Source organism: Ochotona princeps, chromosome 19 (genome assembly GCF_030435755.1).
Source record: "Ochotona princeps isolate mOchPri1 chromosome 19, mOchPri1.hap1, whole genome shotgun sequence".
NCBI lineage: Eukaryota > Metazoa > Chordata > Mammalia > Lagomorpha > Ochotonidae > Ochotona > Ochotona princeps.
Window position 1 is genome coordinate 42,744,859 of NC_080850.1, and position 144,179 is coordinate 42,889,037.

The following is a 144,179-nucleotide window of genomic DNA, read 5'->3' on the forward strand; positions in this document are numbered from 1 at the left end:
ACACTACCCCGATACACCTGCGACTTGCCCGAAGTCAGACGGCCCACGGATGCTGCCTGCCGTAGGGTTCCTTCTAATCCTGCCCCAATGGCAGCTTAAGCCTGGCCTGGCAGCAAGTGGCAACTTTGCAATGGGACTTTATTGCACAGTGGCAAAGCATCGGGCTCTGGAGTCAGAAAGGTCAGATTCTACTGATCTTTGGCTGTAAGAACCAAGGCGAGGGCCTGACGTTTGTATTGCAGTCAATCAATGAAGCACCTGATGGGTTTTTTTTTATCATTAGTCCCAGCTTATGAAATTTCAGCGCAGTGAGCCTAGATACAAATGAAACATTTGCAAATAATTACTTCAGAGAATTATTTATTCTCTTCATAGGGAATAATTATTACAAATAATTACCTCATAGAGAATGCAGGTACTAGAAGCAGGCCAAGAGTGTGCCAATACAGCTAAGACAGGGAGAAAAGGGCTGTCCAAGTTAGGACCTCATAAGGTCAGCCAAAGCACAATTCAAAAAAGAGCAAACTTAGACGGGATGGGCACAAGTGTCATTGTTGGGAAAGTCTAAACGTATGGATGAGACATAGGAACAAGTAAAATTCCCAGCTACATTCAAATATAGGCAGCAAAGGGGCTTTACACTCATCCACTGGTTTTCTTTTCTTTTCTTTTTAAGATTTATTTATTTTCATTGGAAAGGCTGATTTACAGAGAGGAGGAGAGAGAGGGGGGAAGATCTTCCATCCGATGATTCACCCCCCCAAGCGGCCACAACAGCTGGAGCTGAGCCAATCCGAAGCCAGGAGCCTCTTCTGGGTCTCCCACGCAGGTGCAGGGTCCCAAAGCTTTTGGCTGTCCTTGACTGCTTTCCCAGGCCACAAGCAGGGAGCGGGATGGGAAGCATGGCCCCTGGGATTAGAACCGGCGACCACATGGGATCCCGGTGTGTGCAAGGCGAGGACTTTAACCACTACGCTATCGCGCCAGGCCCCATCCACTGGTTTTCAACCCCCACCACATAATTCACCACTGTGTTTGGTATCTGTGGGTAACAAACAGCTAAAGTTAGAGCTAACTTCCTTGTTTTCATTTCAAGGCACAATTGGTGATGTCTGAGGGCCCCACCTGTAAGATTCAGTGTCAAAATAGCTCTGCAGCAAGTCCAATATACCAATTTTACTGTTTTTCTGTCTGCATTTACACACACTTCTTAGAGCAGAACTTGAGAGACAAGGCAGAGCCTGTTCTCCGAGCTCACTCCAGGAGTCCCCAGTGTGGATTTGGAGTCCAAATGAATCCACGTGAGTTTTATGGCAGTCAGAAATAGCCTGATACCCGCAGTTCAGCTCACGTCAGGATGACACCCCTGCCACTCAGATACTTTTGTGAAATTATACAATGCAGATTGCAAGCACATTATATTTGTTAGAGGAAAGATTAGTGCAATGGTCATTAGATCCTGTGTTAGTCCAGCTCAGCCCTACTAATGATGCAACTGACATCAGTCAATCAATACTTCCCTCTCTTTTTTTCTGAGAATCCCATTTTACCTGCTCCCTACATGGATCAAAAAATATTTGATCATTGGGCACCGTCTAAAAATAAAATATATAGTGTAATGAAGTTAATGTTGAGAATTGTGAACTGCTCAAAAACACATCGATTATTCTTAAACACGGAACAAGAAAAGGTAACAAACACCTATACATGTTTAACCCTATTTGGTTTCATGAGGATTTTTTAGTATTACAAGTCACAACTTTAATGAAAACTAGGGATTTTTCAACCATTAGTTTTTCAAGTAACCCCCATTCTATATTCTTATCTCCTTGAATTCCAATTGCACATACATTTTTTAAAAAAGATTTCTTTTTATTTGAATGGCAGATTTACAGAAAGAAGGTGTTTCATTTGCTGGTTCACTCCCCAAATGGTTTCAGAGTTGAGCGGATCAGAAGCTGGGAGCCAGGAGCTTCTTCCCAATCTCCCATGTGTACAAGGTCCTGCATTCCCAGGCCATAAAGGGGATCTGGATTAAAAGTGAATTAACCTTTACACAGGCCAGCACTCACTGATGCTGGCAGCACCAGCCACAACTACACATACATTAAACCTCTTACTTTTGCCCAGTGGACACCTGAGACTCTCATCCAGACATGTCTTTTCCCTCATGTTGTGCAAATAACTTCAACAGCTCCATCTTGAGGTTCACTGTCCATCTGTCATCTGTTACACCCGTGTTGTACTTTTACTGTAGATATTGTAGCTTTTGGTGATGAAATTTTTATTCGGTTTCTTTTGGTAGTTATATTGACTTCATAAGCTTTTTACCTTTAATTGTGTTTTATTTAGCATTTGCATCTTTACTGTTCCGCCTAAGCAGTAAACAGAGGGTGAGGAATACAGATATACAGAGGCCACGTTCAGGGGCTACCTGTCCTCGCAGTCTGTCGGTGGGAAGCCAGAGAGCAAGCGGGTAATGAGCAGGCCAAGAGTCAGAGTGCCAGAGAAACGGAAGCACACAACCAACAACATTTAACATTCACCTTTATATCCTTGCATATAATTATAAAAGCACCCATTCTCACTTTACACTTGGGCTATTGTAGGTTTGTTTTCATTTACCATGTCTTATTTTGAGTTACATTTTTCTGCTTTTAACATACTGCATAGTTTCAGATCCTATCCTGACCAAGTGGATGCCCAGCTATGGAGCCCGTATATCTCTCTCAAGATGAAGGTTATTACACTTGCTTGCTTGTTTGCTTGCTTTAATCAATTAGCCAGGTTGTATTCAAACTTCCAATTCTCTGTTTGTGCAGTTGTTGAACTTGGATCTCATTTATTTTACCCTTGGCTGGAAACAGTCCTTCACACACAGGGCTCAGGGAACACCTAGAGATTTGTCAAAAATTACACACAGAAATCAGGCATCCTCTCTGGGGTTTCACTGAACAATGCACACGGTTCCTATTTGGATGTTAGCTATGCACCATGCCAGCTGCTGCCACCTCTGGCTGAACGCCTCATGTGGGGCTTCCCATAGCATCCCCCTTCTTTCACACTTCAATGCCAGTTAATCCACGGTTGGGGCAGCTTTTGCAGGGGCTCATTCACCCATATCAAAAACAGAACTTCAGGACTCATGCTTCTAATGAAAAAGGTTGAAATTAGATGTCAAAAAGTAAAATGATAACTCCTTCCAATGATTTTACAAAACAGACTTATTTTGCAAGCATCCTGCAACATCAGAGAAAATATTTCACATCCTGTCATCGTACAATTTTGTGACAGATGAAACTAACAATTCCTTGTTCGATTTATAACTTAAATTTACTAAAACTACAGGCTTTTCAATTTTCTGCTTCACGTTTTAAAATTCATCAAAACTATAAAAAAAATCTAAATAGTCATTCTTTGCTGTAAAATTATGGTTTATATTTTCTTCAAATTTAACTGGAGTGGCTTTTTCCCAGCACCAAGCACCCCCAGAAAGGCAGGACTCCCAGTCCTTCCAGGCCCGTCTGGTCTACATAACACAGGCAACTCGGAAGCACTCGGAACAGCACTCGGAAGCACTCGGAAGCACTCGGAACAGCTCCTTTGATTCCATCCTAGAGGCGTGGTTTATCTCTTGACTCTTCACCCACATGGGTGACAGGGTCCCAAACACTTCATCCATGCTCTACAGCTTTTCCAGCTGCATTAGCAACGTGCTGGGTCAGAAGTGGTGCAGGTGGGACTCGAACACATGCCCACATGGGACACCAGCGCTTCAGGATGAGCCTAACCAGTTGTGTCATAAGCCCAGCTACACATTTTTAAAAATCTTCTAAATTAAAAAATATATATATATTTTAGTGTAGAAGAAACTACAATTCGTGTATGTGAGGAATCTTGAAAACATTCCTAGAAAATGCATATTATGAAAAACTTACGCATGATTTCAAAATGTTTTTTAACCAGAACAAGCATTTAATTTCGTTTTTCCATGAACTTCTCGAAGTACTGACATATGTAGGAAGGACACGGTTAGAAGACAGATCTGCTTCATTGAAATTCTTGTCTAGCTTTATTCTTGTTACACGTTCACGATCCTGGGAGGATCACAATGAAGAGTGGTTCCACATGCATTTTTATAAACTATTTCCTACTATTTGCCGGCAGGCCAAACCACCAGAAAACGAAATGCACATTCATGACTTGGAGCCTCTCACTGAATAAAGGAGACCACAGCAAGCTCCATTTCTCCCCCGAGATCAAACTGAGCTCCTCCGATGTGAAATGAAGACGCAGAGAATCTGCAAGAGCAGAGTGTACACACCTGGCTCTGCCTCCCTGAGACAGGCAGCGCTCCGCCCGTGCCTCGCACAAGCCAGCCGAGAAGTTCCCAACAGCTCCGGGAACTTCTCCTTTCTGACCAGAGCGCTTTGGGCAAAGGAGAAACTCCCTTCCTTGAGACTTCAAATACTACCCTGGGGTCTCGGCCTCGAGAGCTTAGGGTTTGTTCCAGTGCCACCCTGTCTCATTGCCCTGCTCTATGCAGGCTGGGGAGATGGAGACCGCAATTTCCATTCTACTGGAAGAACCTGAGCTTCCACCCCGGCTGGCTCCCAGAGACAGAGATGGCAAATTCAGTACTGAATGTTCTCTTCCTGAGGTTCTACTCCCTTGGCAGAGCTGTCATGAAAGAGGTGCAGACACACAATCACACACACTGGCAGAACAGCAAAGAATTACATCCAGCAGAGTGTATCCTCATCACCTCAATGTGCCCGACACAGAGCAAAGATCATGTTAGAGACACTCCATCCTGCGGCACCTTAGAAGGCTAAAGAGCAGAATGCTGGACTCGGGGCTGTCGCCGGAGAGCTATACTGCTGTAATAAGATGGGGTGAGACAGTGTGTGCGGGAATCTCTGTGCCTATGGAACCACATCATAAAAAAAAAAAAAAGGCTAGGTCTTGGGGATCCCAGGCAAGGATGTGTCATGGCTGAACACAGGCAGAGAGGACTCAGCAGGTAGCAGGTGTTCAAAGAACACCTGAGATCAGTTCAACACAGCAAGGCTGTTTAGAAAGAAAAGGAGTTTTGAACAGGGAGGCTTTCCAAACCAAACATGGTTCGGAATGGTGAGCTGCTCTTATAACCAAGGAGGTAGGTAATGACATATCGGGATCATGTGACGGACGGAGCTTTGAATCTGCTTTATTTGGGGAACAATCCGGCAACTTTTCAGTCTGGATTTGATTGAGGGTTTGGCAGCTGTAGCTAAATGAGTTGCACAGGAACAAGGGTATATTCTCAGGTTAGGCCGTCTTTTCCCAACACACGCGCGTATACACACACACACACACACACACACACACTACCAGGAGCTAAGAAGATGGGAGATATGACATGTTCTCAACAGATATTAAACAATTGCAAATAAAAGACATTCACATCCCAATGCAAGAGGACATTGTAGCTAAACGGTCCCCTCCTTGGTCACCCTCCCAAACAGGCCAGGCAGTCAGGTACAAAGTAAAAAGACAGAAAAGATATTCCATATGATCAATAACCAAAAACGGGGCTGGAATGAATACAAGTCGCATCAGATAAAACACATTTTAAGACAGAACATGCTAAAAGGGATAAGGACTGATATTACACAATGATAAAAATGTCCATCTCCACCAACACAAAACAATTACAGAAACATCTGAATATGTATCCAGACATCGTCTTTTTTAATAATATGCATTTTTCATGATCCCTCACATGAATGGATTTCCAAATGTTTTTTTTGCACAGACATTTAAACTTATCTCCTAATTCATCTTCCCGCAAGATCTTACGTGGGATCATATATGTATCTAACAACTGACGCCCCGGGTACACAAAGCACAAACCATCAGCCGTAGACCACTCCACAGAAAGATTTCTTCACAAATGCTCCTGCTACACTCATTAGGATAAACCAGATTAAGCCACAAAACAAGTGTGAGCCAATGTTTAGAAACTGAAATCATACAAATTATATGCTCTGATCACAATTAAGTGGAACTGGAAATATAACAGAAAGCAATTAAGATCATTCACAGATATTTAGACTAACCAGAATACCCATAAATAACCAAGGAGTTTAAGAATAAACCACAGTCTCAAATTCGTTTTGCTCTTAAATATTTACTTTTGTTTATTTGAAAAGCACAGTTAATGAGAGGAGGAGACACATGGAGATCTTCCATCCAGATGGTCACATGTCCAGGGCTGGGTGAGGCTGAAACCCGGAACCAAGAGCCTCTCCCAGTCCTCCCACACGGTGCAGGGGTCCACGCACTTGGGCCATCTTCCCTTGCTTGCCCAGGCACAGCAGCAGGGAGTAGACGTGCAATAGCCCGAACTCTACAGAGCCCAAATGGGAGACTGGCAGTGCATCCTAAGACCTAACCCAGTACGCACACAGAGCCAGCCCCGCAGCCTCAAATTCCTAACATTGGCAGTGGAAGCAGGGACGTTACCACCTGCCTCACAGAAAATCACACGATGCCAGGAACTGCCATGAGCTTTACACGTCAAGAAGTTTGAAAACCTAAGTGAAACAGCTTCTTGAGAAATATAACCCACTGAAACTGACTCAAGGGAAACAGAAATGTTGAACACATCTAAAACAAGTAAACAGGACTTTCTATTACTCAAAAGCAAAAAGGGGCGGAGGGGAGAAAGGAAACTTCCAGCTAAAAAATGTTCAAGGGGAGGGCGGGGAAGCCCTGTGGCAGAGCTCGTGAAGCTGCCACCTGCGGGGCCAGCAGCCCATGTGGCACCTGCTTGAGTCCCAATTATTCTACCTTTGCCCCAGCTCCATGCTAATGTGTCTGTACAGCAGCAGAAAATGGCCCAGGTGCTTGGGCCCCTGCACCCAAGAAGCTCCTTAGGGACTATTTGGGGGAGTGGCTTGGAAGTGCTTGGAAGCCTTTCTCTCTCCATGCAACTTTGCCTTTCAAAACAATAATCATATCTTTTTAAAAATTGTTCCACATCCAGGTGATTTCACTGGTGAATTTTACCAAATATTTAAAAAAGAATTAACAGCCATCTTTCTCAAACTCAGCCAAACCAACCAACCAAGGAGGGACTGCTTGCCAACTCACACCGAAGGAAAGCACAGAGGACCACCCCTGAAGAGCACACACAGAGAGGTCTTCACCAAAGCACTGGGCCCCCTAAGTCTAGAACCAAATAAAGCACAGATCCTCAGGTCAGACTGGCTCGCAGGTGTAACATGTCATATCAAGGGAGTGAAGGAGAGGGGCCTCAATCATCAGAAAGAGCATCAAGATGCACCAGGCCAGTTCAGACCCCAACACCATCTGGTGTCATGGAGAACCAGAGGGTAGATGTGGGACTGACTAGGCTGGGTCTCAACCCCCTACTGAGCCATGCGTGAACTGTATGTGGGTATGGACGAGCCATGGCCGGGCAGAAACATCCAACAACAAGAACCAGAATGGGGTGAAAGCCAGCCAGGAAAAGCCACTGTTCCTGCTAGGACAGGAAGTGAACTGAGTTGGGTTGGCTCAAGGACCCCCTGGCATGCGCAAAATCTGACATTGGGAGGGGTTCTGATGGAGGAGCCTGGGCAACTCCTCTGGCGGGACACAGTCCCTGCAGGTAAGCGCAAGAAGCATGATAGGAAACAGTCCAGAATAGGCCATGGAAAGTTTCCCACTGGCACACATTCAGCATGGGTCAGGAGCAGACCAGGCTGAATCAGTTCATGTCACCCACTGGCAAATCCGATCACCAGATCAGAGTGTGGGATGAGCCGGGTTTGGTCACAACAAAACCAGTACACATTATGGAATGCCAGGGCGCGGTTGCCTGTACTGGATATGAATGCAGCACCCAACCAGCACACGTGAGATCCAGGAAGGAAGGGAGGGGCAGAACTGGCGGGGAGATTAAGGGGCTGGTTCCCTCGCCAGACAGCTACTCCCACCGGAGAGCATGGGCTGGGATAGAGACAGACTAGACTATGCAAGGCTACAACACCTGTGCGCTGCATGTGGACTAGATCAGGGAAAAGCCAGGCTGGGCTGATTATTCCTGCTGGTGCAAGCATAAATTAGAGTGGGTGAGGGATGTTTGGGCATAGCCACAGAAGCTGGCACTGGGGACTAATTCTGTCAAGTCAAATCACAGAACCACCTAAAGAGTGCATAAACCGGGACAGAGAGACCTGGGAAGGAAAAAGTGGGTTCCCCCTCCTTGGGTCACTAGTCCCGTGGGATGGCTAGATAGAGAGGCACTCAACAACACCCGTGAGGGCTGGATGGTTGAGTTGGTTAGATAGAACTAAGCTTTAATACCCATTGACACGTACAAGAGCCAAAGGAGATGGGGGACAGACTGGTCTTCTGCCACACATACTGGCAAACCAGGGTAGGGGGCGGGCCTGGTGGGGGTTATTGTGGGTCGCCCCAACTAGGCTGCAGCTCCCACTGGTTTGTGTGAGGGCCGAGTACGTGCTGGACAGAACCAGACTGGACTGCAACACCCATTGGTTCCAGTGCAACTCGGGACTGAAAACAGAACCAACCCAGCAATCGCAACCACCAGCTGATCGGGGTGATGGACTGTGCCGGGCCCTGTGCTTGCTAGAACATACAAGAAACTAGTCTGGGAATACCTCAAGGTTTCTTTGGAGATCTCCCCAGTTGAACTGCTGGACTCAGAACTCTAATCAAGAAAAGACAGAAGACAGAGCAGATCAATCATTTATCTCAGCTATATGTTGGCAGCGAAATATGGGGCAAACGGAGACTTTATGATGGACATATCAATCAGTGGACGACCTCATCGAGCGAAACTGGCAGCGATTCATAACTGGAGAACTATTAACACCACTTGAGCACATATCTCAGAGCATGCCCCACATCCGGGACTCGGGGTGGGCAGGAAACCGGGTGGGGCTTCTCCCTCAATATCCCCCTTTACCTCAGATACAAGATGGAAACAATATGTACATAATAGAATTACCCACTTCCCTATCCGCCTGAACCTTTTTTTTTTCTTTTTCTTGCTTTAACAGTAATTAACTATGTAAAGATTGTCAACAACACCACAATAAAATAGATTAAAAAAAAAAAAAGAAAGAGCATCAAGAAAGCCCCATTCATTTTCACGATTAAAAATAAAACCCTGGGCCTGGAGTGGTAGCCTAGTTGCTAAAGTCCTCACCTTGCATCTGCTGGGATCCCATATGGGTGACTGCTCATATTCCGGCTGCTCCACTTCCCAACCCGCTCCCTGCTTGTGGTCTAGGAAGGCAGTCGAGGACGGCCCAAAGCCTTGGGACCCTGCACCCGTGTGGGAGACCCAGAAGAGGCTCGTGGCTCCTGGCTCCTGGCTTCAGATTGGCTCAGCTCTAGCCATTGCAGCCACTTCAAGAGTCCACCAGTGGATGGAAGATCTTTCTGTCTCTCCTCTCTGTAAATCTGACTTTACAACAAAAATAAATATTTTTTTTAAAAAGCACTGAATGAGCTAGAAGTAAAAGTATTTCCTCAGTGAACATCACACTTACTGATAAACTACAGGAATCTTTCCCTCAGTCTCAAGAACAAGACGGGCGGTAGGTGTTGGTGCAGCTGGCCACACTGCTGATGGAGACACTGAATCCTGCAGCAGAGGGTCTGGGTCTGAGCCCAAGCTCCACTCCCACTCCCAGCCCACAACTGCGGCATTCCCTGGGGGACAGAAGATGATGATCCTGGTACCTGGGTTCCTGGCACCTCCAGGAGAACCCTGGATTGAATCCCTGCCTCCAGCGTCACTCTGGCCCAGGGACAATCACTGGGGCGTTTGGGGAATCAGCCCACAGATGGGAGCTTCCACTGTCTGATGCCATTTCCCTTTCTCATTCTCTCTCTCTCTCTCTCTCCTTCCCTCTCTGGCTCTCACTCTGTTCTCACTATATTTCTGTCATGTAAATAAATGTTTTTCAAGTACAAGATTGAGATGTGTGCTCTCAGCACTTCCATATAGCTTTATGCAGGAAGCCCCAGCCAGGTCAACTAGACAAGAAAAAGAAATGTAATAGGAATAAAAGTCACTAGATTGGAAATGAAGGAAGGTATAAACTATTTAAGAAAATGAATTTATATATAGAAAACTCCAAACAATCCACCAAAAAGAAACGGAGCTATTAAACGGACTCACCAAAGTTATAGGATAGTATCAACACAGTGAAAACATAACCCACAGAGGGAAAGTTTACAGATTATAACAGGCTACTGTCAGTCATCCAGAATATATAAAGAACACTTACAACTCAACAACAACCAAAAATGTCCTACTGTAAACCAGCAAAACACTGAAGTAGACATTTCTACACACACACACACATGCAAATGGATGATAAACACACAAATACATATTTGACAACATGAATCAGTAGTGAAATTAAATCAAAACTAGATTCACTGTGATGCCAATATATAAAGTAAAAATATTCTATAAAATAGAAAGTAACAAGCATTGGCAAAGAGGTTGAGAAACTTGAATCCTCATATGCTAATACAACGTAAAATGAAGACTCACTGTGCACAAATGTGGCAATTTGGGGAATGCATAAAAAAATACAGTTACCACATGGCCCGGAAATTCTAAGAAAACTGCGAACATAATTTCATGTGAACAACTGTGAACACTTATTAAGAATATCACTATCCATAAAACAAGAACCCAATTCCTTCAACTTATGAATAAACACAACAGGGTAGAGCTATAAAGTGGAATATTATTCAGTCATAAAATGAAGTCACGAAACATAATCCTGAATGCACAAACTCCAACAGGCCAGTTGAGAGCATACAAGTGCAAAGGCCACATCTGTATCATTCCATTGTTACAAATGTCCACAAAAGGCAACTTAATGCAAAACACAAGTGGGGTAGCAGTTACTGGGGACCAGAGTGCAGGGTGAATGTGAAGTGACTACTGAATGGCCACAGGGCTCCTTGGAGTAGGTTAAGCAAATCTTCTGGACTTAGTAACATTGTTCAACGTGATAAAATGTATACAGTGCCGCTGATTGGACACTTCAAAAAGGCTACGTGATAAATGTTTAGAGGTGCCTCATCTCAACAGCAAGCAGACAATGATGGTGTAGGAGCAGCAAAGCACTTAAGTGCCCTGAGGCAAAGGAATCTAGCTCAAGGATTTAAAAGAAAAAGTTCCAGGCAGTTTCTGCAATGGAAAAAATACCTAAAAGGAAAAACCCTTAGCCTGGTGGTAGAGAAGTGTTCCTGATTTGCATTTTCTCTTTGGCCCCTGAAAGCATTACCTCTGTTTGCACCGCACACATTTGATTCACTGTCAGTACAAGAGCAACATAAGAGTTCAGCAAAGTCTGACTCCTGGGGCCACTGCGGTGGCTCAGTGGGCTAATCCTCCTCTTGGGACACCAGCTATCCCCTATGGGCTCCTGCCTAATCCTGGCTGCTCCACTTCCGATCCAGCTTCCTGCTGACGGCCTGGGAAAGCAGTGGAGGATGGCCCAATTGTTTGAGTCCCTGCATCCACCTGTGAGACCTAGAAGCTCCTGGCTTTGGGTCAGCTCAGCTTCAGCCGTTGCGGTCATTTGGGGAGTAAGTCAGCGGATCCAAAATCTCTCTCTCTCCCTGTATCCTCTTCTCTCTGTAAACTGCCTTTCAAATAAAAATCAAAAATATTTTACAGAAGGAGACCTTGGTTCCTCTCCTACAGAAGGAAATTGATGTGGTAATTTACAGACTTGTATAAACAGAAATGAAACATGTTTAAGCTAGCAAGAGACTTAACTAGCTAAAACATAAAGTTTTGTTTCAAGACAAAATGAAAATTAAAGCGTCTGTTTTTAATCAATAATACACAACAAAGTGATATGAACTTTGCCATTATTGCTTTCTATTAACAGAAATCAGTAAAAAGCAATGGAGTTATACGCATTTCTCTTATTTTCATTTCAGTTAACATCTGATCTGGGAAAACTTAAACCCATGCGTACAATCTTCAAGAGATAAATACAAAAGAATCAAATTTACGATCACTGCATATTGGAAAATGAAATGTATCAGTAATGGATTTTTAGAGATAAGCTTCCTAGATTGCCACATCTGGACCAGAAACAAACAGTACAGGATGATTAACATTCAGGAAACAAGAGCCAGATACAAGTTGCAATTTGCATTATTAAGCATTAGGGGTCATTGGCTTATGGAATACTTTCTATAAAAAAAAAATATATATCTAAAAAGTCTATTCTTACTCAGCTCACAGCAAATCAGAAAAAGTTTCTTTTGACTACTCCATAATCTGTATGTCAGTGATGTTACAGCTTTCTTATGGAAAACCAAAAGCCACGGGTAACAAACCCTGTTATCCACTAGGCACACGACCCTGACGCTTGTCTGGCCTTTTGAGAGCCATCCGGTCTCTTGCCCTCTTCACAGTTGGCAGGTGACCTCGCGGGACCTCTCGCACACCAACCCACCCACGACACCACAGCCATGTGCACAGCAACTTCCGCAGCTCCCCGCCCCGCCCCGGGCATGCCAGGTGCCCTCCTCCTCCCAGCTCATCCTCACAGGAGGCCTCCTCCAGCAGCAAACCCACACAGCCACAGCCCTCCATCCCAAGACCCAACAAAGCCCCTCCCTGACCCTCGCCCTCACCCAGCTCTGACCCAACTCTCTTTTTTTCTCCCCAAGTTTCTTTCAAAAAGAATTCCAAACAATCCAGAGTGGGTATCTTCACTTCTCATTCATTCACTGCACAGGTTTTAAATTTTTGTTTGAAAATAACTAAAAAAAGAACTATGATCCCTTCATTGTTTAAGAAAATGTTGACACAAGCTAACGAGCACCAGTTCATGTCCCATCTGCCCCACTTTTCATTCAGCTCCTTGCTAAGGGCCTGGGAAAGCTGTGGAGGATGATCCAGCACCTTGGGCCCCTGGACACATGTGGGAGACCTGGAAGAAGCTCCTGGCTCCTGGCTCCCAACTGTATAACAGCTCAGTTTTGGCCCTTGCAGTTGTTTAGGGGAGTGAACCAGTGGATGGAAGACTCTGTCTCTCCATTTTTCTCTGTTAAATTTGCCTTCCAAATACAAGTAAACACATCTTTTTAATTTTACTTTTTTTAAGATTTTATTGGAAAGTCAGATATACAGAAAGGAAGATCTTCCATCCATTGATTCACTCCCCAAATGGCTGCAACAGCCAGAGCTGAGCTCATCTGAAGCCAGGAGCCAGGAACCTCTTCCAGGTCTTCCATGCAGTTACAAGGCTTTGGGCCGTCCTTGACTGCTTTCCCAGGCCACAAACAGGGATCTGGATGGAAAGAAGGGCCACTAGGACCTGAACCGGTGCCCATATGGGATCCAGGTGCATGCAAGGCAAGGACTTTAAACACTAGGCTACCGCACTGAGCCCTAATTTATTTTTATAAAAGAATAATACAAAGTAAAGGAAGTTGAGGCTGGCTTTGACAGGGGACTTCCAGAAGGGTGCTGCCTGTCAAGGCTGCCCTCCCCTCCCACTGGGGTAAGGGAGCCATCTCCCAGCCTCCTCTTCTGGTCTCAGCAGAAAGTATCTGGTAGCCAGGGAAGGACAGAAGCAGGCAACAGTGTCCATCCTTGTCTTCAATGACACAAGCACCTTCCCACGCTTAATCTTCGACATTTTCTATCCAAACACAGAGGAAATCTGTGTAGAAAGTTAGCCTGACCACCACGTGGTTGACACTCTGTGGGGAGTACTGACCAGGTTCCAGCATGGAGCTGGCTCGCAGATAACCCGCTTGTTTAGCTTCTAGAACTGGTCCAGGAAAGAAATCACTAGCGAAGAACTGAGAAACTGACAGAATGATGCTAACAGTCTCTTTCTGTCACCAAGTAGACAGAGGGTCCTTGTGGAACAGGCGCTGTGGCCTGACCCACGACGTCCTGATCCTGCTATTCACTGTCTCCTAAAGAGAACCTTGGAATTAACCCCATTGGGTCCCAGCCAGGCAGGTTTTAGCTCACAGCTCCTATTAACAATCATGTCATTTCACTTCTCAGTTTCCCAGTTTTTGCTTGCATTTATGCATACTCATTATCTGTGCATTCTCACAAAACCCAAAATAAAAATTGTACTTGCAATGACCTCTAAGTCAGCACATTTACCCTCACAGCCCTGGTCCCACTGCAGAGCAGGCGGAGGCTGGGCCCTGGGCAGGGTGGGGAGCAGGAAAGGGCAGACAGTGGCTGTGTTATCACTATTTTGGACCCTGGAACATTCTGAGGCAATGTTACAGCTCTTCTCTCCAGGAACTGGGCTGGGAGCAGGGACAGAAGGACAGCTGAATGGAAGAGCAGGATCAAGGAAGCGGCTTTGCTTGTTTGGGATTAGAGACATGTGGCGATCTTTGTTGAGAAAAGAGCTATCAGGAGACGCCGTCTGAGTGGGCACCAGCACCTCGGTGATTAGTAACACCGCCACTCCTGTCACCTTGAGGCGACCTGGCCTTGAGGAAGCGGACACAAGCAGATGCACCCTCAGTAAACACTCTTCTGCCTGCAAGTTCCTCATGGAGTTGTGACAGTGGAGCTGGGACACCGGACTGTCGCTCTGAAGCCACTGCGTGGAGATGGAGCAGAGGGAAGCCCTGCCATCCCCTGGCCACCAGGCTGTCTGGCAGCCTTTTCCATTGTCTCCAATGCCACGCGGCTCTCCACAAGCGCCCTCCTTACCAAGAGTTGGGAGACTGCACACTTGTCCCACCACCTCACATTCCCCAGGCTGCTCCGCTCCCCCGCACTGCCTAAGCGAGCACGGCCGCTTGGAGCCAGCCCTCGTTGGACGCCCACCACTTCGCGGCCATGGACTCAGCACTTTGTCCCCAAAAGGCCCGGAAGTGAGTTTTAATAATTCCCTTCTCAAAACGAGGCTGTGAGGTTCGGAGAGGTTAATTCACTCACCTGTGGCCAGTCAGCAAGTGTCCAGTGATTGAAACACAGTTGAGCCAGCTCCAAGTTGAGCCCCAAGGCCCTCCCCTGACTGCAGCTCCGTCTTCAGCATGCCCCTGTCCCCTGGCAGCTGAGAAACCACTGGCAATAACTACTCTTTCTACAAGAAACAAAATCCAGAGTTTCTCTTCCAGAACGTGGACAAAGGAGCCTTAACTATCAGGCCAGCCAGCCAGTCCTCCTAGGAATGAAGACTGCCCAGGTGTATCAAATTGCCCCTGAATGCTTGCTGGTCCAGGTGCCAGAATTGTTCAACAGTGTTTTGGTGGAAAGCTCTCGATGCATGAAAAAGTGCATAGAATTCAGAGTACAGCCTTCTGTTTTCCAATACACTACACAGGAAATAAATGTAATGCTTTGTGCTAATTAGGGCAGCACCTCACTCGTTAAATTTTTATTTATTTTTTAAGAAGCCAACATTTCCTCTTGGAACTTAAATGAAATGGTCAGGCTCAGAGAATGGAGAGTGTCCCCAAGCAGGGTTGCAAACCGTGGAACCAGACTGGTGCAGAAGGGGGCGGCAGGGCTGAGCGGGCTCACCCAGGCGGGCACACACCTGGGGAGCTCTGTCCCTGGTGGGCGGGCTGCAGCGGCCAGCCACGCCTGGAGCACGGCCTTGCCTCATCGGGGGCTGTCAGAGGAAGCGTGGCCATCAGTGATCGGCTCACTTTCCGAAGACCATGGCGAGGTTCTTGCTGCCGACTTTGCCTTCAGCAGAAGCCCCAGGAGCAAAGGCCAGGCTTCCTAGAGCTCCAATACTGACCTCATATACTGAGATGACGGCCGAGCTGAGGATGGCACCGTGGCCTATGACGCCATCAGCCCTGCTGAGTGCCAGTTCACGGTCCAGTCGTTCTGAAAATACAGCCGAGAAAGCAGCGCAAGCTGGCCCAAGTGTTTGGGACCCTGCCACCCATCTGGGAAATCTGGACTGAAGCTCTGTCTCCTGGCATCAGCCTGGCACAGCACTGGCCACTGCACCTAGTTGAGGAATGAACTAGTAGATGGAAGTTCCCTCTCTCTCTCTCTCTCTCTCTCTCTCTCTCAGTCTCGGTAACTCTACCTTTCAAGTAAAAAAAAAAAAAAATAAAGAAGTTACTTTGAATTCTTAGTCTTCCTTGAGTCAAACCTGCACAGAAACAACAGGGGATGCCCTGGTGTTAAGGAGACAGGACTTTCAGCTGGTGTGGAGACTTAGGGAAATTAAGCACTGCACATCCCTGTGGAGGGAAAGTAGCTATAATGGCTGTTTCTGTAGTTTTCTAAAAAATGCCTAACAGGATACTTAATGCATCCTGACAAACTCAATACCGAGTGTAGAACAAAATACAAGGAAGAATTAATTGATTCTTACGCATGAGATGTTTAAAAATGAAACTTTAACTTGCAAGGCACAATTTGTTACGGCTAGAGTGCCCAAGATCTTGGCCAGCGCCTGGTTGATGGGTGAAGTGATTGCTCCAGGGGACAATGATGAAGGTAAAAATACAAGAGAAAAACCACAGAAGTGGTTATTTCACACACTGTCAGGTTTGTGATGACCAAGTCAGCAATCGGGTAAGAAACAGAGCACAAAGTCTGAAAACAATACCCGGAAGTACTCACACAGGTGCACAGATAAGAAGCTTGAAAGTGTTTACATAAAGCCGGCAGGCTGCCCACTGAAGCACACAGCCAAGGGAAACACACTACAGGAGATCCCGTGCATCCAAAGCAAGAGACACGAAATTCAACAAAGTACCAAGGCAAACAAAAACAGAGATCGAGATCCTATTGTGCAAAACGACCCCAACACGCCAGCCGCAGTAGAGAAAATGAGACAGATGGACATGATCCATGTCTGACACAGGTGTTCAAAATGGCAAGACTCCAATTTTCCCGACACCTGCAACTCCTGTTTCACTAAAGTCAGGCTACCTAGCAGTTGTTTATGTGCCAAAAATAACCTCCCAGAAAACACAAAAGCAAGAAGTCAAGCTACTGCTCTGGACCCCAAAACGGACCAGCAATAGAAACCCCATGGATTTAGGTCAAGTGTCAGGCACCTTGAAAGAAATGAGCATGTCTTGTTAAGGTGACCTTTAAGTAAGGGAAAATCAAGATTCTGATTCCAATTACACAATTTCAAATGATCCTGAAAATGAATTAAAGGAGTAAGCTTATAAAAAAGAAATTTAGAAAGCATCTCTTCTCTCTGATAAGCTCAGCTCATAAAGGATCCATACAAGACCTAAAAAGGTGTAGCGCACGGATAGGAGAGACAACAACAGTTTAAACTTCCCCAGTAGCTTGGGGTTATGTTTTTTGTTTTGTTTTGTTTTGTTTTAAAAAAGAGCATTGAACCTGGATATAGAGGCAGATGTAAGAGGAATGTTAAGGGATAACAAAACCAATGTCAAGCCAACCTGTATTTTTTTTTCTTACCGTCTTTTGAAATCTAAGAATAATCAAGTTAAAGTCAGAAAATAGCTGGAAGAAAACCTCCACACTCCGTACAGGTTCTGTAAAAGAGCAACCAAGTCTCCAGACCGCCACACTTTCCATACTGAGAGACCTAAGACAAAAGACTAGAGGCAGGAAAGCAAACACCTGTAGTTTTTAAAAATTGAATTATACAGCCAGACTGATAAGTGTCGATTCCAAGGAAGATTATAAAGAATTAGTCAAAAGCAATTTCTCGATATTAGTAATATAAAAAGTAATATCATTGGGAGAAAAAGATTCAGTAAGGAAAGTTCTGTGAAGCTAAATCAAATTCCTTTTTTGATGACATTCAAGTGGCGCTGAAGGACCATGGTGCATCGGGGACTCTAAGACATCGGGCATTGGTTCAGTGGGCTCACCGGGACAACAGTGGCTTGAGGAGGCTGTGGCTCTGGCCGTGTCATGTTGGTAGTTTCTGCCAACAGAAGTATAGAATTAAAGCTGTTTAATCTATCTGTTAAGGCAGGGCAGCCAATAGGGAGTGGGGCTTCAGCGGAAAGCAACACTGAACGAATACCAGACCCTATTCCTGCAAACAGAGCACTGCAGGACAGGGAGTTAAGTCGCTTCATTATTGCGGTCATGGTAAGAGATCTTACCATGAGTTGAGAACGATTACACACTGCACTGCTGATACTCAGGTACTACCCAATCTGGCACTGTCTCAAATTTGAGGTGAGAAACTGAGGCTAAGAATTCCAATGACAGATTTTCTACCTCAAACATCAAAATCTTTCCAGTGTGGTCTACAACAGAGGGGCAAATCATCACTTTCAAGTTGAATCCAACCCATCCCTTCCATGAGCAAGTAACATCAAAGTTTTAAACTGGTCCCAAAGTATCGAAGAATATATTTCACAACACAGGAAAAAGAATTATATGGAGTTCACATTTCAGTGTCCCCAAACAGAATTTTATTGGAACACTGCCATGCTCATGTGTTTACCAACCTGTGCGGCTGCTTCCATGCCACGGAAGCAGGGTGAGGTAGCGTGGCAGAGACCACATGTGGCACTTCATTGCTTCTCACTGCTGTTCAACATGCCATCAATCTCAGCCGTGATGAGAACTTGACAGTATCTCAAGTGACACATGTGTTGTCATGGACATTGATGTTTTGTTACGAGTGTATATACTCATCATGTTAAAAAGAAAGGACAGTGAGCTTTGAGTGTTGTGTACTTAAGGCACACGAGGGTATGGATCAGTTTGTTACACAATTACATGGAAAAGCATTGTGTTCACTATGCAATGACACTTCAGCTATAATAAAATAATACAGCATCGGCAGAATAGACACTCATCACAATGCGCCCAACTCACAGGAAAGCAACAGTCAGAATTAGAAAACTAAAACAGCTTATCACAGCAGAATTTATTCACACACAACAGAATTACATGTGTCATGAGATGATCTTCCCAAGCGGCTCACTTGCTAGTCAAGGAAATGCTGTTCACAATGAACTACATTGTCTGACTACAGTCTGTCGGTTACAAGAGTTGAGAGAACGGTGAAGTGTCGCCAACAGTCAACTAGAACACAGGGCAAGTGATTTTGACTTTCCTTGGCTTGGATGACTTAACAGATGCTACCAAATCTTAAGCAATCCAGAAGTCACCTAAGAATTAGCTCTTCAGAACGGTCTGCATGGAACAATTATAGGAAAGAATATTTTCAAGGAAGTAAAGAAAAATACCAATCCACTGGAACCTGCTAAGACACACTCCAACTGCTGATGGTAAAAACAGGCATGCATTCAGAATAGCTCAGTTCTGATACTATTTGCAAAAATGGACGTTTAAGGTTGATGGGTATATGTAAGCTGCCTGTTACCAGCAGGCATTTTGTGGAAACTATTTGAACCAAATTACATGAACAAGTAAACTGCATTTCACCTACTGTAAGTGCTTACTAAGTACTGTCAGAAACAGAAGATGAGCACCCTGCCCAGCTTCACAGTCGTTTGCTGGCTGTGGACTTGTGTTGTTAACTTATTGAGCTTGGGAAAAAAATGAAAAGGTTCTCTTACACCTTTTGAAGTCAAAGCAGGACTGAAATGCCTATGAATGAAAGAATTAGCTTCAACGCCCATTACTGAACATGTGTAAAAATCAGCTGGTAGTACAGGCTTGACAACAACTCCTATAAAAAAAATCCAACCTAAAATGACACAGCTCAACAGCATGTCTCTGTGTCATCCTAATGATCACTAATGTTGTTTAAGTCACAAGTCATGTCAGGCCAGTCTATACACTGCCATGATGTCAAGCTGAAACAAGCAGCGAGGTCGCCTCACACGGATTTTCAGTGGGCACTGTTTTCAAACCCCATGCACTTCCAGCTGCATTGGACCTCAGTGCAAGTGCACAGAAAATTCCCATACTCAAACACCTATTCCGCTCCAACTCTACAATCAAGAAGCCTCCTCGAACAGGAAGTGCTTCATGAAATGCTAAAGGGCAAATATCAGGAACAGAATTGAACAGAACTCTGTAAATACACTGTAAATGATGGCTAAGTTCAAGATTACATGCTAAGACCTGGAAATAGTATTTGGTAGTATCTATCTGTGTGCAAAGATATTTTCAAAGATGAAATATATAAAATCACATTGCCATGCATTAACAGATGAACATATGTGATCATCTCCAACTCTAATTCAGTACAATATCATCCCTTCAATATATTTCCATTCTCATTAGTAGACCTGCATTACGACACAATTCAAATTCAGCTTGAATTTCATCAGTAAGTTATTCGGGAAACTCATTTTCTCTCTTACATAGGCCTGTAGGACTTCAGTCATGATACGGCTACCAGTGCAGCATCACGGTCTCCGGCTCACAACAGCAGCTAGGCCCCCAAGCCGGGCCTTCATCCCCTAGGCTGTCTGGCAGCTCAGTGTGAGACAAGGGCAGGAGCAGTTTCCCATTTAAGTCAAGTCAGAACACAGGAAAGCATCCCCGCAAATCACTCCAGCTAGATCATCTTCCTATCCCTATCCCACAGATGACCTACAATTCTCCATATAACCCCATCTTTGATTATAACCTATGTATTCATATGAAGGACTTTCCCAAGGGACAGCAATGGTTTCCAAGGCCCTCACTGAAAGTTGAATCAATAATGCTTGGTTTCTGTGAACACAAAATGACGGCAGGTTCCAGGAGGAATAAGCAATTTTGTTTCCTTGGCTTATGAGAAAAGATTATTTTTAGTCAACTGCTCTAATAGGTAGATCTGAGACGCTAAAAAATAAAGTTGAAAAGCAAAGAAAGCTTACAACCTCCCTGGTGTGTACTGCTTACAACTCCATCCAGCAAACTAAAACAAAACACAACAAACAAAAAGCGTATTTCTTTAGCTCTGCTTCTCACATAACAACAGACGGAATTTTTTTTTAAGTTTCTGTCATAAATTAGTAAGCGGCATTATTTTACCCATTAGTAGAGGAAAGGGGGAAAAAGCAAGTTTAAAAAAACTACCTTTATTTTTTATTTCTTTTTGTTTTTTCAGTTACATACTTTTCAACAGGGATGTGTTTCATTATTCAGACATTCAGGCAATGTTGACTTCATTAGTGTTGACAGAAAAGAAGCATAAAAATGCAGAACATCGTTGGCTTAACCTGAACAAACCTGCATTACCTATTACTGACCAGTCTGTATTGCCAAAAGACATATTCCTTGGCATCAAAATGGAGCACTTAAAAATATTGCTAGAAAGCAAATGTCTACACACTGGTCATTGCAGCAAATAAGGGTATTTATACTTTTAAAATATTTTAAGTCCATAATTGGATTAATATACACACCTTCTTATGTATAAGGAGTTCAGATCATATAAACACTGTACAGTCCAAAAAACCCTACTGAGAATAAAACTAAATAGGCTTATGATAAGAAATACACATTTCGCAGGTATTTACAAATATCATAGACACACAAATTTGGTCAAATACTGTAAAGAAAGAAGTGGTTTCACATTATAATGGCCAAAACATCCATCTACCTTGCTCCAAGCAAACAAAAATTAAAAACTCAGTGTACAGTGCCTGTAGCTTAAGGTATCCTGACCGTAGATAAACAGGATGCAACTGGAACCCGAACTACATAGCATGTGTCTTCAAAGCTGAGCGTTTTTAGGCCCTTGAAACCAAGAAAAGGGCATTCCTAGGCTTCAGAGCAACAATGATAAACAACACCCTGATTTGGGAATAGCGCCTAATTCTTCAAAAACAACGCACTGAACTTTTGGCTAATAAGAAAAAATAAATTACAAAGTATAATTAAACCCATGTAAATGTAATAGTAAAGTAAAAACAGTGGATTTATTTTACTTTAATACACATTTTAAATGTTACCTTGAGACAATAAAAATAAATAAGCACACCTGGAGGCATGCACTCAGACAGAAGGGTGCACGTAGAACGAGCCACACAGTCTTCGTCCCAGCCAGGCTTGCCGCCTCAACTCTTCTCAAAAATGCCGGCTAGCAGATATGTGACAAAAGTACACCAGTGTCCTTATGGCTTGAAACAAAACACGGGTGACAAATGGAATGAGCTTCCTTCTTCACAGAACTGCCACTGTTCACATGCAGGCACTTCAAGGGACTGCAGAAGACCATGGAGGCAAAAGCACCTGCCTCGTCCTCTCCCACAGGGTCTTCCATCATAAAGTATGCCAGAGAGTACAGCACTCCAGACAATCGACAGAGTGGAACACAAGAGACTAATGTGGACAGAGGGCAATAGAGTGACCCAGTTTTTATTGCTGGGGGCCTTATCAAAGAGCAAAATAACGAAGAAACAGACACTAGTGCACAGCCCAGCCACGTTTCCTGCCCAAGGGAGAAGGGCACTACCCAGCGGCGGCAGCCAGGCCCTCCGCAGAGCGGCACCTCCCGCCCGCTCCTTCTCCTTAGTGTATTTTGACTCCAACATGTATCACTTCCCAAAGTAGTCACTGCTTGCTGTCTAACACACACTGTTATCTGGAAGCATAAAGTTACATTTTACAAATATTTCGCTTTTAAAAAAATCAGCGATCTCACCCCTTCTGTGCCACTGACTCTTCCCCCAGGGGAACGGAAGAAGAGCTCCACAGCCCGTGGCCTGTGGCCCGTGGCCTCCGTGCCGCTGCCGCCCGCCAAGCCCCAAGAGCGCCTTCCTCCGTACCTCCGGGCATGACTGTACCATGATTTCACAGAGAATGCTAGGGTGACCCACGAAGGACAGTACCATCAATAATACTGAGATCAACGCAGATGTCACACAGAAGAACTTCTTGAGGAACAATGTCTTTGAAATATTTGGGCAACTTGGCCGTCCTCTGCTTTACCCACTGCAGGGATGAAAATTCCCGGGTGTCTGCACTCTTACAGAAGTCACAAAAACCCTGCTTCGGCATACACCTGGCCAACACATGAGCTACCGCACTGCGTTCTACGGCAGAAGGGCTTGTGGAAAGTGTCCTATGCAACTGTATTTCTCAACACCACCTCATTGGTCCGTGCCATTCCTCGATGGGCAAAGCACTCATGTTTCGACAAAACTTTAAAGCTTCCATAAAAATTAGAAAAAAAATATGAATGTAAGACAACCACAAAGTGAAGTATGAAAGTACAACGCTCGTGTTCCTAAGAGCGAGTCTCGCACACACGTGGGCAGGGCCGAGGGAGCGACCACGCGGGCAGGGGCTCAGAACAACGCCCATCGGCGGCGTCCCGTCACTTGTGGCGCTGAATGGTTTTCCTTTTCCTTCGCTTGAAAAAGCAGCAGCACCTGCAGAGGAGGGAAACACTCCTTTTATTACAGAAGCAACAAAATACCACCAAACAAGGGTGATGCCATTGCATTAACATTTACGTTACATTCTAAGAAGCAACGGGCAAGGACAAGGGAAGCTGAGAACACGTCCCTGACACATGAGCACACAGCTAACACCGTGCCTCTTAGGGCAAAACACGTCCCTGACAGTAAAGGGAGCCACTACGCTCCAGTGGCCTGGTGCCAGCTGACCCAGGCAGTGGGACTGTCACAGTGCTGGTCCCAGGAGAGGCCAAAGCCACTGCAAGAAGGCAATGCTGATGGAGGTTCTTTTCATTACAACAAAATTTCCTAAACAACAAAGAGAAATTCAAATTGTATTAGCCAACAAACACCAGGAGTGAAGACTGCCAGCCCACGCAGGCCGGATCAGCCAAGCCAGTACCAAATGCATTTCTCAAAGCTGCCTCCGCACGGAGCAGCACTCTCTGCGCATCGGCCTGCTGTGAGTGCTCTGCCCAGCACGGCCTCCAGCATCTACAAGGGGCTTAGGGTTCCCAGGCCTCCAGGGATGTAAAGATGCAGGACATGTGCCATCAGGAAACCACTGCCCTCTCCCAGGCCAACACCACAAACACTGAGACCACCATCCAGCCAGGCCCATGAGCAGAGCCAGCACTGCCACAAGCACCAAGACTCCAGACATCAACTGGCAGCTACCTGACACGGGAGCATTTCCCAAGTTCATGGAGAAAGCCAAAAGGTATGCCATTCTGATGCGCAAAGATGCTGCAATCCAGGTACAAAGTGTTTATAGCACACATTCTCCATTAACTCCGGGAAGACCCCTGTACTTTCCCAAGTCCCAGTTCTGTAAGTTCTTCTAAATGAAAGAGCAAAGCCAACATAACTGAAGCAAATTAGCCTGACAGATAGAAATCTTTACTCTAAAATCAGAACCTCAAAGATCTAGAAGAGAAACAAGAAAACAAAACAAATAAAGACAAAGAAAACAAGAGAGGGCAGCAAAACAAGAAAAACCATTAAATTAAAAGAGACATCACGTACTTGGAATGTTAAGAATCTGGTCATATTACAGTGGACATATACTGTTCCCCAACCCCCTGGAAAGGACTGTTGAAAAGAAGTAATAACTTTACTCACTGATCCTGCATACTATCTCTTGTCATTTCAAATTTCAAAGTTTGTTCTCTTAAAATTTTATACTAGAAAGTTATTTAAAGTTATGTTACAGGTATGCAAAAGCTCATGGAAAAATACATATTATTGGGGTCCAGCGCAATGGCTCAGTGGCTAAATCCTCGCCTTGCACACGCTGGGTTCTCATATGGGCAATGGTTCGTGTCCAAGCTGCTCCACTTCCCATCCAGCTCCCTGCTTGTGGCCTGGGAAAGCAGTAGAGGACGGCCCAAAGCCTTGGGACCCTGCACCCACATGGGAAACCTGAAAGTAGTTCCTGGCTCGGGGCTTCAGTTCAGCTCAGCTCTGGTTGTTGCAGCCACTTGGGGAGTGAACCAGAGGATGACAGAGATTTCTGTCTCTCCTTCTCTCTGTAGATCTGACTTTCCATGAAAAACACATTAAATTATTTCAAATTTTTTTTTAAAGATTTATTCATTTTATTACAGCCAGATATACACAGAGGAGGAGAGACAGAGAGGAAGATCTTCCGTCCGATGATTCACTCCCCAAGTGAGCCGCAACGGGCCGATGCGCGCCGATCCGAAGCCAGGAACCTGGAACCTCTTCTGGGTCTCCCACGCGGGTGCAGGGTCCCAATGCATTGGGCCGTCCTCAACTGCTTTCCCAGGCCACAAGCAGGGAGCTGGATGGGAAGTGGAGCTGCTGGGATTAGAACCGGCGCCCATATGGGATCCCGGGGCTTTCAAGGCGAGGACTTTAGCCGCTAGGCCACGCCGTCGGGCCGGCCAATGATATTTCAAAATTTTATTTCCACACAAACACTTGGCATGGCTTTGTGCATTCAATATTTATGCTATATAAGGAAAGATTACTTTGCAAATATGAAGAACTCAATTCTCAGAACTAAAATTCAGACTGTAAAAATAAGCTAGACAAGGTGAACTGCTAATACAAATGTGGAAAACCAGAGCCTGGAGCCTGGAGCTGACTGCTAGAAGTGCTGAAGAGTGGCACGCTAGTACAGTGACTACCACCAGAGGGCAGTATTGGATCAGGTGCTAGGAATTTACCCACCCAGAAGACAATAGAAAAGCTCTCAAACTACATACTTGGAACACACTTGGTAAATTAGTGACTTAACTTTGTAGCTAATATCTTCAGATAAAATTAATGACCAAAACAAATTATTTAAAATCTTAGCGATTAATGAAGTCTCTAGTCAACCACCCTGTCCTGCTGCTGTACTTCCACTGCGACATCACATTGCTCACTCTACTACACTGACCTCCCACCTCCTTGAAATTCCTTTATCTGGGCACCCTCAAACCAGACTGTATGCTTCCTATGTGCCTGCTCACAGATGCATTCCAATCAAGTGGCACAATGTTGGCAGACATTTTACATTTGCCAAATAAAAAATTTGCCTCAAACATGCGATCAACCAGAGAGTGAGAGCCCTGTCAGCATTCAAGAGCATTCCAGAGCAGTTCCACAGCCACAGTCCCAGTGCAACATCACCAGATGCGAGAGGCTGTTCCGCAGCAATCACAGGCTTGTGCCAGCTTCTATGGCAACAGTGTGCAGTGCTGCTCTGCCCCCCGGCCGCTCGCCAGCCTCCCGCTCCTCCAGCCCTGCAGGCCTGGAGCTGAGCACTGGGCTCAGTGATAACAGAATGAAAGGAACAGAAACAGGGGAAGGTAATTTCTCTGGGAGCTGGTGCTGCGCCCCAGCACTTTAAGTCACTGCCTGTGACCCTGGCACCCCAGACCTGAGCTCCAGCTCAAGACCTGACGCTCAGCCTCTGGGGCAGCAACCTGCTTAACACACCTTGACATGGGAGACCCGGATGGAGCTCCAGGTTCCTACAGTCATTTGCGAGTAAGAGGATGGAAGATATACTATGCCATTCTGCCTTTCAAATAAACAAAACAATCTTTTAAAACAAACAAAAAAGATGTGGGGCTAAACAAGATGGAGCAGCAGGGTAAGCCAGGGTTACAACACTCGCATCTAGGATGGAACTTCTGCTACTGGCTTCAGCTTGGTCGAGACCAGAGCTGGCTTTTGCAACCATTTAGGGAATGAACCAGTAGATGAAAAATGATTCTTCTGTGGCTTTGCCTTTCAAATAAATAAGTCTTTTAAAAAAAAAATAACACTGCTGGGCCTGACACAATAACCTAATGGCTAAAGCCCTTGCCTTGCCCGTGCCGGAATCCCATATGGGCACCAATTCATGTCCCAGCTGCTCCACTTCCCATCCAGCTCGTGGCCTGGGATGGCCCTTGCACCCACATGGGAGACCTGGAAGAAGCTCCTAGCTCCTGGCTCCTGGCTTCAGATCAGCTCAGCTCCACCCACTGCAGTCAACTGAGCAGTGAACCAGCTGAAAGAAGATCTGTTTCTCCTCTCTGTAAATGTGACTTTGCAATAAAAATAAGTAAATTTTAAAAATAAAAAAAGTTAACACTCCTAGAACACTCCAGCAAGTCGTTCACACCTCCGTTTCTGCACATCCTTCTCCTAACACCTGAAATCATGTCTCCCGTCCGGAACACACCGACACAGTGGACGGCACTTGTACTCATACAAAAATGTTAGCACCTCAATGTCACTTCCTCAATGACTTCATCTCTTTAGGAAACAAACTGTGTTTTGTTCTTCTTTACCTTCTTTTTTTAAAAGCTATCTTTATTTAGAGAAAGAGACAGAGATCCCCATCCAGCTGCTCCATTCCTCAAATGCTTGCAAGGCTGGTCCTGGGAAACTTCAAACCCAGAACCTAGCAGCCTCCTCTGGTTCTCCCACATGGGTGGGCGGTTCCAAGGACGTGGGCCATCCTCTGCTGCTTTCCCAAGTCACAAGCAGGGAGTGTGATCAGAACCAGAGCAGCGGGGATCCGAGTCGGCACTTTCAAGGGATGTCAATGTTGCCAGCGGAGGATTAGCCCACAAGGGCATGGTGCCAGCCCCTCATCCTTATCCTCTGAAGAGGACAGTGCAGTCATAGGATTACACACTCAGAACATAAATTCTTCACCCAGTTCACAAGGAACATGGATGTGTATTTCTTCACCACTTTCTATAATTTGATAAACACTAGAAGGCAATATAGCCTAACACTGTTTTTGTCAAATTAATTTTCCTGGAACTCAACCTGACCATACAATCTGTAGCGTACAGCCACAGCTCACTTTCTGGTGCCGAGATGAATAAGCCAAACCCCTCCCCCAGCCGTCAAGGCCCTGGTCACTGCGCAGTGCCATCTCAGGGCTGGCGGACTTCATACAGGGCCTGCACCCGTCCATCTTCTCCTCGACCTCCTTCTGCTCTGCAGGCAGCCCACCACTGCTGACTTCCTCCCCTGGCAGCCCACCACTGCCGACCTCCTCCCCTGGCAGCCCACCACTGCCGACCTCCTCCCCTGGCAGCCCACCACTGCCGACCTCCTCCCCTGGCAGCCCACCACTGCCGACCTCCTCCCCTGGCAGCCCACCACTGCCGACCTCCTCCCCTGGCAGCCCACCACTGCCGACCTCCTCCCCTGGCAGCCCACCACTGCCGACCTCCTCCCCTGGCAGCCCACCACTGCCGACCTCCTCCCCTGGCAGCCACAGCCCTCCCCAAACCACCTCCGGAAACTGGTGCAAATGCACCCTGGCTCAGGAAGACTTCTTTGAGCTTCCAGATATCCATTCTCTGAAACCCAGCAATGACATATCACTTTCCTACAGTGCTAATCCAAAACATGGTCCACAGGTCAATGGTGCTCAAAATCGCCTGGGAAGACTTTTCTAAAATATTATTAACTAGGTCCCAGCACAGACCAACTAGCTGATCAGAAATTCAGAAACTGCAATCTAAGTATTAGCATACTGTTAAAACTGCCCAAATGATTATAATCTGAAGCCAGGACTGAGAAATACAGTATACCTTAATGGTATAAAAGCAGTGATGTATCTTCATCAGAGTATTTCCAAATACACAATAATGTATTCAGTACATGCTAGCAAAAAATGAAGTGAAAGAAACAAACAAAAAAAGTCTGTTTCTCTGTCTCTTTGATAATCAAATCAAAAACTTAGAGGTAAACAAAGGAAGTCTATTCCCCTTTCTAGAACAAATGACGATACTGCTCTGTAAAGTTACCAATTACACCAAACAAGAAAGATAAACAATGATGGAGCGACTACAAACATGGGAAGAGAACGTTTTCCACCATCTGGAAATCAGACACGACAAATGTTCAGCAACCTTCAAAAGGTCCACAAAGATGGAATCATATGTTGATTTTGGTGCCAAAACGTATAAAGTACATGTTTACGGGGGGTCTTCAGAGAGCTCATAGAAAACATAACTTATTAATGATTCATTTAGTTGAAAAGCAGAGATTCAGAGAGAGGAAGAGGAGGTGGGGAGAGACCCCACATGCCAGTCCACTCACCCAGGCCGCAGCCTGGTCTCGCGTGTGGGCTGCAGGAGCCACAGCACTAGACTTGGACTGTTACTCACATGGCATGCTGGCACTGGCTTAATCTGTCGTACAACTATGTTAGTACTGAAACTGCTTATTACAAAAAGAAAAAATCCATGGATTTTTCATCAAAATATATTATTTCCACTTTTGAAGCATCCACATATTGACCCAATAAGGAATTATTTGTTCATTACTGAACAAATCAATCTGCAGATGCATTAGCAGGGAACTGAATGGAAAGTAGAGCAGCTGGGGCCCAAACCAATGCTCAGCGGAGATGGCAGCATTGCAAGCAGCAGTTTAACACACTGCACCACAAATGCCCCCCCAACATATGTTCTAATTAATGGGCTAAGACAACATGGGTCTTTGCCAGGGACAGCTAAGAAGAGATCAAAGGGAAGTAAGCTCTAAAAGGGAACGCCAAGTTAGTTCCACGCTACCTTTATAACGGTGACAGAGTCAAGGGCAGCAAAGACAATGCAGAAAGCATCTTTTCATCACAGACCAAGCGGAATGCCACCAATGAACTCACAGTTATGCTAAGGAAACCCAATTAAAGGAAAGGCAAAATATTGTATGTTTATTAGAGTGAGCTTCTAACTAGTAAAGTGATGAGGTGGAGCAGTTGTTAAGACTTCTGCAATCCACTGGGACTGAAGCATCACCAAAGTCTGGGCTTGCTATTCTTTTGTTTCCTAAATAAGACACAGCTAGTATGCATAAAATTCATCTTCTAAAATATACCAGTCAGCAGTGTTCAATATATTCCTATCCAACTTCAAAATATTTTCACTGCCTGTAAAAAATACTGTTATTTTTCATCTCTCTTTCTCTCACCTGCTTTTTCTGCTTGTATATTTGCATAATTCTGGATGTTTTATCTAAATGGATTCACATCATGTATGAGGCTACTCATCTCTGTCATTCAGTTAGCAGAATGTTCTCCATTTCATTTCATGGTAATCCATTACATGGGTGTATCACACTGGTTAATTGTTTAGAAATAATTTACACAGAAATACTGTTGCAACCACTGGGGATGCAAAGATTTTAAAAATCCTGTTCCCAAGCAATTCAAGAAATTTCATGAAGCAAGAGATACACAGAGAACTAGATCATAATAAAGGCAGGATTCAGAATGGAAATTCGAGCTGGCAGAGTCAGAACGAGCCACACTCTGAGTCCAGAGGGTATGGGTGCCATTCCATGACTCTCCAAGCAACAGAGACTCACCCCTGCACAAACAATTGTCCAATACATTCCTCTTTCCCATCCTCCACCACCTAGATCACCCAAACCCATAATACTTACCCAGGCCCATCCCCACTAAACAGGACTAGGACATTCTTCGCAGCCACCTCCACAAAGCACTGTCTGATTACCTGGGCCATGCAGGAATCTTTATCCTCGCAAATTCTAACAGGTCTTGTTAACCTTTCAATAGCATTTATGCTCTCCTGGGAGATGCTGATGACCCAGGGCCTTCCCTGCTGGTGTGTAATCTACTTAAGAGCGAGAGCAGTCTCAGATAATTCTGGAAACTCAGCAGTGTGGATGAATGAGCAGATGGACACAAGCAGCAGGCTGCACTAAGAGCAGCTGTGAGGAACACAGCACAGCCAGCTTCAGCGGAAGGCCCCGAGAAGCAGAGACACTGCACACCAGCGGGAGATGCCCACGACCAGGAGCGACAGACAGGAAAGCAGTGTGGCAGCGGCACAGAAACAAGCAGGGGTGTGAGCTCTGCCGAGAACCGTCAGGTGCAGACACAACAGCAGAAGGTAACGCAGACGTGGGAGGCCCTCACACCTGCCAGACTGCCATGTACTCTCAGAGCCACTGAGACTGATGAGCACACACAAGCCACTGCCTTGTTCTGCACTTTAAAACATAGACGTAGGCAGCTGGCTGATTCCACAGGTACTTCAACAAGGTTTGGGGAAAATGGAACTAAAAGGTAAGTTTATCTTGTTGAAAAATGTTCTGAAGTTTAGGCATAGCCTTTTCATAACCTACACTTTCCAAGAACTTTTCGAGGTATCTTTACTCTGAAATATACTAAACTTAGTCACACATCAATAAATTCTGAACTGAAAACACTTAAATGGACATTTGCTCACTGCACTTCAAAAACAAACATCCACAAAGTCTTCCTCATTTCGAAGTAACAAACGAGCATTACTTGGGGAATTACAGCTATGGTTCCTTATATCTATGAGTAAAAGGTTTCAACATTTACTAAGCTAGGCAGCTTCCTTTATCAATGCCAAGATACACTCAGAATCGGCTCTGAAACTTAGACAAGCATTTAAAATATCATATTACAACTAAAACACAGAGAACAAATCTACATTCAATATTACTTCTACTAATATTGTTCCTAAAATCTGTAATTATTACGTACTACCCTGGATGGTTTCTAATATTTCTCACACTGTATTTTATCATGAAATGTATCAATGTCATATTCAATGGCAATGAGAAGCAGTTAGTAAAGGAAGATAGGTTTGGTGCTACTACAAGGGGGTGATCTGCTGTACATTTTTAATAATAAACAAACAGGAATAAATAAAAAGCAAAAATCTATGTTTGTGCTTAAAAATAAGATAAAAACTGTATTACAAAAGAAACTCACAGGCAGAACTTGAAAATCCTCTACTCAGTTAGAAAATGTCCCCGTATCAGCAACATTTTAAACAAAAATAAGTTGCAGCAGGCAAAAGAGCTCCTTAATTATTTCTAGCTTTTCAGGGTTAAGCAAATGACATCAAATATACTTATAATTTTCACCAATTAGAATTTTGATGTTGAAAAGCTTCATTTTAAAAGCCACAAGATAATGCTATATCTTTGAAATTACAATCCATGGAGCTATTTCTGCCTGTCTACACTTGAGAACTCACCACATGTTCAACACTTTCTGGCAGCTATACACAAAAACAAAAAGAAAGAAAAAACAAACAAACAAATAAGAAAACAGAGAGAGAGAGAGAGACAAAGAGAGAGATCATCAGAAACAGCCCATATCGCCACATTGAAATTATCACAGTTTTTCATGCTCAATTTTTCCAAGCAGCATTGTAATTTATATTTTTTAAATAATTTAAGCTAAAATTTAACCATGCATCATTCCATAAGATTAGTAATTATTCTTATGTTTACAGGGGAAAATGATCATCACCAACAGAGTAAGAACTTTCATGCACTAATACTCCTAAAAAAGAGCTATAATATGGTGCTAATTCTGATTAAGAATTTGAGCACAGGTCTTAAGCAGCTCTTTCTTTAGTTACAGTAACTGAAATAGCACTAGTTAAAATTTAGTCATTGAAACAATTCAATACACCATTTTGTTTCGCATGCAACGATTTCCTGAACTAACTGTGACTAGACATCTGAAACATGCACAGCTCAAGTAGAAAAGACCAGTAAAAGAAGCAAGGCCAACACATACTTGGTTTCATCCATCACTTCTACTTCCGTAGGGGCCGTGATGGGCGCATTCGAACGACCTGCAGTGGGGTCATCTGTATTTAACTCTCCATTTGTGGAACTTACAACCTGTAAAAAGAAAAAATAAAATTAAAAGAATTGTACATATACACATGTTGCAGACAAATCAAGTCATAGGATATACAATGATAAGCAAAATTAAATACTGAAGTCAGAAAGTCGATATGAGGAATACAAACAATTAGTGGGTGGTTTTCATACCCCACCACATATAGTAACAGCACTAAGCCATGGTTTCCAATGACTTCCTCTATCTCCTTCTGGTTTCTAAGGTCAGATGGCACACATGCGACCTGTACAGCTCCCTGCTGTGTCCCACCTCATGGTTTCCTGGCACACCAGAAACGACTCCTCTGGAAATTGTCAGTGAGGCCTCAGCTGCACCTGCGTGGCACTCAGCTCTCAGGTCTCCATCTCCTACAGCTCACCTCCACGGACGACAGTATGCTCCCCTGCCAGCAGACCGCACATCTAGCCATCGGCAGGCCAGGATTTTCCCTAACACATCTCCTAACTAATCAGTTCTCCAAATCTCTCTGACTGCTAAGTTCAAGTCACTCCAAAGTCACCATGAGACTTCACTCAAAAAAAAAAAAAAAAAAAAAAAAGAACCGTAGCTTTCAAATAAATAGATAAATAAATACATAAAGCAAGCAGATCTCACTTTTAAAGGGAAACCATTACTCTTCCTACCTTTTCTACATCAGTTAAAGCTGCAGCACCCTCCCTGATTCCAAGCTCAAAATCTAACAATGATCTTTGATGTTACATGTAATGGCTTAATTGGAAACTGGGTTCCAAACTCATGTGGGAGTTAAATTCTTAAAATCTTAAATTAATGGTATTGACAAGAGTGAAAATTTAATACAATTATGATGTCTGGAATCAAGGTCTCTGGGAACTGATAAAGGTTAGGTCAGATGAACAGAGTGCAATCCCCCAATGGGGTCCTGGTGGCTTCATAAGGAAAGAGAAATCTTGCCCCATGTCGGCCTCTGTGCCTCAAGACTCCAAACACCATCACCCAAGAGCAGGCCAGCAGCACCAGCCTGATCCTGGACTCAGAATACTGAGAATCCTTTGCCATAATAAACATCTTTATAAAGTCAGCCTACCTCTGGCATTTCATTATAGTAATGAAAAGGCTTACATGCATTTTGCAATTGCAAAATGAAGACATATTAAAAACAGTATGTTATTATATTCCTGGAAGTCTACACAAATTAAATAAATATAGTATGGACCTCCTCACCCATAAATTTCACATGCGTGGATTCAATTGATAGAGAAAATTTAAGAAAAAAAATTGTGCATACTAAGTATACACACACTTTCTTGTCATCAGTCCCTCCACAGCTGCAGCACTGACACTGTAGCAGGCACAGTAAGTAACCCAGAGACAACCAGAGTCTCCGCCAGGGCTCACACAGATGACAGACACCCAGCACACTCTGAGGGCGAAGTGTGTGCACACAGGTGCCTGCACCACGTGCTAGTGTGCGGACATCCTGGAAATAGACAAGGACGGACAATCATATGTATCAATTACTTTTGTACAGAGAAGTCTGAAGAATGATTCTATTTAGCTGCTATTCCTAAAATTCTAACTTGAGCTAAGAGATGAGTCTCTGAAATACTGGTGTTCATCAGAGTGATTTCTTTAATGAAGGGATATGAAAAATGACACACGAGCTGAGGCTTCCCATTTTAAAACTGTCAGGTGTTTTACATGTTTCTCATTTCTCGAAAAAAATCTCTCCTGACATTCTCAATTGTCAAGAACCTCACAGCAGTTTTAAGAAGTAAAAAAGGAAAATGGAAAATAAAGCAACAAAGCCCCAGCTATAGCTGGTGTTTAAGATGAGACACTGGGGACACAGTCACAACTAAACTGGACGGAGAGCTAACGTTAGCTGACATATCAGACGCTTGTCCAATCTAGTTCTAGCGTGGTAGCCTAGTGGCTGAAGTCCTCATCTTGCATGTACCAGGATCCCATATGGGCATCTGTTTGTATCCCAGCTGCTCCACTTCCCATCCAGCTCCCTGCTTGTGGCCTGGGAAGGCAGTCGAGGACGGCCCAAAGCCTTGGGACCCTGCACCAACATGGGAGGACCAGAAGAAGCTCCTGGTTCCTGGCTTCGGATTGGCTCAGCTCCAGCCGTTGCAGCCATTTGGGAAGTGAACCAGTGGATGGAAGATCTTCCTCTCTGTCTCTGTCTCTCCTTCTCTCTGTAAAGCTGACTTTCCAATAAAAATAAATAAATCTTTAAAAAAAAAGAACTTCCTCTCAGACCTTTCAATATAAGCATGATACCTTTGTGATTGATGGATTTTAAAGGCCAATTTACATGTTTTCCAGATTTAACGGAATCACACAAATTACAACTCTCTCCCTATTTTTCTACTGTTTTAAGTATAATTACTGGGCATAAAGGAATGGCTGAACTAATTCACCAGATCTCTATCAACCAATAAATATATTGGAAATACTAAAATGCTGTGCAGTCTATTTACATGCTCAATTCCTTCTTAAAATGATCTTCAAGAAGGCATACTAACAAATGAGATAGTGTTGAAAGAGTGATTTTCAGAGTTTACTGGAGCTGCACCAGAGTGCAACCGTATTTTATGAAACAACCCTTTCTTAACACTCTGCAGCTAAAGCAATAGTTATGTAACTGATATCACGGTATTCCAGAAGGTGACCCCAGGCACAATGACATTCTTTCAACTAAGATTTACCAAAATAGAGTCTCAACTGATCTTCCACTTACAGAGTTATTGATTAGAGGCCTGCTTTCCTTTAGCATTCCAATCTTTGGAAAACCCATTGTTATGCTACTGTAAGAGAGTATCAAAACCAATTCACAACACTGATTTCTCCCAGTGAGATCTCCAGAGATTCTTTGTGCAGTAAAGGCAGGCAACTACATTTCTTCCACAACTTCCTTTACACATTTCAGCACCCCAGGAAAGTATGAACAAAATGTTGTGATTTTAACAGTCACTTGATTTTGTTCTTTATTGGTAACTTGTTAGTTTTCAAAGACGGGGCAGAGAAGAGTAAAACCAGCTTTAAAAATGGTTTGGAAAAGTGAGCATTCACAATGGGCATAACTGGGAACTGAATGACAAATGGCTCTATAAATACCCTGACTGAACCACATACACTTTTTTTATGACTCAGGATACATCCGCCTAATCCGTTCTGTCTTAATACTGCCTGGGATTGTTCTTTCTGACATTCTAATGCACAAAGGATCATACTGAATGTTTCAACAGTCAACGCTGTCCTTTTTGTTCCTCATGGTCCGTGTTTTGCATAGACAGTAACTTTAGCCTTTATGCCCACCACCACCCAAATTCAGTCACATTATTCCTGAGATTCAGACCACAGGTTGCTCAACTACATGAGATTTCCAAACAATGAGCAGTGCACAATATATCATATAAACCAGTTTTTCAAGGCTGGTGTGAACAATTGCCCTGTTCCCTCTGCTTGCTGGGCTGCCTCCCAGAGTCATCGGATCAGACTGTCAGTGGGCACTGGTCTCAGTGACACTGTACTGCAGCAAAATGTTTAGCTGCAAGGAAATTACTAATGTCTGCTGCCAACGGGCATGTTAAAATCCAATTTTGGAGATCCTGATTGGCCAGGCAGAAATACACAAAAAGGAAGCAACTGAAACCTTCCTTTCTTCTGAGTCTCTACAAACAACTAAACCTGACTTAGGTGTTCTTTCCCCACCATCCATCATTCTTCCTCAGCTACGGACTGTGCAACTGCGACTCCAACAGACTCTCTCCTTTCAACACGGTCCACAGTCTTCACCAAACAGTAACCTAGTCAGGTCTGCCCCTAATTCTCTGTATGGTTCCATAATATCCTCAGGCCTAAATCCAAATTTAATAAGACGACCTGTTAGATCCCTGCTGACCTGCAACCTGTCAACGACCAATCTCATTTCTCAAAACAGACTAACACCCCTGCACTGCACATTGTCTCTCCTGCCTGGCCCTCTTCTATCTTCTTCACTGGTATATATATATATTCTTTAGGCCTCGATTTTTTCCAGGAAATCCTGGTCCTGATCCACTAAGTCCTGTTCTCTTCCTGTAGTTTCTCCTAGCACCTCGGGCTATCCCCACTTACTCGGACACCTGCTTATCCACCTCCTCCACAGACAGAAAGCTACATCAGGACAGTTGTCATCCCTCATACACATATCCAGCATATACCTCAGCACACACATGCACACCCATACACACATCACCACATACATGTACAAGTAAATATACTCATAGAAATGCAGGAAATACTTGAGGGTAGGTTTATGTTTTGAATTTGAGATCTATACATTCAGTTTCCCATCAAGATAGGAAAGTTATCTTTTGAAAATAGACTCTCCTTAAACATGTGTGAATCATTAATCAGGTTAAGTTCTGTGAGTCTCAAAGAAGAGTAATTTTTTCAGATGATTAAATATAATGTCCCCAGATAACCAGCTGGTAGCCAAGATGAGTGTGTTAAGTTCAGAGGATTCTGTGGTATGTGAAATGTGCCTGTTCGTTCTGAAGAGAAGTTGCATCATGTTTACTGTTCTTAGCGTGTTCCACGGTTGCAGTTGGCCCTGGTCTTCAATATTTATCTCAGTGGCACTATTGTTTCATTCTTTATGCTGTTTAAATTTGAATTATTTTGATTTATGTCAGTCTAAGTTACGGATTCTTTAAGTACTAGTGAGAAAGTTGGAGAATTTAATGTAAGTACGGTTCATATCAATAGCGCATCCATATACCTCCAGCCTAACAAATACTAAACACTGCTCAAAGTTTATACTAACTTAAAACATTAAATGGGAATCTGGCTAAACATTTTAATCTTATTATTCAACTAAAAAGTTGTGAAAATTGTTAAAAAATGCTGTATGCATAATGTTTTATCTACTGAGGAATAACCACGTGTCTTAACGATGGAACAGGGCATCCAACCTGGTTTTTGGATTGCGGCATCTTGTCTCTGTGCTGATGTGCTTCTCTGTTGGACGACAGAGCAGGATCTTGCTGGACTGCACCCACTGGAGTAGGCTGCAATGAAATCACAATTCATTCTGTTTAATACTGCTTACTTAACATCGTTTAGCTACTTAAAGAGATCAAGAAAAACATAAGATACTCAAATAAATCATGACTTTACCAGTGTATCATTCTCAAAATAAGTTGTTAGGGCTAACAAGCTAAGAAGCAAGAAAGAAGAAGGCTTGGCCACTTTTAAAGTGTTTGTCCAGTTCCTAAATGGGGCACACATTTGGCTCAGCGTTTAAGTTGGCATTGGGGATACACACTTTCCTGGTTACATAGCTTCCAGTCCCATTGCATGCTAAGGAGCACCCCGGGAGGCAGACAGTGACCCCAGTCCATGAGTCCGAGGCCTCCCACATGTAGACCCAGAGCGCCAAGCTCCGCGCTTCAGTGTGTCCCCACCCTAGATGTTAAGAGTATCTTGGGAGTGAACCAGTAGATAGATTATCTTTCTCTGCTCAACATCTCTGTATTTCAAACAAAAAGAAAGATCATGATGGTGTCATTACTTTAGTGTTAACTTATCCTTATCAAAATGTTTGTTTCTTATTTCCAAAGCTGAAGTATAAGCAGAGTAAAGTAATATTAAAAGAACAGCTTTCAAAAATTAATAAAATCATTTAGCTTTAATATTTTAACTCAGAGAGCAGGCTTACAAAAATACTTAAATTGGGGCCAGCACTGTGGCACAGTGGTGTAAGCCACCACCTGCAGTACTAGCATACTACACAAATGCTGGAGTGTGTCCTGGCTGCTCCACGTCCTATCCAGCTCTCTGCTAATGCACTAGGAAAGCAAAGGAAATGGCCCTGCAGCTTGAGCTCCTGCCCTCTACGTGAGAGACTCTTAGGAAGCCCCTGAGCCCCGGCTTCAGCCTGGCCCAGACATGGCTGCTATGTCCATCTGGGGAGTGAATCAACAGACAGAAGATCTCCCAGCCCCTCTCCTCTAATTCTGCCTTTTAAATAAATAAATAGATAGATAGATAAATAAGGGTTTAACAAATAAAATTATTTCAATTTCATCATTGATGGGACACAGCAAATTAAGTTACCACTTGTGACACCAACATCCCACATCCAAGCCCTGGCTCAATCCTAGCTACTCCACTTCTAACCCCACCCCCTGCTAAGGACCCTGGAAAAGCAGTGGAAGATGCCAATGGAGTTCCTGTTGACTTGGAAGTCCAAAGTCCAAATTCATAAGTATTACATAAGTCAAAGAATGGTAGTATGCTGCTATCTTAAGAAACATCCTTTAAAAAGGAAATAAAAAGAATTCTTGTAAAAATTTCTTTGTTCTTAACTCTCCAAATAAAGAATTTGCCTGTTACGAACAGGATACATAAATAACATTCTACTACAAAGCACAGAATACTCACCAGCTGTTTACCAATCCAGTCATATTCATAATCAAACATGTATCCTTTTCGATCAAACAAATCAGTAAAAAGCTTTCTTAAGTAGTCATAGTCTGGCTTTTCAAAGAAGTCTAGTCTTCTTACATAACGAAGATATGTTGCCATTTCTTCTAGAAAGAATATAAAAATTATTCTGACTATATAAATTCTTCTGTAATACCCAATAACAAGTAACTTAAATAAATTTAATAAACAGATTTAATTAAACCCTAAAAGCATCTGTATTATAAAAACAGAGACGTATCAAAATTTTATCACAATTTAAAACATTTGCAGTTTATGAAAAGGGAGGGGGAGGAATAGAGAATAGAGACAGAAAAAAAGAGGAAAAGAAAGAGACAAAAGGATATTAAGAGGTTTAGCTTAATGGTTGTTACTTCAGTTTCCTTGTATTAGGAAAAGCTAGTTTTTACTCTGTCACTTTTGACAGAAATCTTGGAAAGCATCAGGTTTAATTAGCAGCTTAGTAATACACAATGATTTCACAGAGAATCGTATTCACTATATAAACTGAAACACATATTTAAAACATTTGTAGGAACTGCTTTCTGCGAAGCACTTACATAAGCCTGCTAAGTTTGTTCTAGAATCAATGATACACAATACCAACACTACCACCTACCAAATTCCTTACTACATGCAGTATCCTAACCAACTGAGCTAACAAAACTAACGCTATGTTACATATCCATGACTTTAGAGAGTAAAGTGCCCATTTCTGCTCATGTATTAATCATTATTTGGCAAAATACAAATTTCTGTATGTTATTAAGTCTTCAAATGTATAAAATACATAGGCTTTGAAAGAGCACATTTTTTATAAGAGAAGAAAAATAAAAATTAAAATCATAGGTGAAAACCGGTAAGCAATTAGGAAAGCACAGTATTTCCCAAGCAGGCACAGCAGTCGCTGCAGTGGGGTTGCTGGGTTATGTCCAGTTTCTCTCTGCTGCTGAACTCGTCCTGTCCACAGGCAGCGGGTAAGAGCAAGCACAGCCAGGGCTTTCCCGCGCCACGACACTCCCTCCGCGCTACTCCAGCGCCTCCCTTGTTGCTGCAGAACTCTGATGACACGTACCTGCCTACACTCCCTGTGCTGCTACCATCAACAAATATTTACTTAACCTTCCACTTCTAGATGTTAAAGCAAAAAACATACAACATTTTCTGCCAATATAATATAAGCAGATAATACAAGCAAACTTGAAAAAGAGCTATGCTGGTTTTATTGCTGGTGAAATTATAATAGTAATGCCAGCATTTTGCTGGAGAATTAGTAAGAAGGAAGACAGCAACCCAATGGTGTTAATTCAGTTATCTTTACACTGAGTGCTGCTGGGTAAATCATAGAGATATCTTGATACATCAACAAAAAGTTTTATTCCTTATTTGATTAAATATCTGGCTTAATTTGAGTTTACACAAACCTACCTCAAAGTTCAAATTATTTCCATAAATGTATACGACTCCCAATATAGATGCAATTTAAAATTTGTACTGTTAATGTAATTTTATTATACTCAGAAAATAAACTAGGGTGGGCACTGGGGCGCAACAGGCCAAGTCCTCACCAACTAGTCCATATGCCATATAAGAGTGCCAACTAGAGTCTCAGTTACTCGTTTTCTGGGAAGCAGCTGATCACCGCTCCAGTACTTGAATCCCTGCCACCTACGTGGCAAACCAGAGGGAGTTCCTGAATCCTGCCTTCAGCCTGGCCCAGCCTCCAGCTGCTGTGGCCATCTGTGTAGCCAACAAGCGAATGAAACACCTCTAGTGCACACACAGTCTTTCGTCCTCTCTCCCTTTTAAAGACTTTAAAATAATCAATATCTACCTTCTTTTGAAAAGAAAAAGAAAACTAAATCAATTTCATATACTTCTTAAAAAACTGACATTAAGACCCAAATAACTAACACTGTACACTAAAACTCTAGTTAATATTCTCCAACAAATGTTTTAACATATTAAAAGCAAGTCACTGAATAAAATATTACTTCGGCTGGGACTGACTCGTCAACATTATTAAACATGGGATTTGCCCGTGTACATGTACAAACATCTCTGTGGTTTATGCTGATCATTCACATCACACTTCGAGTTTATTTTTTCAAAACATAAGAAGTATTTTTGAGTTGAAGTAATTGGGATGAACAACTGTGGTTTCTGTACGTAAGCACGTCTTCCGTCCAGCACGACCCGTTACCTGGGAAACTGTCACACAGCGCCTCGATCGGTGTGGCTCGCTTTGTGTCTCCGATCTTCTGGTACCTCTCCTTCAACGTGTCGGCCTAAAACACGAAAAAAGAAGAAAAAAGCAACTTTGAAAATGTCTTCATTTAAGAATCATTTAGTTACAAAAAGGACTTCAATATAACTTAGTACTTTCTGAAATTAAAAAAGAACACAACTACCTTTAAGCCTTGCCAAGGAAGACTGCCTCTTAGAAAATACATGAACATGTGGCCCAAAGCTTCTAAATCATCTCTTCTACTTTGTTCTGAAATGCAAGAGAAATGGAAACATCACTTTTCTCTAGAAGTTAAGGATGTAAGAACAGAGAACTGACTTTTGATTACATGTAACTTTCAGAAGTTTAATATCACATAATAGACATTTAGTGCCTTTAAGTGATGAAACCGTCTAAACCACAAAGTTTTCACATTTAAATCTGTGTGCATCTTTCAAATACACCTCTACAATTCTTCAGGAAACCTTAATCTAGTGATCAAAGGCCAAGGACAGTTTCTCTTTGGTTCCTGCCTCCAGCTTTCTGCTAACAGACACCCAAGAAGAAACCAAGTGGAGCTTCCAACAGCTGGATTCCTGCCCTCCACCTGGGAGCACAGCACTGATTCAACCTCCCAGCGGAGGCCTGGGTCCAGCTTAGATCCTTGTGGCCACCTGGAGAGGGAACCAGCAGATGAGAATACACAAATGTGCCCTCATTTACTCATTCTCCAAACTTTCGAATAAATAAGCAAACAAACATAGAAAGAAATAAACAGCAATTTTCTGAGCTACCGAGTACACATACTCAGAAGCCGCAGCAGGTGTCGGAGGAGGTGGTTGTATTGTTAAGGTGGTGCTGTGAAAAAAAAACCTGGCTCTCTTGGGTCCAGCGCAATAGCCTGGTTAAAGTCCTCACCTTAGCATGCACCAGGATCCCAGATGGGTGCCAGTTCTAATCCTGGCAGCCCTACTTCCTATCCAGCTCTCTGCTTGTGGCCTGGGAAAGCAGTGGAGGACGGCCCAAAGCCTTGGGACCCTGCACCCTTGTGGCAGACCAGGAAGAAGTTTCTGGTTCCTAGCTCCTGGCAGCTTGGGGAGTGAGCCATCGGACAGAAGCTCTTTCTCTCCGTCTCTCCTCCTCTCTGTATATCTGCCTTTCCAATTAAAAAAAAAAAAAATCTGGTTCTCTTAACGTAAACAAAATTCCACTAAGTCTGGCTACCAGGTTAGGAGAAGTGAATCAAAAGAAAAGTGCTGGCAGAAACACTGTACTATTTATAACGCCAAGAAAAAAAAATTGAGGTGAAGCTCGAAAACAAAAATAACAGAAAAAAAAAAACATTTAAAAATGAAAATAGTGTCTAATCCAAATGTACTTAGCAAAATATACACATCCTCCAATCACTGTATACAACATAACCATAAAGCTGCATACAGTTTTACCCTAAAACACCAAGAAACTATCAGGCATTCGCTGTGCCCATGAAGACGCTCCCACCCCTTATCAGAGGGCCTGGGTCTGAACCCTGGCTCCACCACCATTTCCCATCCCCACATGTGTGCACCCCAGGAGGTCATATGGGATGGCTCCAGCACTGGGGGTGGGGGGATCCTGAATTTCCAGATGCCGGCAGGAGCGTGGCCCTCATCTGGTTACTACTGGTACTTGAAGAGCAACCCAGTGAATGGAAAATTCTCTTTTCTCCCATCTCTATCTTTCTCTCCCCACTCCCCATTCTTTTCTTCTCTCTCTCTTCATTTCAAATAAATAATTTAAAAATTTTAAAGGGAATATTATGTTCTTTAAACTCCAGGAAAACATTTTTAAACTATCAAATAGTAATTGTACAGCAGATTTTTAAATTGTTAAAAAACTGTTTGTGGTACACAAGTTAAGCTGCTGCCTGCCACATCAGCATCCCACGTGGGTGCCAGTTTGTGTCCTGGCTGCTTCACCTCCAAGCCAGAAAGCCAGCCAGTTCACAGCCAATGTGCTTAGGAAAGCAACAGAGGACGGTGCAAGCGCTCAGGGCCCTGGGAACCAAAAGGAAACTCCAGGCTGACAGCTCCCGTCCTATCGGCCACAGCTGCTGCAGCGCAGGGAGAGCAGAGCAGCACGCTAAGACCCCTCAGGCACATCTGTCTCCCACGCTCTCTAACTCTGCCACTCCAATTAATAAATAAGTCTTTCTAAAAATGCTGCTTGAGAAGCTTAAGAAGCAGGCTTTAGGAGTCTGGACAATTAACCTAGAAATAAATTACAAGGATTACAACACAGGACAAGATCACAGAAAACAAATTTTTTTTAAACAATGTAATTCTGCAGTTCTGTCTCTTCTATTCATAAAGTGAATCACTTAAAAGCTTTAAATAGCCTAAGAAACAAATTTTTTTCCTTTTAATTTATTTAAGAGCCAGAGAGTTCCATCTTCTAGTACGTTCTCCCAAATGCCTTCAAAGCCAAGACTGAGGCAAGCTGAACTCAGGAGCTCGGAGATCAAACGCAGGGCTCCAGCTCAGGTGCTAGGACCCCAGCTACCTGAACCATCACCTGCTGTTTTCTAGAATGCATATCAACAGGAAACTGGAATTGGAAGAAAGCGAGGGACCTTGGCATCGTGGTGCAGGGGGTTTAGCTACTGCCTATAGCAACAGTATGCCATGTGAGTGGCATGTTTTGGGGTCCTAGGCATCCCACTTCTGATTTAGAAGCTCCTAGATAATGCACCTGGGAAAGCAGCGGAATAGGAACTCGTAGCTCCTGGCTTCAGCCTAGGTTGCTGAGGTCATCTGTAGACTAAACAAGGGGACACGAGATTACTCTTTCTCTTTCTCTTGTTCTCTATCTATCCCTCTTTCTCTGTAGCTCTTTCAATAAATAAACACAAACCAAAACCAAAAAGAAGCAGAGCTGGGACTCCCGACCCAGAGCCCTCCAACAGATGGCACAGGCGTCCTGGATGGCATGCTACCTGCCATGTCAAACTGTTGCCCCAAAAGATTTAATTTTCTTTTTACGACTATGCACTAAGGCCAACTATAGAGTTTTTACTTAACTTCAACTAACTTTAACAAAAGAAATAAAAGGATTCAAAGGAAGGTGATACAAGAGCCAATGTTTCAGACAAAAAAAAGTCTTAAAGGTAAGAAAAAGTAGATTTGCTAAGATCTGACACAAAAATAACAATCCATGAGACAATACTAAATAAAGTTTCTGTTGGAGTGAACCATGAAAATGCACAGCTGCAACACAAAGCTCAGTCAAGATTCCACCTTTGACACAGACAGACAAAAGAAAGGCATGAAAGTATATCAATTTACTGCCTTCTGAACCGACACTGCCTAGTAAAGACCAACAAGAATAAAAATGCTGAATTCTACAATTTTATTTGACATTAGTAACCCTCACTGTCCTTGTTTAACACTGAGGCTGGCACTGTGGCACAAATGGGTAAGACCCCTTGGGGCCGGCATCCCGTATGGGTGCTAGTTTGAATTACAGCCACTCCCAAGCATCTTACCTCTTAAAAAGGTGCTAATACTCTAGCCAGCTGTAACAGAGGGCTACAGTCTCACAGAACTTCACACGCACTACAGCCAGTTAACATTGGGAGTAAATGTCAGTAGAAATAAGCAAATACATCCCCCTAACAACATGAGTTGAACATTCCAAGTTCTATAAAACATATATATAAGCTAATGTAAAGATAACTGTCATTCATTCACTCAACAGCAACTTGCTTTAAATGTTTTATTATTAAGATAGAAATGAAAATAAACACTAGGTGCATGTAATAAATAAAAATCACAATAAAAGCTAACACAACCTGCAAAACCTACACTGTGAGCAGAAATGAACACTAGCTCGGTCCTGGGGCTGCTCCCCGCAGCTTCCGTACTTACGAAGGCACACGTACCTTTTCCTAAGTGCGTGTTTATGCTCATGTACCTCGCTGTTCCCGTAAGGCTTTTGTGTTCTCTGTATGGTATGTGCTTCTTTGTCTCTGGATCAATATATTCTTTTGCCAAACCAAAATCTATAATATGAATAACTTGTTGCGTTTTGTTTCCTGGTCGTCCTATTAAGAAGTTCTCAGGTTTTACATCTCTGTATATCAAGTTCTTTGAATGGACATATTCCATACGGGAAATCTTCGTTTAAAGAGAAAAAAAAAAAAAAGACATTTTATTTAGGTGTTAACTAGCTAAACAAAGTAAAATAGAAGACACAATTTTCATAATGAAAACAACATAAAATATCAAAAACTGTTTTTTAACATTACATATTTTCAGTCTATCGTTAAAACCTTCTCTTTCCAATTATGGTGATCATAAATGAAATGTTTGGATTTTACTAATTACTTTCCTATCAGCAAGCCTGACACAACACTTTAAGGAGGGTGCTATCTGATAACATGCAAAGCTTTAATGACACAGACAACTCAGAAGATAACAGACATCTTCAGAAAGCTGCATGGTTTTTAGTTCAATAAGTAACTTTACAACCATATTACAAAAACTTATGAGTAAAAATTGTTAAATAAAGACAATAACACCATTCAACATGTTTTACTTTTTATTACATCTTTATTTTTTAAGTACTAAAACAAATAACATCTTTAACCCAGAAAATTTTGAAATCAGAATCTTTTAATAATGTAGTATATTTTTATTTACTATTTTAAGGATTATCAAGTAATATTGTATTAAACCACCATAAAATAGAACATCACAAATAACAAAACTGCCTCATTTAAAGATAATTGTGTTAATAACGGCATGTAAACACAATGTAACGTATAGGCTCCATTAATTTAACCAGCTCCCAATCATCTATTCTGTAATTGTTTCTTTAAAGATTCATTTATATAAAAGGCAGAGTTACAAAGAGACAAGAGGAGAGAGAAATTTTTAATTTGCTGAATCACTCCCCATATGGCCTTACCAACCAGGGCTGGGCCAGACCAAACACAGACGCCACGATCCTCACCCAGGTCTGCCTTGCGAGTAACGAAGCCCAGGTGCTCAGGCATCCTGCCCTGCTTTGCCCAGGCCACCGGCCAGGAGCTGACCAGAAGTGGAGCGGCCAGGACAACAGCACCATCCCAGGCAGCGGCTTTCCCCACCAGCCATCAAACGTCACAATGCTAACCCCCAACTTAAAACTTCTAATGGACAATATACTATGAGCAATTTTCAGGCCACAACATTCTTTTAATACCAACTCTTATTAAGTATGTATTATTTTATAGCTCTTAATCATTTATTCAACTAATCAGGCTACTTCTGCACATTTGGCTTTTTCTCATTTTTTTTTAAATTTTGTTTATCAGACATCTTTGAACATCAAGTTTCAAGTACACCGGAATACTTCCACAGGATAAACCTATATATGGGAAACTAATCAGTCAATGGTCAAAACTAGTTTTACAGATTATGGCAGATACTCCTGTTGACATTTATTTCAAAAGTGCCTTTAATTCACACTCTAAATCGTTGTCTCACAGGTTCCCTGAAATGTAAGTAATTTATTAATGAGCTCCCTTCATGAATCTGTTCCTTCCCTTTCCCGGGCCAGTAAGATCTGTCATCATGATTAGGAATTCGTGCTTCTTAGGGTTCCCTTTGCAAGTCTTTTACACAGACACTGGGGAAAAACTCTTTAAGTGATAATTCTTATCCTAAAGCAATTAAGATATTAATTTTCAAACACAATTGAGTCAGTTTCTTTACGCTTAATTCATCCTCTACAAAGATAACATGAAAAGCAAAAACATTTTATTAGATCAAATAGTATTAAAGCATCAAACTACAAACATTTTATCGAATTATGTAACCAACAAAGCATCCAACTGCTTTAACAGTGAGCCACCAGCACGTTACTCACCAGCTGTATAGCTATCATGAGAACCGTCTTAAGGGAAAACGTCCTGTCGCACAAGTCAAACAGGTCCTCTAAACTCGGCCCCAGGAGTTCCAGCACCATAGCATTGTATTTACCACAAGGGCCAAAATAGTAAACTTGAGGTATACCATCTGGAAGAAAAGACCAAGTTTTAACAGTATCACCACTTTAAGTACCAAGCTTTTTACCCCCAGAAAATTAGCAAATACACATTTTTTTTTTTAATTTTATAGTTTCAAGCACCACCCCACAGCATTTGTGCCTTTCCCAGAAACATCACAAACTCTTCCAAAGTACACCCCTCCCATCCTACACCTTCTCCTTGCTGTGTTCCTGGCAGCCTGGTTATACCCGAAGGCGGTCATAAAGCGCAGGAGCTACAGTATCTCAGTGTCTCCACATGCTAAAGCTTCTTACCGTTACCAAAGAGGCCTTTCAAGATGCTCACAGACTATGCGCGTTACAAAAACACATCTTTACACCAAAAAGAAACACCTTCACACCAAACTAACCTTTGGTCCTTATTCCAAAAAACATTCTGAAATATGCTCAAATTTCCATGGCCTGAAATGCTTAGCACATAGGAAAGATTCTATTTTAACTGAACAATTAAATCACAGCTATCTTAATAACCCTATGGAGGGCTAATTCCACACCCTACAACTTCTGGGTATATACACCCTACATATGAGATTTCTGGGATTTTATTCTTAAGGTTTAGGGATAAGGCAGAAGTGATGCTGGCACTTGTCTCGTGACCTGATGTGACTCACAAGGAAAAGTATCCCAGTGGGCATAACGTCATGAGGCCAAGGCCCTGAAAACGAGTCTAGACGCTAGACACCAGCAGCAGCAAAGAGGCTCTTGTTTTGGCCATGCAAGAACAAACAACTCCTGGGGCAGGGAGGAGGCCCTAGAGACCAGAAGCTGTGGCCCCTGAACCACAAGCAGGTAAATTCTGACAAAATTCTGACAATGAGCACAGACAAGGGTGGGAGCCCCAGATGAGACTGAGTATAGGCTGTAGCCCACTGAGACTCTTGCAGAGGAACCACCGAAGCTTTTGCCTGGCCTTCTAAGCAAGAAACTTGTGAAATCATAAGGTCTCTAAATCAGTAGTTAATTCATTATAAAAGCAATCCAAAATTATACAAACTTCAAATATAAAGTCAGAGGCCATCATTGTATATTAAAGTGTGCTTATCTGCAGAAAGAGTGACAGGGAGAGCAACAGAAGACAGAAAGAGAAGGAGTTCATTTCTCAGTGCTTGCACCAGCCCAGGCTGGTTCAGGTAGCGGCCAGGATCCTGACCTCACTGAGGGTCGCCTTTGAGGCTATCAGACACACAGCTGTCCGAGTCATCGCCTTCTGTCTCCCCAGGTGCGCCTGAGGAGGAGGCTGGAACGCGCAGTGGGGCCAGGAACCCACCCCAGGCACACTGACACAGCACACAAGCATCGCAATCAGCATCTTAACCCACAGGTCAAATGGGGCTGGACATGACAGATGCAAAAATGAAGAAAACACTACGATTAATGTGATTAAACCAATGCAGACTTGGGCAAATGTTTACAGTCTACCGAATACACTCACCACCCTAACAGAATAAATATGAAAAATCTCTAGTATCTTAACAGTTCCAAAGAAAGCATCTAACAAAACCCTCAGCAATTCAAAATAGAAGGTTCCCAAATCTGATGAAGGAAATCAACAAAAAACTACCTGGTCAACTACTGAATATTTTCCATTTATGAGCAAGGCAAGGATGTCTGCTTTTGTTTATTCTCCTCCAAAGTGTGCCAAGCAAAAATTATAGGAAGTCGTTTTACACTCAGGTCTGCAGGAGGCCCAGACTGGATGAAAAAGAGTCCCTCATATTAACATTTCAAGTCATCAAACTGAAACTGAACTGTTAATCAACTTGAGAGATAACAACCATCCTAAGCAGGGTAATTCTGGTCAGCATGACAATGAGTTCCCTCTGTTTACCTTACACGAGGTGTTGCCTAAAATAACCTGAGATTAACCCATCAGGTATTTTTCAACTGTTCTCAGATTCCCATGTTAGAAGGCAAGAAGCTTTGAAATTACTTAAGCATTTTCATTCTTTCTGCATTTTCCAGCATTTCTCTCTAACCCCTTTATGAATAAAGGCAAACATTTCTGCTCAGCCCATGTATACACTTATTCTGTTTTACGGCACAAAGCCTCATCAGAGAACTGAAAATGCAGCCAATTAAGATTTCTTAAAACAAACTGTTGTAAATTTCTCATTAACTAAATGAAACAAACACACCAAAAAGAACTCCCTAGAATTATAATGACAAGAAACAATGACAAGAATATATTACCAATACTTAAATTCAAGTTTTCTAGCAAAAATGAAAATCATGTAAAATTTGATGACCTTGACAGATTTCCAATACATAAAATCTTGTGCTCAAGAAAACTGTGGTGCTATTAATTCTTACGATTTAATTTTTGGTAATGAAACATCAATATTTCAAATATATGTGCAATTCAGTGTGGTAGTATTTCAAAGAAAAAAAAACAATTGCAAGGGTGAATTTCCTGCAAGGGTGAATGACCCACCCAAGGCACAGTCACTGCATGAAGTAGTGCCTTTGCTATGACTTCTTCCTACACTGCAACTAACTTTAAGACAAAAGTACTTCTCAAGTACTGATACAGAATCAAAAGGATATTCATCATGTAAATTTAATTAGAAAACACTAACAAAGCTTTGTTCCCTTGTGAGAACAAAATTCAGCCACATTTTGGGGGAAAAAAAACCCATGCTATCCTTTTCAAAATAAGCACAAGTGTCCATGTGATTATGTTCAGGCTCTGTTTGTTCCAACTGTCAATTACTTAAACAAGCATAACCCTTGAATAATTCATACAAATTATGACATATCCAACTGTGAAGGGTAACACAACCCCTACTATGTGGGGACAAACTGACTAGTTCCTTCCTAACCACTCCTTAAAAATGTTTGTTGCTCTTTAGAACTTTCTTTCCCCTTCCAAATAAAATGTATTTAATGAGTCATAAAACACTCATAAATAGAAAAGGCTAAAACAAAAAATCAGAAAGATGACAGAGATTCATAAAAACATAGGTGATTTCTACTTTCACTTTTATGGTTGGGGGACTTTTCCAAATTTTTATGAAGATACAGACCACAAAGAAAAAATTACTTAAACTGTAATTTCATTTCTCAGGATGAGTTTTGAAAATTCCTAACACTGAGCAAACAAATTAAATTGTTAAGATAAAAATTTGGAACTAGGGGTCCGGCGGCGTGGCCTAGCCGCTATAAGGTCCTCACCTTGAACGCGCCGGGATCCCATATGGGCGCCGGTTCTAATCCCGGCAGCTCCACTTCCCATCCAGCTCTTTGCTTGTGGCCTGGGAAAGCAGTCGAGGACGGCCCAAAGCCTTGGGACCCTGCACCCGCGTGGGAGACCTGGTAGAGGTTCCTGGGTCCTGACTTCAGATTGGCACAGCACTAGCTGTTGCAGTCATTTGGGGAGTGAATCATCAGATGGAAGATCTTCCTCTCTGTCTCTCCTCCTCTCTGTATATCTGACTTCGTAATAAAAAAAAAAAAGTTGGAACTAACAAGAGGGTGTAGGGAAAGAACAAAACAGAACAAAAGTATGACTGAGAAGTCCAAAGGTAGCAATATTTTTGGAAGTTCAGGAAAGAGGGCAAAAGAGAAGCGAAGGAGGAGAGTAAAGGAGCAGTTATGATACCCACTGTGTCTACTTTCAAAGCATCTGACAGAGAGAGAGCAGAGTGTAATTCAAGTCACCAACAGAAGCAAGCTTTCATTCTGTCACTGGCCAATGTTCAACTATCAACTTTACTCCATTCATTTCCAACTGTTCTAAAACTATTTTTATTTGAGACTGCTATAAAAAGCCACCCGTTCTGAGCTTACGAAAGCTCACACTGACTATTTGTAGGGATGGCTAAGTTTCAGTAAGTGCATTTCAACAATCCCACCCTCATTCCTCCAAAATTCACTTTATTACATGTTTCATTTTATATTTTAGTTTTTCAAGCACTAAAACAGCACTGATGAATTAAAATCACAAAACATTAATCCACAGGAAGCTGGGTGGATAGGCACTTTATCCCTCATCTTGAATCACTACAGTTCCTGAAGTGTGGCATCAAATAAATTATCAAAAGAAACAGTGTCATGATCCACTTTTAGTTCCAGAGTCATTCATACAAAATGTAAAATTGGAAAGATTCGGAATAAAAGCATTAACACAGACTAAAATTTAGACTCTATAGCTCATATTTAAACAAAACTAAAATCTGATTAGAAATGTTAATTACAATTATTAATACCCAATTGTAACACTGGCTGTATTTTTTTTTAAAGATTTATTTATTTTATTACAAAGTCAGATATACAGAGAGGAGGAGAGACAGAGAGGAAGATCTTCCGTCCACTGGTTCACTCCCCAAGTGAGAGCAACGGCTGGTGCTGCGCCAATCCAATGCAGGGAGCCAGGAACTTCTTCTGGGTCTCCCACGTGGGTGCAGCGTCCCAAAGCCTTGGGCCATCCTCCACAAGCAGGGAGCTGGATGGGAAGTGGAGCTGCCGGGATTAGAACCGGCGCCCATATGGGATCCCGGGGCATTCAAGGAGAGGACTTTAGCCACTAGGCCACGCCGCTGGTCCCTGTATTCTTTTAAAACATGTATTGTGTTAAGACATTTTTCACCTTTAGCATGCACACTTCTTATACTCTCAGGTCAGCATTTCCCAACACGCAAGCTGAAGGTAGGGGTACTGGAGCAGAGGGAGGGGCCCGGAAAACCTTTCACATAAGGATGCGATTTACCCTGTTCACTCTCATTCTCTGATAAATGAATGATCAAGTTTTCCAAGTACTAAAGGATATGTTGAATCACAAATGACAGAATACAGAAGATACAAAAATTCAGCTGTTTTCTATTAAGGCAGACATAAAAGAGCTTGATAAAATATGTAAAGCAATTCCACTTTTCTCACTTTGTTTTGGGAAGTACAGTTCATTTACAGAGAGGAGGAGAGACAGAGAAGATCTTCCATCCATTGATTCACTCCTCAAATGGCTACAACAGCTGGAGCTGACCCGATCCGAAGGCAGGAGGCTGGAGCCTCTCCTGGGTCTCCCACGCAGGTGCAGGATCCCAAGGCTTTTGGCCATCCTCCACTGCTTTCCCAGGCCACAAACAGGGATGGCTCAGTGGCTAATGGATGGGAAGCGGGACTGCCAGGATTAGAACCCACACCTATTTGGGATCCCTGCACAAACAAGGCGAGGACTTTAGCCGCTAGGCTACCGTGTCAGGCCCTGAATATATTTTTTAAGAGAGATGAAATCATTAGAAGAATTGAACAGAAAATCAGCTCACTTTGGGAAATATTCCAGAAGGACATTCATACATAGCTACAACTTTTTTTAAAGATTTATTTTTGTTTGGAAAGGTCAATCAGATTTACAGAGAAGGAGAAAGAGAAGATCTTTCGTTCTCCTGCTCACTCCCCAAACGCTCAGCGAGCCAAGCTAAGCTGTTTGCAAAGTGAGGATTTAGCCACTGAGCCACAGTGCCAGGTCCATGCACAGCCAGAGTGGGAACTTGCATTTACTTTTAACATATTGGTTACTCATTACTATGTCAATTAATTCCATAATGATGTAAATTTTTGCTGATGGTATGTTGGAGCTTTCAATTGACTGGGATGATACTCTGCTAGCTCTGTCTTCAGACCAGAGAGGGTATACCTAAGAAGCTGTTGAACTTGACTGGACAATAAGATGCTGGACTCTATGTTTGGTATACGCTTGCAATGGGGGAATCTCAACTGAACTTGAGCTGTGGTTATGCAACAAGGTGGAGGAATCCACCATGGTGGGAGGGTTTGGGGAGGGGTGGGAGAACCCAAGTATCTATGTAACTGTGTCACATAATACAATGTAATTAATGAAGTTAAATAATAAATAATTTAAAAAAAAAAAAAAAAGAAGAAGAGCAGTGGGACTGCCCACACCCACAATGTCAGGGTTACATTTACTTAAGACTGCTTATGAAGAACTACACTACAGTAACAAAATAGGGGAAATCAGTGGGGGGAGGGAATCGGGAGGAACTAAGGGAAATCCCAGAGCCTATGGAATTGTATCACTTAGAAAAAACTGAAAAAAAAAGAGGCAGGAAACAATAAGTGGAACAATCTTTATGCAAATGCTCATCCATCTCCCCACTCCCCACCATTACACTCTAGGAGTATGGGCGGTAAGCTATACATGAAGGATGGCAGCATGATTCCTTACTTTTGAAGTATCCTAATCATCACTGCCCACCTCAAAACTCTGTTTATACACTTACTTCTCACATAGTATCCCTTTGGTCTTTAAACTCCTCTGTCACAATTTCTGCTAACAATAGGCTAATTCATTTCTACCCAATTCACTGAATCATGTAGTTTATCCTTGAACCTCTTCTCACCAGGCTCTACACTCTCTCCAAGAACACCTCATCCATCCCTTTTAATTTCAAACAGCAGGTACTACAGGAGGGACCGGGTTCCAGATGTCAGCTTCCCAGCAACACCCTTCCTAGGGGCCTGCAGATAATGGCTCAGGCACCTGGATCCGCCGCACTCCCACAGGAAACCCGGATTAAGCCTCAGGTCCCGGCTTCGGCCTACCCAAGCTCCAACTGGTACAAGTTCTGGGGAAGGAGCCAGTACCTGCAGCCTTCCCAGAGTTTCTCTAACTGCTGCTGGATCAACCTCTCTCTCCCCTCCCCCTTTCAAGTATATTAAATAACCTATGTGTTCTTTACTTGTGAATCCGGATCTTCATTTTATTCAATGAACACTGACTAGATATAACACAATACTAAATACTAAATACTTGTTGTAGAAAGTGATGGTGTACAATATCTATGTAAGGATACAAAAATTCAAGGAAAAAGAAATTAAAAGAAGGTTATTTTGGTGCCAAAAAGTTTGAACCCAAGCATAGGTTTTTATAGTCTGTATTTTTCCATGAACATTATGAGAACAACATGTATGAAACAGATTCAATGAACAAGAGGGGGAAAAAAGCTACTTCCTGGTGAGTGATACAAAGGAGAGACACATGCGCGAACAGAGATAGAATCAAACTGTCTCTTTATTCACAGATCTCTCACTAAAGAATATTAAATACTTAATTTTTATTATGAGAAACACACTAACAAAATTTACCATTCTAACTTCCGTAGGAAACCCTGATTAAGCCTCAGGTCCCGGCTGAGCTCAGTGACACTTTAGTCCATTCTCATTACTGTACAACCACCATCCTTACACGTTCCCAAAGCCTTCTCAACATTGCAGACAGAGATTCGTACTGAATAAACAATTACTCCTCATTTCTCCTGCCCAACATGCCCCAACTGCCTGCAAACCACCACTCCCCATTCTGTCTCTAAGAGGCTAATTATTCTGGTACCTCATGTAAGTAGGACCCTAACCAGAGTATTAACAAATAAACAGTATCAATGAAGAAACAGCTCACCAACTAGAATGTAAACACATTTAGAAAAATATGCAGGAAGAAATTCTTTTTCAATAAACCTCCAGAAACAAAATACCTTTAGCCAGTATTTGAATAAAAAATGATACAAAGAAAACCATTAATTAGTACAAAAAGAGTGTAAAGAAATATAGAGAACAGCTTTAACACAAAGGAAATGCAACACACAACAGAAGAGATGATCTTTTTTCCAACAGCACAGAAAATTCTCACTTAAGCACTTATAGAAAAATAGTTTCCTACTAGAGCTATTAAAACAAATGACTACAAATTTTATACTTTGAAACAACAGAAGTTCCTTCTCCCGGTCTGGAGACCAGGAACCTGTAATCAGTGTGACTAGGCAGGGTTCCCTCCCCCGACAAGCTCTAACAGAGACTCCCAGAACCCCTTGAAGGTTCTTAAGGCTACAAATCCAACAGCAACAACTCCAACTTCCGCTCCACTGCCTCACGGCCTTCTCCTTTCTGGTGTGTATAGAATGTGCACCTGGCCTTCTCGCCTTGTGGTTGTATTTACAGCCCACCTGAAAAGTCCATAGTAATCTCCAGTTCAAACTCCGTAATGCAGTCACAGCTGCAAAGTCTTTGTGCCGTGGTAACATTTACAGAGATTACAATGTGGGCATCCTTATGGGCCACCGTTTAGTCTACCACAGGATCTTCAAGTCATTTTAAGAACTAATTTAGTGCCCACAAACTTAAGAACTTGACAGTTATTTGCATCTTACCCTCAGAATTAAATGTTTTCACAACATTTCTCTGCATACAATAGCAATAATAAAAAAAGCCTCTAAATTTCCTATATTTTAAATCAAAGGAATCATTCAGACCTTAATAAAAAAAAGTCTAGTAAATAAAAGCCCTAAGAAGTGACTATTTTCAATTAAATTTAAAATATTACTCCTTAAAACTAACAATATTTTATTGTGACAATTTTACTTTAACCTAAATTTTAACAGTAACAGAAGACTTCACCTCCAGATCCTAACTGCTTGTAGAATCTGTATTCCAAATGCAGCTGTGGTGCTCTGGATTTCATGGGCTCCTAGAGTAAAAACACACATATATATTGTTAGTAAAAAACAACCAAGCCCCACTTTCAAATGTACTGAATTCACATGTCAAGTCTGTAATGCAACACTGCACCAGATTTCTTTGCCTGTTCAAAGGCAGATAAATATAAAAACCAACTTTATGTTTGAGTACGATAAATTGATGTCATTCATTACTATACATAAAGTTAAGTAAACTGAAAGTGTGGTGAAGACCAGGCAAGAGGGATTCTCTTAGGCTTACCTCTGACCACAGAGCAAAATAGACACCAAATCTTGGAAACTAACAACATGGTGACCCGTAACTACATCTGCTATTCGCAGGAATTCAGCCCTGAACTGTTTAACTTAGTTAATTTTTATTTGTTTGAAAAACAGAGTGAGAAAAAGCTCCCATCAGCTAACTCACCCCTCTAAATGTACACAGGACCCCCAGGTAGCTCCCAGGTACCAAGGAAGGACATGAGAACTAAATCCGTGTCTTGCCTGTGGATGGCAGGTTCTCATTATGTGAGGCACCAACATCAGCACCCAGGGCCTGCATCAGCAGGCAGCCAGTGAGTACTCCAATGCAAGATGCAAGCATCTCCACCAGTGTCTTAACGCTCTGACACTCAACCATGTCTGTCTTATTTTTTATTTGTAGTTAACGTATTTATTTGAAAGAGCAACAAAGAAGAGACACACACAGACAGAGATGGACCTCAAATGCTCACAACAGCCAGCTAGGCCGGGCCAAAACGAGGCCCAGGAACTTCACCCTGGTTTGCACATGGATGGCAGAGGCCCTAGTAATTGGACAATCTCCTACTGCCTTCCCCATCACACAACAGGAAGCTGGAGGGGAAGCCCAGCAGCTAGGATCGTGGTGGCTTTCCTTACTGCACCACAACTTGGATATAGACTCTAGGTTGAAATGAAGTCACACAAAAGAAAGAACACACTGTGACATGGAAATTCAGACAGTAGCAACCATATCTTTTAAACTGTTTTAACTGAACAAAAACTCACATATGATGGAACACAATTCTTAATATATCAGATAGAACCATGAGCTCTATGAACTACACCTGCCTTAGGCAACTAAGTCAACCAATCTACAGGACACACCCACCATTCCTGCCTCACAGGCAAGAACTTCTGAACTTCTACCACCCTTGGATGAGCTTTTGCCTATTGTTGGATTTCACCTAAATGAGAACACACAGTGCATCTTCCATATATGCATTTGGCTTCCATAACTCAATAAAATCAATCAATATAGTGCTTTTTGAGATTTGTATACAGACATTATATAGACACAAAGACATGAACAAAAGAACAAATTATATCTGTACAAATAACACTAAATTCTGAAAATACCTACAGAAAACCACAGCAGAGAAACAAATCCAGGAATCAGCAAAACAGTAATAACAATCTAACAGAAAATGTAAAGAAACAACAGAACTCTGAAAATTAAATAGCTAAACCAGATCTGCGAGCTGAATAACACAACAGAAGGGAAAATGTGGGAACTGAAAAGTAGGAAAAACATTACACAAAATGGATCAAAAACAGAAAGAATGGTGCTGAAAAGCAGGTTACGCTCCAACCTGCTATACCCATTTAGGTGTTGGTCTGAGTCTTAGCTGCTGCACTTCACATTTAGCTCCCTGATCATATGCCTGGAAAAAGCAGCGGAGAGCGGCCCAAGAGCTTGGATCCACACATGCGACATGGCATGCCCATAAGAAACTCCCGCCTCCTTCTTCAGTGCGGCCACTCGGCTACTGCTGCCTGGGCAGTAAGACAGCATGTTCAGATGCACCTGGGAGATGTGACAGCCAGCTCATCTAGGCCAGCAGGGAAGGCAGCCGCCTCATCAGAGGTGGAAAGCATCAGATGGAAAGCAGGACAGGTTGGACAATTGTCCTGACCAAGCTGGTGCCTGTGTCCATCAGCAGACCTCGGAAATATTCTCTCAACCCTGCAGCAATGACACCGATAACATCTCAGGGCTATCGAAGTCACTCAAGAACACCCTTGAAACACTTCCCCACAACAGCCTCTGGGCGCTGATGTAGTCTGACAGCAAGAAGCAACACCCTCCCTGCTTCCTCCCCTGTCACTGGAAGAAAAAAGAAAAAAGGGATTAAAACCTGTGTCCCACCCACCTTCCTCCATGGCTCACTCTCCTGGCCTTGATCAGAGGCCCACATGGGCATGCATCCCCCTCACTTACGTAAGCCATATTAAAGATAAAATTTAAAAAAGAAAAGAAAACCGATCCCTAGAGAAAGCACATCTTATAAAAATGATTCCAGAGTTCTGGTTAGCCCCTAGATTCTCCTGCTGCAGCTATCACACTGGCCGCAGTTGGGGGTTCAGAAAGGTCCAGAAGGACTTCACTCTCCCTGATCTCCCTCCCCTGTTACAAGCATTTCTTTGAAGACATCAAAGGCAGGCAATAACCAGTCTTACCACACATAAAAAATATCAACAGAAAAAAGAAATTACAGAAAATGCTAGGAAATACGTTTGCAAAGAATTCTGAATCAAAACAACACACTGGTGTGTAAAATGCTTGAACTACCAAGAGAAATACTGCTAATGCTAATTAAACACAATTAATTAAACATAATACCTAATTAAACATAGTATCAAAAATTACAAATCCAATTTACAATAGTGGCAAAGTAAAAGGGCTGATTTTTGTAGAAGACAAAAACAAAGATCAAGATCAGTCACGTCCATTATTTTCCGTTTTAAAGAAATAATAAGCAACAATTGAGGAAAAACACGAAGCATGAACTTACCAGTTTAATTGCCACATATTCATTTGTATATAAATTTTTCCCTTGAACCAAAAAAAAAAGAAAAAAAGAAAACAGTCAAATACTGCCAGTAATTAATTTTTAAAGCTACATTAGGTAAAATTATGCTTTAGGGGACAAAGCACATAATATATTTAAGTGCAGCATAGGTTTTTGCTTCTAAGGAAGTAAATTTTGCTTTACTAAGAAAATGTTTAATCTTATAACCAACTCAGCATCAAATTTAGTATTTCATCTGAACTCAGTAAAGTAATAATAATACACAAATGAAAAGATACTGATGTTGTTCAACCACTCTAATAAATAAAAATGTAACCAACAAATACACATTAAATGAACAGTGAGATGAAAATTCCTATCATAAAAACAGAAATACAAGTTTACTCTCTGAAGCAACATTCCATTTCATGTTAACTTCTTTATTATTGAGATATAATCTTACTAGGGCTCATATACATCTACTGCATGAAAGAAACATAGAACATACTTAAAACAAAACAATAAAGCCAGCATTGTGTAGTGTCCATAAACGTCTGCCTGTAACACCAGCATCCATATGGGTGCCAGTTCCACTTTACTATACCTGGGAAAGCAGTAGAAGATGGCCCACATTCTAGGATCCTTGCTTCCACCTGGGAAAACTGGACTGAGTTCCAGGTCTTGGCTTTGGCCTGCCCCCGTCCTGGCTGCTGCAGCCATCTGGGAAGCACACCAGCAGATGGAGAATTCCCTATCTTCCCTCTCTCCGTAACCCTGCCTTTCAGGTGCATGAGTAATGACAGATAGATAGATAGATAGATAGATAGATAGATAGATAGACAGACAGACAGACAGATTGAAAGAAAGAAAGAAAAGAAATAGGACATTATTCAGTAATTAACTCTGAAAAAATTAGTCCAATCTTCTGAGAGGAAAAAAAGAGGTATTTATGGCTAGATCACAGCCAAATTAACTCAAGTATTTTGACAGTTAACAAAGTAAGAAAAGTAAGTTTTTAATCGCAATATATTGAGCAATTTCTAATTTTTACAGGATATAGAGAATATCAGATTGTTTTAAACAGATGTAATTACACAAAATATTTTAAACTTCTGGGATATAAGAAAACCTATCAAATTTAAAGAAAAAACCAGAATAGAGATCTAATATGAATATATGAGATTCAAATGAATTATAGTAAATTTTGGCATTGCCAAATCAATATTAATGCAGAAAATTCAAATGGGTTAGTATCTATAGTCAAAGCAGAAAACTACGAAAAAAACCTCAATATACAAATTATTGTGTATCTTTGTAAGCATATTCAAAAGAATGAAAACAATAGTAACTTTTTGCTCTGAGTTTCTAACCTTTTTCCAATTAAGATATGTTACTTTTTTATACTATATAAAATAGAAAAATGAACTTTTTAAAAACTAAAAGTAACTGGCTCTGGTCACAGTGGCTGAAGTAGACAAGGCTGGGCAAGCTGGCGCTCTCTGGCACGCTTCCCAGCCCAGCAGCACCCGCAGCAGCTGACGGATGGCAGGAAGACCCCTGAAGAGCTGCACTCCCCAATGGTCGCCACATTTAGACAGCTAATTCACACACACATGCCAACACTTCTCTCAACTTTGTTACTGTGGCACAAAAATGAGTGAAAATAGAGTGAAAGAAAATAGAAGCATTCATAGTACTGGGAGGACCTGGAGAGTCACAAACTCAACACAACTGACACAAGGACGGAACTCAGACAGAGGTGGCAGGGTGGGGACATTAAGTTGCACCCATGTACTCACGAAACTACTTCAGTGCAAAAACTTAAATAATACTTCATATTTTTGGTCTATTAGTTCAACAATTAAATGCCTCTTCATTTACAAGGATGCGTTTGTAGAAAAATTCAGTTTGTCTTTAATAAGTTTAAGTGACTAACGACATAAAGAGGAACTTAAACTTGAGGAACTGATATTTTAACAAATGAACAATTCTGGTTTTGAGTTCAAACACAGAATTTTTGTTTCACTAAGACATCCTTTTTCACAACTATTTTTGTATGCTCACTGTTCACAGTACACAGGGGGGAAAAAATCATGATACGATGTTAAACTAAATACGGACTCCACTGAATCAAATATTATCAAATACTCCTGAAAGTACTGGCTGGTCTACGGCCATAACAGCCTGAACGCACCGGGGTTTAACCTAAAAGGGCTGCCTAGTGCACGCTGTGATATCTGCCTTTTAGGTCTCAGTAGAAAGTACTAAATAATCCATCACAATGCTAAGAAATGTGAGGCTCCGAGTGCTTCAATGACACCTGAGTCCAGGGACAGCTAAAATGTTTCTATTTTTCTGATATATTATCAATGCTTTAGTCATGCTTGTCCATGACTGACATAATTTAAAAACCAGCTGCATATGGCTCATACAACTAGATAATTTGGTTTCTCTAACTCACCAAAGTCAGAAACATCTGAAAGATTCAAAATCTTTAATCCAAAATCCTTTAAAAACAAGATGCAGAACACTGATCCTCAATTTCATAGCTGGCCAGCTACACCAGATGACACCTGTGCACAGAGTCCGTCACTCTCCTGCACCGGCTCATTTCAGACAGCACACATTAACTACATTAAACTAGCAGATGATGGAGCCGCTACACGTTACAGCTCTGCAAGCTGAAGAGGAGAAGCAGCTCGCAGATCAGCACACACTCTGACGAACCTGTACTGGCCTCCGAACACTGATGCCAACATTCTTTTGACTTGTGGAGTTAGCACTCTCAGTGGTCCAGGCGCCGGAGGCCTCCTGACACACCACAATGCCTACCCTGCCCTGCCCAAGATCCAGGCTCATCTCCTGACTGCTCCTCACCGAAAACAATGGCTCCAGGACCTAGAGCCCAAGCCAGTCACTCAACTGCTCTGTGACATCTGGCAAACAACTGTCCCTCTCAGCTTCAACTGTCTTCTCTGCAGAGGTAGGTTTAACTTGACCAGTGTTTCCCGAGATTTCCTGGTTACATCAAAGTCAATGCTCTCCAGTCCTTAGCCGCAACATACACGTGGGCAGGGATACAAAGAAATTCAACGAGAAAAAGATGAAATTTCAACAACAATCTTGACTAACTTCATGCATTTTCACTATACTATCCCGACCTTAAGCCACAGGCATCTCGTAGCAGTTCCTAACCAACTGCTAAATGTTTAAAGGTTTGAAAACATAACCTACACATCTTGTAAAATACAAACTGCAAACCCTTCCTTAGCAGCTATTAAGTGAGCCTTTAAAATCTACTTTTCTACTTTCTGATATTCTGCATGTTTAATCACAACAAACTAAATATTCCTATATAAAAGAATTCCTTACACATGAAAATACAAGTACATGAGAAATTTTCTACATGTGTATCTTTTAAATTATTACAATTAAATAAATAAATCATTTGCTTCAAAAAATATTGTGTACTTAAAAACGAAACACTTATAAGGCAGGGAAATAAAATCAATTCACCTAATCGTAGTTCTCCAAAATTGCCACATCCGATTTTCTTTCCAACTCTAAAGTTAGGTCCAACCATTAAAACTCCAGAGGAAGAAGAGCCAGTTCCTCGAGCACTGTGTCCTGATCGGCCACTAGGCCGTGCCATCCTGTCATCCGCTTTGTCCTTGTCTTTCTTTTTATTATCCATATCAAGTTTGCGGTACTCCACTTTGAATTCTTTAATCAAGACCAGCACACTGAAATAGGGTCTGGTGAGAGCAGGTCCATCACTAGGGCGCTGCACCAGGTGGGCAACACTACCATTCAGGTCGCGGCAGGCGGGCAGCTAACTGGGGCGTGTTCATCCCATTCGTGAGAACCCGATCAACTGTCCTCTCAGCAAAACATGTCTTCAAAAGGATCTTTTGAATGAAGTGATTCCTGATGGAGAGCTAGAATATGAAGAAAAGAAAATCAGTCAGGAAATGCAGCACATGTTCGGAAACAAAAGACAACAAAATCACAATAACCTACTGCTATTTTCAAACCGCAGTGTGGGTGGGCTTAGAGGGTAGCAGTTAGGGTGCCTCCAGGATCTGCACATCCTCCTTCAGGGTCCCTGGCTTCAATTCTGGCTCCCTCTCAATTTCGCTTCCTGCTGCTGCAGTACCCACTAGGCTCCGGTAGCTGACTCCCTCACACCAATCTGGAAGAGCTAGGCTTAGTTCCCAGCTGCCACTTCAATGCAGCCCAGCCTCATTTAGTGTGGGTAGTTACCAGTGAACCAGCAGATATAAGACCTCTACTGGGCCCAGGGCAATAGCCTAGTGGTTAAATCCTTGCCTTGCATCCACCAAGATCCCATATGGGCACCAGTTCATATCCCTGCTGCTCCACTTCCCATCCAGCTCCCTGCTTTGGCCTGGGAAAGCAGTGGAGGACGGCCCAAATCCTTGGGAGCCTGCCCTCCTGTGGAGACCCGGGAGAGGCTCCAGGCTTCGAATCAGCACAGCTCCAGCTGAGAGAAGCAGCAGCTGGAGACTCCCTGCCTGTCCTCCCTGAAAATCTTTCAAATAAAAATAAATCTTTAAAAAAACTCCCTCATAATCATATATAATAATTTTCGAAGTCTTCAAATGCACACTCTCATTTCAATTTTTCTGCAAATACGTACTGCGTTTTGGCAGATATGCAAAGGAGCACAGAACAGATAACATGGTGAATGCTCTTGCTACTCCTCAAGGAAACCAATTTTTTATGTAACATTTTAACTAAGCCTTAAAACAATGTACAATTTCACAAGACTAAAAAATTTTAACAGGGGCATAATCCTTTTAAGTTAAGGAAATTATTAACTTGCCTCATACAAATGAAACACTAAAGCTTAGAAAAATATTTAAGACCTCTGAAAATCTTTTCCTGTCATCTTTTCTAGGTATTTCACTAACACCTAACTGCATCCTGTGGTAAATCTGCAACCTTATTCGATCTATTTCAAACGCCTAACAGACCAGAGTGGGCTCCTGCTCTGCAGCCACTAAAGCACCGCCTTCATCAGACTAAGAGCAAGGTCAAAAACATCTATATAGTTCTGAAATAGTTTGACTATAAACTGTAACTATAAAAGGGGTTTTCTACTGATAGTATTTTCTAAGTAATATTACATTAATTCTGAATCTATATGATTAATTTAATAGTATTTTCTAACTGCTGAGAAACCTCTCAGAGTGCAATTAGTTCTAACCTAACCTCTTTACAAAGTTTCTGATTTGATGCTCCATACTCCTTTATTTACGGATGATACTGGGAGCTCCTGTTCACTCTGTAACACGGGGTGAGCCCTCTGCTTGCACCCATACTACAGTAACTGACAGTGAACAGCTTGCCCTGTTGTAGCATCTATTTTCAGGCTTCAGAGAACTGGCACCGCAAACCGGGATCCCTGAGAAGAGACACAGAAGTCCCACCTTCACCCATGCTCAGGACATCTCCTCACCTCAGCACACACAGATTACAGACCACAGAGTCAAAACTGTTGAAAAGAGGGGCCCGGCAGCGTGGCCTAGCAGCTAAAGTCCTCGCCTTGAACACCCCGGGATCCCATATGGGCGCCGGTTCTAATCCCGGCAGCTCCACTTCCCATCCGGCTCCCTGCTTGTGGCCTGGGAAAGCAGTCGAGGACGGCCCAAAGCTTTGGGACCCTGCACCCATGTGGGAGACCCAGAAGAGGTTCCTGGTTCCCTGCTTCAGATCGGCACACACCGGCCCGTTGCGGCTCACTTGGGGAGTGAAACATCGGACGGAAGATCTTCCTCTCTGTCTCTCCTCCTCTCTCTGTATATCTGACTTTGTAATAAAAATAAATCTTTAAGAAAAAAAACTGTTGTAAAGAACACAATTTGCAGGACATGGTACCAAATGTGAAGGTATTTCAGAGTTGTGAGTAACGAGGCAGTAAGGGCAAAACCTGACACAGGTAAAGGCGAATACTGTGAAACAGTTAAGGATAGATGCTGCTACAGGATTCAGTAAAGAACTGCTGAGCACCTTGACTGAGATTCCAGGCAGGCAGATGGAGACTTACAGAGACTGTGACCACACTTTAAAGCAGTTACTAATCCAGCCTTCCCTAATTAAAGCCCAAGTCTACAGAGGGTTATGAATCGCTCTCAGAACGCCAACCCTGTACCCAACAGGTAAAGTCAGCATCCAACACAAGCACTGGTTTGTGTCCCAACTGCACCACTGTGCTCCAGATCCCCATTAAAGCACCTGGGAAAGCAGTGGAAGATGGACCCAGGGCTGGGGTCCCGGCACCTACGCGGAAGACCCAGAAGAACCTCGTGGCCTTCGGAAGGCCCAAATCTAGCTGCTGGGACCACTTTAAGAGTGAACTAGCAGTCATATGCTCGCTTTTTCTCTGTGTGTGTGTGTGTGTGAGAGAGAGAGAGAGGAAGAGAGAGAGGGAGAGCGTGTGTGTGTGAGAGGGAGAGAGAGAGAGGGAGAGACAGCGTGTGTGTGTGTGAGAGACAGAGAAAGAGAGAGGGAGAGAGGAAGAGTGTGTGTGTGTGTGTGTGTAACAAAGGGAGAGAGAGTGTGTGTGTGAGAGAGAGAGGAAGAGAGAAAGAGGGAGAGAGTGTGTGTGTGTGTATGTATGAGATCCTCTCCCTCCCTCCCTTCCTCTCTGTAGCTCTGCTTTTCAAATAAACAACACCTAAAAACAATTCTCTGTAACTTAACTGTGTCTACATTTTCAAAACTACCAGAACTGTCACAGATGTTGAATTTACAATGTCCACCATATAATTACAAACTGTGTCATACATGCAAAGAAGCAATAAGCATGACTCAGAGTCAGGAAGCAAACTTGACAAAGACAACAGACTCCAAGAAAACCCTGATTAGAATTAGAAGACATGATTCCAAAGCTTCTAAACCATGGTGGAATCCTATTACTGAAGAAAGGCAATAAGAAAAAATATTTGAATAATGGATAAAAACTTGGTAAAAACATCAGCCTATATATAAAATTTGAAGATACCAGCAATCCCATCATAAGATAAATGTAAAGAAAACAAAGCCTAGGCACATCATGGACCAAGTGCAAATACATAAATAGATTATTGAAAGGAGATTATAAAATTGCATATCATATAAGGATTCTAACTTATTTTCAGAAATAGTTGTGACCTACGACTGGGGATGGGTAGGGATTTCAAAGCAATGAAAGTCAGAAGGGAAAAAAAATTCTAACACAGAATTCTACATCCAAAAAAAGTATTCTTTAAAACAAGTTTTGAAAACATGATTTTCAAATGAAGAACTAAAAATTAGTCACTAGAAAGCTTCCTCAAAAAAGAAGTATTCTGTCTTTTAATGTGAAGTAAATCACATGGAGCCAGATGGAAATTTAAGACATCATTAAGAAGTGCACTGGAAACAGGAAATGCATGGGTATTTATCTCCTTTAAAGATAATTTACAAGTTGAAATATAAATAATGCATTACTGTCATTTGTAACATGCAGAAGTAAAATACACAACTTAAGTTTTTAAAAGATTTTTTAAAAGATTTATTTATATATATATGTATGTGTGAGTGTATATATACAATTGGAAAGGCAGAGATACAGAGAGAAGGAAATAAGAGAAAAAGATCTTCCATCTGCTGGTTCACTCCCCAATCAGTTGCAACGGCCAGAGCTGAGCCAATCCGAAACCATCAACCAGGAGCTTCCTTGAGGTCTGCCATGTAGGTGCAGGGTCCCAAGGTTTAGATCATTCTTGACTGTTTTCCTGGGCCACAAGCAGGGAGCTAAATGTGAAGTGGAGCAGCCAGGACCCGAACCATCGCCCATATGGGATCCCGGTGCATGCAAGGCGTTAACTTTAATCACTGGACCACCACGCCAGGCCCTGAAGATTATTGCTCTAAATGGAATTACACTGTTTTAAAATAACATTGTTTTCAATCTTTCTAGATGAATACTAAGTATTCACACCACAAAAAACTTCTCTTTGTGATCATACTATGATAAACAACTTAGCCATTCCACAATGTCTGCAAATCTCCAACACGTTGTGCACAAGGCTCTTGTCGTGATCCAACATGTTAAACTGCCCCCGGCGACATGCAACTCTTCTCGCCCAGATGCTCCCCTTTCCCTCCGACCCCCCGCCAAGGGGAGACAGGGAGCAAGCGTCAGACTCCGGGCCTTCTTGGGACCCAGCCTCAGCCACCGTGGCCAGCTGGAGAATGAACCAGCCGATGGATGGAAGCTTTCTCTCTTTGTTCTCTCATTCTTTCTCTTTATCTCTCTTTCTTCCTCTCAGTCTCATTCTCACTGTTTCCTACTCTCTGATATTGCCTTTCAAGTAAATGAAAATAAATATTTTTAAAAAGAAAAATTAACAATTTTTAAAAGACATAATTGTGAAGTCCTATAATTCCAAATTAATCCTAAGTAGCCAGTGAAAAGCTAAGAATCCACACTGATTTAATACTTAGACCAAACCTACTATTTAAATTAAGCACAGAAGGAATAGCTAAAAGGCCAAGAAGTAAAACTGAAAAATAAATATTTTGGGGGTAAAACAGAAGACATATGAGAGACAACAAGAAAAAAACCAGCAAGACAATAGACTTAAAAACACAGAGATAATTAAATGGACCAACGTTCTCCCCAGAAAAGGCAAAAATCGTCAGACTACAAAAAAAAAAAGAATCAACTTCATACTGCACAATTTTAAAAAACAGAGGTTGAAGCAAGAAAAGCTGCAACATTACATGCCTGAAAACTCACGAAGCTATAGAAGTGTCATTAGCCCCAAATGACGTCTGGAAGGAGTGTCTTCAGGTCTCCAAGTGCATTTTATAGAAGTATTAATTCCAGAGGGAGACATGGAAGTCAAAAATATGTTACAAAAGTGAAGCAGAACAAACAAAATGGAAGAAAGATAAAGGAAAATGTCAACACCATTCTGTTTAGTAACTATCTGAGAAAGTAGAAGATAAAGCTATCAGTAAGTATGCAGATCTAAACAGTATCAACTATCTTGACATGGGTAAGAAGCGCCAGCACCAGGGCCTGCACTGGGACAGAGGAGGGAAGCCACCAAATCGCTGTCCCATCCACGCACCCGTGCTGACTGCTCCTCTCCCGGTCCAGCTCCTGCTAAGGCTTCTGGGAAAGCAGCTGAAGATGGCCCACATGCGCTGACCCGTCACCCCAGTGGAATACTTGGATGAAGTACTGGTTAAGACCTGGCCAGCTCAGCCTCCTGCCACCATATGGAGAGGAAACCAGTGCCTGGGATATCTGCCTCTCTTGCTTCTCTTTGTGTAACTCAGCCTTTCAAATCAATAAATAAGTATCTTTTTAAAAATTATAACATCCAAAATTACAAATTAAAACTTTCCTTCCAAGGTCCATCTAGAAAAATCAAATGCCTTGCATTTCTGAATTAATGTTCAAATAACCAGACTATCACAAAGGCTACCCTTCAAATAAAAGAAAATTAAAAATCAATAATCATACTATAGCTACAAAATTCCCAACTACAAAATTAAGCACTGTCCTGACTGCTTTATTTCTGATCCAGCTCACTTCTGATGGCCTGGGAAAGCAGTGGAGAACGGCCCAAGGCCTTGGAGCCAGCACTTGTGTAGGAGACGGGAAAGAAGCTCCTTCCGGCTCCCAGCTTCAGATCCATCAGCTCAGCTCTGCCCATCATGGCTATTTGGGGGATGAATCAACATAAGGAAGACATTCTATCTACCTACCTACCTTCCTATCTCAATCTCTGTAAAATCTGCCTCTCAAAATTAAAAAAAAAAAAATCTTAAAAAAAAAAGATTTGAAAGAAACAATAGGCTCCAGAAATAGATGTAAACTTACACAAGTGATTATTGTTAAGGCACCAAGTCAATAAAATACTATCAAGAAAGCATTTTTAATAGAGACTGAACAATCATTTATCTGAAGTGGAGAAAATGAATTTGAATTCTACATCATAACATGAATGAATACACAATCAGAAATGTATCATAGGCCAAAATATCAAACCAGAGCCATAAACGGGATATTTTCTTATTCTGAGGTAAGAAAAAAGTTCTTTAAAGACACAAGAAAGTACTAACCATACATACTAATTAAGAATTTAAATCCTTTGTTCATCAGAATTTAAATCCTTTGTTCATCAAAATTTAGCATTAAGAAAACTGAACATTAGCCCGGCGGCGTGGCCTAGTGGCTAAAGTCCTCTCCTTGAAAACCCCAGATTCCATATGGGTGCCAGTTCTAATCAGCTCCCTGCATGTGGCCTAGGAAAGCAGTCAAGGATGGCCCAACGCTTTGGGACCCTGCATCTGTGTGTGGGAGACCTGGAAGAAGTCCCTGGTTCCTGGCTTCGGATCAACGCAGCACCAGCCGTTGCGCTCACTTGAGGAGTGAATCATCGGACGGAAGTTCTTCCTCTCTGTCTCTCCTCCTCTCTGCATATCCACCTTTCCAATAAAAATAAATAAACCTTAAAAAAAAATGAACAGACCCTCGGAACGGACAGGGTCTCCCCAGGAAACTGAGGAACTAGATTGGACTATAAGATGTTGGACTCTATGTTTAGTTTATGATTGCAAAGAGGGTTTCTCAACTGTACTTGATCAGTGTATATGCAACAAGGTGGAATATTCCACATGGGGGGAGGGCAGGGGGAGGGGTGGGGTGATTCCCAGTTCCAACGAAACTGTATCACATAATACAATGTAATCAATGAATAAAAATATATATATATATAAAAAAAACCTGAAAAAAAAATGAACAGAAACACCAGAGAATAGGAGGTATTATCTGATGAATCTATGAACGTATTTAAACACACTGCAATTGATGAGGTGAGCACTGTAGCACAGTAGCCTGTGATGCCAGCATCCCATACAGGTGCCTATTTGAGTCCCAGCTATTCCTCTCCCAATCCAACTCCCTGCTAATGTATCTTGGAAAGCAGCAGCAGAGGATGGCCCAAATCCTTGGGCCCTTGCAACCACCTGGGAAGCCCCTCCTGGCTCCTGGATCCAGCCTGACCAGCCTGTCCACTGTGCCCATTTAGGAAGTGAACCATCAGATGGAAAGTATTTATCTCTCTTTCTCTCTGTAATTTTACCTTTCAAATAAATAAATCTTCAAGAAAACACACTGGAGCCTGGGGCAGTAGTCTAGTAGCTAAAGTCCTCTCCTGCATGCACTGGGATCCCAGTTCATGTCCGAGCTGCTCCACTTCCCACAGCTCCCTGCTTGTGGCCTGGGAAGGCCGTCAAAGACAGCCCAAGGCCTTGGGACCCTGCACCTGCGTGGGAGACCCAAAAGAAGCTCCTGGCTCCTGGCTCCAGGTTGGTTCAGTTTCGGCCACTGTGGCCACTTGGGGAAAGAACCAGCATTCCCCAAGAGAGAAGGTCTTTCTCCTTCCTCTCTGTAAATCTGACTTTCCAATAAAAATAAATCTTTAAAAAAAGAAAAATATATTGAGGTTGAATGAGACAATTCTGTTTTATGAACACACGAAAATACTACCTGAAAACATTTAAAATGAACAGTTAAAAAGTTTGCATCAAATGAAAAGTTCAAAGATTAGTAATGTATTGCCTATTTATCTTTGTATAGTTAATTATCCATATGCAAACTTTAAATAAGCCTATTTTAAGTGATGGGATATTAAATTCATTGTTTACATTCTGAGCATTTTCTGAAGAAGTAATCTTTCAACAGATCATCCAAAGAGTGTATGACCCTAAAAAGTCGAGATCAATGAAAAATATACTGTTATTTTATCACTGCATTGGCTTTCCAAACACATTCTAACAATGCATCCTTAAAAACTAAGCATTTAAAAGCCAACCTCTTCAGAAAAAAAGTACGTAGGGCACTTTTAAACAGTCGCACTAGGATAGGACTAGAAAAAGTCTCACCTTAGGAAATCAGGAGGAAAGTAAAGCATTGTTAGATAAACCACGTAATGTTAATATTCCAAGCAGTGCAATCCATGCATGAAGAAAGTTTCTCTCCGTACTTTCTAGTTGTCAAGCAGAAAATGGAAACAGGACCAGCTAAGAGATTTACAGCACGCATTTAGCAACACAAGTTAAAACAGCCCAGAAATAACCCCCGCAATATATTACAGCTATAAAGGCAGCCAATAGTAAAACCTGAAAATTGGCCTCAGAAAGATTCAAGTCAAAAGGTACAAGGAGGAATAATGTTAAAACTAGGCATCCATAGAAACAAACACTATTGATGAAAGTTTGAGAAAAAATATGTCCTACTTGAAATGTCTTATAATGATAATGGGAGTCTGTGTTGCAGAGTAGCAAGGTGGGCATCTCAAAGAGGTGTTGGTTAGGGTCCCAGCTGCTGCACTACTGACCCAACTCCCTGTAGGTGCACCTGGGAAGGCAGTGGAAGACAGTCCTAAGGCTTGGAGCCCTCCAACCAGGATGGACACCCAGATCCGGCTCCTGGTTTGAGCCTGGGCCAGCCCCAGACACTGCAGCCATTTGGGAAGTGAGCCATCCAGCAGACAGAAGACGTCTCTATCCAGCTCTCTCCCTGCCCTTTTCCTTGCCAATCCCATAACTGTCTTTAAATAAAATAGACCTTTTCAGAAAATTTTACAAGGTAAAATATTTACACTACTTAAGAATATTCTTTTTTTTTTACTAAAAACTTAATTCTACTTCTAAAACTAATGAACATATAATAGCATCAATGACTGTTTGCTTCCATAATTATTCTCAGCTGTAGGAGGACATTGTGACCCTAAAAGGTCAGCAAGCACAGGATTGATTAGATAATATTTGAATGAGAAAAGCTGAAAGGGGGCCCAGCAGCTAAAGTCCTCGCCTTGAAAGCCCCAGGATCCCATATGGGCGCCGGTTCTAATCCCGGCAGCTCCACTTCCCATCCAGCTCCCTGCTTGTGACCTGGGAAAGCAGTCGAGGACGGCCCAATGCATTGGGACCCTGCACCCGCGTGGGAGACCCAGAAGAGGTTCCAGGTTCCCGGCATCGGATTGGCACGCATCAGCCCGTTGCGGCTCACTTGGGGAGTGAAACATCGGATGGAAGATCTTCCTCTCTGTCTCTCCTCCTCTCTGTATATCCGGCTTTCCAATAACAATAAAAATCTTTAAAAAAAAAAAAAAAAGCTGAATGGCTACCTCTTGTATACCTGACTGGATATCATTTGTATAAGAACAGTTGAGTGGACAGTATGTGTATGAGAACACTTGGTGGAATATGCAAGACAAAAGGAGTTCCAAACAAAAGTATAGAAACAGTTGATGGGTTTTGTTGAAAAGCTCAATACTTCCTCCCTTATCCCATATGACCCTCAGTGTATAAAGTCTGATGCCACTAATAAACTTTGGCTTTGACCATCAGTCAGGGTCCCCGCGTGTTATTATCGGCTCCATGCACTAAGTCCATTGCTGCGGGACAGAGACACTCAGCTTACTCACTTTTTAGAAATCTAAATTTAAAACATGAAAATCATCAAATGCATACTTTTTAACATAACCCTTAAGAACTATCTAAGAAACTAATTGCCTTGCTTTCATAAACAAACATAATTTTGATAAAACAACATAATATCCACTGATAAAAATGAGCTGTGAAATTCAGTAAGCTATGCTCCTGAGTAAAATGGCAGGATGGCATGTCTCATCTGACAGCTGCTGAACAACCTTTCATAAAACAGAAAATCAGACTCCCTGATGTGCAGGGAGTGCCACTGGGCTGGATGGAGCCAACTGACGTCCTGAAGGCAGCAGAGGCGACAAAATACAGGAAGCCAGCCATATCAGTATACTGCATTCCTAAAAAACAAAACACTGAAGAGCAATACTCTACCCAGCTGCCAAAATACTGCTGCAACAAAGAAATGGCACAACTCCTATAGCACTGAATAGCACAATTTTCAATTTTCTACAGATAACCCTTCATGTTTACCATGTTACTCAGTATTTTTGCAAAAACAAAATTATAAGAAATGGAAATCAGAGAATCAAATCTTACATTCATATGTTATTTGCCACAGCAATGATTTTCCCCTTTGTTACTACCAATGAGAAGTCCATCTTTAGTACATGAAATGACTCAGTGTTTCAAATGTGATGTCCAATCTCTATAAAAATTACATTGCTATTCACGTCTTTAAACTTCCCTGAAGCTTAAGGAGTGAGGGTATCTGTGATGTGGTGGCCGGCCCTTCCATCACATGCTTCTATTAGCAGCAAGTGTCCCAGTTACTGGCTTCTGGCATTAGCTCAGCTGTGGTTGTCTAAGAACAGAATAAACATTTATTTTTACAAGCATAATCATTTACTAAAATGTCAAAACTGGATATCAGTTTCTCTAATTATATACTACAGAAGCTTTTCTTGTCTCAGAAGGATTTGGTAACAACCCTTAACATTTTGTAACTTCTAAACTTCCTTCCAGTGATATTCCTGCACATTTCTACTACGATACAGGAGCCGGTAGCCTTAGAAACCACCGCCCAGAGTTCTCAGTGTTTGCCACTCTGTGGATGAGGAGTCCTTAGAAGGATGTTAAGTAGAAGTTGTTTTGTTGAGTCAAACAGCAAAGAAAATGTGCATTATGTATCACAGACACATGCTAACAAGATTTGCACTCTTTGAATGGATGTGTATTTTCATGTGTTTATGCACATGCCCATATCCATCCATAGTTCACATCATAAAATCTATTTCCACAGGTAACAAATTATATCCCTATGGGTCGCAGTCAATAAATACATCTACAGTTTGAAAGCAATTATATAATGGCATGGATCACTAAAACATAATTGAAACATTTTAAAATCACAAACTTTACTAAAAGCCAAATTTCTCAGTAAACATAAACATTACTAGAAAGTCTAATTTAATATTCTAACTATCCAGATTAAAATGTTCTTCATAATTAAAACTGTTTCACAGGTTCAACAGGTGGAAGAGAAGGAAATACTTTTCAAATGGCCTTTAAAAAAAGTTACTGTTTATCACACATAGAGAAGCACAGATTATCCTTATCTCTTATCTCCAAGAATGATGGGAACTGGGACCCGACAGGATGGCTCAACTGGCTAATCCTCGCTCTGCAAGCCCCACCGTAGGAGGTGGTGTGACGCTGGCTGCTCCACTTTCCATCCAGCTCTCTGGAGGTTGGCTCAAGTCCGTAGGTTCCTGCAACCACAGGAGTGACCCACAAGAAGTTTTTGGCTCCTGGAACCAGCAGATGAAAGGCCTTTCTCCAACACTCCTTCCCTCTGTAAATCTACCTTTCCAATAAAAGTAAATAGAAAAAAGAAAATAAAAAACTAAATAGAAAAAAGAAAAGAAAATTGAAAGAATTGGGGCTAGTGTTGTGGTCATCAGTTAAAGCCACTAGCTGCAACACTGGCATCTCACATAAGCATCAGTTCAAGTCCCGACTGCTCTGTGTCCAATAGAGCTCCCCAGTGACAGCCAGGGAGAAACAGCAGAAGACGGCTGAAGTGTGTGGGCCCTTGGCTCTTGGCTCTTGCCTTTGGCCTGGCCCAGCCATAGCCGGTAGAGCCATCTGCGGAGTGAACTTCAAGATTATTTATTATAAAGTCAGATATACAGAGAGGAGGAGAAACAGAGAGGAAGATCTTCCATCTGATGACTCACTCCCCAAGTGACTGCAACGGCCGGTGCTGTGCCGATCCGAAGCCAGGAGCCAGGTCTCCCACACGAGTGCAGGGTCTCAAGGCTTGGGCCATCCTTGACTGCTTTCCCAGGCCACAAGCAGGGAGCTGAATGGGAAGTGGAGCTGCTGGGATTAGAACTGGCGCCTATATGGGATCCTGGGGCGTTCAAGGCGAGGACTTTAGCCGCTAGGCCACACCAGCGGCCCTAAAAAATAAATCTTAAAAAATAAATAAAATTTAAAAATCTACTCTGAGCAAAGATGACAAGTTGAAATGGTTCATTCACAGGCACCGATTATGAAACTAATAACGTGAACTTCCATGACAGAAGGGACTTAAGAGTATAACTGACTGCAATTATAACCAACCAAGTGGACAACCACAACATTCTGAAATCAAAACATGCAACAGGTAACAGAAGCTAAGAATACAACTTCATCCCTGCAAAAAGATTTTCATCCCAGACCAAAGTGAGAAATTTTCCCCAAAACACTTCTGACAATCTGAACAGAAAACCCACAAATGAGTAACACAATGAAGAGGGGCTGTTTGTTAGAGATCAGGGTTGCCTTACTTGCCGGGACTGGCGTTGTAGCACAGTAAGCCAAGCCAATGCCTACAATGCCTACAATGCCAACTCCCATATAAGCACCAGTTCAAATCCCTGCTGTTCTACTGCCAATCCAGTTCTCTGCAAACACACCCAAGAAGACAACAGAAGGCTGAAGTTCTTAGGTCCCTGCACCTCTAGGAGCATGGAGTTCCGTGACACTGACTTCTCCCCCTTTGCCTCTAAATCCGCCTTTCAAATAAACTCATATTTAAGAAAAAAAAAAAACTCTTGTTGGTGAGATGTGTCTCCTGTAGGCAACAGATAGATGGGTTTTGCTTTTTGATCCAGTTTACTAATCTACAACATTTGATTGATGAGTTTAAGCCATTTACATTCAGGGTTAATATGGACAGGTGGTTAATTTGGTCCTGTCATTTTTGCAATGGGTTGTTCGTTGTTTAATGATTTTTAATCTTCTGTTGCCATTTTAGCAATGGTTGCTCTCCACATTTGCCTTTGGGTTTGGAGATGCTATTCATTTCAAATTTTCTTCAAGGTTCTTCATTTTCTTTTTCATTTCTTCAGTGACACATCAGTCATTCCACAGCATGTTATTTAACTTCATGGTGTGGTAAATTTCTTTTTTCTTCCTGTTGTTGGTTTTGTTTTGTGGCTTTTCATTTAAGGGGATATATAGTAACTGTGTAATAGAGATTATCATCCAGATGTGAGGACAGAATGCAGTATGTATCTCTGCTTCCAGATCAAAGATGGACTCCCAATGAAACTGTTAAACAAGTGGATGTTGGACTCTGCCTTTGTCCATGCCTACAATGTATGTATGTATGTATGTCTGTGTATACATATGTGTGTGTATGTGTGTGTGTATATATATGTATAAAATCAGTGGAGGGCAAGGAGAAGATTTGAGGCAGAGGTAAAGGAAATCCTAAAGCCTATGAAACTGTATCATAAAATAATTTCAAAAAAAATGAAAACACAAAGGGACTGTGCAAACATTCCACAGATTCAAAAACACCAGGCTCTAAAGGGTATACATGACAGGACTCAACTTATGTGGTATTCTGGAAAAGGAAGAATTACAGGAACAGAAAACAGAGCAGGCCTGCTAACCACAGGGAGCAGTATGCAGAGATTCTCCAAGTGCCGAGACTGCTCTGCACCTACACAGAGGGAAGTGGACTTCAATGGGAAGACAGCTCCAAGTAGAAACTGGGGGAAATTTTTACCCAACATAGAAAAGTATCTTAACACAAAATCACAATGTACTGGAATGCTCAGAAAACAAAGTATTTCTAGAAATTTTCTGATGAGTCCAAAACTGTACTCAATTTTATTTATCATTAAAAAATCTTTCCATCAAGTATTGTATGTTCAAGACTCAGTAACAGATGCTTGCATTAATTATTTTGTTTAAGCAGAGACCAACTTTTCTAAAATTTGTCTCATACATTTGTGACAATGCAAAATGTCTTGGATGAAACTGGTGTCTCAGGGAAGTGTTTAGTTAAGGTTCTCTCACGTTAAAATTCTCCCTAATAAAAAAGAAAGAAATAACAAATCCACCCACTTAACAAGTAACCGATCATTAGAGACCTATTATTTTATACCCAGCACAGGAAATACAAAAACAAACAAGACAAGCACCCCTGACATCACAGTTTAAGTAAGCATTAACATGAAGCATCACAGGGACTCCAGTAGAACTGCATGCAGCAAACGCATGTAACCTAACCACAAAGTCCTAGACCTTATCTTTGACAGCAGAAGATAACTACGCTGTAAGTTTACCCGTTCCATCAGGATCTGTATACCTCAGGGTGCCTGACACCCATGTGAACTGAAAAATGCAAGTGGGCCTGGTGGAATGGCTCAACGGCTAAAATCCCCATGCTCCAAGCACTGGGATCCCATATGGGCACTGGTTTGTGTCCTGGCTGCTCTACTTCCTTTCCAGCTCCCTGTTTTTGGCCTGGGAGACCCTGCATCCCCGTAGGAGACAGGAAAAGGCTCTAGGCTCCTAGCTCCTGGCTCTAGGATTGGCTCAGCTCAACTCCAGCCATTGTGAACCAACAGACAGATCTTTCTGTCACTCCTCCTTCCTGTGAATCTGACTTTCCAATAGAAAAAAAAAGAAAAAGAAAAATGCAACTTACAAGGATGCAACACCAGTGCTCACCATCCATCACTCCTCAGGGTTTTAAGACGGAGCGACAGCAAAGGGAGCACACACCCAGAACACCACGCCATGACAAGGAGTGACACCATCACCACTCCATTGCAGGAAGATCCTTTTTAAGGAAAATTAAGAATAAGTAAATTCTTTTGTCACCATCCCAGCAAGCAGGAAATGTTTCTGATTTGGAATACCATAATTATAAGTTACTCTTCCTGAAGAATATTATTTTAAAAGGGAGGGAAGGGAAGTGCAAAGGAAATGAAAAGGATAGAAAAAAAATTAAAAACAGAGAGGACAGGATTAGGAACTGAAGGCAAAACATGAGCCAAGGCAGGTATAAAGAGTTTTGCAATGAAGTCTTAAAAACAAATTAAGGAAGTGAAAGGAAACTAAAACAGAAGCATTAGAACCACACCCTGCTCTTTTCTGTTATAAAAAAGGAAGCCAGGATATGTGCAAAGATGGCTGCCTGCAGGTGCTTGGGCATGAAGTTACCATGTACAGAGGTAAAGTTACACAACCACGTGCACTAAGAACACTCAGCTATGCCAAAGTTATTTGAAAGTTTCTCCATCTCAAGCTTCCCACTCCACAGTACTTCTGGGACCACAGCAGCGCCCAGAGGAACAGTTAACAAAAAAGAAAAACATAACTAAAAAACACTTTCAACAGCTGTCATGGAAAGCAACTCAGAAAAAGATACAATGCCTCTTAGTACATACACATTTGTAAATTTTCTTAAAACGGGGGAGAGGAGTAAACAAACATCACTTACTGGCATCTCACTCAAACTCCATCTCAGAATCGGATGCTGAGTGGTTTCTGCTGTGCTGTTTTTATTGAGAGGAAAATGCAAACTGACTCAAGCCCAGCAGTCTATTTTCACTTTTCCCAACATGTGTTGGGACCCAGACTGTCCAGGGATTCCAACCCTGGGGAAGGCTGGGATGGCACACCATCACCAGACATGTTACTTCTGCAGTGAAATCCACCAACACATGAAAATACAGATAACAGTTCATGACATTCTGTAAAAGACAAAAAAAACTAGCTAGTGCAAAATACACACGCAAAAATTGCTTTTCAGAGTATTCTGGATGCCGAAATTTCAATAAGAAATAATGGTTCTATACATAAACACCCTGAATTTTTTACCTATATGGATGTATTTTGGAGAACCCAAAATAATTCTTCACTCTCATGGTCCATACTTAACTTCCAAAGCTAACTTTCTCTGCCATAAATTCTCCTGCCAGGGCAGTGTCCAGAAATCTAACCTTGGCAATGCAGAGAAAAATGGCCAAATATAGTTTTGTTACCAAGCAGAAACAGGTTTGCTGAACTGCCAATACTAAACTCATCATAAAACGGTATACTCCCATTCTGTCCAAGGAGAAATGCTCTCACTGCTAAGAGTGTTCTTACCCAAGAAGTAGCATCAGATGAGTCACAAAACGGACACCAATTTATCACAAATATCATAATACAATAATTCTATAAAACCCTATTGGCTTAGTGTACCAATCTGTATAAATATGCCGACTACACATAGTAGAGATAATTTGGTATATGTAGGACATCCTATAACTACAGCAAAAGATTCCCATCAAGGGAAAAAACAAATCAGCAACAGTATGAGGGACAGCAGAGCCGAAGTGCTGTTACATTCAACAGTCTTCAAGATCCTTCTGCCCCAATGTGCCACGAAAAATACAAATCAGTGTAAGTACAATCTAAAATAAATAACTCTGGGTTACCAACAATTCTTACTTCCTTATAGTTTATAGTAACTTCAATGTATGTATATTTTTTTAATCACTTAGCTCTCAGGATTCCCTCTTAACCAACTTTAATTTACTCTTGGTAAATTTTCTTTTTTTTTTTTTAAAGATTTTATTATTATTATTGGAAAGCCGGATATACAGAGAGGAAGATCTTCCATCCGATGTTTCACTCCCCAAGTGAGCCGCAACGGGCCGATGCGCGCCGATCCGATGCCGGGAACCTGGAACCTCTTCCAGGTCTCCCACGCGGGTGCAGGGTCCCAAATCTTTGGGCCGTCCTCGACTGCTTTCCCAGGCCACAAGCAGGGAGCTGGATGGGAAGTGGAGCTGCCGGGATTAGAACCGGCGCCCATATGGGATCCCGGGGCTTTCAAGGCGAGGACTTTAGCTGCTAGGCCACGCCGCCGGGCCCATGGGTAAATTTTCTTTTAACACCCTTCTCAAACCTCAGCAATCTTCCACAATGATACTGCACTTATTAAAAACTGCCACAAAGCAAAGAACAGAGCGGGATCAATGAGGATACCATGCCCCATAAACAAGTCACTTCTTTAAGGTGGCCCGCTTCCTAATATTTTCTTTTCCTTTTCCAAATTCATGTATTTCACTTGAACGTCAGAGTTACAGAGAGAGAGGGAAAGACAGACACAGAGAGAGAAATCTTCCATCTGCTAGTTCACTCCCTAAGTGGCCACAATGGCTGGAGCTGGGCCCATCCAAAGCTGGGAGCCCGGAGCCAGTGCAGAGCCCATGTACTTGGGCCATTCGCAGGGAGCTGGATCAGAAGTGCAGCAGCTGGGACTAGAATTGTCCCAAATAGGATGCCAGTGCCACAAGCGGGAGGTTAGCTGTCCCCATCTATTGCTAATATTTTGTATGCATTTCTTTTTTATCATCTTCACACTCCCATCCACAATTGAAAAGACAACTTCAAATTTTTAAAAAATTCATCAATTAAATTAAGAGAGGCTACGACATACATAAAAAAGAGAAATACCCATTTTCCATTCTGCTGCACATTGGAATGGCCTGTAGAAATTCTAATAAGTCAATGTCATGATCCTATCCTCAGACTGAAATGTAAAGCAGCACGCATGGGATCCTAACAGTTTTTGTTTGTTTTTCTCTAAAGATCCCACGACAGTAATAAAAGTGAAGTAAACTGGGAACTACTGCTCACCTATTTCTGTCAGCCTTCCTGGCCCCAGTTAGGACTACCATGAAAACTGTAGTTTTCTTACCTCCTTTATCTGTCATAGGAGAAAAAACCTAATTTCTCAAGGCACATTTTTTCAGAAGTATGAAATATGATAAAAATTCATATGATAATATAATACATATGATAAAAATTCACCTTGGCATATTTAATATTTGCATTCTAGATGTTTAAGATTTTTTTCGGGCCCGGCGGCGTGGCCTAGCGGCTAAAGTCCTTGCCTTGAACACGCCAGGATCCCATATGGGCGCCGGTTCTAATCCCGGCAGCTCCACTTCCCAAGGCTCTGGGACCCTGCACCCGCGTGGGAGACCCGGAAGAGGTTCCTGGTTCCCGGCTTCAGGTTGGCGCAGCACCAGCCGTTGCAGCTCACTTGGGGAGTGAATCATCGGATGGAAGATCTTCCTCTCTGTCTCTCCTGCTCTCTGTATATCGGGCTTTCCAATAATAATAAGTAAATCTTTAAAAAAAAGAAAAGATTTTTTTCAGTCTTACAAAAACCAGCTTAAAAGATAGTTAACACAACAATACCTAAATACACAATATATATCCTAATCAGTTTTCAATAACTGGTCAGAAAACATTCAAAGGAATGATTTTAAATAGCTAGTCTCATCTTGATACTTTCTTAACTACAAATGTTTGCAGTATTTCATTTCTATAGGTAAAATACTTACGCCACAATGTACCATGACTATCATACAACAGAAAAAGAAATTCAGTAAATAAAACGAACCAGACTCACATCTTCGAGATTTACATGTGGGGTGAAGGGAGTCAGATCTAACTCAGATCCATGGAGAAATGTGAAAAACTTTTATTATTAAAATACACATTTTTTGTAAATGTCACCTACAACTAACACTTACAAGCTTTATCTCTAAAATGATAATAAGCTTTTTTGAACTCCCCACTGGGATTTAAGTAAAGAGTCTTGCAGTCATCTATGTGTCAACCATAAATTTAGCAAAGTACAATAAATTTCCTTTCTTTTCTCCCTAATACATTACCTAATGTATCTGCCTGTGACTCGAAAGGACAGTATTCATTGCTAAAATATAAAGTAAATCCTTCACAAAAATAGAAAACAAACATTACACACAGACTGAGTGTAAGAAAAAACATTTTCACTTCCCTTTTTAACTAAAGGAAACTCTGAGTTTAATGTACCACATAAATCCAACAACTAGGACATAGTACCTGAAATCAAAATCAAACAAGTTTAAAACTTTTAAATCTCAGTTAATAACTCCAATTTTTTCAGGAGTTCAGAATTTTCATTACATACACTTACAAGAAAAAAAGGTACCACGTGGCCAATTCTCACAGAAACTTTAATGCAAATATTTTTTGTAAATTCAATTTTAAAAATAAAGAGACTGCGAAATATCAATGTACTTTAAGTAGATTTTTTTCAAGGTAAGATACAATTCTATCTAATTGCACATTAAACTCTAAATTGGCAGAAAACAACATCCTCCATCCAAATTCTATTTTTTTCCTCAAAAAATAAAAGCCTTTTTCAGACAATAAGAACCACACTAAAAATTTAACAAAACAGAGAAATGTAGAAAATATAAAAACGAAATCCTTCCAAACCTCACTCTCCAGAAACAACCATCCTGCCACAAATCAGCCCAGAAGATAGATGGCTTCTAGACACTTACAACCGTATCTACATGCATCCACGCGAATGCATTCACACGTGTACGTATGTGCAGAGTCCTTCACTGTGCATGTCCAAGAAATCTACATAAAGACACCTACCGTTCCACTCATTCCTGCATACTTTCACTTAAGTAGACCACATTACTGCCTAAAGGAAGATTAAAAGAAACGCCTCTTAGCTTGTGTTACCCTTAAAATAAAAAAAATAATAATAAAAAAAAAAGACAAAGAAAAAGTCTCCAGCTTCTCTTTGGAAACCCCAAGAACACAGAAGTCTGTAGCACAGGAGACCAGCCCAGGGTCACAGAAGCAGGCCGAGGGCCCGGGCCTCATGGACACAATCTGCCAAGTGGACACAATCACATTTACCGCCTCCTTCCTGACTTGAGGAGCACTGTCCCAGTCATTAAGATCCCGCCGTGCTACTAACCAAGCACTGCTCAACCTTCCCGTGATTCACTGTGCTAAAATGCTGGGATTCTCCCCTCCTCCTCTCGCCTCCACCATCTTTTCTGCTACTGTCACTGTATGTAAGAAAAAGGAAAATTCTTCCTCCTAGGTCACTAGGTTACCACGATTCGAAAATCTACCTTCTCAGGCCCGGCGGCATGGCCTAGCAGCTAAAGTCTTCGCCTTGAATGCCCCGGGATCCCATATGGGCGCCGGTTCTAATCCCGGCAGCTCCACTTCCCATCCGGCTCCCTGCTTGTGGCCTGGGAAAGCAGTTGAGGACGGCCCAATGCATTGGAACACTGCACTCGCGTGGGAGACCCGGAAGAGGTTCCAGGCTCCCGGCTTCGGATCGGCGCACATCAGCCCGCTGCGGCTCACTTGGGGAGTGAATCATCGGATGAAGATCTTCCTCTCTGTCTCTCCTCCTCTGTGTATATCTGGCTGTAATGAAATGAATAAATCTTTAAAAAAAAAAAGAAAAGAAAATCTACCTTCTCACAAACTGCCATGATCTCAAAGCAGTTATCCTCCACTAGTACGAGGAACAAATAATGTGATGAAACCGAACATGAGGGCAATTTTAGGGGAAGAAAGCAGAACAACACAAGAACAAAAACCTGTCCAGGAATAGTGATGGCCTAGCAGGTAAAGTCCTCACCTTGCAAGCGCTGGGATTTCATTTGGGTGCCAGTTCTAATCCCAGCAGCTCCATTTCCCATCCAGCTCCCTGCTTGTGGCCTGGGAAAGCAGTCGAGGACAGCCCAAAGCCTTGGGACCCTGCACCGGCGTGGGCGACTTGGAAGAGCTCCTGGTTCCCGGCTTTGGATCGGCGCAGCACCAGCCATTGCGGCTCACTTGGGGAGTGAATCATTGGACGGAAGATCTTCCTCTCTGTTTCTCCTCCTCTCTGTGTATCTGACTTTGTAATGAAAATAAATAAATCTTTAAAAAAAAAACATTTTAAAATCTATATGCTTTGAACATTTTATTCCAACGTTCTCTCACAAGAACTTCAGAATGCAGGACCCACTGATGGAATTCCACTTGGTTTGTTACAAAAACCAGTCATAGTGTATCACCTATGGTACCCAATTTCCACTTCCAACATATGGAGGAACACCTCACAAACAGCTGAAAAGCAATCCTACTGTAGAATCTAGGGAAGTGGACTGCCCCTCAGTAAGGCACAGGCTTCAGGCAGTACACAGTGCAAAGAGAATGCAGAGCATTATTTACTCTGATGAAAAGGTTAAACAGAGGTCACTGATGAGGCTCCTCTAACAGGCTACTCCCAACACTCTGCTTATTCTACTCACCAATCACCCCTCCAATAACTCACATAGCTCAGCTTCTGAGATGAAGGCAAGATTTACGTAAGTGCTTCCTATTCGCCAGGCACCATACCTTGTCACTTCATATCAATTTTCTGCGCTGACAGAGACCATGAAAGGAAGCTCTCTCCACCCCCCTTTTTTCTAAGCAAACGTACCTAACACAAAATTAGCTAAATAAATGTAGAAAATTTGAACATAACTTCAAATCTAACATCTCCACACTGTACAGGGAAAAAAGTACTATAAACCTGTATGTATCAACAGGATCTATGAGTTTTCTCCTAGTTCCACTGAAAGGTATTAAAAAATGTGGCTAAGGGGACCCAGCTCCACAGCACAGCATGTTGGGATAGCCCTGCAGCACCAGCATGCCATAAAGACACCATCTCAAGTCCAGCCTGCCCTACTTTCCATCCAGCTAAATGCTGACAGCCTGAGAAAACAGCAGAGGACCGCACAGAGCTTGGGCTCCCATACCCAGGGAAGGGTCCTGACTCCTGGCTTCAGATGGGCTCAGTCCCATCCATTTCTGCCATTTGAGGAGTGAATGAGCGATGGATGGAGGCTCTCTCACTCTCTGTATCTCCTTTCATCTGTGACAGACTTTTAAATAAAAATAAATAATTTTAAGTGGATATGATTTAGTCACATGGACACGATCTGGCCACCAACTTTCGTTAAGTGAAATCAAATTATATAACATATGACTAAAGACAACCGCACAAAGTATGTCTTATCACCCAACCACATAAACATTTCAAGTCCACTGCTAAAGTTGTATCTCCTAACTCAGATAAGACAGGGATTAGTACGATTCACTACAGTCTAAAGACACTTCAGTAGCTACCTTTCTCAATCCCGCTACAGTAGCCAATTCCAAATACTTACACTTTCTAAATTTCAGCTTTGAGAAGGGAACTAGATAACACATATAAGAGCAGCTTCCATAGTGTCTCTGAAAGTCTGCTACCCTCACCTATGCCTGTCATGCCACCTTCTCCGAGTAACTCACAGGCTTTCCAAATACACTTCACAAGTGGTGGGTAAGACACACTTCATCTCTATACAGTAAGAATCCCAAATACGGGAGTCAGGGTTGAGTCAGGCACGTTCTATACCATGTACCTGGATCCCCTGTGGGCTCCAGCCCCAGACTCCCACTCTGCCAGCACAGCAGCGAGGGCCCAAGCTGGTGTCTCAGACCTACACGGGAGACCTTCACTGCCTGCCCACCTGTAGCTTCTAGACAAGCCCTGGCTGCTCTGCTCGCTTACATGCCCGTCTACCCATTCTATTCATTCTCATTCGCTCTCTCTCAGACCCACACCTGGCTGCTGTGCTCCCTCACATGTCCATTCCGTGTGTGTGTGTGTGTGTGTGTGTGTGTGTTCTCATTCTCTCTCCCCTCTTTCCAAATTTAAAAAAAAAAAAAGCATTTTTTAATTTAAAAGAAAAGCCAATGACTCCTGACCCCTATTTATGGGTCTTTCCTGCAGCTGGGCACAGAAGCAACACTCTGAGTTTCCATTACCGGACCTACACTGCCTGCACCTATAGAATCCCTACAATTACAGAAAGACAACACTCCCAAAGAAAACTGCATCATCAACATTCAGACACATACTAACCAGTAACACCACATGTGCCAACTGCTTGAGAAGGGACTGGGGTGGGGAGTGGGTGTTGGGAGGACAGAAAGAAAACAAAGAGAGGAAGAAATCAAAGACCAGGAGGAAAGAAAAAGAGATCCAACTATGCACTCTGCTACTTGCAGAATAAATTCTCAACAGGATTCTGAAGCTCTAGAAATTGTTTCCTGCTCTCAAAAATGGGGTTACACCACCCACATCACAGAGTTGTCTCAAAAGTATCATTTATGGTCTTTGTACAAGTAGGCACTTAAATTGTAACACAGGGTACTGTTATGGAGAAACTGAAGATTAACACAAATTCAGTTATACTGTTAAATCTTTCTTGAATGCTAGTAAACAGAAACAACTCATTAAAAAAAAAAAAAAAAAAAAAAAAAAACCTTCCCTGTACCATGACTGAAAAGTGTGGAGTCAGGAGGGGAATTTGCCAGTGATCAGGACCCAGCTTGGTGGGCTAGGCTGCCGTGCTTAAGCCAGGATAGGCTGACATGCATAAGCTAGAATGGGTGCCAGCCAGCTGGGTGAGGCCACAGCACCCACTGGCAAGTTCCAGGACTGGGTGCAAGTCATGCCAGGTTGGCCCGCCCTACCACCTGGCAGGCTCAAGCATTCAAGGACTTGGCCTGATACAGAAACAGTGGGCACTCCCCTGCTGGGCTGCAGCAACTGCTGTTGAGCACAAGAGTCAGGGCTGAGGGTGGGCCAGGCTGGTCAAGGCAGCAGCACCCATCCGCACATGTGGGGTTGGGTCTGGGGGCAGGTCAGACTGAGCTAATCTGCAGCACCTATGGGAGTACATAAGAGCCAGATGGAGTACAGGACAGACTATGTTGGGCTGCAGCATATACTGTCACGTGCAAAAACCAGAGAGGGAGATGGGTCCGGTGGGGAACCCTAGGGGTAGCCCCAACTAGGACAGCACTCTCTCGTATGCGTGAAGACTGGGCCTGTGGCAGGCTGGGCTGGGCCAGGCCATAGCACCCATCCGTCCTCATGAGATATGACTGGAGGTGGAACTGGCCAGGCAGCTACATCTACCCCTACGTGCATTGCCCAGTACAGGTGATACACCAAACCTGAACCTTCAATGGCTGGCGCAAACAAGTCACTCCAGACTCTGAGGCCATTCCAGGCAGGGTTTCTTGGGGAACCCCCACTGGATCACTGGACCCAAATCTTGGGCACAGGGAAAACCACAACACATGTGGTCCAACCTTGGAGTGCATGAACTGGAACCAGGTCTCCTCAGCTGCTGATACCTGTGTGTGGACTGCACGCCCAGATGAACCCGACAGCCGTAACAGTCAGCTCATTCTAGGCCAGCAGAGGACATCGCCTGCACTATGGTGGACCTGGTCATCCAACAGGCGTTGGAGAGATTTTTCTCAACACTAGCGCAACAAAGCCAACAAGTGACTCAGAACTATCAAAAGCACTGTAGTAACAGCCCTGGAACACTCTTCCCCAAAACAGGGTCTCTAGGCATCATCAAATGATGGTCCCTCATCCCTGGGTGCTAATGTAGTTTGACATCAAGGAGGGGGTTCCCGCCTCCTGCGGACACAGGAGAAAAAAAGAACTGAAACATGTGTCTCAACCACCTTCCTCCACGCCTTGACCCTTCACATCCTAATCAGAAACCCACAAGGACATGCATGCCCCTCAACTATATAAACAATGTTAGAAAAAAAAAAGCCTCTGTTTGGGACATCTGATAAAAGAATGCCAGGGTTACCATATGCCAGCTTCCTGCCCAAGTGCACTCAGGGAGGCAACAGTGATGGCAAAGTTAACCCTCCACCTCTTACCCTTAATCCTGTCGCCTGGCTACCCCTGGCCTCACCCCATTTGCTATGGGCATCTGGAAAGCGAGACAATAGAGAAAGGATCCATCTCTCAGTCTCTCTCTGCCTTTCAAACAATTAAAATAAATAAATAATTTAAAACAAAGTAGAGCTATGAGAGTGAGTTTAGGGCTCCATTACTTGAGGATCATTTTATATTTATGACCAAAAACCACACATGTAAGTACCTGGAATCGTTGAAGTCTCTCAGTTTATACCACTACTGTAGTTAATTCTTCTCACATGCAGATTCCTTGCATTTCACTATACTTATAATAAACTTGACTTTCAAACATTTTAACATTAATACAAGTATCAACCAACCTATTTGTCATTTAACATCTCAGCAGTTCTCTGCTTAGCTAACTACAACCTTATGGAAAGCCCTAGAAAGCTAAACAGTCAGCCATTTGTCCCATTTGGAGAAAAATCTGAACCAGAACAATGGTGTCCTCCCAGCGTGGAGGGGATCACAGGGATCCAGGCCATGGAGCAGGCACTAGAGAGCATCCCAGGCCTTCCAGAGCCACATTTTACAGTCTGAATCTATTTCATGTAAAACCAATTACCAGACGAGCAGACACACCCATATTCACAGACAAGTAGAGAAATGGAACAACACCATGTACAGACTGTTTTGCATTACCTACTTTGCTGCATTCTGCCACAAACATGGCTATTTTGCTGCCACGGTTTCCTGAATCTTGCACTGTCTGGACCAATCCACTAGCCCCAGCACAGGCTCCATATCCTTGGACTTTCACACCTTCATCTGACTCATTTATAAATACAAGATGTTCTGACCTCCCTCGGCCTCATCTCCACCTCTTTCCACAGCTTCCTCTTCGGCAAAGACCTCTGGCCCAGCAGCCTTGGGTGCAGCTCAACCATCTGCCTTACTCATGCTCCACTCTGCCCAGGAACCCAGCCCTCCCAGGCCCCCTCTGCCTGTTAGAATATTTTAAGGCCCAAGCCAAGCGTCACCAACTCCACACGCTCATCATCCCAACAGGCAGCACCCCTACACACACGCCATGCTTCCTGGCACCTCTAATAAGCCCTCAGGAATCCTGTGTTGCAATTCCTTTGCGCTCTTTCTCCCCTGAAGGATGCTCCCCCGCCTCTCACTCATTTCTCTATCCACGCTTCCATCCTCACCACATCATAAAGTCCCTGACACATAGCAAAGGTCTTGCTGGATGAAACTATTCCCTGACTATAATACAAACCGGTCATTTTGAAGCAAGAAATAAATGACTTTCATGTGTTGGAGATTTTGTTAATATTGTTAATGTTTGCCAATCTAATAATGAAAGTATCAACAATTACCTAATGCATTAGTTCTGAAGTTGATAAACAGCTGAAGAGGTCAATGAGGCCAGTCAGTCAGTCAAGATAATCATTCCAAGACCAAGCCAGAAGTCTTACACATATCAGCGATGAAATTGAACACCGCAAATCCAACCACTGCTACCTGCTGTCCATTCAGACATGTCAAGCCCACTCAACCGCAAGTGTCTCCCCACTGTTACAAATGCACGCCCGAGTCACACAAAGTATCTGATAATATCTTTCTTTCAATGCCCCAAACGACCGATTTTCCTGTCATGCAACTGCAAAGGCTAACCCACAAAATACAAATGAAATCTGTAATAGCTTAGGATACAGCTAGAGTAAACTTTGAAAAGAACTGTCATAAACAAGTACATCTCAAAAAAAAAAGTGCAAAAAAATGCCACAAACAAAAAAAAGGTGTAAAAATGTCACAAACCAGATTTGATGTTTTGGTGGAACAGGCTTCCTTAAAGCGGCCTCACATCTTTCTAATCCTAAACCACTCATTTTTCATATTTGTCCCAATATCTATAAGGAAAGCCGATCACCTTCAAAGATACACACACACACACACACACACACGATTGTTACAATCCAGAGTTTTGGGTTTTTTTTTTTTTTATTTTAAAAACTGTTGTATGGTGGATACCAGTTCAACCTCTCCTCCCTTCCCTGGGCACCGGGCATTCCCATCAGGAGAGGCAGGCACCCAAGTAAAACAAAGGGGGACGTGGTTTTTTCTTCGTGTCCTGCAAACAAGCAGGTGTCCACTTTTCCTTGGGCGTTCTGCTAACCTCTCACGCCGACGTGCCTGGGACTGCAGCGCCCGGGCACTGAGCACAGGGACGGGCCGCCTCTCCCTCTGCCCGCCCGCTCGCTCGCCCCTCAACTTTCGCCCCTTCCAGGCCGCCGATCGCCCTCATCCCCATCACCCCCACCCCACCCCACCCCCAAGCTGGGCAGCCCCGTGGGCGCTGGGCACCGAGAGCCCACTGGAGGCGGCGTGTGGGAGAAGCCACGGAGATGCGGTTCCCTTTGCCTGACTCACGCCCTGCTCAACTTCTGAGCCAAGCGAGAAGCTCCATTAAATAGGTAAGTCCCTGCCCCCGCTCCCGAAACACAAACACCCCAACGGGAAGTTCATCTTGGAACAGCCGGCTGGCCCGGCCAGGCTCCTTCCCGAGCGCCCTCACCCCCCCATCACACACCCCAACCCCGACTCCGCAGGTAGCCGCGCCGGCCCGGGCCCCGGAGACCCCTCGGGAACGCTCGCCCGCCCCCCGACGCGCCCCCCACTCGCGCCGCCACACTCGGGCAACTTTTGCGGCCGGGCCGGGCGCCTCCCGAGCCCACGGCTCGAGGCTTCTCCCCGGGGCCTCGCAGCAGCACCCCAGCCGGCGCCCTCGCCCACCCGAGCGCCTTCCCCGCGCAGCCCACGCAGCCCCACCCGCGAGGCCCAGGGCCGCCCGAGCCTGCCGGCCTGCCCGCCTGCCTGCCGAGCGGCCGCGCCGACGGGGGCTTTACCTCAGAGCAGCGGCCGCGCCGACCGGGGCTTTTACCTCAGAGGCGCGGCCGCGAGCCGCGGGGTGGTGCGGGCGGCGCCCCCGGCCGGCCTGCCTCGGTCGGTCCGTCAGCCGCGGCGGAGGCGGCCGGAGGAGGAAAGCGAGCCACGCAGGGAGGGAGGGAGCGCAGCGCGGACTCCTGCCGGTGCCTCCTACCGCCGCCGCTGGCCGGACAGTCGCCGCCCGGGCCGCCGCTGGAGCCTCCGATGCAGCCGGCAATGAATGCACAGAGGCGCCTCGCTTATCCGGAGGTCAAACATCCTTCGGCCTCGGGCATCCGGATCGGCGCCGGACCCGGAAGTGAACACATGGAAAAAAAAATTACAAAAAAAAAAAAAAGAGGAAAGCGTCTCTCTTTCACTCTCTAGCGGCCGCGGCCCCCGCCCCCCTCCGCCTGCCGCGGGCATCCGCGAAAAGAGCCGAGTAAGAGCCGAAGATGACACCGAGCCGCCCGATTGGTCAGATCGTCGACTGGAAAGCAGACGGCGCGCTCATTGGCTGCCGATGCCAGCGAGGGCCGGGCCACGCCCCCCTCGCCACCTTCGCGCGGGCGGTGAGGCGAGAGCCGAGCCGACCCGCGGGCGGGCGTGTTGTCTCTGGAGGAGGCCGATCGTGGGAAGCGACGCTTCCCCGCAGGGTCCCCGGAGAGAAGTGAGAGCAAACAAGCCGGTGGTTTAGGAGGGCTCTTGAGAGCTGAGTGAGCTGAGAGCCTTCAGGGCGCGGTGGTGCAGGTTTTCCCAGGGTTGTCGGAGCATCCTCGAGCGGGCCAGAGGGTGACATCACTGCATCCACCGTCCCCCACCTGACACACGGTCTCTCAGAGCCAGGAACCCCGGCGGGGCTCGGGCCGCCGCTCACTGATGGGGACGGGGGCTGGCCTTTGTGTGTCGTGTGCCGTCTGTGGGTAGTGGGTGGCCCTGCGGGGACCCCACAACCTCTGGTGCTGGCGCGGGACTCCAGAAGTTGGAGCGTCCGTCCCGCCGCTGCCAGGGCGGCTGCCCACTGGCCCTCCCCTTCTGTCGTGCACACTGTGCACCTGGAGGCCTGGCAGAGGACCCTGCTGTAACTCCAAACCCCACTTTCAGAAGCTAGACGTGAAGGTGTGCAAGGAGGAAAACCTCAACCATTCTTAAGCTCTTTTGTCCCCCTGCTGCATCAACAAACCTGATTCCAATCCAGAGGTCCGTCCAGAAACTAAGTGAAAAAGTGCATTTTGGTGCGTGAAAACTTGAAATCCAGTCGAGGGGGAGGGGCCGTTAAAAAGTTAATGGCAGGGCCCGGCGCGAAGTGGTTAAAGTCCTCGCCTTGAACGTGCTAGGATCTCATATGGGCGCCGGTTCTAATCCCAGCAGCTCTGCTTCCCATCCAGCTCCCTGCTTGTGGCCTGGGAAAGCAGTGGAGGATGGCCCAAAGCCTTGGGACCTTGCAGCCATGTGGGAGACCCAGAAGAGCTCCTGGCTCCTGACTCTGGATTGGCTCAGCTCCAGCTGTTGCGGTCACTTGGAGAGTGAACCATCAGACGGAAGATCTTCCTCTCTGTCTCTCCTCCTCTAATTATCTAACTTTCCAATACAAATAAATAAATCTTTTTAAAAAGTTCATGGCAATGAATATTATGAAAAAAATAAGCATGGATTTCAAAAAATAATAATACTTTGCCCCAAAATGAACTTCTTTTAATTTTATTTTCAATTTTATTTTCTCTCTCAAGATCCCAGTGAAACATATATACTTGAAGTCGCTGAGGATGTATCTTATGGCACCTTCCTGCCCTGCCAGACTCCTGCTAGAATTACTATGTTGCCCAGATGGGGGAGGGCCGGAACGGGAAGATGCTGTTTGGGTTGTGTTTTGGTGTTAGCATAGTCTCCATACCTTTGCCTTCACACACACCCCTCCAGACCGGAAGTGGATAAATCACTGATACGTGAAATTTGGTTTAAAATTAATATGCTGAAAGAAAAAAACAAAAGTAAAGTGGCTGGTATCAGGTCATTCCATAAGCGACTCAAAAGCGGTTAGAATTTAACATGTTGCGACTTGGAATTAATCTCGAAGTTTCCGCTCCATCCCAGGATGCACTACTGGGCAAGAAATCAAGTTAGTGTTACCCAACTAACTGGAGAAGTGATGGCAATAACTGAAACTCTAAATATTGGCCCCTACGTGAGCATCTAAATATTTTTCTTAGTTGTCAACAAACCATTTTGTACTCCTAGGCTCCTAAAATTTTGTTTAAAAAACAACCTCCCTATGTTTTTCTAAGTGTTATGTAATCAAATCATATTTTTAAAGAGGCGTGGGAACAAATGTTCTAACACTTCAGTAAGGTTTGTTTTGTGTTACTCCGGCTTGGCCTTGAGGGCCAGCCAGCGCTGTGGCATAGTGGGTTAAAGCCGCTGCCTGCAAGGTCAACATTTTGTAGCAGCCCAGGTTGGAGTTGAGCTGTTCCAGTTGCTATCCAGCCCCCTGCTAATGCTCCTGGGAAAGCAGCAAAACATGGCTGCCCACGTGGGTGCTTGGGCTGCTGCACCCACGTGGGAAGGAATCAGGCGGCTGGCTTCCATCTGGCCTGCCTTGCTGTTGTGCCCATTTGGGAAATGAGCCAACAGATTGGCATCTCCCGTCTTTCCATCCATAACTCTGCCTTCCAAGTAAATTAAATAAATCTTTCAATAAATCAAATTTGAGCTGGCAGCTTCTATACTTCAGAATCAGTGAGTAACCTAGGGAAGACGCAATGCAATGAGCAGTTCATCCTACTAACTTGTAAGGCAAGATGAACAATATGGGAACAAGTTACATTAATGACGGTACAGGCAAATCAGAAGCGCCTGAACCAAAAACCTTGGCTTTCCAGTGTTATTGTCAACATTAGCCGCACAGCATGCTTGGCCCATGTGCTTCATTACAAATTAAATAAAATTAATTTGCTATGGCCCTGTGCTTCCTGGATCAGCCATTCTAAGGTTATCTATAGTCTTAGAGTCTTTTTCATTATGATTATAGCATAAATTAAGGCATAAATTTCTGTGTTACTGCCATCCCAGTTTTTGTAGCATGATGGCTACTTGCATTTATCAAATTTCTCTTTGAACAAAAGCTTTTCTTCATGTCCTACAAAAGCTTTTCTTGAAAGAGAGAATACGGATTTTGTGGAAAATAAAACTGGCCATGTTCCCTTCCCTGTAAGTACTGAGTCTTCAACTGAAAATTTTGGAATGAAGACATTTAGTAAAACTTTTCCAAATGAAAGCAGATGACACATTCAGTCCCCTCTTCCATATAATTTGTGTAGCCGTAACAGTAAGCCTGTCCCATTGATTTACAGTTAACATAGGATATCTCCAAACAATATTTTCTTCTCTCTTTGTATCAGTAAGGTCGGATAGCTGGGGAGAGATGTAATTAAGGAAAAGTAAATGGTCCTGCAGAAAGACAAAGGAAGCACAATGGGGCGAGGAAGAGTGGGTGGGGAGGTAGGAACACAGCAGGGGTGTTTACCAAGAACAGGAAAATAAGTTCTTCCCTGATCCAGCTGTAGCCCACGCCGGGGCCAGGAAGGACTCTGGGAAAGTCCCCTATAGTAGCCAGATCAAGGTTTTCCAGACCCTGCTGTACCATCCTTGGAAGGATGGCTAATGTACTTTGTAGGTAGAAGAATGCTAGAAAATCACAAACCTCTTCTGAGAACCTGGATGGTGTTTTCCACTAATGACATCCAGACAAGTTTCATCAAATCGCCTTTTAGGACACCTTGTGTGAAATCAGAGTTTCGGGAGGGTGAGGCTGTGAGGAGAGCACCTTTCCCTGCTCCCTGCATCCTCCTGGGACCTCCTCAGGACATGGGCAGGGATATTGGGGGGTTTCTGCACCCCCCACACCAGGAGGACCCCATCCTCCCAGCCTCCCCTTCAGCTAACCACCTACCACAGGCCTCCTCTCCAGAAACCATCCCTTAAGAGGTAGGGCTTCCACACGAATCCAAGAAGACAAAATCCGCTCTGTATTTCTCCTTAAACAGCTACAGAGAATATAGTATCTTAAGTAAAACAAGAGGTAAAGTTGGGATATTCCTAAAGGAAGACAGTTTACAAACAACAGCGTTAAACTGTCTTAGAACAAAAGATGACATTTTTCAGAGGAAGGGCCTCAAGTCAAGAAAACTTGTAGAGAAAAGCTGTAACAATAAAAGTGCAAGAACCTGTTGCCAAAACAGAGTGGCTGCATCTCTAGCCAGGCAATTTAATATCTGGTTTTTTCCATTAGCAGACCTGAATTTTGCCAGCTTTTAAGCAAGTCTGGCTGTCCAAGCAATGTAGCTTGTGAGAAATGCAAGAGTTAGCTGAAGCTTTGATGTGTGTGTTTGTGTGTGTGTGTGTGTGTGTGAGAGAGAGAGAGAGAGAGAGAGAGAGAGAGAGAGAGAGAGAGACAGTTTCAAGAGCAGCTTGAATCTGGGTCAAAAGTGAATGTGACTTTTGGAGACAGTCCTGGTTGTGTCAGTGTCTTTCCCATCCCAACCCTTTCTTCCATTGTTCCCCCAAAATGTCCCTGTGCCTGCCTTAAAAGCTCAGGACAGCTCACAAGCCAGACCTGAGCAACACCAGGTGTCAGTCCTTGCCCTGGGATCCTGCAGTGGCGGAGGAGATGGTGTGCTAGAGGCCCAAGCAGAGTGCTACCCTGCAGGCCGGGTCCTGCAGCTGCTGCTCACGGCTTCCAGGTCTGCCGCACTGTGCGTCTCCTTCATTTTCCTGCTGGGAAATGTCACCCGTCCTCACCCCTGCTCAGTGTAGAGAAAACATAAAGTTGGCTTGGACGATTTTTCACTTGTCTGGGTCAGGTCTTGTGATCATGACAGGAGCCGACTGGGATGAATTCACCTCAAACTATCAACTTCAATCATCCCCCTGCCCCATGAGGCTCGTTGGACCACTCTGTCCTGCTGCACCGGATTGCACTGGTGCCGAAACCTGTCAAAGCCATGTCTGAACTTCATGTGCCCCCTGAACAGTGAACAAAGAACCACCTTGCTGGGGTCAGCCTCTTTGTCTGAGTCTGTTTCTTTAGTCTCTGTCACACTCGATTGAGATCGACGGTAACTTCACCCCTCGCTCCAGCAAGCAGGACTGCTAAATTCCTGGCATGTCCTCTGCCACCCACCACTCCTATTCTGGTATTGATGCCACTTCTGGCTGGCTGAACGAGGTCACAGGGTCAACAGAAGTTAAAATTGACACAAGGTTCTCATTCTGCTTCTGCTCTGGTTAACATGCCACTTCTCTGTGCCTTTCTTTATTCCTGCCAGGTACACATTCTTTAGCTAATCTAGACTTCAGTCAGCTCAGATATGAAATGTGGTGATGCCTGTATCGGCAGTGGTAGTTCAGACTCCAGATAGAATGCTCACCTCTCAGAATGGGTGTGGTGGCCACCTCTTGGGATGCTCAGATTGGATTCAGCATCCCTGCAATGTGCAGCCTTCCAGGCAGCACATGATGGCTCTGATACCATGGTCCCTGTCACCCATGTGGGCATCGCTTTCCCTTCTCCCTGACAGCACGCAGAATTCCTTTTAAAGAGTTTTCTGCATCTCATCCTCTTTAGCAACCAGAGGTTCTGCCTTCTTGCAGGTCTAGTGGAAAGCTGTAAAGCAGGAGTGATGAGCACGTTGCCTAGACAGTATAATTCTCTTCTCAGCTTCCAATTGTGAGCCGAGGGACCTGGGAAGTAAAAATTGGGAGGGCACTCTGCTGAGAGCAGAACCCTGCCACACAGCTCCTGCCAGGAGATTGTGGCTGTGTGCCAACTTCCGCTTTCAGGTTCTGCCTAGACCAAGCTGTCCTATTGCTACCACCTCTGTGAGATAGCACTACCACCACCCCCCCACCCTGTTCCCTGCTCAGTTCCTTCCGCTAATCCCGCTTTGGCTGTTTTCATTCTAGCTTTCAATGCAGCTCACTTTTGTCTCCGTTGTGTTTTCTGGTGCAGGGTGCGTATTGGGCATCCTTCACAGCCACCGATCCCAGCAGGCTTCCAGGGTGTGGCTCCCAGCAGGGAGCATCGCTTAACGCCAGGTCCCTCTGAGAGCATCCACTGGAGCAGCCATAGCTCGGCCCTGCTCAACGGCCCTGGCTTCTCCTGGACACAATCTCTGACCGTCTTACCTTGATCAGGCTCCTGACTGCAGGCGTGTGTTCTGATGAACACAGCTGGTCACGCCCTCTCAAGGATTCCTATTGCAGGGCAGCTCCTATCACCAGGCAACCCTACCTCTCCTCCTTGCTGAAAGCCTGCCAATGCCAGACCAAACCCTTTGGACTGTGAACTCAAACTTTATGTTCTGCCAGCTTGGGTAATCTGAGTTAACTGAGAACAAATGTCAACTAAAAGCCAATACTCGCTGTTTTCTGTAGCTTTTACTTTAATACATAATCATCTCTATTTACCAATGCATGTTTATAATAAAAGCCAGTGTTGTCCCATATTCCATTTCCTTTATAGAAAGATAAATAAGTGGAGTCTCTCTCTCTCTCTCTATATATATATATATGTCTGTATATATATCTAGACTTATTCATCTGACCTTATTGACTCATATCAGTAAAGAGAGCTCAACTTAGTCCCTTCACAGTGGAATAAATTCTGTGTTATAAAGTTATGGTAGCTATTTAGGTGCTTGGTGATAAGGTTTTATTTGTTTCCACAAGGTCCCTAGCCAGCTCAGTGCAGCTTTTAAGATACTAAAGAGAATCCAGTTGTGTAATATTTGGGGCTCAAACCCTACAGCTCTCAGCTTCCTCCCACCTGCCTTTTTTTTCAGACAATAATATCTCAGAGATGCCCACAGGTGGCCAGGAGCAGGCCACTCTACAGAGCCATGATCATAGTTACAGCAAAGAAGTGGCTTAAGACTTCATTTCCAGATGTCAGGAAGCCCAACTGTAAACGAATAGGTGATAGGATTATTATTGGTAAATTTGATAAAGGTGATGGTTTTTATCTGATACATACAGATTTTTCTGAAAGATATTCCTTAGAAGTGACTTGGAAACAACAAAATGCATATCCTTATAAGAGTACATTTAAAAACAAACAGTAAAAAAAATCCTTTGGCTTCATATAATTAGTGTTAGTGTTGTAATGTGGGATACAGCAAAACGTGTAATTACTGTCTATTCTAATTCCATTGTCCCTATTGAAATTAAATGAAAAGAGATAAACCAACTAAACAGCCTGGAGTCCTGCATTTTAATTAAAAGAATAATGAATCCACAGGTATGTCCTAGCCCAGTCTACTAGAAAGGCCTGGCAATGAGCCAGCTCAATGGCAAGGAGTTTCTTTAACCCCCACGGTGCTGACTCCAAACAGGAAAAAGAGATGGGCGTTATGTGGTGCTGTGCTAGCTTCCTGTGGCAGCTCTACCAAGTCAGTACTAACTTTGTGCCTTAAGGATAGCATGGTGTTATTCTCTCATGGACCTGAATGTCAGAGGGCTGGAGTGGTTACCGCTGACCCCACTTCCTGGCTGCCTGTGGTCGGCTGTCTGCATCCCCCAGCTCCAGAGGCTGTGTGCAGTGCCTATCCCATTTTCAGAACCAGCAGCCCACACTCCAAATCCTGCTTCCATCATCCCAGCCCCTCCTGTCTCCCTCTTTGACTTCTAAAGATCCTCATGGTTACATGGAACCGACCAAGATAATCCACCTGTCTGGAAATTTGTCATTTTAACATAATCCAATGTCCCCATTGCCGTGTGAGATAACATAGACAACAATTTCTGGGGATTTTTGTGTGGATTTCTTTGAGAAGCCATTATTCTGCTTATCATGGGCTCTAAATCAAATAGAAGGTTTTTAGATCTTTAAAGGGAGATAGACCCTAACGCTGGTCGCTAACATAGGACCTAGCAGCAACAAATGCCGTATCTGACTTTTAGAAAAATCTTCGTGGCATTTCCTAGAAGGCTTGTGCAACCATAAGGGAAGTAGCAGCTGCTGGATGCCTAACTAAAAAGTGTCAGACATTTTTCTAGATAACCTCTCCGCTGATTATCAAGGGTAGGTATCATTTTCTGCTTTGTAGGTGAGAAAAGTTTCAAGAAAGCACTCAGTTTGTCAGCTAGCGAAGGACAGAGCTAAGATCCTCGTCCAACTCTGAGTCCAAGGCCGCATGTTTACACTGCCTTTCATGATGTGATAAGGGAGACACACTGTCAGGCCACAAGGCCACTCCCCCACATGAAGGGAGGGAGGAAAGGAGGAAGGCCGGAAGAAGTGGAGGAGAGAGGGGAAAGCGGGATCCTAAGTGAGGGTTGATACCAGCTGCAAGGATGTATATGAGAGATCAATGGAAGGGAGCCTTTTAACAACACAGCTTTTAGGAATAGACACCAATGAACAGCACCAATGAGGATGACTATGGTCTACAGTCAGACACGCCACCTAAAAATGACAGGTTCTACCAGCCATAGAACCAATATTTACTTGTGTACAATCGGCCTCGTTACATAATTGATCTTTTCCATCAGATCTTTCTGTGTCTATGACAAACGTTAGTCATTATTCTTGGTAAACACTGTCCAACTTTCAATGACTTTTAGCCCTGGGAACCCTTTTTGACCATTGTGTCCTTAAGGATGTAGTGGGAAGTGACTTTTCTGAAATTAGGTAGTATCTGTTGTGACATGCCCTGATTAGGCTGAGCTTTGAAAAAATGATATAAATCTAATGAATGGGTTTGCCATTAATTAGCAAGAGAAACGTTTGAGACTAGATTATAAACTGTCTCACCACTTAATACTTTCCTGAAAGCACTGGGAAAGCCAAACCTTTTCTGTTGCCCTGTTTCTACAGAGGAGCTCCAACTTGTGCCAGGATTTAGTCAGATGTATCTGGCCTCCTGATTTAGTGCCATCTCCATGGCTCCAGGAAACACACCTCACCAAACTGTGAGGTGTGCCCATCTATTAAGACAACTCCTGACTTTTAGGGACGATGCAAACAAACCCCTAGGACACTCATCAGAATAAATATCATAGGAATGATTTCAAGGATGCTATTTACTGTATCACACCCTATCTTCTATACAAAGACCCGAACAACCAATTGCTCTTAAGCTATAATAACAGGAAGGGCTAAATGTCTTTTAAGCAGTTCTTTTTTTTTTTTTTAAAGATTTATTTTATTTTTATTACAAAGTCAGATATAGTGAGAGGAGGAGAGATAGAGAGGAAGTGGAGCTGCCGGGATTAGAACCAGCGGCCATATGGGATCAAGGCAAGGACCTTAGCCACTAGGCCACGCTGCCGAGCCCCTTAAGCAGTTCTCTTGTTAGCACCTTGCAGGTATCATAAATCTTTGAACTAACGGATTGACTTCTATCGCTAATTGGAGCCAACTTTTTAGCCTCTCCCTGACAGGGGTGGGGAAGCTGTTTATGACAAGGGCCCTTTGGATATTTATAGCACAATTCACGGGGCATACAAAATTAGCAACTTAAAATTTAACATAAATTTGTTGCATTTCAGATTCTACCCATGGTTGCCTAGGCAGCAGCAGACAAGTGATGTCCTGGTATTCACCTGGACCACAGGCCACATCTTCCCCACCCCTGCTGGGTGGTCTGTTTACCTGATGTCACACACTGGTAGAATCTCATTGTATATTTTCTCATTTCCCTTTTTGGTTTGAATATTTTTATGAACTGTATGTTTTTATAAACTACCTTGATTCCTTTGGTTCCTTTAAAGTACAGTGTAGAAGAAAAGACATCGAAAAAATGACATTTCTCATTATCTACTTATTTAGTACATCCAGGGAAGATGGGTGGTTTTTTGCCTTATTTGAAGAGTATCTTTGTATTACCCTGCTACAAATATGCAGCCTAGGTTGTTCCTGAGGTGTACCCCGAGAAGGACATGTGTCCAAGACAGCAGCCACTGGAGAAACAAGGAAGTAAATCAGAGTCTTGACTGGGAATCTTGTGCGATTAAATTAAGGTATTTGCATTGGAAAAAAAAAAAAACATAAACTTACCCCACAAAGAGGCAATGAGAGGCAATCATTTGCCTATGAGGCTGCTTCCATTTAGTCACTGTGTCTTGCTTCCAAATGTGAGGTACCAGGGACTTGTTTGTTTAGAGTAGTTAATGATTCTCCCAGGCAAAATCAACCAGTCACTAGTAACTAAAAAAGTAGTCCAAGTATGAAATAACTTATCAACTCGTTAGGTGTTGAAGAAATGGAACACTCCTAATAGTAGTGCCACCACTGACCACTTATTGAGTGTCTACCCCATACCAGGCACTATGTGAACAAAATGTGGCCTGCCTTCTCTCATTTCAAAACCCCAGCAAGTAGACAATTGTAAGTCCCTTTGAGTCAGACGAAGGTGAAGGAAAGCCACTGGATGAATGAGCAGGAGCACAGCTTAATGTGATTTATGTCTAAAGGTCTTCCTGGCTGTCGGGAAGAGACTAGACGAGAGGAACAGCCAGTTAGGAGGTGGTTGGCCTGCTAGACACAGACGCTATGGCCAGGAGAGCGGAGAGGGAGAGGGGCGTCACGGAGGTGCTGAGATGAGGCTGATCCAGAGCAGGTGTACAGCAGTGTGCGTGCATCACATCACTCCTCTCTCAGAGCCAGCAGCCTCCTAGTCAACTAAATGAAGGTTTTCAAATGTCGAGAGAAATTCCCCTGTCATTCCAGTCCCAGGCTTCGGGTGAAGCCAGGGCCTTTTTAAGGTGATGTGGTGCGTCCCATGGAGGTGGCCTTTCCAGGAAGGGTTGTGATTTTACTGTGGGAAGAAAGTGCAAATATGGTGAACTTCCTCATTCTGTTCTCTTTTCACGGGGCTCACCTTGGATCTCCTGTAAGGTGTTGAGACCCACTGTGTTAGGGAACCAAAGGGACAGATGTTGGGGAGATAAAAACTTGGAAGCATACTAAGATCCGAAGACCTCTTAAGTGGCTTTTGACTTCTCCCTTCTGTAAGCCTTCCCCTACTTAATCAAAGCTTTCCTGTGTAAGTCAGAGTACAGGGAAGCCCAGGGGCCTGGACAGACTTAAGAATCGCCTTAATCCCTGCCAGGTCTCAAGCCTGCAGACTGTGCCAAAAATAGGTTTGCTGTGAGCTGCCGAATCCTTGCCTTCCCCCTCCCCAAACAAAGAATGTTTCAAAATAGCTGAGCGTGATGTCGACATTGTGGCCTCACCTTCTAATTCTTGCCCTGTTTTGCCTCAGACATGTCTTCCTCCTTTATGATCTTCTCATTGTGGTCTCACTAATATGGGTTTCCCATATATCTCTCTACTGTCTGCAATGAGATTATAGGGTTGGTAGATTCTCGAATGTGGCAAGAGGCTGCCACCATATTCTTGAACTAGCCTGAGCCAAGATCCAGGATGGAATGGGACAGTCATGGAGAGCAATGCTGTAAGTTTAGAGCTGTCTGTACTCTCTAGTGTGACTATAATGAAGCAGATAGATAGATAATGCTTATATATAATATGTATAGGACATATCACATCTCATGTGGATGGATCTGTCTGTGTCATTTAATAGGTGGTTGTTGTGTTGCCAAGTGTATGTGTTTTGAAAACAGTCATCTTCAACACAGTGATTGAGTCACTACCTCACATGAACAAACAAATTCAATAACCTCAAAGATTTCCTGGTCCCACATTTGTTTAAGAAGAAACTTTCGTTGACCTCTGGTAAAGTACACAAACTTTTTTATTTTATGATACAATTCCATTGGCTTTAGGGATTTCCCTTACTCCCCTGTTAATTCCATCTCCTTTACAAAGTGGGATTCCTAGATCAAGCTTTGGATCCTACACAGAACAGCCTGGAGTGATGATGGCTGGTTCTGTCAAGTGTCCAGAAGTGCAGCATAGGAAGCAAAGGTACCAGCTCCTTTGGAAATGCTTGTCACACCTAAATATTCTAAAATTTGTTCTACTTTAATCCAAGCTGAACTATTTCTATGACTACTGGTGGGTTCCAATCATTCGCCTTTTGAGTACCAAAGACCCACACTAGAACAATGTCCCCAGAGTAATTTTTCCCTGATTGCTTACTCAAGTTTTCTGTCCCCCCCACCCCCAAATCACCCAACAGTCTGGAAGGATCTGAATTGCTCAAGTGACCCTAACACAGAGTTATCTCTGTAAATATATTCACTGTTAGAGGCGGAAGCAGCTTCCTGCAAGTTCCATATCCTATCGTCCATGGCGCATACTATTTTATTTTTGTAAAAAGGAATCTATGTTGAATCACCTATGTTTGAAGTGTCTCCAGTGGTTTGTGTTCTCTGGACAGGACACTCACAGAGGCCGGAAGTGGTACCTGAGGGAAATGCAACCCTTGGGCTGCAGTGATCTCTTCCTTCGCAGCTGGCAGCTTTGCCTTTGGCACAATTCCTAGTCTTGTCTTTGATTTTCCAGTTCCTTCTTCTGGGTATTTGGCTGTTTAGCTACCTGTTTCCATTTTTTCATTCTCCTGCCGCTTAGAAGCCTGTTGCTCATTGCTCCACAAGCGATTTGTGCTCTCTGCCTTCCTCAAACCCAAGTTTCCCAATCCGCTTTGATTTGCAGTGGCCCCCAAAGTTAACTCCACAGCAACAATGTTTAAAGGTGGCACCCTTAAGAGATGATTGGTCCAGAGGGCTCTGCCTCGTGAATAGGTTTATGCCATTAGCGCAGGAGTGTATACATCATGAAGGAATAAGTTTGGCCCCATTCCTCTCTCGTGCACGTAGACATGTCCTTGACCTGACTCCCTGGAATGTTACAGCCAGAGGATTCTCAGCCATGGATTTCCCAGCCTCCAGCCAGTAAGAACTAAATCCCTCTTCTTTGATTACCCAGTTTCAGGCTTCCTGTTAGAGCAGCACAAAGCACACTAAGTCACAGACTTACCCTCTTCGCCAAACCTGGTGTACATATCTTTCTGAAACATCATCAGGCAGAAAGCATCTGATAGATAGAATACCCACATTTATTCATCGGTTCCATCACTGTGTTGTGGTGTCACATACAATGACAAAGCCACTAGAGCCTGAGCTACCATATATGTGAGATGGAAATAATAATACAGCTGCTTGACAGGATAGTCATAAAGAACAAGTGACATCCGCCACCCTGAGAGGTTTGTAAACCACACAAGGCTATATGGAAGCCATATATGGTTATGCTTTCCTAAGTCACAGTTTACTATCAGATGAACATTCTGGCCACAGTTTTTCTGTTGAACAGTGGTACCGTTATTTCTATGGAAAATTAGATAAAAAGTGATTTTTGAAGTGGGAAAGACATCAATGTAGCCTCCGAAAAAAATCACAGCTGTGAAAAGTCACTAAGCCCATCAGTATGGAAGTGTCCGGGCTGTCTGTACAGGCACATGTTAAACAGTCACAGCTGTGTGGAGGTGCGAAGCGGTCACTTACACAATGTGCTAATTGCCATAGTATACGTCTTCCTACCATGGTCAATCTCAGGTTACCAATGTGATATCAAATGTCTTGCAAATGTCCTCTCTGCTAGTTGGCTGTCTGGCATACCACAGTGTCAGTTTGCCTTACTGTCTAGTATCACAAAACTATCTCTTGAGTGTTAACATAAATCCTAGAGAAAAGTCCAGACATTAGTGTTAGTCAGCGTTAGGGTTGTTTTTATTTCTTTACTCTTCATCAGTTAAGTGTAACAAAATGCCTTCCTATAACAACAGCCCTTATTCACAGCAAAAATGCTAAAAATAAAGCCCTTTAATTATTTTTTTTAGTAGTGAAATTGTTCTCTGACAATGTGTATCTCAATTCGTTCTAATGTAAGTGATTCAAGAATTGGGAGACTGGAGCCGGTGTGATGGTGCAGCTTATCACATCAGCATCCCATACCGGAGTGAGGGTTCGAGCCCTACTTGCTCTGCTTCCACAGCAGCACTGGACAACAGCCCAGTACTTGGACCTTTGCCACCCGTGTTGGAGACCAGCAGAGAGTTACTAACTCCTGGCTTTTTGCCTGGCCCAGAGCTGGCTATTGAAGTCATTTAGAGAATGAACTGGCAGACAGAGATCTCTCTCCCTATCTGTCTCTCTCCATTCTCCCTCTTTCTGTCACTCTGCTTTCAAACAAATACACGTCATTTTTTTTTAAATAATGTAATGGCTGTATAGTTTAACAAGCAATACAATTAGTGCTAAAAGTCTAAATTGTAATGACATTTACAATGCCAATGAAATTTGTGCCAATAACAAAATAAATAGTATTAACATTCAGTATTGAGAACAAGGTCTCAGCACCTTGGATAGTGAAGTGCTTCCCTGCAGTTGCTGTGTCTTTTGAAAGCTGCCAATTCTCTTAGAGGTGATGCTGTAACAGGATGATCACCTTGGAGAGATTGTATTGGCAGTGAGATTGTGTTGCCACTGCTCATATTGCACACATTCATCTGAGAAATGGTCTGGTTTCCACTGGCTCTTAAAGGTACAAGTGCCAGGAGAACTCTGGTCAAGTCAGGCCCTTCCCAAATGCTAACTCTTCTAGGCTTATAATTTCTGTTTTATTTGTAGGTCAGAATTGATTCCATAGCACTCCTTACACATTGTTTTATTGCTGTTGTCTTGGGAACCTCACAGCACCTATAAACTAGGCCCAAATGGAAATCATATTATCACAGTGTAGCAAATACAGTGTCAACAGGGATACACCAAGCCATGCGGTGCATCTGTCAGGCATAACTTTATTGTATGTGTGATCTGAATAGCTTGGTTTAATTAGCTACCAAAGGAAAAAAAAAAGAAACTTAGAAGAAATTCATAGTTCATTCCATGCCTCTCAATTTTCTTGTAACTCACACTAAAGTGTCAACTGAAATAAGATGTCTAATAAAACCTCACATTAAAACTTTATGTTTCAAAATTTTAGTGAAGTTGTTGAACGTTTGATGAAAGTTGCCTTGGGTAAGGGACTTCCTGTTTACCTTGGAGTTACTTGTATATTCCTTATTTATCTTTATGATTAAACAAAGTAAAGATTGACAGGGTAAGGAGTTAGTGTCCCAGTAGGTTGTTTCTTGACTTGACTCAATCAAACCATGAAATACAGCTGTGGTATTTGGCTATGCTCTTCCAATAATTTATACTCTTAATTAAAGCTATAATTTTTCTTTATTATTACTATTTTCCATTCTATAAAGCTGTAATTTCTTTAGAATGACAAAGATTTTGAGCACAGGGAGTCTTCTGTATAAATTCAAATTATTTTGGTGAGCTTATACGAAGTTTCTAAGAAATTGCAGTGACCAACAATAAAGGCACGAACCATTTTACCACTGTATTAAGTGTCTGTCAGGGCATCAGGAAGCATTTTTGTAAAGACACAGTTCTTGTAATACAACGTTTCATCAGCATAACTGCCTACAGTAATACCTGTGAACACATTATCCATGTAAAAATATCTCCTATGCTCTTATTCTGTCCTTATGTTCACCTTTTGAAAGTAAATTCTGTATTGGTCACAGATTTCTAACTGAACTATCCTAGTTTTACCAATTTCAGTTTTAAAATAGAGATTTTTCACATTTTACTTTTATATCTTATTATTTTATGGAATTTTGTTCATTATAGATTAATACGCAACTATAGCAAATAATGCGGAGAAATCTGTGTACAGAATCTGTGTACTCTTACAGGTAGGGGTATGGACCGTTCCCATAGGCCCTGGAGTTCCAAACCATGCTACCTTTTTCTAACGATATTTCAGAGTTCTCCTCCAAATGTCTTTTGCATCATTTCCGGGGATTGTAGTTGTGGAGAGAAACAGGAAAAGCAGATGGACATCATCATTTTCAGATTGAACATGACCTTCCACTTAGCCATAGATGCCCAAGGATGCTCTCAATTCCTAGCCTTCTTGAATTACTTGAATTCTGCATAAATGAAACAGAATTTAATATAAAGATGAGAAAGGAGACAGAGCCAGTCATCTATCAACGGAACTGACCTGATGCTGGTACCGCACACGTATAAAAAGAAACAGACCAATAACTAAAAACAGGAACAGAAGTCTTGCCATCACAAACAATGGCAGCTGGTCAGCTTCTCTTCTTAGTATCTGCCTGTCTGCTTTGTGGCTTTAATGTAAAGCAGTGTTTTCTATATCTAACATTTTATGTATCTCGTACCAAAGTGGTAAGATACAGGGAGCAAATATAAGCAAATGTTAGATTCAAGAAGTTCCCTCAAACTTTTGGGTAAGTATAGAACATTCTATCCATGATCACCCATGGATTAAATGACAATTCAGCTGGTATTAAGCATGAATATGTGTTTATTCCTCATGTTGCCACCTAATCTACCTTTGTTTTTAAAATCATAATTCACAACAAGGAAAATTTCTTTTTTAGAAAAAGATTTATTTATTTGTATTGAAAAGGCAGATTTACAGAGAACAAAACCATGCATCTGCTGGTTCACTCGCCAACTGGCCCCAATAGGGAGAGAGCTAAGCTAAGCCAAAGTCAGGAGTCAGGAGCTTCCAGGTCTCCCACATGTAGGTGCAAGGTCCCAAGGCGTTGGACCAGCCTCTATTGCTTTCTGAGACCAGAAGCAGGGAACTGGATCAGAAGTGGAGCAGCCAGGATATGAACCAGCATTATATAGGATCCCAGTGCACACATGGCAAGAATTTAGCCACTGCGCCATTGTGCCAGCATCCCCAACCCGTAATTTTTCCTTTAAAAATAGTTACATGAATATTTTTTCTGTCTTAAACAGGAACTATTCTGGTTTCATACATTCATTGTTGATCAAATTCTACCTGGAAAAGTCAACCCAGACACTAACTATTGAAATGTGTTAGTTAAAAAGACCTGTATTTATCACTTGAGATTCTTTTAAAAAAATAGTATTCCTTTTGGCTGAAGAGCGTGGTAAATATAATGGGAAACATAATTTATAGTTGCAGTTTATGCATGCATTTGTAATTTCTGGAATCAGTAAAGATTTGTTTGTGTATTTGAAAGACAAGAGTGAATAGAAAGGGGGGAGAGAGAGAGAGAGAGAGAGACTCTGCATTTACTTCCCAAGTCCAAAGGCAGGACCCAGACATTCCATGTAGGTCTCCCTCTCCATGCAGGTGGTAGGAACACTTGGGCCACCATCCACTGCCTTCCCAGGCACATTAGCAGGAAGCTGAATCAGAGACAGAGAAGTCAGAACATATGGGATTCAGGCATCCCAAACTGCAGCTTAGCATGCTGCACCAACACACACACACACACACACACACGCACACACACACACACCCCCCTCTACCTCATTGACATTTCTTCTCTTTTTCTTTCATTCTTTTTCATTTTCCTTTTGTTTTGGTTTATTTCTTTTCTTTTTCTCTTTCTTTTCCCTTTCCCCCATTTTTATTATACAAAGATAGAAGCACATAAAGCTCCCATCCTCTGGTTCTCACCCCCTATGGCTACAGTGGCCAGAACTGAGCAAAGCTGGATGGCAAGGACTCAGCTATCCCAAGTATTTGAGCCATCACTTGCTACCCCCAAGGTGTGCCTTAGTGATGAACTAGAACCAGAAGTAGCTCCAAGAACTCTGATATGGGGTGCAGGCAGGTGGTATAACCTCCAGGCCCAACACCTGCACTGCCGTACCATGGATGAGCTTAAACTCCTTATTGGTTGCTTCTCTGTTGTAAACTTAATTTTGAGAAGGATAGTTCTACTTCAGTGATTTCATTTGCTAAGAATAGAAGCAGAGGCAAATGTCTGCAAAAGCCAGCTGAATGCATAGTAATAGTTACTGACAAGTACTACTACCCTTACGGGATGCTCAGAATAGAAACTATATTTTGGTTCTAAAGATAGTACTCTCCCACTCTGAAAATACTCACAGTAGCTGTGGAATTTCAACTGGAAGTCTTGGCAAAAAGGCATTTGTATTATGAAAGATCTGCAGGTTCTTTTGAGTTATACTTAAGTAGGACATATGGAATTAGTATTGAGCTTACTATACCAGTTTTTTGAATCCCGGAAGAACGTTTATGTTTTTAAATGATATTAAGAAGAGCCACAGCATTGTTGCAACCTTGTGAAAAAGGGGAAAGCAGGGGTAACACCTCTGTACACTGACTACCCACTATTGCTGACTTCTAAAGAAGTGATTGACTCATCTTATTTTTTTGTAATCAGTATTAGTTTAGGCAGTCAATTAATATTATGATCAGCATTTAGATTGAGCCAGAATTTGCATATGGATTCCTGTGCTGGCGGGGAAGTCCCTCATCAGGTGACGGCACCTGACACAAGTGCTCCCTATGGGACTCCTTCGGACTCTATCACAGGAAGGGTTTGGGGTGTTCTCCTGGAACCTCAAACTATTTGTCACAAGAGCAATGCTGTTAGGAGAGAGCCCCTCTTCTACAGCAATGAAGACTCCATTTAGGTAGTCTGCATCCCATAACTTACCTCCTGGGTTCAAGGTTCAGCTCTGCTCAATTCCTTTTCCGGTGAAGTGCACCTTTGTAAATAACTAGTGATGATCCAAGTACCTGAAAAACCTGAATGAGTCTGGAGCCCTGACTGTGACCAGACACAGACCAGCTTTACAGGCCTTTGGGAAGTGAGCCAGGAGGTAGAAGAACTCTCCTAGCTCTGTGTGTGTGTGTGTGTGTCTTTCAAGTAAATGGAAATACACAAAGATGCTTCAGTGAAAGACCCCCTCCACTCTTAGCCCTCCTGTCTCGTCATGGACTCTCTCCCTTTCTTCCACCGTGATGTCCTCATCAGAGCTATGGCTTGGTTTTTCGTCCTGTACCACTGTGAGGTACATCATCCACTTTTTTAAAAAAATAATTACTTAGCTTCAAGCATTTTGCTACAGTAACAAGAAACAGACTAACACTTTCCAAGATTAACTTTTTAAAGTTCTAGGTAACCTAACCTTCTATTCTGGATAAAAGAACTGTCTCTGTTATCTGTACTTTTCTAGTGAAAAGAAACTTCCAGAAACAAACCAGTCAGTGGTTTGTGTCCTTACACATACAAGAACTGGCAACAGAAGAATAAGAAGAAAAGAAATTAAAACACAGAATTCAATAATACTAATAATACATTGGAAATTTTTCATGAAAATGTCATTGACTTCTTCACACAAAGCCAACAACTCCAGCTGGATTCTAATTGCAGAAAAATTATGATGATATTTCATATATAATGCTGCTTAGATCCCAGGAATACAAGGGAAAGGGGACGATTACAGGACCCCAAACTTCGAGCTTGGGTGGCCCAGATCAGGTCTAGTGTGGTAAAGTTTGGATGGTGGTTAGAGACTCATTAGCTGAGCCAGAATTAGGCTATGGGCTCCAGGTTGTTGACCCGACCCACAGTCTACAGGAGTTGTTCTCTCCTAAGCTTCGCCAGCGAGTTCCCTAACTTCACAGTCATAAACATGTTTGCGGCTGAGCTGCCTCCCTATGTGAGCTACAGCTTCCGCCCACCACCCACGCAGAGAAATACTGCTCCTTCAGTATTCTGACTGGCTCAGCCACTACACAACCAACCCCCACACAGTAACTGTTCAAGTGCTTATTATCTCAGCCTGAGAATCTGATCTGTTACATTCTGTTGTTTTTCCTAATCAAAGGCAACATTATACACACTCACAGACATTTTGCTAAAAATTGCATTGAAAAGGACTTAGTGATCTTTACAAAACAGTGTCACAATTATTAGAGTTTTGAGGAATTTCTATTGTTAGCAGAATTAGATATCTTTTAAGAGGAGGAAAAGAAAAAAAAGACCTGTTACTATGAAAACTGGGAATTTCAGACGTGGGTGGCAATTCGCATGCACACATTCATTTAAGCAAAATGAGCTAACGTATGCGTGTGATTCTCCCTGCCAACATTTCAAAGCATCCCCCACGCTCATGACGTGACAGCCCACTGGGTTGGGGTGGGCATGCGGGGCAGATGCCGTGATGCCGGGAGAAGCTCCTGCTTGCTGCTGCAGGCCAAACATGAAGTGTTGTCCCTGCCCACTCAGGCACAGACAGGGGCAGCGTGAAATGGAGAGAAACTGAATTGGGGAGTGGAAAGCCATCTTATCTGTTGGGAGGCAGAAGTCAGCCGTACAGGCTAAACCTTTGTCAAATTAATACAAAAGGCAATGTAACACCCTGCATCTCTCCATGAGTCATGAGTGCAAGTTCGATCATTGGTTCTTTTGAAGTCTGGAAGCATTATTCTTAGAGCTGCTTCCGTGCCATTTTTAGATCAAAGTTTTGCTAATAAAGGCCTGCCGTGCTGAGCCCTGCCTCTGCACCGGCCATGAAACAGACATTTTCTCAACATGTCTTCGGCACTAAAGAGTTGAGTGCAGAAAACTGACAGATAGTGAGGGGAAGAGGGAACCCTACCTTAAGAAGTCACATCTAGGGTGGAGGAACCCACCATGGGGGGAGGGTGGGGGAGGGTGGGGGGGAGAATCCCAGATTCTATGTAATTACAACACAATGTAATTAATGAATAAATTTAATAAAAAAAAAAAAAAAGAAAGAAAGAAAGAAAAAAGAAGTCACACATCTAGGTGCCAGCACTGTGGCATAGCTGGATGTTGCAAGCATTTGTGTAGGATAACCCAACTGGAAGACCCGGATGAAGCCCCTGACTTCAGCCTGGTAAGCCCTGTGTGCTGCAGCCCTTTGGGGAGTGAACCAGTGAATGGAAGGTGTCTGTCTCTCCTTCTCCATCTCCATGACTCTTCCTTTCAAATAAATAAAACCACATTTGAAAAAAAAAAAAAAAAACGAAGCTATGTCTAGTGTGAAGGAAGACATTTAAACAGACTATAGCATCTAGTACAATAAATGCTATAATGGGGTCTTCTACTTCAGGAAAAATTGCCCAAGAAAGTTGATTTCATGGGCTGGAATAAACATTGGTATCAAGATGGTTGGGATAACTAAATAGGGTCAGAGTTTAACGGGTCAGGTTCTAGATTAATAATGTTCTACTATGCTCACTCTACGTTTTCTCTGCAACCTTCTTACTTGGGATGTAAGTTGCGAATTTTCAAATAGTCAAGTCCCTCCTCCAGCCTCCAGGCCCCAAAGACCCTACTAGGCTGTGCTGAAACCGACGATCTGGTCTCAGAAAGGATTCAAGGACCTCTGATTTGACCAGCATACAGCATCCTAGCTGTGGCAGACTGTGCGGGTTGGCAGCAGAGAGTAGGCATTGGAGAGGCAGGGCACAGACACCTTCACTGGGCACCGACTGATAAAGAAAACTTGCTTGTATGTAGGGATACACTTACTATGTGGAGGCTCATTTAAACCTATGAGGTTTCAGTGGAGGCTCACAAGAGCCAAGCAACCTTCCCGACATCACACAGGCCTTGTGAGAGCTGAGACTGTAGTAGTTTCCCTGACTGCAAAGGAGGGATGACCTCATTCTACCATATCAGGCAGGATTATTTTAAGAGAGGATGGCATTGCGTGCTGTTTCTTAAGCTGGGTAGCAGGTACGTTGGGATCATTAGTATTTCCTTAAACCTTACGTATGGTTGGGATTTTATTCAATATTTGTCTAAATGATTGTTTTTAATGAAATCGAGTGGAAATTCTGGGTGAACCGGAACTGCGTAAAAGGATGTTTCTGAATTTGAAAAAAGAGAGAGAGTGAATTTGGCACAGCATCCGTTGGCATCAGCAGCCTCCCACCAGGAATATCAAATGTATCCTCATAGAAGAAGCACTGTGCTAGAAACCACAGAAGCAATCTGCCAGAGCGCCCCTGGCAAATTCCACCGCAGGAATGGGACACCAGACACCCAGCAGAGGTGCAGGAAAGCACTCAAGCCTTTGGCGCAGCTGAGGGATGAGGAAGAAGTCCAGCAGTGTCCCAGTGCGGCTCAGATGCAGGAAACGGCTGAGGTCTCGGTCAGGAGAGCCAGATTCGCAGAAGCGAGGAGGCTGGATCACAAGACAGAGCAGAAGTTACTCCAGAATGGAACCATAAGGTGCATGCTAGCAGCAAGAGCTCCAAGATGCAGGGGCCACGCCAAGTTGAACTGAGCTTTAAATCCTGTCTAGGGGAGTGAGCCTACAACAGAAAGGTTTGGGGAAGGATTAGAACATGACCAGGAAGACAGGATCATGGAGAGAGTTGAATATCTGGATAACGAATAAATGTTGAGAAAAATGTTATGTATATAGTATATATGTTTTTACCTTCCCTTCCTTTGCTCTTCTGGGACCTTCCTCGTACCCTATGAATGTAAGCAAAGCACAAAGTCAAGAAGCGTCTCTTGCTTTCTAGGCCCAGGGTCCTCTCTAGATCAGTTGGACTGTCACTCCCTGAATTTGACTCTTCAAGTCAGAAAGGAAGGGGACACTGATGCTGTTCCCCTCTCAGACTGGGCCTGCCGTGCAGACTCACTTTGCCAGAGCTGTGGTCAGTGCTGTTCTTTTCCGAGAGTCCCTGGGCCCCGGAGTAGCTCTGTCCTGCCAGTGTGGTGTTTGCTTGTATTAGCCAAGTTCATGTCTGTTGCTTGCAACCAGACATGCTAAGTGAATCGCTATTGACAAAGTCAACCAGACTGTGATTCTTTATAGAGTCAGCCTCCCCAAAGAAGGAATCAAAATCAATGTCGTTGAGTTTGCACCTTAGAAAGCCTCCAGAAGAGTTGTCATCGTCTACAGAGTCACATCTTTCTCCAGAAGATGACCACATCAGGCAGATTCTCCCATTCCTGCCATCCTTCATCCTTGATTCTACAGCAAACAGCTTCCTTTCCTAAACCCTTTGTGCTTACAACATGAGCCAGTTCTCTCTGGTTTCTCTGCAATTTAAAATATTGCTCTGCCAGGCCACAGTGATGACTCAATTGGCTAATCCTCCTCCTACAAGCACTGGGATCGCATGAGTGCATTGGTTCATGTCCTGGCTGCTTCACTTTCCATACTGCTTCCTGCTTGTGGCCTAGGAAAGCAGTAGAGGACAGCCCAAAGCATAGAGACCCTGCACCTGTTTGTGGGAGACGGGGGGAAGTTCTTGGTTTCTGGCTTCAGGTCGACTCAGCTCCAGCCATGGCAGCCATTGAGCGGAGCGAACCAGTGGATGGAAGATCTCCATCTGTCTCTCCTTCTTGTAAATCTGCCTTTCAAAAAAAAGTAAATAAATCATTTTTAAAAAGACATTGCTCTGTTGACAGAATACATAATAGTGTCTTTCATGATCATATTACAGAATTCATAAATAGTGTCTAAAAGAAATATCACATCTAAAATAAATACATTCTTACACAAACATTATCCATTTTGATGTATTGAAATCCAGTGAAAATATTGTGGAAGGGCACATATTTTAACCTTAAATTGCATTAGGCTACTAGGACCATTTAGAAACGTAGCCAAGATAATGACACTTTTGTTAATTAAAAAGCTACAAGGAAAATAAACCTTTTGAAGTTCAAGGTAGAGATATTTTTTGAAAAGGATACCATTTAAAAATTTACCAACTCGTACCAATAACTTGATTCAAGCTTAATACTTTCATTTTATAAACTCAGAGAGTAATTGTGGAAGCCAGAGTAACGCACCTTAAACTACAAAGAGGTAACTGAAGCTGTTCCTCGCCATTTTTACTGGCAATCGATGCGCTATTGATTTGTTATTCTCGCTGCTCTTGCAGAAATGTCCTTGGCTAGAAATGCAACCTTAGCTAGGGAGTATTCGCAAATAAAAACTTTCCAACTTGTGGAAAGAGGAAGAGAGAACCTGAGAGGGTGAGTCTGGATACACTCTTTTAGATGGCAGGTAGCTACTTGCTGTTAGCTGACTGCTGAGCGGAGGTGGTAGCACAGTGGTCCAGGCTGAGGGGAGGGGGGATATGGCTGTGCAGGGCATGCTCTGTTCCAGCCAGCAACTAGAGCTACACCTGAGCTCATCAGCAGAGTCCTCGGTCGGTTGAGGGAGTGGCGGGGGATGGTTTTGGAATCCTCTAGGATTCATATCACCATTACTATGCAGTCTGCCCAAGGTGCTTTGCCCAAGGTCAATGCCATTATCTGAGCATAGGAGGAAACGTAGAATCTCATTCAAATTTAAAAGGAATTGATCAAATTGGAAATTTTTGAGGACTATCATGCATTAAAATGCAGGCCATTAAGAAAGCCCTGGGGAAGCGCATCCCAGAATGGAGCACAATAATTTCTTACGAAATGGAACATCTTGGGGCCCTGGCTGAGTAACTCACAGATGAATACTAAATCCCAAACTCACACCCAGAAAAAGCTGAATTCTAAATAAAGGAATATCAAATTGCAGTTTTATTTGACAAGCATAACTTCTTGCTGTAATAATGAGAACAAGTTTCATGTAGTTCATAGATTCTATTATAAAAATGCAACAATACATCCGTTATGATTTCAGCAGCCTTGACTAATGAAAATGACTTTCTGAGGATGAATCTATGCTTTACTGATATTATAGCATTGTTTTTCAAAGACACACAAAATCAAAAATAATGGAAGATGAATTTAGGATGCCCATAAATCATAACAATGGTTCTAATGGGATGGAGCTTCAAAAAGTGTATAAAAATGCATATTATAAAAGGACTGTGTAAGGATTTCAAATCTTCTGCATGAAAATAAACTTATGTTTTAAATCTGTGTTCTCACAAAATTTCTGAAATATTTTTGTGCATACATTTCTTTTTTTTTCTAACATTTATTTATTTTTATTGGAAGGCAGATATACAGAGAGGAGAGACAGAGAGGTGATGGTTCACTCCCTAAGTGGCTGTAACGGCTGGAGTTGGGGCTGGATGGGAAGCAGGACTGCCGGGATTAGACCCGGCAGCCATATGGGATCCCAGTACGTTCAAGGTGAGGACTTTAACCACTACGCTATTATGCTGGACCCCACATGTTTCTTTTTTTTTTTTTTTTAAGATTTATTTATTTTTATTGGAAAGGCAGATGTGCAGAGAGGAGGAGAGACAGAGAGGAAGATCTTCCTTCCAATGATTCACTCCCCAAGCGGTCACAAAGGCTAGTGCTGTGCCGATCCGAAGTGAGGAGTCAGGAGCTCTTCCGAGTCTCCTATGCAGGTGCAGGGTCCCAAGGCTTTGGGCCGTCCTTGACTGCTTTCCCAGGCCACAAGAAGGGAGCTGGATGGGAAACAGGGCTGCTGGGATTAGAATCAGCTCCCATATGGGATCCTGGACGTTCAAGGCAAGGACTTCAACCACTACATCATCGCGCCGGGCCCCCCACATGTTTCTTTTTAAAACATTCCTTTAGAGATAATTTGTTGTCTGACAAGACTGAAAGCCAAAGAAAAACCCACAGTTACTTGGTATTAAGCATAGTAAGATGGATCATTCAAATAACTTTAAAAATCTAGTAATATGAAAAAATGATTTAATTTTTGGAGCACCTTTTGAACTATATGCTTTGTTACAAATGATATACGATTCCATGGCATGTGGTCCACATCAAAAATGAGAGGAACAATAGCATGGCACCCAAACTGAAAGCTGCAGCCCCCCAAGGGTGTTCACTGTACCCCAGCCTACTTCATAGCTTTCAAAACTGGGTAAGGGGGCCTGGTACGGTAGCCTAGCGGCTAAAGTCCTCACCTTATATGCACCAGGATCTCATATGGGTGCCAGTTGTAATTCCAGCGGCCCCACTTCCCATCCAGCTCCTGCTGTGGCCTAGGAAAGCAGTCGAAGATGACCCAAAGTTTTAGGACACTGCACCAAAGTCTTAGGACACTGGAAGAAGCTCCTGGCTCCTGGCTTCAGAATGGTTCAGCTCTGGCCATTGCTACCACTTGGGGAGTGAATCCTGTCTGTATATTTACCTTTCCAACAAAAAGGGCTGGATCTGGGATGTGGTGGGTTAGGCTGCTGCCTGTAATCCTGGCATCCCATGTACATGGAAGTTGTAAGATGCTGGCTTTGACCTAACTCAATTCCAGGCATTGCAGACACTTGGACAGTCAGCCAGCAGGGACAAGATCTCTCTCTCTCTTTAACTCTGCCTTTCAAATTAAGAAATGAATCTTTAAAAAGAGTAGATATAAAAGAATTGGAATAGAAATATGTAAATGAATGGATTGATTACAAGGATAGCTTCCCCCACCCCACCTTTTTTTTTTTTTTTAATATAAGGCTGTTCCTTCATTTCTTGAAGACCTTGTGATTCCTTTACATGAACCCATGGTCTGACTCTGCAACACTGCGTCTGCGCAGGACCATAATTAGAGCCCTCGGAGGTCCTACGTGATCAAGTCACTGCCTTGCAAGCTTGAGGAGCTACCCTAACAGAGTCACGGCTCTTCACTGTGCTCTCAGCTCTGAGCTGGCTACACTTCAGGAAGCACCTTGCGACAACCATGTTACAAAGGAAACTTCCACAAAGGAAAAGACAGCCCTTTGCCAGAGAAGCTAGGCACTGGATATGGGAAATACCCAGACTTGTCCGAAGATCTTGGATACTGGTGATGCACTAACACAGATTCCAGGGGATGGCATTGATTGGTAATGTGGACCACTGGTTAGAACAGACGCTTAAACATATCAGTCAGGGAGTTGAGTTGTACCCAGTGAGAGTCAGTGAATTCCCGAACCTATGTGATGGCTATTTTGGGAATTCTTCAGTGTAGTGTCTGTAGAAGTAACCTCAAGTGACCAAAGCCCCACCCTGAATTCCTGGCCCTGAAATACCAGGTTTTACCTGCCTCTCCAACATAATTATTAGCTATATTCATTTTTACTACCAAAAAAACACTTTGATTTTAATGATAAATTACATGAACACTAGATATATTCATGCATAATATACCAAGGAAAACTCCAGAATTTTCCCTCCCTATCAGAAGAATAAACCAAAAGCCAAACCACACTCTCGGGAGAAAGTAGGAAGAAGCAGGGCTGACATGCACAGTTCAAGGTCACGTTAGAAGACATAACAGGTATATACATTTCTTGGCTCTCCTATGCAGAATTCAGCTGCTCAAAATGTCTCATTAACACCCTTGTCCAACTGAGTGTCATAAACATACAATATTTTCCAAATCAGACTGGAGATTCCAATGCATTTTTTTTTTTTGCTAGAGCCAAAAGAAACAGTTTTTGCTTTGAACATATTGATCTGACAAGTACTATTCCAAAAACTAGAGGCTGTCAAGAGAAGTTCATTATAATCTAACAGGAAGAGCAACATACTTCTTTTTTTAAAAAGATTTTATGTATTTTTATTGGAAAGTCAGATAAACAGAGAGGAGCAGACAGAAAGGAAGATCTTCCATCTGTTGACTCACTCCCCAAGTGGCCACAATGGCCAGAGCTGAGCTGATTCGAAGCCAGGAGTCAGGAGTCTCTTCTGGGTCTCCCACACAGGTGCAGGGTCCCAAGGCTTTGGACCATCCTCAACTGCTTTCCCAGGCCACAAGCAGGGAGCTGGATGGGAAGCAGGGCTTCCAGGATTAGAACCAGTGCCCATATAGGATCCCAGTGCGTGCAAGGTGAGGACTTTAGCCACTAGGCTACTGTGCCACACCCAACATACTCTTTTTGTCTCAGGATTATAACAACTCTTGAACTCTGTGCCACAGTCCATTCCACAGTATATAGATTGTGTCACAGCTGCATTTTTGTGTCATGATATAACACGATATAATAATACAATATCCAGAAATAGAAAAGAACAGTGAGTTAAGGTGCAATAACCTGTCCAAAATGTCCTCTCCAATGCGAAGCACAAGTTGCTGTGACTTGCACTAGATAGCATCAGAAAAACAAGCATGGGGCTGGTGTTGTGGTGTAGTGGGTCAAACCGCTGCTGTGATGCTGACCTCCCATATGGATGTGGTCTCAGGATCTGTCTGCTCCACTTCCAATCCAGCTCCCTGCTAGTGCACCTGGGAAATTAGTGGGAAGTGACCTACGTGCTTGGACCTCTGCACACATGTGGGAGATCTGGAAGAACATTTTGGATTGTGGCTTCTGTCTGGCACAGCCCGGCAGTTGCAGCAATTGGAGAATGAACCAGTGGATGGCAGAACATGCTCTCTGTCTGTCTGTCTCTCTCTCTCTGTCTCACACACACACACACACACACACACACACACACAGCCTTTCGATTAAATAAAATAAATCTTAAAAATATCAAGCATCATCACACGTGATAGGCCTCATTGGATTTTGATGACCCAAATGGCTACAAGTTTTGGGGCCCAGAGAAAGCAGTGCAGTCCCCAGCTGCTGTATTCCTTGGCTTTTCTGATTCAGTGAATCCTACAGCACTCGGCGCTGCTGTGGCTTGATTGGAATGCCCTCTAAGCCCCGTGGAAATTCCAAGCAAAGAATCCCATCAGAGGCCCGAGGGTGTTTGAACAGATTCACATCTGCTTTGCCAAGGAATAATTCCTCTTTTGAGAAACTGCTTTTCCTCGTTATTGGATCCTGGTGAGGAAGGAGTGAGAGAGATTTGCAGTAATTTGGAGACATTCTTGGGCTTGTTGGTAAGCCTGTGAAAAGAAGTCCTCACCAGCAAGTAAAACTATGCCTGGGCCCAGCGACCTGGGGTTCCTCTCATCACAGCTGGCCGGAAGATGGTCGCTGCTGATTGAATATCCTCAATAACCAGGCATTTCCAGTGTGGATTTCACCACAGGGGGACCAGAAAGGCGTTTGGTTTCAGGTGGACTACTTTCCTCACTAGAGGAGCAGTAACTCCATCATTGGACCAGACTTTGCTTTTGGGTTTGAACTCATTTTTCCTGACTTCCGTGCATTCAAAGCACCAGGCTATGGACTTAGCAAGCACTGGATTAATCAGCAACCTCTCTTTAAAAATAATAATTTTGATCAACTCACCTAAAATATTTGTTTATTTGAAAGGCAGAAATATTTCATCTCTGGCATACTCTTCAAATGCCACAGTGGCCAGAGCTGAGCCAGGAACCTGTGAGTCCATCTGGGTCTCTCCCACTTGAGTGGCAAGTGCCCAAGAACCTGGGCCATCCTCTGCAGCTTTTCCCAGCCAGAGGAGCAGGAATGTTGGGTCAGAGTGAGGCAGCTGGCCTCAGCTAGTGCCAGGAATCCCAGACAGGAGCATGACTTGCCACAACACAACGCCGATTCTGATTCTAGTCTTTTAGTGAAATACAACGATATTCAGGATAGCTGAAAAGGAGGCGTATCTTCTGAGAAATGTGGGCTTAGATGATTTGGTCGCTCTTCTAATCTCATAGCATGTGCCAACACAAAACCAGATGTTGCGACACTACTAAACAATAAAATCAGATGAGATAACCACTACATGTTTTATCTGTTGCGCTCACTCAAACATGGAGTGTTTTGCTTCTATAGGCATTCTATACATTGACGCCAATAGAATCGCAGACGGCATATATTCCACTACTTGAAAGCAATCCTGTCTCCTAGAATAGCAAGGGGCCCACTGGATACCCAATTACGTAGATTTGGAGACAATGTCATTCAATCTAGGGTGTTATCCTAGAGGTACAGTATATGCCATGAATTTGAGACAAATAATTCGGTCTGTTTCTTCCTACGGTGTCTTAGCTTGGGCTACTGTAGCAGAATGTCTCAGATTGGGTGATTTCCTGAAAAAAATAAAAACCGATCTGTCACACTTGGGTAAACTATGAAACTGAGGGCCACGGTGCAGGTAGATTCTATGTGTCGTGACAGCTTTCTCTGCTTCCTGGATGGTGCCTTATTGCTGTGTGTTGTCGGAACAGGCAAAAGGGCAGGACAACGTCCTTCAGCCTCTTCTATGGGGGAATAATCCAGTCCCAGGCAGGCACCTCTGTCTTTGTGATCCAGGGCCTCACCTCACTGCTGTCGCCTTGGAGGTTGCGCTTCAGCATACGACTGTCAGAGAGACACCAATCTTGATGCCACAGGAACATCACACGCCCCAAGGCCATGGGGTGAAATGAGAGTGCACATCCGACTGGTCGACCTAATGATCCTCTTGGTTGCCCTTCTTCAGCTTCTGCTCATTCATCTGGAATTCTCCGGATTCAAAAATTCCTTCTACCACATAAAAATGGTACTTCTCCACTTCACTGGAAGTGGGCAACAATCTCCACCAGCCATTTGATTCCAAGTGCTATTGGGGAAAGGGCTTAAGAATGGAGATTATAATCATGTCTGCCATACAGAAGCTGCCATGGAAACAGGCTAGATGCTGTGAAGGGGAGTGTCCTGAGCACAAGGCAGGAAACTTAGTTCCAAGTGACTGGTCAGAGTGGCCCACAAACATCATCCCAGGCAGCGGTGGAGGACCAGGTGGCCTTCTTCCTCTACCATGTCCATGTCGTACTTGGTGGCAGGCAAAGCCCTGCCACAGGGAGAGGTCTCCCATATCTTTCTGGGTCACTGGGCTACTGTTACCTGTGAAGAAAAAGGGTGAACACTCTAAACAAAATTTAAACTTACATAAATTCTAGGGAAACTCCCATGTTCTAGGTAGCTGCCAATTTCTTTATTATTTTTACCAAAAAAATTTATTTATTTTATTGGAAAGGCAAATTTTACAAAAAGAAGGAGAGGCAGAGAGAGGTCCTCCATCTGCTGGTTCACTCCCAAATAGCCACCGCAGCTGGAGCTGAGCTGATCCAAAACCAAGAGCCAGGAGCTTCTTGTGGGTCTCCTATGTGGGTGCAGGGTGCCAGTGACTCGGCGCATCCTCTGCTGATTTGCCAGGCTGTAAGCAGGGAGCCCCCTGGGAGGTGGCAGTGCCCACATGGGATGCCCGTGTTGCAGTAGGAAACTTAACCTTCTGTGCCACGGCATCAGCCCCAGGTAGCTTTCAATTTCTTTCTTTCTTTTTTTTTTTTTGAAGAAAGCTATAGTTCATCTACTCCATGGAATACTACTCAGCTATTAAAAAAACCAAAATGCAGTTCTTTGTGGCCAAATGGGCCAAACTGGAAACCATAATGCTAAGGGAAATGAGCCAATCCCAAAAGGTTAAATACCACATGTTTGCCTTAATTTAAGATGATATGATGTTATGTATAACATGTTATGTTATGTATGTTATATGTTGCGTATAAACTAAAATTGAAATGTCAATGAGGTGGTCACAGAAGGTGGTTAAGAACTTTTAACATATTGGTTACTCATTACTATGCCAATTAATTCCATAATGATGTAAATTTTTGCTGATGGTATGTTGGAGCTTTTAATTGATCGGGATGATACTCTGCTGGCTCTGTCTTCAGAACAGAGAGGGTATACCTAAGAAGCCGTTGAACTTGACTGGACAATAAGATGCTGGACTCTATGTTTGGTATACGCTTGCAATGGGGGAATCTCAACTGAACTTGAGCTGTGGTTATGCAACAAGGTGGAGGAATCCACCATGGTGGGAGGGTTTGGGGAGGGGTGGGAGAACCCAAGTATCTATGTAACTGTGTCACATAATACAATGTAATTAATGAATTAAAAACAATTAATTAATTAATTAATTAATAACACTTGGTTTCAAGGGCAAAAAAAAAGATTTTTATTATTATTGGAAAGCCGGATATACAGAGAGGAGGAGAGACAGAGAGGAAGAGCTTCCGTCCAACGATTCACTCCCCAGGTGAGCCGCAACGGGCCGGTGCGCGCCGATCTGAAGCCTGGAACCTGGAACCTCTCCCACGTCTCCCACGCGGGTGCAGGGTCCCAAAGCTTTGGGCCATCCTCGACTGCTTTCCCAGGTCACAAGCAGGGAGCTGGATGGGAAGTAGAGCTGCTGGGATTAGAGCCGGCGCCCATATGGGATCCCGGGGCTTTCAAGGCGAGGACTTTAGCTGCTAGGCCACGCCGCCAGGGCCCAGCTTTCAATTTCTAAAGACCTTTTAACTTTCATTTAATTAGGTTTCATATCGTTAAGTTGAGTCCTTATTTCCACGGTCTCATTTTATCCTTTTCTTTTTTGAAGATTTATTTATTTTTATTGGAAAGTCAGATACAGAAAGGAGGAGAGACAGAGAGGAAGAACTTCCGTCCAATGATTCACTCCCCAAGTGACCACAACTGCCAGAACTGAGCCGATCTGATGCCAGCAGCTAGGAACTTCCCCCGGGTCTCCCACATGGATGCAGGGTCCCAAAGCTTTGGACCATCCTTGACTGCTTTCCCAGACTACAAGCAGGGAGTTGGATGGGAAGCAGGGCTGCCGGGATTAGAACCAGTGCCTATACAGGATGCCAGCATATGCAAGGCGAGGACTTTAGCCACTAAGCTACCATGCTGGGCCCTGATTTTATCTTTTTTAAAACGATTCTTGCTAAGTAGTTACCTGCAGCTGAAGGCAGTGTGTAAACTAAGTAATAACAATAATAATAATAATGCAGTAAATTTTTGAAGAAGATTTTACTCATTTGAAAAACAGAATGCCAAAAAGAGAAAGGACGAACTGGAAAGGTTCATTGTCCAAATGCCCACGACAGCTGGGGTCCAGTCCTGGTGATAGCCAGGAGCCAGAAACTCCATCTGGCTCTGCTGCCTGGATGACAGGGACTCGGGGGGCATGATCCATGATCTGCTGCCCCTCAATTGCATTTGCAGGAAGCTGGATCAGAAATAGAGCAGCCAGGACTCAAATCTGCATTCTGATATGGTTGCAAGTATTCTTTTTTTTTTTTTTTAAGATTTATTATTTGTATTACGAAGTCAGATATACAGAGAGGAGGAGAGACAGAGAGGAAGATCTTCTGTCCGATGATTCACTCCCCAAGTGACTACAACGGCTGGTGCTGAGCTGATCCGAAGCCAGGAGCCAGGAGCCTCCTCCAGGTTTCCTACCTGGGTGCAGAGTCCAAAGACTTTGGGCCATCCTTGACTGCTTTCCCAGGCCACAAGCAGGGAGCTGGATGGGAAGTGGAGCTGCCGGGACCAGAACCAGTGCCCATATGGGACCCAGTCACTAGGCTATGCCGCTGGGCCCAATTAGAGGAAAATTTTATCGAAATATCATTGCATACAATGATGCCACCTATTTGTATCCCAAACTGCAAAAGATGCCAGCTGCTGGGACAGACATTCAGTGCGACATTAAGTGTCCATTTGTGTTTGTCATAGTACTCATCCTATTCTGTATCTTGCTTTGCCAAATTAATGTTTTTTGAGTGATTTTCGTGTGTCACTCTCTTTCACTGTGACAGATGCATGACAAATGAACACATACCAATCCACAGTTTGCTGAGACAATCCACTGTTGTACATGCCAGGTTTGCTTATGTGAGCAAGGAGAGGCAAATAACCTACGCATCTCATCAGTTTGTTTCCTGCTTACAGGAATGTCTGTTGAAGATCCGGGCAATTGTCCAGGGCAAATGCCTTCCATGTGGCCGCTCAGTGATTGTTTGTTAGTGATCCTGTCATCCCATGGCCGTACCATCTGGAACCGGTGGCCCCCTGAGTTAACGCAGCAGAGGAAGAAGGTTTTTTGGCAAGGAAGCAGACCCACATTCCTTCAGCCAAAACGCGTGTACGGGCGCCTGGGCGCACACACACACACACACACACACACACACACACACACTCCTCCCCCACCTGCACCTCTCTCCTCCTGCCCACCAGGCACTTCTTCCAATCCATTCACCAGATCTGGTCCTGTGGCCTTTCCGAAGAGCAAGGAGAACAGAGGGGGCGGTAAAAAGTTCCATGTGCCGGAGAGGAAAGAATGTTGGCCAGGCCAAATTTTAACCGACGTAAAAATGGTGTGTATTTTTTGTGGAGTAATGTGTGATGTTTCACTACATTTACACATTGTATAGCATTCAGTTAGGAAAATTACGTTTATGCTTTTAAGCATTTAAGATCTCTTCACAGTGAAAGCACCCAGAATCCTACTTTGCGGGTGATGTTTAAATAGAGCAATACCCGTTCAGTGCAGTCGACACGCCATTACATGTTCACCTTTTGCAGGCTCACCTGTTGATCAGATCCCACGTGGAAGACCGTGTGATATTTGCCTAGCTTATCTCACTTGCTGTAAGGAATTCCACCTTCATTCACATTGTTGCAAATGAGAAGAATCCATCCTTTTACATGGCTGAATAACACCCCACTGTGTATACATGCTACATTTTCTGTGCCCATTCAACAGCAGATGGATACCTAGGTTGTTTCTATCTTTTGGCTATAAAACGTGGCAGGAATGATGTCTCTTTGACACGTGAATTTCATTGTTTTCTTCCATGTAACCCAGGAATGGGATTGCAGCATCCTATATTAGTACTGTTTAGTTCTCCGCATTCCCACCAAGAGAACACTAAAATTTCCCGCAACCTCATCTTATCCTGTCTTTTGTCTGAAAATAGCCAGTCTCGGGTCTGGCGCGATGACCTAGCAGCTCAAGTCCTCGCCTTGAACGCCCCGGGATCCCATATGGAGACTGGTTCTAATCCCAGCGGCCCTGCTTCCCATCCAGCTCCCTGCTTGTGGCCTGGGAAAGCAGTCGAGGACGGCCCAAAGCTTTGGGACCCTGCACCCATGTGGGAGACCCAGAGAAGGTTCCTGGCTCCTGGCATCAGATCGGCTCAGCACCGTCTGTTGCGATCACTTGGGGAGTGAGTCATAGGGCAGAAGATATTCCTTTCTGTCTCTCCTCCTCTCTGTGTATCTGATTTTGAAATTCAAAAAAGAAAAAGGAAATAGCCAGTCTCACCGCAGTGAAGTGATATCTCACTGTGGTTTTAATTTGCATTTCGCAGCTGATTGATGCTGAGCAGTTTTCATATAACTAATGGCCATGTGTAAGTCTTCCTTGGAAACATTTCAGTGTATAGCTGCCATTTTTAACTGGAGCATGTGGGGGGCTTTACTGTTGTAACTGTGGTGATCTTTATTCTTTGCTATTGATCGGTCTGATATCCTTCTATATTATTTTGCTTACTAACCCCGGTCGGACACATGGCTCCCAAATATATTCTTGTATTTTGTAGGTTGTGTCTTTCCCTGCTGTTTGTTCCCTGTTCTGTGCAAAAGCTCTGTAGTGTGATGAAATCTGTCCACTCATGCTTTTATTTCCTGTGCCTCTGGGATCTGACCTAGAAAACACTTGCCCATTCCAGTGTCCTGAAGCACTTTCCCTATGTTTTCTTCTAGCAGTCTCAAGGTTACAGTCTTACATTTAGCTTTGTAATCCACTTTGAGCTTTTTGGCAAGGGGTGGATAATAGGGACAGAGGTTCATTCTTCTGAGTGTGGATATTTGATATTCCCAGCACCATGCATTTATTAAGAATATTCTCTCTCTTTTTTTTCCCAGTGCATCTTTTAATGCCCTTGTCAAAGATCACATTCGGAAGCTGTATTGTTAGTTGGAAACAGGGCCTCACGCATGTTTGCGGGAGCTGATAAATGCATGGCAGCTAGCACTTGCCTTACTAGAGCACTCAGGCTGTAGATAACACACTCCACTGACGAACAGCAGGTGTAAGAGAGCCCAGTTAAGAAGGCACCACCCCAGGTAAGGTCTGCATTACCATGACTATTTGCAACAAAAAAGCCGATGTCAGAATTGAATGGCAAATACCCCGAGGAGTCATTTAAGTATTGTTTTGGGTTCACAATCAAATGAGTTACAGGGACTCGCAGATTGACAACAAGAAATATCGGGCCCAGCAGTGCAGTTCAGGACAGCTCAAAGGTGAAGAGCCTGAGTGACCATCTGCAGATGAATGGAATAACAAAAGAAGTCATGCACAGGCCATGGGACATGATCCGAGCCTAGCAATGGACGGAGAGTCCAGCAGTGTGGCACAGTAGATTACTGATGTTCATGACACTGGCATCCCGTATGGGAGTGCCCATTCGAGTCCCTTCTTATCTGCCTTCCTCCTCCTGCACCAGGAAAGGCAGTAGAAGATGGCCCAAGTACTAGGCTCCCACACAGCATAGCAACACGGACTTTCTAGCGCCTGGCTTTGGCCGGGCCCAGCCCCAGCTAGTGTGGCCATTTGGGGTGTAAGACAGTAAATAGAAAATCTCTTTCTCTCTCTCTCTCTCTCTCTCTCTCTCTCTGTGTAACTCTCACTCTGCTCTTTCAAATAAATTTTTTTTTTTTTAGTGGAAGCAATTCTGACACATGCTGCAACAGGTGAGCCTTGGGGACATCATGCATAATGAAGTAAACTTGTCACAAAGGAAAAAGGAGCACACGATTCCCCAGGCATCAAGTACATAGGACTGTGGAATTCACAGGGAGAGGAAGCAAGAGCAGTGTGTAACATGCTAAGAGTTTACATTTTGCAAGATGAAAAGCATTCCAGGGACAGAGGAGTGTACACCATTGTAAATGTGTTTAACACCACTGACTGGTGTACTTAAAATGGATAAAGTGGCAAACGTTGTGTTATATATATATACACTTTGCCACAACGGAGAAGGAAAGGGGAATAAGTGAAAATCTTTAGAAACATGCAACAAAAATCCTTGAGAAAATCCTATGTGTAAAGAAATTTAAGAGCAGCTGGCACAATATGAACCAATCAAAAAGCCAGGATCTGGGTGGCACAACATAAAAAAGTTCATATCACCCTTGAGGATGGCAGTTTGAGAGGAAGTGGAAAACGGTGAGCAAGGGGCCAAATTCTAGAAATGAATAAAATAGGACATTTCCTGCCTGGACTATATCTAACCTCTGGCTATTCAGTGGACACCATATGGGCTCACAGAATATGGCTGACATAAGTGGGGACAGTTGGCCAAGAAGAGGAATGTAGCTGCCCCATGGGCTGTTCAAGCCCAAGTTGGCAAGAGTAGCACATTCCTTCCCTGCAGGAAATCTGCATGGGGAAGCACATTACAATCAAAAGCTGTTCAGTGACTACAGAGTGAGAGCAAGGGCTGTGATAGTTAAGAGGCAGAACTGCCGAGTTCAAAGGCCAAGAGACGTCATCTTACAGCAATGTCCTCTATCAGTCTCCAAAATGAAGGCACACACACACACACACCTGCTCAGGGTCTAAGCATCTCTCCTTCACTGGATATGCATGGCAATAACCAGCCTTCGTGTCTGATTTTTCCCTGTTTCAGACATCCATGCTGACTAATGACATCATTTCATGTGTCACCATCTGTAATATGGCTAAGGAAATATTTTGCTTCTGTAAATCATGGTGACCTTTGCTAGTCACAGTATGTTTGTGTCTACTCCCAAATTCCTACTTGAAGCAGCCATCCACAGTGTGATAGCTTTTGGAAGTGGTGCCTTTGGGTGGTAATCATCTTGGGTGTGGTCGCAGGAGACAGCCCTCTTATTGGATTAAATGCCCTTACAGAAAGTGAAAGAGACATGACCTTTCTCTGCTTGCATCCTCCAAGGAAGGCTCAATGAGGGCATCACCGCGAAGCAGCCCTTCACCAAGGACATTGGCATGCTGCTCTCACGCTGCCCATCTCAGAAGCATCAGAAAGGATGTAGGTTGGTCCTATCCAGTTCACGGTGCTCATTATGGCAATATGAACCTAAAGCAGACTTTGCAAAAACATAATCCTTGATGTTTATAGCTTTAAATTTTTATTTATTTGTTTGAGAGACACACATGTTCACATAGATGGCTAGAGAGAGAGAGAGAGAGAAAGAGAGAGAGAGAGAGAGAGCGTTCCCATCCACTGATTCACTCACTGAACACTTGCAGTGGCTGTGGCTGAGCCAGGGGTAGCAGGAATACAATTTGAGTTGTCATTACTTTTCCCAGGGTCTGCACTGGAAATCAAGTGCCAAAGCTAGAAACTGAACCCAAGTGGTCCCATGTGCAGTGTGGGTACCTTAATACTCACGCTAAATGTCTACTCCCCGGTATCTATTTTGGTATACTCTCAAAGCTATATGTCTTCCCTAACTTACAGCAGCTACTATTTTAATTTTACTATTATTGGCTTATCATGCCTAGTTTCTCAAAGTTTCTGAAGTTCAGCTTGCTGTCTTGGCATATCACTGTTTATTTAATAATTTTTTTCTTTCATTCATTCATTCTGTTGAGTCTTCTAAATGAAAGGTACTTCAACTCCCAAGAGTGCCAAAGTAAACTAGTTCTATCACAGAGAAACCTGAATTCCTAACAGAATGCTATGATCTGAACCAAGGACCACTCTAACTGAAATGGATTCTTTGTCTCAACTCTGGAGGAGGCTGCCACAAACTGGCTTTTATTCAGGCATTTATTCTGCCTTGATAGGCAGTTTTTAACTTGCTGTGTCTTACTTTTTGTCGGGTACTTACAGAAGTGCATTAACACTCCCGAGTCTCTAGAGAACATTTAGCCCTAGTAGCCCATTAAGGAGGAAAAAGCCAGTGATGTTGTAAGTGTGAAATGCCATTTCATTTCCTACTTCTAGCTTCAAAATTGCAATTATTATCTTCCCTTTTGTTATGGACCATCCATCATCCATGTGTGTGAGAAGGAGTCCAGATGGGTATTATCCAAAATGACTTAGCTTTGGGTTTTTAAATGTTAAAACAACTTTTTCTTAATATATGTGTTTTCCCCCAAATTCAGTAGTGACAAGTCAATGGTTGGATCCCTGTCCCTCAGCCCACACAGGAGATCTGCATCGAGTTTCTGGCTGTTAGTATTTGTGGGCATCAAACAGCACATGGGGGTCCTTGCTCTGTTTCTCCTCCCATCCTACTTTGTCTCTCTATCTCTTAAACAATAACTCAGGGGTTGATTTGGCAGCGCGTACGTTAAAAAAAAAATACAAAAACTACCCATACGATCCCTTGCTAGAATGGCTCTGTTGTTAGAAAAATGGCCAAAATCATAATCATAAGTGTGAAAAACAAGGCTCGGTTGCCCTCGGTCACATCTCTCACACGCTTTCTGTGTTCGTGACATGTCGTCCAGTTTGCACGTCCACGGGTATGAAGAATCCTTAACCATACTTTTGGCTAAAACTGCTTCTGCGCAGATATGTCTTGCCAGGACCCCTCGCTCTCCTCCTCATCACCTAAAGTCTTGTTTTACATATAGGATATCACCCCTGATGTATAATCTTGCAGCATCCTAATTTAACCATGCAATTTATCACGAAAGTAATGAAATTGTTAGCATAGTTACTTACGGGACCTATTCTCCATTAAACTGGTTGCTTCATGGATATATAGTTGTCTGTTCTTTTTCTTAAAAAGATTTCTTTAGGGCCCAGTGCAATAGCTCCATTTCCCAACCTACTCTCTGCTTGTGGCCTGAGAGAAGAGTAGAGGTCGTCCCAAAGCCTTGGAACTCTGCACCCATGTGGGAGGCCCAGAGAAAGCTCCTGGCTCCCTGCTTTGGATTGGTTCGGCTCTGGCCATTGCAGCCACTTGGGGAGTAAAGCAGTGAACAAAAGATCTTTCACTCTGTATCTGCTTATCTCTGTAAATCTGCCTTTCCAATAAAAAATAGACAAATATAAGAAAAAAAGATTTATTTATACTTGCAAGTCAATTACAAGAATAGAGACAGGGAGAAACAGAGATCTTCCATCTGCTGCTTCACTCCCCATTTGGCTGCAACAGCCAGAGTTGGGCTGGTCTGAAGCTGGGAGCCAGTAATTTCTTTTGGGTCTCCCACATGGGCACAGGGGCCTAAGATTTTGGCTTATCCTCCACTGTGTTACTAGGCTATTAGCAGCCAGCTGGATCAGAAGTGGAGTAGCCAGGGGCCAAACTGGTGTCCATAGATGCTAGCACTGCAGGCAGAGGATTAGCTTGCTATGCCATCATGCTGGTCCTCACTGTGTTTATTACTTTAGAAAATATTTATTTATTTATCTGAGAGGCTGAGAGAAAGAGATACATACACACAGGTAGAGAGAAAGAGAGCCTCCATTCTCTGGTTCACTCCCTGGATGCTTACAAAAGCTGGGGCGGGGCTGCTGCCAGGGCTGGGATCTAGGGATGCAATCGAGGTCTGAAACTTACAATGCAGAAATTCAGACACTTGAGCCAGGATTACCGCGTCCCAGTGTCTGCACAGGCAGGAAGCCACCCTGAGGAGCCAGAGCTAGACGTCAAACCCAGGTACTCCAATGTGGAATAGGACGTTTTACCTGCTTAGGCTAAATGTGTGATCTGAGATGCTCTGTTACACTTCCTTGTTTTCTTAGCACCTAACACAGTGCCTGGAAAATACAGCCACTTGATCAAGGCTTATTTATCGGATTGTACTAAGATAAAGAAGGAAAGATGGAAGGCAGGTGTCAGTTTGCAGGCCTTAAGATGCCAGCTTCATAATATCGCGCTTTTTTGTTACTTTCTTAGTAAATTATAGGATGAGTACATATCAGAGTGACTAAAATTTTAGAGGTGGAAGAGGATTAACAGATTTTGGGAATAATGGGAGATACTTTGTAGCAGTCATAGCAAAGAATTGAAACATTGAATCTGGAGCATAAATAGATTTTGAGGTCACGTGAGGGATAGAGAAATACAGAACATTAACTTACCTATGTGTGGAATTTTGTTCACCAGGTTTTTGGGGCCTGGGTGGGCTTCATAAAGCAGACCTTAAGGTAGGCAACATTCCATGTGGTAGGACAGAAGAACAAGCGGGAAAGGGGGTAGAATTTTGGGGACAGAATATGGAAGTGTTGTTGGTTTGCAGTGGATAAGGTTGGGATTTGGGGAAGAGAGTACTGCAGTGTGGCGCTGTCACTAACCTGTGTAAGAAAGGAAGTGAAGCTGAAGGGTGATCAAGACGAGCAAAAGAGGTTAGTGGACTGGATATCTAATGAGATATTGATAAATCATGGTGAGGGTATAGTTCAAAAAGAAACTGGAAAGAGGAAACACCCGTCACAGAACAGAGTGCTAACGTCAGTCATTTTGCAGGTGGGATATTTATGTTGCTTTTAGTTCCCAGAAGTGACCGTGGCAGCATCATGGAGGTGGTGGGGCCTGTGTGAGGCCAAGGTCAGGCAAAACACTCAGGATATACAGTCTCCTGATGCTAACCCAATTCCAGAGAGCCAAGCGCGGACATGTCAGTGACATGAAGGGGACAGACCAGCTCACTAGACGTGTGGTTTGTGCAGGTATATGTGGAGGAAACTTGGACAGGGTGAGACTTGCTCAGGAGAGCTCCCAGCAAGAGAAAATCAGCGAGGGATGGTGGTGTCTACAGAGCACCCAGAGGAAAGCCAGGCCATGGACAGGCTGGGAGCGCACGGCCAGAGGCAGGTGGAGATCCAGCACAGGGCATGAAAGCGACGCAGGCAGCAGTGACTGGGGTGTGCCTTGTATGTTCTGTGCCTGGAAAGGAGAGGCCAGGGAAGTGGAGGTTACAAACAGCTGGATGGAGAGACTGGGGTAAATGCAAGGCATCCAATGGAGTGCTGTGATGTCACCCTTGTTTCAGATGTCCTGAGAAAGCTCCTGTTGCCAGGCAGGAGAAGACAGAGCCTACCAGTTCTTTCTTTCATGTTCAAGAAATCTTTCCTATTTCTAACCATGCATGGGTTTTAGAACTTCTCAGGTAACTCCATCTGCTCTGCAGAGACTGGTGAATGGGTTCTGTTCTAACTTCTCACACCACTTAAAAAAGAAAATCCAGTTGTTCTCATGGCAGCATTGAAACCCAATTGCTTTCCTAGTGAGATATTGCCACAAATTAAAAAGATGTGATACTCCAACATAAACTTGGAAAGACCACTACAGCATTTTCAATGCATAGGTGGATAGTTTCTCCTTAATTGCCACATTTGGCTTTTAAGAATTTTTTTTTCCTGCTATGTGGGTTTGATGTGGCTTAGGACGTGTAGCATATTGTCAAGTATTTACTTGAAGATTTAGTCAGTATATTTTCTTCCAAGTAGAAGTGGAGTAAGTTGTCAATCATTTTGCCACCAAAGATAACATTTTGAATTATGCATAAGGAGTTTATTTCAGAACTTATGCTATGTGTACTAACATCACTTTAGAAAAGCAAATACACACATTTGTACATACACAATAACCACCTGCTGTTGGTCAGCATCTGCTAGGAGTAGATATCACACTTAGCACTCTGTACCTGGTAGTTCCCAAGGCAGGCAGTGCGCTACTTCCCATAGATTACATTACAGTACTGTTATAAATGGGATGTATTAGTGCCATGGGGATGGAAAAAGAGGAGACTGTAAAGAAATAGTCCAAAATGTCAAGAAAAGGTTTGTGAGCAGGCATTGTGGTAGAGTGGGTTAAGCTACTCCATTTCTACTCCAGCTCCCTGCTAATGTACCTGGGAAAGTAGTGGAAGATAATACAAGTCCTTGCACCCCTGCCATCCACATGTGAGATCTTGCTGGATTCAGCCTGGTCCAGGACCTGTTGTTGTATTTGAGGAATAAACCAGTGATTGGAAGATCTCTCCTCTCTCTTCTCTGTCTCTCTCTCTCTCCTGTCTTTCTCATCCTCTATAGGTGTGTCTCCTTCTCTCTGTAACTTCCTTCAAATAAAGAAATGGATTTTTCTTTAAAACAAGAGATTGTTAATGGAAATGAAGAGAAAGTACAAGTGGCTTCTGTATTTTCCCTTTTTTCGTTCTCAGTTTTCAAGCATTCTGTTTAGGGTGTTCTGTATTAGTGGAGGCTTGCGACTACAGGCATGAGAGAGAGGCTTTCTTCAGACAATGGGCTAATGCGGTTTGGGAGACTGAAAGGCCCCAAGGCCCAAGGTGCGCTGCCTGCGATTTAGACAACCTGAGACTCTCCTGCTGTGATTCAGCTCGAGGAGGAGGAGGAGGAGGAGGAGGAGGAGGAGGATGAGGAGGAGGAGGAGGAGGAGGAGGAGGAGGAGGAAGGTTTGACTGCTAATGGAAGTCCTGAGGCCAAAGAGCCCTAGAGCCAAGGGTGGAAAAAAAAATAACAACCACTTGCTCCAACTGCAAAGCAAAAAGCACAATTGGCCTTCCTCTATGTTTCTTGTTATATCTGTGCCCTCACACCAGTGAAGGGAGAACTTCATTCAGTCTACTGATTCAAATGCTAATCTTCCAGAAACACCTACACAGACACACCTGGAAGTAATGCTCTACCAGCTGTCTGGAGACCCGTAACCTAGCCAACTTGACACACAAAATTAAGTATTACAAATTTCTTACTAGAAGAGATGGAAATGTCATTGGATTGAAAAAGTCAAGGAAATTGTCTTGGCCCTGCTTCATCTTTTGCTATTCTGACGAACTTCAGAATTCTTGGCTTTAAAACAGCGGAAGCTCAACTAGAGACAATGTCCTGGATCCCATTCTTGCATTAATGGGGATTTTTTTTTTTTAATCTTGAGTATGCTAATAATCTTTGAATTTAAAAAAACAGATTTATATAGCATAAGAGCAAGACATGTAGACCAATAGAGAATCTGGAAATAAACCTGTGCCTTTAATACATACTGATAAACCCAGCATGTGTTGAAAATATCTTAAGTGTTGTCGGTATTGGAATGCATCGGGTTAGGACGCTGTCTGCAATGCTGGTATGCCACACTGGAGTGTCAATTTAAATCAGTGCTGCTTGATGTGTCCGATCCAGCTTCCTGCTAAGCCAAATAATGGCTCAAGTACTTGGGCTCCTGTCATACATGTGGTAGACCAAGGTGGTGTTCCCCGCCTGGATGTTGGGGCAATTTGGAACAAGCAGATGGAAGAGCTCCCTCCTCTCTTCTATTTTTCTTTCTCTGCTCATTTTACCTTTCAAATAAATCTTAAAAAAAAAAAAAAAAACTTTAGTAAAAAATATAAACAATATCCCTAAACTATTGGACATCTTAGTGTGATAATACTATATACTATAGAGCATCAGTCATTTAAATAAGAAATGTTTGCCATTAACCCAAGACACCAGATGCAGTGAGTCACAGTAGGTCTTTATTGCAGCAGGAGAGGCAGCCACGGGAAAGGGAACAAAAACCTGGCAGAGGAAGATGGCCGCGGGAAGGGAGAGAAGGCAGAGAGAGAGAGGAAGGCACAGACCAGGATTACGCTGTCATGGCCAGACAGGTGGGTAATATTAGCCATGAGGAATTGGTAGGTGTGGTGGTAGGCGGGTACTAGGGGAGAGGCCGTAAGAGATTAGTGCATAGGACCAACAGGTACGGTGCCATGAGGTTACAGCAGATTAGTGAAAGTAGGGTTGCGAGGTTACAGTGGATTGGTGGACAATGAAATTTGGAACTAAAGGGTACAAGCCTTATGAAACCGAGATGTAGGGGAAGCAGATATTTAAAATGGTGATGAACCCAAAATGGCAGGGGTCTTAACGATCTTTGGGCAGATGTTCGAGTCACCACTCAGGGCTTATCTTGATTGTTGTTGACTGGAAGCTGTGAACTACTAAAGCAGTTGACTCTATGAAAGTAACATACTGCATTCCAGGAGTCCGGAAGACCAACATTCAACAGTCAAGGCTTACTTCTACCAGATATGTATGGCTTTTGTACCATCACAAAGTCCAAAACCGTGAACCGGAGTGTTAAACTGGAGACAATCTATGTGGTCAACTAATCTTCCATGGTGTGCCAAGAACACACTGCGGGGAAAGGAAAATCTTCAAGAAGTGCTGCTTGGAAAACCAGATAGCCGCATCCAAAATAGTTAAATTTGGCCTTCTTTGACACTACATGTAAAACTTCATCTGAAACAGATTAAAGACTTAAATGTGAGATCTGAAACCCTAAATCTAAAAAAAAAAAAAAAAAAAAGGCACAAAGAAAATGCTGCTTCACACTACTCTTGCTCTTGATAATGATTTTTTGGATACTACCCCAAAACCAAAAGCAGAAATAAAAATACGTAACCAGAAAGCAAGTGAGATTACATTAAACCAAAAGCAAAGGAAATAACCAACACCAGCAACAGCCATAAAAAGGCAACCCTCAGGATGGGAAAGATGTTTACTTACCATACGTCTGATAAAAAGTAGATCTGACAAAATGTGTGAGGAATCCAGAAACTCTGTAACAAACAAGAACAAGAACAAAAATAAAGCTAAAAGGACGTTGAACTGGCCTTTCTTAAAAGGAAACATGTAAGTGGCCAACAGACATTTGTAAAACTGTCAACATCACTGATCAACAGAGAAATGTAAATGCCAACCACAGTGAGAAGTCGCTTCGCAATTGTTACAAAAAACCCAAGAGATAACAAGACGGAGGAAGGGATGCAAATAGACTACCCTTGTGTAATGTCAGTGGAAATAAAATTGATGCGTTGCTTACAGAAAACAGTATGGCATTTCTTCAGAACATTAAAAATAGACTTGCATTATGATCCAGCAATTTTACTTGTTGATATAGATCCAGAAAATATGAAATCAATGCTCTGAAGAGATATCTGCTCTCGTACAGGCATCACAGGATTTTTCACAATAGTCGGGACATGGGAACTACCCTTGTCCATCCACAGATGGGTAGGCGCTGTGTGTTCGGCCCAGTGGTCAAGACGCCCATATCTCCTGTTGGGATACCAGAGTTCAGTACTTGGCTCTGCAGCTAACTCTGGATTCCTGACAGTGTGAGTTCTGGAAGGCAGTTCTGATGACCCAAGTGGTTGGGCTACTGCCAGCCATGTGGAAGATCTGAATTGGATTCCTGGCTCCTGACCCAGTCCTAGACACTGCAAGCACTGGAGGGAGCAATCGGCAGATGGACACACTCTGTTTCTTCCCCGTGACTCTGCCCTCCAATAAATACAGTGAGGGGACAGATATTTTAAATAAATGCAGTGAGGGGACAGATACTTTAAATAAATGCAGTGAGGGGACAGATACTTTAAATAAATGCAGTGAGGGGACAGATACTTTGTGATAAACATAGAAAGGATCTTCAGAAAGCTTAGAGGGTGTGTGTTATGAGAAAACTATGGCCTGGCGCAATAGCCTAGTGGCTAAATCCTCGCCTTGCATCTACCAGGATCCCATATGGGCACATGTTCATATCCTGACTGCTCCACTTTCCATCCAGCTCCCTCTTTGTGGTCTGGGAAAGCAGTTGAGGACGGGGGAGGCCTGGAAGAAGCTCCTGGTTTGGGATTAGCTTGGTTCCAGCTGTTGCAACCACTTGGGGAGTGAACCAGCAGGCAGAAGATCTTTCTCTCTGTCTCTCCTGCTCTCTGTAACTCTGCATTTCCAATAAAAAATAAACAAAAATTAAATCAATTGTTCACTAAAATGCGCATACTGAAAATGTGTATTGTGAAATATATAATGTATGCATGAGTTTCTAAATGTTTTTTGCCAAAATAAATTTATCTTCTAATCCCAGTTTTTCTCAGACTTTCTGAAGTAGCCTTTTATAAAATAGAATATTGTTCAACCATAAATAGAAGGAAATTCTGCCATCTGCCACAACATGGACAAAGCTGAAGGGATACTGCACTAAGTGAATTCAGCAGGTCCAGAAAACCAAATACAGTGTAATCTCATTTGTAGGTGGAAGCTAAAAAAGTTCATCTGGAAATAGAGAGAAGGATGGTTGGTAGGGACAGCAGAGGTAGGCGAAATGGGGAGATGTTGGCCAAAGTATACAAACTTCCAGCTGTGAGAGGGACAGGCTCTGGGTGTCTAAGGTACACGATGGGTGGTAAAAGATGTGTTAATGAGTAATCACAAGATTAAATTTATGGCACCAATGAAGGCATCTAAGGACTTGAGGTCAAATCCTGTGCCCTGCTTGTTCAGGCCTGATCATGTCTACGTTGAACCTTAATTTCTACAAAGAAAGCAGAGAATCAGCTTAACCAACAGGACAGATAACAGGCTCAAAATCTTGTTTAAAATTATTACAATCAATGATCACATCCTCCTTTGCTTTTTAAATAACATAGTTAATAGTGGGAAAACCAGAGTCAAACTCTCCGTGGTGATGATAACCGGAGAGAAATCGCTTTCACAATGAAATGTTCTACTTTTCTTTTCTGGATTCTGAAATGACTCACTAATTTCACAGAGGAAACAGATCTAATTGAAAAATAGGCAAACACTTGACGTGTTTAACAACAACTTTGTGTGTGCAGGACGTTCTATAAAGAAACAGAAGACTAACAATAGCTGACAGCTAAAAATAGATACCGAGAGGATCTTGTTACTCATGCGTTACATCTCTGTAGGGCTTAAAAATTAAATTCACTCTGCTAGAACTACATGGATCACAGTTCAATAGTCAAGATTTTCTAGGCTCTTTGGGTTTATCATGACCCTTACTTAGCATCGGAATGTGCAGGTGTCAGAAGATGCAGTGCTGGGTAAATCATTCCTCTGTGATGCATCAGGAATGGGCGGGACCAAACCAAGGTGACTCCTCCTTTTCCCAATAAGAGCTGATTATCACTTCAGCCTAGTAACTGGACTAGTCCTGTGAACTCGGTGATCTTTAAAACTTTCAAAGGAATGTGCAAGGATGCGTACATGACAGTACGTATGCTTTCTTGAAGGCAAACCTCAGACTCACAATATGCTGAACCGCAGCATGGCTATAAATAGAGAATAACAGACAGCTCTGTGTTTGGCCTTCAGAAGCAGATCGTCGATGAACGAAGGTTGGGCAAAACAGGAAGCGTTTAAATGGAAAAGAGGGCGACGCGGATTATGGCAGGGTTACGGCATTGGCAGTTAGCTAATGTCAACGACACTCAGGAAGTACTGTGTGAGACAGCTCATGAATCACCGCCAGCCATCATTAATAACCCATGACCTGGGGGAAAAGAGAGAGAAAGGAAAGGAGGGCGCGGCAGGCGGGAGCACTCAGTAACAAAATACACCTGAAGCGTCCTGTAATTAGAACTATTTCTCTGGTCAAAGGACCCAGGAAAAGCTTTACTGTGAATGGTTCGACAAATAACTATGTAGCTGATGAACACTTTGTCAGGTCTGAAATTTTCACTTATTCCACTTCGCTTTAGTTGCACATACAGATGCCTTTTAAAGGTGCAAGATGTAATAGGGTTGAATTGTGACATTGTATGTATTCCTGGAGATACCATAATTCCAAACAAAAAGCACGCATGGCAGGTTCTAGTCTGTGTTAGAAATTCTTTACTAGTCAATTTCCCCATGGATGTATACAATAATCGTCATCCCCAGGTTGCCCATGTACCGGGAGCTGAACACTCTTCCAATATCCATTTGATGTTTCCAGTCAGTGTTGCTATCCTTATCTTATGAATGAGGCCAAAGTTCATAGTGAGAAGTGCAGCTTGTTACTTTCCGCGCACTGACTACGCTATTAAACCGGCAATTGCAATATAGTGTGATAAGTGGAATGCTAGGGAAAGTAGGAGGCGGTGTCTCCAAGGCAATGACTTTAGAGGTCAAAGAAAGCTTCTTGCAGGAAGTGACTTATAATATGAGACCTACTGGATTTCTAGAGAAGTGGAGTGGAGTGTCTGATTCAAGCGCAGGGAATGGCAGATGCAAACCGTGAAAGCAGGATGGAGCACAGCAATGTGGAAAATGAAAGGCAATTTAGTCGACGTGGAGTGTGGAATTTGAGATATGAGTGGTGACAGATAACAATCTGGAGAGGCCTAATTAGTCACGCAGGTCTGGGGCCAGCGGAGACACAGCCTCTTAAGGAGGGAGATGGTAGGATCAGAGCTCTTGCCCTCTTGCCGTGAGCCACGTGAGACGTGATGAAGCTTTTAATGGTAGCTGTGCATTCAGAGCATGGAATGTTGGTCCCACAGGATCGTCGAAGGGGTTGGAAAGAAGCTGGAGGTAGAATTGACAATATGTAGTATTGACAATATTTAGAATTGACTACAAATTCCTGGAGAAGTTTCTGATTATGATTTTACCTCCGCATTCAGAGGAAATACTCAGCACGTACTCAGGGAATGAATACATGAAACCAGTGAACCCAAAACATGCTTTCCTTTGCAGATGTAACTTGGGAACAGAGTTCCCATCTCTGTTTTCCTGTATTGATTTATTAACATTGGCACTGCTTGTGGCATTGGTGTTTTTATCAAGTTGCCCTAAGTTGGGAAAGATGTTACATTTCCCAAATTTGTATAATGGAAATTGTCAAGAGTGTAGAAAAAAAAAATTTTTTTTTTTAGATTTATTTTTATTTTTATTACAAAGTCAGATATACTGAGAGGAGGAGAGACAGAGAGGAAGTGGAGCTGCCGGGATTAGAACCAGCGGCCATATGGGATCAAGGCAAGAACCTTAGCCACTAGGCCACGCTGCCGAGCCCAGAAAAAAAATTTTAAATGAATAATACAATAAATCAGCAGGTACCCATCACCTTGCTTGTAATTTTCAGTATTTCCTCAGTGGAGATTATTTGAAAGCGACCAAAAATCACACTTCACCTCTGAATGTTGCAGCTATAATCTCTAAGAATAAGGATATTTTCATATAAAATATTGCTGCCATTAGAAAATGTAACAGTAGTGGAGAAATACAACTCAATACAATCATTTTCAAATTTCTCCAATTTTCCCCCAAATATTCTTTTTTTTAAAGATTTATTTATTTATTTTTATTGGAAAGGCAGATGTGCAGAGAGGAGGAGAGACAGAGAGGAAGATCTTCCGTCCGACGATTCACTCCCCAAGTGGCCACAACTGCTGGTGCTATGCCGATCCAGAGCCAGGAGCCAGGAACTTCTTTCCGGGTCTCCCACTCGGGTGCAGGGTCCCAAGGGTTTGGGTCATTCTCGACTGCTTTCCCAGGTCACAAGCAGGGAGCTGGATGGGAAGTGGAGCTGCTGGGATTAGAACCTGCGCCCATATGAGCTCCTGGCACGTTCAAGGCGAGGACCTTAACCATTACGCTATCGCGCCGGGCCCTTCCCCAACACATTCTTTACATTTTTCCAAATAAATACAATCAAGGTCACATATACTTATTTGCCAAGTCTCTGGAAATGAAAGCTTTTTGAGTCAAGAATGAAAAGGGTGGAAACCTTGACCTGGGACATGAGTGTTGGGGCTAAGTTAGTGTTCAGTAGGTTGCATTGAGTAGACAGGCTCATTTTCTCTGCATCTCCAGCAAACCAGTCAGCTGACAAGTGCGTTGTATTTAGGAGCTTCAGGTCAAGGTTCACCCTGCAGAAGGGTCTCCTCCTTGGAGAATAATCCCTGTTCACGGGATGATTCACTGCCCTCCGTGCCTAGCAATCGGCTGATAAAGGACTGGCCTTGGTGACGGGCAGAAACCGAGTGAGTGCACACAGATAGTGAGGTGAAAACCTATTATACTTTTGAGAGGGACCTCAATAAATCATGAACTATTCATTTGGGGAGATATATTCCTATCTGAAGTGCTACACTGGCTTACGCTCCTGCTTGCATCACGGGGCACTTTGCTCTGGGGACCATGACTGGGAGCAAGGAAGAAACCAAGATAAATGCCAAACGAAGCTGGACTTCAATCTTGCCCATTGCACCTGCCAAGTCACCAAAATGTAGAAAATTCTAAGTACAAATATTTGAGCCTGTTATCAAAGACTAATGTTTTGCCCTTTCACTTCCTTTTCTCTTTGTTCCTCCTTCAACTCGAATGGAAATGGCAACGGGAATTTGACAGTGATGGACACACTCGTCACACCATAACGAAGTCTGTAGCTCTCTGTTTCTAGCTGCACAAGACTGAAACATGAGAATGACTCCCTTGTCATAAATCACACATATCTAGATGCACTGTATTGGTCTAGGATGCTGAGTGCCTCTTCGGAAATGGGGTAATTTCAGGCAGTTCACTTGTTCCGCATTTTTAGGGATGGTGTCCATCCTCTAGAAAGTTCTCCCTCGGGCTTCCAGTACTTCCTGGGGACTGTGGTAAAGTGGACAAAACAGGAGCATTTGTACTCTCAGACTACAGACGAGGTCGTACTTTTATGAGCCTCCTTACTCCTTATCCATTCTTCCCATATCGGGCAACTGGTTTTCTAGTAAAACAAACATCTTGAATTTTCTGTACACTTTAGGTTTTCAACACTAATGTTTGGAGGGGGATATTAGTGACAGTGATGACGGGGTGAACAGTGGTTATGAAAACTTGTCAGGAACAATACTTGTCTTTAACTGCATGTTACCATTTTTTGCTTCCAGACTGCCACATGATTTGCAGAGCTGAGGCTGGATGCTAAGCAGGTGTTGGTAGCGTTGACCTCGGTTCAGGACGGCTGCTTCGTTTCCAATTGCTCCATACCAGCTGAATCCACTGCCTCTTCCTGCAGTACGCTCAAAGGACGCATACTTGGAGAGTGCTGTAATTCAAGTATTAGGGGATCCCTGCATAGCACATGCTGTCAACATTCCAAGCCTACTGGAGTTAAACATGTCTATTACTGAAATGCAAATATAAGCAGGGTTCAAGACCCATGCCATTGCTCTAAGACCTTGCCATTCTCCATTTAGACTGATTCAGACATAAATCTAGAAACACCACTAGACAGCACATCGACTGGGCTTAGAGATATTTCAGAGTCTGTTAGCAACTGCTATTACAAATAGTTTGTTTAGAGTAGAAAGGATTGTCTGTGGATGGGAGAAGAGTTTCTAATCTCTCATGTGTGACAAATCAATGAAAGATGAAGAAGGGGATTTATAAGTAGCCTTAAATTATAGGATATATTCTATAAGAAGTATTATTCTTCTGTTCAGCCTGTAGTAACAGCAGGTGTGCACACCTGTGCATGTAAGCATCATCGATGGGGAATGTTCCACAGGGGAAACATCCCCTGCTTAGCCGAAGTCTCCAATTTGGTTCATTATTGTTCTTTTTGGTGAATTTGTCGGTCCCATAGCCCTGTGCATACTTCTGCTTCTTTCTGTCTGCCATTCTGCATCTCAAGGAAAATTTGCCTTCTGGGTAATAGTAATAAATCACCTAATTGCTTAAACTAATATAACGGTAAATTGGATATTTTGTTACCGGTTTATATTGGAGATGCGTTTAGTACTCTTGACAGAAAGCTGCTTAAGGAGGTATACACACATGGAACTGTCTTGCCAGCACTGAGCTCATTTAAAGCTTTCATTGTGTCCTCTTCACACCATGTAAAAAAGATCGCAGAAGCATATGGGGAACTTTACTTTGTTGACTGAAAATAGTTGAGAAATGCACAAGAACCCAAAAGGGAGGAAAGTCTCCCGGCTGGTTGGTCAAAGGTGGTTTGGGAATTTCATTAGCACCTTTGTGTAAACATGGAGAGGGCATCAGGGCTGTGGGCTGAGCTGAAGGTAAACAAGTTAAGCCCATCGCAGCCCTTCTAAGGATCTTCTGGGTAGGGCATTTGTGAGCACACTGGTGGAGCACTTCTCAGGGAAGAGGAGGGGGTGGAGAAGATCGGGAGGACTGTGCGTCCTGAGCAGGGCCCCCGCTATGGGGTTCAAAGAGGAACAGGCACTAGGAATGAGGGATGGAAGTGCATTACTTAAGACGCTGGATGGGAACCAATAGGCAGAGGAGGGATTCCTTTCACTTGGGGATAGAAAATGACTCTAGATACCATCTAGAGTGGACCCCCGCTATGTGGTAAGGCCAGTAGGAGGGGAGGTGAAAGGCAGCAGGGCTAGCTTAAGCCAAAGTAGGAGAGTGTAGTTTTTTTGTGAGCCCAGGAGAACCAGAGATGAACCGAGGCTATTGTAAGTGGAACCAGGATTTACACAGCATCAGGCAAGGGGAAAAAGGAGTGTTCCCCTGGACTATTAGCCCGTGTGCAGTAACAGCCATCAACAGTATTTCTTCTGAGTGTCTTGCGTGTCTTAAATTGTCAGCCCTATGAGACAGATCTATCATTAGCTCTGTTCCTTTTTTTTTAAGATGAGAAAACTGGGACTATAGAATTTGAATGGCTTGCATAAGGTCAGCCCAAAGAATAAATGCAGAGCCTGAATCCCACCCACCCAGACAGCTTGACCCCAAAACCCTTCCCCCTGCCCACTCAGTACTCCATCTTATAGCATGAAATCACTGGTCTGAGAATAATCAGGCTATGTAATGATTGTCTTATTTTAAGAATACCATCTACTCATTATAAATCTTAAAATTATGGACTGTTTATAATATTATGTTAATTATCATTGAAAGATATATAAATAAAGTTTGATTTACAAGATAAATGGCTCTTTGAGATGACTAAGCAGTGAACAAAAGCACCAGGTTTGTTTATTCATTTGAGAACTGTAAGTATTGATGATTAAGTACCAACTCAGTGAAGCAAAATTAAAAATATGAAGAAGAGGTTAGTAGAGAGAGCTTGACATATGGAAGGGACACAGAGTAAGACAAAGAAATCCCACACTGTTTTAGCCACAAGTTCTACTATGTTTATTCTACTGTATTAAGTGAGAGGGCTCTCCTGGATGACAAGAAAAGAAGGGGTTTCAAACAGGCAAAGAAAAAACCAACCAGAATGTGCAGGTAGTGCGTAGTAGAAAGCCATTTCTTTGTTTATCACTCTACGCACTGGATGTCGAAGCCATATTGGCTGATGACGGGATTTGAATGCAATGGTTCCAGTTCTACTTGGACCATGACATAGCTGGAGAAGTCTTTCATACATTTTGTTTTCTGTAAATTCCAGTCTTGGAGAATTCAGCCTATCAGGAGGTGAGACCTTTTTTCAACCGTTTCATCAAGGCTGCGTTGCGTTTGCTACACCATGCATAAGCAACGTCAATTCACACTTCTGCAAATCTTTCCAGTTTGTCCAAGATGGACAAAGGAGAAAAGGATTGAGGGCCCTAAAATCTGTTTGATGCCTGGACCGCTGCTCTCACAGAACTTTTGCAACAGCAGTGATCAGAAAGGGGGTACGTCTTGATACCCTGCAGTGTGTTAGTTTCTTACCAAATGTTATGGGTCAAGGTTAGGGGTTCCAGCTACAAAATGACGCTATTATTGTCCTACTCATTTCCCAGAGTTATTTTGAAGATAAGATGATTGACTCCCAATCGTCTGGTAACTTTTAAGAAACCAGAAAAACCTTGTGAAACCAATACTCTTCAGACTTGAAGATCTCTGAAATAAGAGTTTATTGAAGGTGTTAGAAATGCTGGCCAGAAAACGGCCAAGTCTGAAGACAGGTTCTGCCAGCTGGTAGCTGCAAGGCTAGATCGCACCCTGACATACGCCTGCCAGATGCAAAGTATGAAGATTTTTTTTTTTTAAATGAAAACCTAAGGGAAGGGAGCTTAAGTTGTTTGCATTGCACCTTAGACAAGAGCAGTGGGATGACTCCTAAGTGTGGGGACGGAACCATCATAAGGGGAAGTCCTTGCTGTTCGTGGCTTGGTTGAGGCTCAGTAAGCAGGTGCTAGGACCTGGGAGGTCAGCCACCGAGGTTTTTCAGTTGAGATCT

At 43.2% G+C, this 144,179-nt stretch overlaps 1 protein-coding gene and 1 long non-coding RNA gene across 6 annotated transcripts; one reads left to right on the top strand and one right to left on the bottom strand.

The window, feature by feature from the left end:
* Positions 1–22,262: 22,262 nt before the first annotated feature.
* On the bottom strand, positions 22,263–90,200 carry CSNK1G3 (casein kinase 1 gamma 3). Of its 5 annotated transcripts, none has more exons than XM_058677917.1 (13): positions 89,844–90,200; positions 62,050–62,471; positions 58,537–58,577; positions 55,662–55,731; positions 47,076–47,224; positions 45,106–45,340; positions 41,371–41,456; positions 41,163–41,247; positions 38,918–39,066; positions 37,447–37,542; positions 32,393–32,499; positions 31,842–31,865; positions 22,263–23,310 (listed from the first exon to the last, which is right to left on the bottom strand). In XM_058677917.1, exons 2-13 carry the CDS (start codon positions 62,225–62,227, stop codon positions 23,256–23,258), a joined length of 1,275 nt encoding a protein of 424 aa, XP_058533900.1. In that variant the 5' UTR covers positions 62,228–62,471; positions 89,844–90,200; the 3' UTR covers positions 22,263–23,255. The 5 variants fall into 5 exon arrangements, with proteins under 5 accessions (XP_058533900.1, XP_058533901.1, XP_058533899.1 ...); XM_058677918.1 differs by having other exon boundaries at positions 38,918–39,063; positions 89,809–90,200; XM_058677916.1 differs by having other exon boundaries at positions 89,809–90,200.
* Positions 89,238–91,687, top strand: LOC131482705 (uncharacterized). Its single transcript, XR_009247239.1, has 3 exons — positions 89,238–89,376; positions 90,215–90,399; positions 91,558–91,687. It is a non-coding gene; the product is annotated as an uncharacterized LOC131482705 (long non-coding RNA).
* Positions 91,688–144,179: the final 52,492 nt, after the last annotated feature.

Bases quoted from the DNA above. Each gene is read 5' to 3' on its own strand.
- CSNK1G3 (XM_058677917.1), bottom strand. From the start codon at position 62,227: ATGGATAATAAAAAGAAAGACAAGGACAAAGCGGATGACAGGATGGCA. The intron at 41,457-45,105 runs GTACGTGTGCCT...CTTGCATTTCAG, and splicing joins AAACACGCACTTAGGAAAAG to AACAAAGTAGAAGAGATGAT. The intron at 41,248-41,370 runs GTAGTTGTGTTC...TTCGTGTTTTAG, and splicing joins TTCCTTGGCAAGGCTTAAAG to GCCGACACGTTGAAGGAGAG.